We start from the raw sequence: 141,689 nt of genomic DNA, 5'->3' as shown, positions 1-141,689 counted from the left end.
TTGCTCTGCCTCCCAGGCTGGAGTGCCGTGGCAGCATCTTGGCTCACTACAGCCTCCATCTCCTGGGCTCAATTGATCCTCCTGCCTCAGCCTTATGAGTAGCTGGGGCTACAGGCCTGTGCCACCATACCCAGCTAGTTTTTGTATGTTTTGTAGAGAAGGGGGTATTGCCATATTGCCCAGGCTGGTCTTGAACTCCTGGGCTCAAGTGATCTGCCTAATAAAAATTAGCCGGGCATGGTGGCGCTTGCCTGTAGTCCCAGCTACTCATGAGGCTGCGGCAGAAGGATCGCTAGAGCCCAGGAGACCAAGGTTGCAGTGAGCCAAGATCGTGCCACTGCACTCCAGCCTGGGCAACAGAGTGAAACCATGCCTCAAATCAATCAATCAATCAATCAGTCAAACAATCTGACTTAAAATATCCTACATGACTCCAGAACACTTTTGAAGGAAAGAAGGTACTAATGAAGATGCTGATTCAGGTGTATTTATGGTAAATAACTTTTTTCTCTAACACCATAATTTGACATTCAACGTTTCCCTTGATTCTCTAACAGTTATATATTATTACTCCTATTTTATAGATTAATAAGGATTCATAGGGAGAGACTAAATAACTTCATTAAAACTTTAGGCGTTTCTGACTTCATAACTCATATTTTATTTTAGACCCCTAATGCTCCTCTGTTGGTCTCCTGAATTCAGAAATAAACTGCGTAGCTGGGTGTGGTGGTTGATGCCTATAATCTCAACACTTTGGGAGGCTGTGGCTGGAAGATTGCACGAGGCCAGGAGTTTGAAACCAGCCTGGACAACATAGTGAGACCCCATCTATACAAAAAATTAAAACTAAAAAATAATTTTTAAAAGGAAGAAATTGGGCCGGGCATGGTGGCTCATGTATCTAATCCCAGCACTTTGGGAGGCCAAGGCGGGCAGATCACCTGAGGCCAGGAGATCAGCCTGACCTATATGGTGAAACCCTGTCTCTACTAAAAATACAAGAAAATTAACCAGGTATGGTGGCACACAACTGTAATCCCAGCTACTCAGGAGGCTAAGAATCTCTTGAATCTGGGAGGTGGAGGTTGCAGTAAGCCGAGATGGCACCACTGTACTCCAGCCTGGTCAAGGAAGTGAGACTCCATCTCAAAAATAAAAATAAAGTAAAATAAATAAATAAGATTAAGAAAAAAAAGAAGAAATCAACTGTGCTCAATATGTGACCCTGGGCCAGTTGCAGTTTATCATGCCTGTAATCCCAGTACTTTGGGAGGCCAAGTTGGGTGGATCACCTGCAGTCAGGAGTTCGAGACCAGCCTGGCCAACATGGTGAAACCCCATCCCTACTAAAAATACAAAAATCAGCTGGCTGTGGTGGCACACACCTGTAATCCCAGCTACCTGGGAAGCTGAGGCAGGAGAATCGCTTGAATCCAAGAGGTGGAAGTTGCAGTGAGCCGAGATCTGCACTGCACTCTAGCCTAGGTGACAGAGCGAGACTCTGTCTCAAAAACAAACAAACTGTATGTGTGTGTGTGTATATATACACACACACACACACACATATATATGACCTTGACTTGTAGACCAGGGTGGCACACTCAGCTCACTTAAATGAACTCAGCAGGGAAAGAAGATTAGAAGACATCAGGTAACTATGGGGCCTTAGCTTCTCCTCATGAACTGGATGTTGTTTAACTCACCTAACCATAATATTGGGTGTACACAGCAACATTTTTGTTTTTTTTTTTTTTGACAGTCTCACTCTCTCACCCAGGCTGGAGTGTAGTGGTGCAATCTTGGCTCACTGCAACCTCTGCCACCTGAGTTCAAGTTATTCTCCTGCCTCAGCCTCCCAAGTAGCTGGGATTACAGGTGCCTGCCACCATGCCCGGCTAATCTTTGTATTTTTATTAGAGATGGGGGTTTCTCCATGTTGGCCAGGCTGATCTCGAACTCCTGACCTCAGGTGATCTGCCCACCTTGGCCTCCTAACGTGCTGGGATTACAGGCATGAGCCACCGCACCCAGCTGCAGCACTTTTTTTTTTTTCTGAAACAGAGTCTCACTCCGTGGACCAGGCTAGAGTGCAGTGGTGAGATCTCAGCTCACTGCAACCTCTGCCTCCCAGGCTCAACTGATCCTCCAACCTCAGCCTCATGAGTAGGTGGGACTACAGGTGTGCACCACCACACTTGGCTAATTTTTGAATTTTTTGTAGAGATAGGGTTTTGCCACATTGCCCAAGCTGGTCTCAAACTCCTGGGCTCAAGTCACCCACATGCCTTTGCCTCCCAAAGGGCTGGGATTACAGGCATGAGACACTGTGTCCAGCCAGAAAGCAGCAATTTATCATTAAATGAAAATGGTTATATGTGATGGTTAATTTTAAGTGTCAACTTGACTGGGCCACAAGGTGCCCAAATATTTGGTTCAACATTATTCTGGGTGTGTCTGTGAGGGTGTTTCTGGATGAGACTAACATTACAATCAGTAATGTGAAGCAGATTATCCTCCCCATTATGGGTGAGCCTCATCCAATCTATGGAAGGTGTAAATAGAACAAAAGGCTGAATGAGAGAAAATTCATTCTCTCTGCCTGATGGTATGCAAACTGAGACACTGGTCTTCTCCTGCCTTTGGACTTGATTTGGAACTTATGCCATTAGCTTGCTGGTAGTCAGGCCTGCAGACTGCAGGTTTTGGAACTTCTCTGCAGATCTTGACGATTCCCAGCCTCCAAAATCATGTGAGCCAATTTCTTATAATAAACATATATCTATATCTATATTGGTTTATATTATAGATGAAGAGATATATGAATGGAACACAGAATGGATACAGACTGTGAAAAAATTAATGTTCCAGGTGACTGTCCACCAAAAGCCTCTTTTCCTGGCATCCCCAGTGCTGCTCAATAAACCCTTGGACAAAGTGGCCATTTTGGCAGGCATGGAGCCTATGCATGAGCTCAACAACATAGAGTTTCCCTTACCAAGGCTGATTAATGCTACTGCTGAGTGCCTTATATGTCAAGAGCAGAAACAAACATTGAGTCCCCGATACACACTATTCTCTGAGGGGAACACATTCCCACTTGATGCTTAATGGCAGGTTAATTACACTGGCCTTCCTCCATCATGGAGGGGGCAGAGGGTTTTTTGTTTTGTTTTGTTTTGTTTGAGACAGCGTCTTGCTCTGTCACTCAGGCTGGAGTGCAGTGGCACAATCACAAAATTACAGCTCACTGCAACCTCTGTCTCCCGGGCTGAAGCAATCCTCCCACCTCAGCCTCCCGAGTAGCTGAGATTACAGGCATGAACCACCACGTCCTGCCAAAATATACATTCTGAATATGGATTTGCCTTCTTTGTCCACAAAGCATTACCAGGACCACCATTTGTGGGCTCAAAACATGCCTTATCCATAGTCATGACATTCCCTATAGCATTATATCTAATCAAGGAACTTATTTCACAGCAAAGGAAGTACAGTAATGGGCTCGATGTTCAGGGAATTAAGTGATCTTACCACATTTCTCATCACCTGGAAGCAGATGCCTATTTAAAACATGGACTGACTTACTAAAGACTCCCAGCAACACTTGGGAGACAATACCCTGAAACAATGGGGATCTATCTTACAAGGTGCAGTATGTGTTTGAATGAGAGGCCATTATATGGTGGTGTTTCTCCCATAGCCAGAATATATGGGTTCAGGTTCAGGAGTCAGCAAGTAGATGTGGGAATGGCTCTTCCACTGTTACACTAATAACCCACTCATTGAACTTTTGTTTCCCAGCAGCTTTGGACTCTGCTGGTTTGGAGGACTTTGTCTCCAAAGGAAGATTTTGTCCACCAGTGAACACAGCAATGGTTTCATTGACTTGGAAGACAAGAATGCCACCTGGCCATTTGGGGCTTTATATGACACTGAACAAAAAAGCCAAACAAAAGGATTATAATAGTTCCCCCATCCACTTATTTATGGCTTCACTTCTCAAAGTTTCAGTTTCCCACAGCCAACTGTGTTCTGAAAATATTAAATGGAAAATCCCAGAAATCAGAAATAAACAATTCATGAATTTTAAATTGCATACTGTTCTGATTAGAGTGATGAAATTTCATGCTGCCAAGGACGTGATTATCCTTTGTTCAGCATATCCATGCTGTATACATTACCTGCCCTTTAGTCATTTAGTATCTATCTCAGTTATCAAATCAATTGTCCAAGTGCTTGTGTTCAAGTAACCCTCATTTTACTCAATAATGGCCCCAAAGTGCAGGAGTAGTGATGTTGGCATACTGTTATAATTGCTTTCTATTATTAGTAGTTATCGATGTTTAAATCTTACTGCACCTAACTGGTAAATTAAACTTTATCACAGGCCAGACGCGGTGGCCCATGCCTGTAATCTCAGCACTTTGGGAGGCCGAGGTGGGTGGAACACCTGAGGTAAGGAGTTTGAGATCAGCCTGGACAACATGGTGAAACCCCGTCTTTACTAAAAATACAAAAATTAGCCAGGTGTGGTGGCACACACCTGTAATCCCAGCTACTTGGGAGGCTGAGGCAGGAGAATCGCTTGAACCAGGGAGGCAGAGGTTGTGGTGAGCCAAGATTGTGCCACTGCATTCTAGCCTGGGCAACAGAGCTAGACTCCAACTCAAAAAAACAAAAACAAAAACAACAAAAAAACTTTATCATACATATATATGCATAGGAAAAAACATAGTATATATAGGGTTCAGTACCATCCCTGGTTTCAGGCATCCAGGAAGTTCTTGGAATGCATCGCCCACAGATAAAGGAGGGCTACTATATTCCGCTGGCTGGTGTAACTGATCTTGATTACATAGGGAAATTGAATTGCTGCACAGTAGGGACAAGGAAAGTTATTTCCAGAACACAGGGGATTCTCTGGGAGTGCCACTTAGTACTTCCCAGCCCAATAGTAAGGGTTAATGGACAAATATAGCAACCAAAACAAAAAAGGCAAGACAATTGAGAACTCAGACCTTGAGCGAGAAATGGAAGTTTGGGTCCCTGTACGGTGAAGAACTCTGACCATCTGAGGTTCTGAGTGAGAGTGGGGAAATATAGAATGAGTAGAAGAAGTGGAATATGGCTTTTGATCCAATTATGGAAATGAGGACTGAACTGTAGGAAGTTGGCCTATTTTCTATTTGCTTATTATAATAGATATGTGTTTATGTTAGCCATTTATTCATCTCTCTTCTCTTCTTTTTATATTATTACACGAGTTACTGGAAGTGAACTTTACAATATAATCTACATCACAGAATATTTAGTGGGACTATGACTGAATTAACATAATCAGGGATGAATACAATAACTGTTGGCCTATTTGAAGAACCGTGAAAAGCTCTGTGTGTGTAGTCTGCCCATGCCTTTCCTCCTCCAACCTTACTTCTACACATGAATATTTGTCCAATAATTTCTCAGATGTTTTAAGGCAGGGTAGCAAACTCATATGTTCATAGTGGTCAGGCAGGTAAGGAAATGAGGGAAGTGAGGATTTAGATCCCATCTAAAGGGGAATATTCAGTTCAAAGTGATTGTTGTCTGGTGACAATCAATTGTAGCATTATTTGAATAAACAAACATATAGGACAAACAAAAGATGTTTTCTGTGGGGAAAAGAAAGAGAGATCAGCCTGTTACTGTGTCTATATAGAAACAAGTAGACATAAGAGACTCCATTTTGTTCTGTATTTGAGATGCTGTTAATCTGTGACCCTACCCCCAACCTTGTCCTTGCAAGAGACATGTGCTGTGGTGACTCAAGGTTTAATGGATTTTGGGCTGTGCAGGATGTGTCTTTGTTAAACAAGTGCCTGAAGGCAGCTTGCTGGTTGAAAATCCTGCCCGTCCCTGGGCAATGAAACATCTCACTGAAACATCTTGGTGTAAAACCGGATGGTATGCTCTGTTTACTGAGATAGGAGAAAACCGCCTTATGGCATAAGGTGGGACTCGCTGGCTGGCGTAATGCTGCTAAAAGGTTTATGGAGATGTTTGCATATGCGTACCAAGGCACAGCATTTTCTTTTGAACTTATTCATGTCACAGAGATCTTTATCCATATGTCTTACTGCTAATTTTCTCCCTAAAATGATCCTATTGTCCTGCCACTACCTTATCTTTAAGATGGTAAAGATAATTATCAATAAATACTAAGGGAACTCAGAGACCGGTGTCAGCGTGGGTCCTCTGTAAGCTGAGCGCCGGTCCCCTGGGCCCACTTTTTCTTTCTCTATACTTTGTCTCTGTGTCTCATTTCTTTTCTCAAGTCTCTTGTTCCACCTAACGAGAAACGCCCACAGGTGTGGAGGGGCAGGCCACCCCTTCAGTTTTCCAGTTGTTGCACTCTCTGATTTAAAGTTAATTTATCGGCCAGGTGCAGTGGTTCACGCCTGTAATCTCAGCATTTTGGGAGGCCGAGGTGGGTGGATCACTTAAACCCAGGAATTTGAGACCAGCCTTGCCAGCATGGTGAAACCCCATCTCTACTAAAAATACAAAAAGTAACCAAGTGTGGTGGTGCATGCCTGTAGTCCCAGCTATTCGGGAGGCTGAGGCAAGAGAATTACTTGAACCCCAGAGGCAGAGTTTGCAGTGAGCTGAGATCGTGCTACTGCACTCCAGCCTGGGTGACACAATGAGACAATCTCAAAAAAAAAAAAAAAAAGAAAGAAAAAAAAAAAAGAAAAGAAAGTTAACATACATATCTCAAAGAGGTAGGAGAAAAATCAGGATAGTGTGTTTCAGGGAAGTCAAGAGATAAAGTGGCCGGGCACGGTGGCTCAAGCCTGTAATCCCAGCACTTTGGGAGGCCGAGACGGGCGGATCACGAGGTCAGGAGATCGAGACCATCCTGGCTAACACGGTGAAACCCCGTCTCTACTAAAAAATACGAAAAACTAGCCGGGCTAGGTGGCGGGCGCCTGTAGTCCCAGCTACTCGGGAGACTGAGGCAGGAGAATGGCGTAAACCCGGGAGGCGGAGCTTGCAGTGAGCCGAGATCGCGCCACTGCACTCCAGCCTGGGCGACAGAGTGAGACTCCGTCTCAAAAAAAAAAAAAAAAAAAAAAAAAAAAAAAGAGATAAAGTGTTGGCCGGGTACAGTGGCTCACGCCTGTAATCCCAGCACTTTGGGAGGCCGAGGTGGGTGGATCATGAGGTCAGGAGTTCAAGACCAGCCTGGACACCATGGCGAAACCCCATCTCCACTAAAAATACAAAAATCAGCCTAGTGTGGTGGTGGGCGCTTGTAATCCCAGCTACTCAGGAAGCTGAGGCAGGAGAGTTGCTTGAACCCTGGAGGCAGAGGTTGCAGTAAGCCGAGATCGCGCCACTGCACTCCAGCCTGGGTGACAGGGTGAGACTCCGTCTCAAAAAAAAAAATGAGAGAAAGTGTTAACAGAAAGAGGAAGTGGCTGGTAATGCTGAATACTGCTGAGAGGATGAGGAAGACAAAATTGACCACTGAATCTGCAAAACAAGCATCATTAATGCCCTTTGAAACAAGCAGTTTTAATGGAGTGATGAGGATAGAGACAAGATTGAAGTGGGTTGAAGAGTGAATGGGAGGTATTAAAGATAGTATCCTAGACTTATTCAAGGAGTTTTGCTATACAGGGAAGCAGAGAAATGGGGCAGTATCTGGAGGTAGAAATTTTGGAGATATTAAGAAGTGTGTAGAGGCCAGGCGCAGTGGCTCACACCTGTAATCCCAGCACTTTGGAAGGCCGAGGTAGGCGGATCATGAGGTCGAGGGTCGAGACTATCCTGGCCAACGTGGTTAAACCCTGTCTCTACTAAAAATACAAAAAAATTAGCTGGACGTGATGGCGTGCGCCTGTAATCCCAGTTACCCAGGAGGCTGAGGCAGGAGAATTGCTTGAACCTGGGAGATGGAGGTTGCAGTTGTTATGCCCAGACCGTTTGTTCCCCAAAGAAGACCACCAGAGTCCAGAGTCAAAGCCAAGCGTCAAGGATCTTTTACTGCAAGTTCGAACTTGGTCCCTCCATTCCACAGCATACAAGAGGGCCCCGAACAATGCGAGTGCTTGCTTTTTATAACCCGATGTAAATAGGATACGTAAAGTTACAGAGGAACAAGGGAATTCTTTTGGTTACAGCATTACAATTGGTTTACATTTTAAGTTATACATTTAGTAGTTTTTCTGTTGGTTCCCGCGCTTTCAGTAAAACCACAAACGGCTGTGTCCTTGTCGGGGATTTTCCAGGTGGTGTTTGTACTGGGCTCAGGAAGTTGAGAGATATATGGTGGGATGTGTTTGTACTGGGCTCAGGAAGTTGAGAGATATATGGTGGGATGTGTTTGTACTGGGCCTGTTTGTGTTGAGAGATATACGGTGGGATGTGTTTGTACTGGGCTCAGGAAGTTGAGAGATATATGGTGGGATGTGTTTGTACTGGGCCTGTTTGTGTTGAGAGATATACGGTGGGATGTGTTTGTACTGGGCCTGTTTGTGTTGAGCCCGGGGCTGAGGAATGTGCCTGATTTCTTTCACAGTGAGCCAAGATCTCACCACTGTACTTCAGCCTGGTGACATCTCAAAAAAAAAAAAGAAAAAGAAATGTGTAGAAAGACATTTCATATGTCTTATGTTTTATACATCATCACCAGTTGCCTTTTGCCTTTGTTTATAATGTATTTATAATGTATAATGTATTTATAATGCCTTTGTTTATAATGTATCTTGCCATTAAAGAGGTTGAGCTAGGTTGGGTATGGTGGCTCATGCCTGTAATCCCAGCATTTTGGGAGACCGAGGTGGGAGGATCACTTGAGGTCAGGAGTTTGAGACCAGCCTGCCCAACATGACAAAACCCCGTCTGCACTAAAAATACAAAAATTAGCCGGGCGTGATGGTGGACACCTGTAGTCCCAGCAACACGGGAGGCTGAGGCAGGAGAATCACTTGAACCCAGGAGGTGAAGGTTGCAGTGAGCCAAGATTGTGCCACTGCACTCCAGCCTGGGTGACAGAGTGAGACTCCATCTCAAGAAAAAAAAACCAAAAAAAAAAAAACAAAAAGAGAGAGATTGAATTTTTTTTTTAAATGTAGTCAACTTTGTTCTCCTTAAACCACAAAACAGAGTGTTTGCTTGTACAAACATCACTAGTTACAGTCTCCCGCAGGCCTCTGCTGGGGTGGGGCAGTTAGTCAGAGGCCAGAACTCCTGCAGGGTCTCTTTAAAATGCTAACCCCCAGGTTAAAAGACTTGGGCAAGGGTGGTGCTGGAGCTGGCAGGGCCCCCACCCCAAGTCTGGGGGAGCCGCCTGCTGTTCTAGGAGGGCACTGGGCGCAGGCCACAGCGCCCAGGCCACAACGCCCAGGAATTATGAGGGGGCGGCTACTATACAGCGCCACATCTTCAGGGCCCACAGCCTCGGGAGGTTGAACTTTTTATCACTTTCTTTTACGATTTCTGGATTTCCTGTGTTGCCTAAAGACCTTCCCCATTTGGAGATTAAACAAATATTTTTATTTCCTTCTAATATTTGTCTTTTTAAACATTTTATTTTATTTTTGTATAGGATGTGAGGAAAAAAATAAGTTACTTTGTTTTCTTCCAGGCATATAAGTCAATTGTGCCAATGCCAATATATATATTAAGTAATCCATTCATTTACCACTAAACTGAAATGCTTTTTTTTTTTTTTTTTTGAGACAGGATCTTGCTCTATCACCCCGGCTGAAGCACAGTGGTGCGATTTCGGCTTGCTGCAACCTCCACCTCCTCAAGCAAGCCTCCTGCCTCAGCCTCCCGAGTAGCTGAGACTACAGGCACACACCACCACGGCTGGCTAATTTTTTTTTTTTTTTTTTGAAACGGGGTCTCGCTCTGTCGCCCAGGCTGGAGTGCAGTGGCGCGATCTCGACTCACTGCAAGCTCCGCCTCCCAGGTTCACGCCATTCTCCTCCTAGCTCAGCCTCCAGAGTAGCTGGGACTACAGGCGACCGCCACTACGCCCGGCTAATTCTTTTTTTTTTTTTTTTTGAGACGGAGTCTCGCTCTGTCGCCCAAGCTGGAGGGCAGTGGCCGGATCTCAGCTCACTGCAAGCTCCGCCTCCCGGGTTCACGCCATTCCCCTGCCTCAGCCTCCCGAGTAGGTGGGACTATAGGCGCCCGCCACCTCGCCCGGCTAGTTTTTTGTATTTTTTAGTAGAGACGGGGTTTCACCGTGTTAGCCAGGATGGTCTCGATCACCTGACCTCGTGATTCGCCCGTCTCGGCCTCCCAAAGTGCTGGGATTACAGGCGTGAGCCACCGCTGCCGGCCTGTATTTTTTAATAGAGAAGGAGTTTCACCATGTTAGCCAGGATAGTCTCAATCTCCTGACCTCGTGATCCACCCGCCTCGGCCTCCCAAAGTGCTGGGATTACAGGGCTGAACTACAGCGCCCGGCCACGACTGGCTAATTTTTGTATTTTTTCTAGAGATGGCAGTTTCACCATTTTGCCCAGACTGGTCTCGAACTCCTGGACTCAAGCAATTCACCTGCCTTGGCCTCCCAAAGTGCTGGGATTACAAGCGTGAGCCAATGTGCCCAGCTGACAAAGGTTTTTAAAGGCAAAACGGCCGGGCGCGGTGGCTCAAGCCTGTAATCCCAGCACTTAGGGAGGCCGAGACGGGTGGATCACAAGGTCAGGAGATCGAGACCATCCTGGCTAACACGGTGAAACCCCGTCTCTACTAAAAATACAAAAAACTAGCCGGGCGAGGTGGCGGGCGCCTGTAGTCCCAGCTACTCCGGAGGCTGAGGCAGGAGAATGGCGTGAACCCGGGAGGCGGAGCTTGCAGTGAGCTGAGATCCGGCCACTGCACTCCAGCCCGGGCTACAGAGCAAGACTCCGTCTCAAAAAAAAAAAAAAAAAAAAAAAAAAAGGCAAAACGAGGAGGCTCACATAATTGTTTTGAAATATTAATAATTATCCTTTGCTACAATAATCAATAAAGACAATGCCAGTTGGAGAGTTGACAGACAGTTGTTGGGCAGATGTCCTTGTAGATGTAATTTTTGTGTAAGGTTGTGAACAGCCTTTGGGGCAAGGTAGCAGTTTTTCCATTTTTTGTGTGTGTTGTTCGTTTAACTTCAACTTTTATTTTAGATTCAGGGAGTACATGAACAGTTTTGTTACATTGGTATACTGTGTGAGGCTGAGGTTTGGGGTACAAATTATGCCATCACCATGTAGTAAACACAGTACCCAATAAGTAGTCTTTCAGCCCTTCCCTCCTCTTTCTTTCCCCTCAAATAGGCCCCAGTGTCTATTGTTCCCATTTCCATATGTACCTGATGCTTAGCTCTCACTTGTAAGTGAGAACATGCAAAGATAAAGAAAAAAATTTGGCTGCAATATAGTAGGCAAAATTCATTCGCAAAGAGATCAGAAAGCCATTTGATTATAGCCTAATCCAAATAGATTTATCATTTAATTTAATAATTTAATGGGGGAAAGAGAATATTTCAAAAACGTTTAATATTTATTTCTCATAGAATTAAAAAAAAAAATTATTTCCGGCGAGGCGTGGTGGCTCACGCCTGTAATCCCAGCACTTTGGGAGGCCAAGACAGATGGATCACCTGAGGCCAGGGGTTTGAGACTAGCCTGGCCAACATAGTGAAACCCCGTTTCTACTAAAAATACAAAAGTAAGTTAGGCATGGTGGATGCCTGTAATCCCAGATACTCGGGAGGCTAAGGCAGGAGAATCGCTTGAACCCGGGAGGCAGAGGTTTCAGTGAGCCGAGATCACATCATCGCACTTCAGCCTGGGCAATAAGACCAAAATTCAGTCTCAAAAAAAAAAAAAAAATTATTTCCATAGGTTTTTGGGGTACAGGTAGTGTTTGGTTACACGAGTAAGTTCTTTAGTGGTTATTTGTGAGATTTTGGTGCATCCATCACCTGAGCAGTATACACTGAACCTAATTTGTAGTTTTTCTATCCCTCACCACCCTCACCCACTCTTTCCCCTGAGTCCCCATTTTGCATTCTTTTGTCATAGCTTTTGTTATCAAGTATTTATACATAAGAACCTGTTTCTTCATAGCTCTCTCTGGCTCTGTTGTCAGGGTTCTCTTTTGTTTTGTTTTGTTTTTTTGTTTGTTGGTTTTTTGTTTTTTGTTTTAGACGGAGTCTCGCTCTGTTGCCCAGGCTAGAGTGCAGTGGCATGACTTCAGCTCACTGCAGCCTCCACCTCCCAGGTTGAAGCGATTCTCCTGCTTCAGCGTCCTGAGTAGCTGGGATTACAGGCGAGCACCACTATGCCTGGCTAATGTTTTGTATTTTTAGTAGAATGGAGTTTCACCCTGTTGGCCAGGCTGGTCTGGTCTTGAACTCTTGACCTCAAGTGATCCACCCACCTTGGCTCCCAAAGTGCTGGGATTACAGGCATGAGCCACTGCGCTTGGCCCTGTTTTTCTTTTTTAACACGAGTGTCTCCATTTTGATTCTGACAACTTTTATATATTGTTACTTAATAAATATTATACTTTTCTTCATACAGTTTATGTACCTTTCTTGTTAATTTTTGTTTCTGTTCTTTTTACTGTCATCAGTGGGCTTCCCCCTTATTTTCATTTCTAGCTAGATTTCTAGTTATAGACTGAAATTAATTTAATTTGTAATCACACCACCAGATTGACTTCTTAGTTCAATACTTGTCTAGTTGCATCTTATGGATTTCCTAGAAACACAATTATATTACCTGCAAATAAAGATAAGTTTCTCATCTATGTATACAGGTTGTTCCTCGTTCTTGGTTTATTATACTAGCTAAATTCCTCAAATATAATATTGAATATTATCAGTGATAATGTATGTACTGTCTTTTTTCTGTTTTAATGACAATGGCTGCAATGTTTCATATTTAATATGCTTTTTAAATGATTTTTGAAAAATAGTCTCCATTATGTTTATTTCTATTCCTATTTTACTTAGAATGTTTTGTAGGAATAGCTACTAAAAAACAATTGCTTTTTTTTTTTTACATCTCCTCTTGATAGAATTACGTTTTTTCCCCATGTTAATACAACATTGTTAGTAGATTTCCTAACACTGAACTATTCTTTCATTCCCAGAATAAATTCTGCAAGGTCGTAATTCATTGTTTTATTAACTCATTGTGGAATTCTCTTTTGCAAATATTTTATTTAGACTTTTTGTATGTATATTCATAAATTGGGTTATAATCTTGGGGTTTTTTTCATGGTTAACACTGAAAAAGGCTGTAAATTATTCTTAAAGTGCTCACATGCTTGGGCAACATTATTGCTATTATTAACAATGCACTGAGGATTGTGAACGATTTATTTCAAAGTAATAATCAGATGGGATTCAAAGTTTCCCATATAACAATGTGATTTCCCTTTACCTGAATCATTATTCTAGACTTTAGTTAATGCTTTACTACAGAAGAAAGAAAGGGGGGATGTGGCTTACTTTGTTGAGGATTGTGAAAAACGGGGAGTCCTGGAAAAATCCACATTAAGTGTGCAATGCTTGTGAAAACGCCTAATGCAAAGGTTGCAAAATGTTGTTCCAGGGTACCAGGATTCTTGATGGAATAATAAATATTAAAATAATTGGGTAAACTGAGCTAGCAAAATGCAGGTGGCTGATAAATTTTAGAACAAAAGTGTAATTAAATGAGAAGCTTTGGGCTATACTCTAGCTCATAAGTAGCATAATGTTTCATTTGACTCTCTCTCTCTCCTTTTTTTTTTTTTTTAATGCGACATAGTCTCGCTGTGTTGTCCAGGCTGGAGTGCAGTGGCATGATCTCGGCTCACTGCAACCTCCGCCTCCCTGGTTCAAGCAATTCTTGTGCCCTAGCTGCCCAAGTAGATGGGATTAGAAGGTGTGCACCACCATGCCTGGCTAATTTTTGTATTTTAAGTGGAGACGTTTAGAGAGGTGTTTAGCCACGTTGGTCAGGCTGGCCTCAACCTCCTGGCCTGAAGTCATCTGCCGGCCTCAGCCTCCCAAAGTGCTGGGATTACAGGCGTGAGCCACCGCATCCGACCTCATTTGACTCTCCTGACAGCCTGGGAAGTTTAAGCAAGGAACCCAGCTGCAACTATCTAATGAATAATGGACAGTTTAGCATCTTAACTAATAAGGAATCTTGGGCTTAAGATATTCCCAACTTTATTACTGGGTTGTGACTAAGTTTCCTCTCCCACTTCCCCCCAACAAAAGGCTATATATAATCTATTAGCTTTTATATTTAAATGAAGGAAGATTGATTTTTTTTAAAGACATTGAAGACACCCCTCAAACAAATGGAAGCACTCTGGGTTTTGGTAGAGCTGGTGTTAATCATATCTTTAGCTTCTTAACAAGGGGAAGAAATTACTTGTGGGCATTTTGGGTTTTCTTGTGCCATCGGTAATTCCCAGGGGAAAATGATACATATATGTCTTTCCACAATCAATTCAGGATACCAGGGTATTAATGGTATACCTAAATTGACATACCAACAAACTAGCTAATGAGGTATTAACAGTATACCTATTAATAGGTAAACAGAGGTAAAATCATGTACCAACAAAACAAAGCAGTGTCTGTTTAGAGAGGTGAATGGGATTTGTGCTAATTTGTAAAGTGTACTACCTTAGGCAAGCACTAGAAACAAATATTAAACACCTTAATATTTAGTTGTATATCAGCTTACAGTTTACAAAGTTTTCCATACACAGGATCCCATTTGATTATTACAAAATCCCTAGGAATTAGGCAGGGCAGATATCATTATCTCAGTTGTTCACGAGTACATAAACAAGCTTACCAAAGTCAGGTAACTGTCCTGGGGATCACACAGCTAGAGAGTGGCTGGGATGTTTTAAAATTCAGATCTTGGTGAAGACAGCTTCTGCATTTTAACTCATATAAAAGCAGAGACTGACAGAGTTTACAACGTAGTATAATCTCACTGATATTGCAGGTATAAATGTGTCTTGTGAGGCTATTTCAGAGTTCTTTCTAGTATACCATATAACCCCACCCCAAAAAAACAAACTCAACAACTGAAGCCAAGTATGGAAGGTTGGGGATGGGATAAGGGGCAGGAATTATTCCCAGGAAAACTAGGAAATTGTAGACAAGGCAGCAGCTTCTGGAAATGTCAGTGTTTATTAAACATTTAAGGACATTTGGAGGTTTGAGGAGAAATATACAGAATGTAGAAAAATCCTAAGAATCCCCTGTGGCTGGAGTGCAACCTCTTCCTCCCCCCCAACCATTTGTTTTTCCTGCTTTTTGTTTGGTTGTTTAAAAACCATTTCTTAAGGCTCATTTTCCCCCTCCTCTACTCCCTGACCTATGAGGATCCATTTTTTTTCTCTCTCTCTTTCCTCAAGACCTGGAGTCCCAGAACAGTGCTCCAAAGTGGTCAGGGGGCACCAATGCTATACCGAAGTGTGAGGATGAGGGGCCCCTCTGCTTGGGCTGGCTCTTCATTAAGGACTTAAGTGGGGGTGACAAATTGCAAAAGCCACATGACGTCATTGGTCCTCAGTCATGGGTGTAAGGGCAGAGGATGAGCACAGGTAAACAAACAAAGAATGGATTAAAAAATAAAAAAAAAATAACCTAAATAAACCCTGAAGGAGAGTCTGATCTGAGTGCTCTGGGTATTAGCTGGGGGGGACAGAGTATGGAGCTGGGCCACCTGGTAGAGGGAAGGGAGGGAAGGGAAACAGCCAGGGGGACAGGCTGGGGGATGCAGGAGATGGGAATGCCAGGTGGCCTGGACTTGAGGCAGAGGGTATCAAGGTGCCTTTCTTCTCGGTGCCCAGGCGGACAAGCACCAAACACACAGCCCCTGGGGCAGGTGAGGGGTAGGATTAGCTCCTGGGCTCCCAGAAAGCCAGGGGTGAAGGTGGGGGAGAATACAATTGCCTGGGGAATGAATTCTGGAATGAAACTTACATCTCAAAGGGAGGTGAGGGTGGGGCAGGGCGGGGGAGCAAGGAGGGAAAGCACCTAGACCGGGGTAAGAGGAGCCTAGGTCCCCCTGCTCTGGCAGGGCGTGGGGTAGGGGGTGGCGATCACTTGTCCGAGTCCAGGCCCATCATGTTCTTGAGGGCGTTTTTGAGGCTGGTTCTGCTGGGGGACTTGACAGCAGGCCGGAGTTCCGAGCTCTGCTCATCCTTTCGTAGCTCCATCTCGATGACCACCACCTTTGAGCCTTTGGCGGACTCCACCCCTAACCCCCGATCCCCCGCCCGGCCCGCTAACCGCTATTTCTTATCCTTGCGAGACTCCCCCAGCCCCTTGGCCTTCTTCTCACTGGCAGCTTTGGTGCTTCTGCTGTGGTCCAGCATGGCATACAGCACTGGCGTCTGGCGGAGGGGCGCACACATCAGTCACCGAGCGACTGGGGCTTGACTGTTCCCATCCCACCCCTCACTGTTGCCCGGCGGCTCCCAGGTTTCTCCTTCCCATCTTGTCGAGGCCCCAAGTCCCACTAACCTGCCGCCCGCGCTTCGACGAGTCCTTTGCTGGCTTGTGCAATTTCCCCTTCTCCATGGCACTGCAAGAAGATAGACTGCTGTACGTTTGGCCTCGCCGGAACCCCTTGCACCGCGGACACAGCTTCCTCTTCCCCTTGGCCCTCCCACTCACTGGAGTAGTCTCCGCCCAGATGGGGGAGAGTGGGGAGAGTGGGAGGGGAGCTAGGCTCCGCCCCTTACCTGAGCCTCCTCTGCAGGGCTGCCTGCCTGCGTAGCCAGCAGTACCGAACCACGTAGAAAAGCAGCAGCAGCAACAGCACCACCCCGAGGACACCCCCGATCACAGCTCCCAGAACCACCCCGTACCTAGTTGGCACTAGGAGGGGTGAGAAAAGAAGTGGGAGAATGAGCAGGGCCCTGTATCTGTGGTTCCTAGTCCGCGTCTATGCCCTGCGTTGAGGATGTAGGACTCCCAGCCAAAACTGCCTTCTCCCCATGCTCCCAGAGCCTGAATGAAGGTCCCTAGGGCGGGCTTTTTGCCTCTTCCCCCAACCTGTCAGTCCTCCCTGATCCCCTCCCAAACTGCTTCCCATACCCTTGTCCCCATCCCCTCTCACACCTTTTTCAAAGACATACAGCGTGACCTGAGAGGTCTTGCCCACTATGTCTGGAGGGTTTTTGACGTCACAAGTGAACGTGCCATTGTCACTGTAGTCTAGGTTGTGTATGACAATAGAGCCATCCTTCCAGCGAGGGTCCCCTACCCACTGGATGCGCTCTTTGAAGGTCCCCACCTCGTCAATGTAGGGTTGTCCCTTGGCATAGTGGAAGATCTATGAGGAATGAGGGGGGAAGCATGTGAGAGGACCCTAATGAGAACACAGCTGTCAAAGCTTAGCTCCAGAATTTGTTACAGAAAGGAGAGGGGGAAAAAAAAAAAAAAAAAGCTTCGCTTCAGCCTCAGGGTAAGGGATCTTGGGCTGGAAAGGATACTGCTGGGGAAGGGAGGACAATGTAGTCAGGGTGACAAAGATTGCTATTTACCTTGCCAAATTTGGGGTTATGGCTCAAAAAGGATTTCCCCCTCCTTAGCCCAAGTTATCTTTTTTGTTGTTCTTTGAAGCACTTTGTTTTCCAACCCCAGGATTCCCCCAGGCACTCACCGAAATGGCATCTCTGCCTCCTTCAGGCTGGTAGCGCCAGGTGAAGGAGATGTCATCTGAGACCCACTCACTGGACCAGAAGGAGCAGTGCAGGGTCACCCGGGAGCCCACAGCACCATGGACCTCCCTGTCGGTGTAAACCACGATGGCCTGGGCCGGGGACAGCACTGCAAGCACAAAGTGGGGAATCAGAGGCACTTATGGGCCCAGTAAGGGATACAGAGGAAGTGAAATCAGTAGGAAATCAAGGGCCGAGTCACAGGTCAGAGGCCAATTTGGAAAAGAAACAACAAATTCTGAGCCTCAAGTCTCTGGGGACTAACTGAACAGCTGATCATAAATGCTGTATCTGTCAAGCTCTCTTCAGCATGTCTGTAGAGGAGATGAAATCAGCAGTAACAGAATTCTCTTGAGGACTTCCAGAGATTGGGTTCCGTCTCTAAGTCTCATTTCTTCTTTGGGTCAGTATCTAACTCTTAAGCTATCCTTTAGATGCAGTGTTCTAAATTTTTAAAATTTATTATAAATTATACAGGTAATACATATTGTGTTCTTCTTATAAACTATTCAAGCAATAGAAATAAAAACAAAAGTCTCTGACACTCAGCCCAATAAATTCTTTTCCTGTATTCCCTTCCAAGATGTAACAAGTTATCCATTTAATATGAAACAAACTCAGTATAAACTCAATAAACTCAAGATATACATGTACTTACAACAAATAGTTTTGTTTTGTGGATTTTTTTTTTTACATACATATTGCATTGTATTCTAGGGTTTTTTTTGCTTAAGAACTTATGTTTCTGGAAGAGCTTTCCCTGTTGATTCATAGATATCAATCTTATTTTAACAGCTGCATTGGATTTTGCAATACAGCAAACTCAAATTTCTTGCAGAAAAAAATGAAGATAACTAGAAAATATAAGTCTTCTTCCTTGGCACAACTGTCCTCATTGCTGAATCCCTGGTTGCCATACAGCTTGCTCTTGACTGGGAAGTCAGGAAGGGAAGGACCTCATACCCCTCTCAGCTGGGTGCAGAGCAAGACCCCAAGCCTACAGCTCAGATGACTCTACATGTGAGCCCTCTGTGGTTCAACCGTCCTCACCTTCCTCTTGTCCATTCTGGCCCAGTGCCACCCCTAAGACTTACCCACACAAGGAAGGTCATTCCAGAGAGACTATGTGTGTGGGCTGGCCCCAGGGATGGGCAACTGTAGACCTTTTTGTTCTACAGGAGGGGGAGGTGGCAACCAAACAAAGTCCCATTGTCTGACCAACGTTGGGGGGTCCATGCCACCCCTACTTCCACCCCAATTGTCCTGAATCTCTCACCTCAGCATGCAATACCATGTACTTACTTCCTGGAACTTCCTCCACCTTAGAACCTTCTTGGGAAGCCCCCTTGTGTAACACGGGAGATAATTCACTGGCTATAACTTCTATTCCTCCTGTTACAATATCAGCCATTGCCCTTCTCAACTCTGCTCAATGGTTCTATGAGTGGAACAAGTGTTGAGACAGAACTCTCCCTCTTCCTTATACACCAATATTCCTTCCCCCTATTTCCCTCACTATGCCCTTCTCCAACTCTCTATCTTTAACATTTTCTCAGGGTACCCCCAAATAGCCCAGTACAACCCAGAAGAGTCTAGGGCTCAAGCAGCTGACAGCAGAGAACTGTGGGCATCCTGGCCAGCCCCCTTTCCCTTGATGTCCTCCCCACCACCCCCACTTGTCTGTGGCTCCCTCATTGCACTAGGATTCAGGGCAGTTCAGAGAAGGGAAGGGGCCATTCCAATAATCCTGCTTTGACCTCTTGCTCACCCAACATCTGCCAGGGGCAAGGAAAGGGCTGGTCAGCTTATGAAAGAAGACAGCTTTAGAGGGATAAGATCCCAGAATCTCATAGAATCTCACTCCATTTACCCACACAACAGGTGAGGAGCCACAAAGAGACAAAAAGTCTGAGGAGCTGAGACCACAAACCTGGGCTCCTTACTTAGATCACACTCTCTTTTTCCTTCTGGGAAACTAAGGTTAAGGTACCTCCTGCACTGCTAGGGGACGAGTGGGAATCAAACCCAGGTGATGTTTGAGCCTGTTCCTTTACACAATCTAACACTGCTTCCCACCAGGCTCTTAGCATGGCTCTGGGGGCATGCTACTATTTCCAACCTGGGTCCAGCCATGCCCACCACTCAGGGAAGCTTGCTACACTCTCTTTTACCCTTTCTCTTCAAATAAAACCTCTACCGCCTCCCTCTAAATGCATTTTTTTTTCTTGTTTTTCATATATATATATATATATATATATATATAAATTTTACAGATGAAGTCTGGCTATGTTGTCCAGGCTGGTCTCCAACTCCTGGGGCTCAAATAATTCTCCCACCTCGGCCTCCCAAAGTGCTGGGATTACAGGCGTGAGCCACCGTGCCCGGCCGGCCACATATTTTTTCTTTCTGAATATAATGTCACCTTCCTGCTCCTGCTTGCTCTTTCTTTGGTTGCAGTGGGGAGTGCAGCAAAGGCAGTGGGGATTGCTGAGAGACACCTGAGTCCCAAGGCTCCCAGAGTAGGGTGGCTCCACTTACCCAAGGAAGAGAAGAGCAGCACAGCCAGGATAGGGCTGGGGCTGGATGAGGGAGCCCCAGGAGCCATAGCTGGGGCAGGGGCAGGGGCCTGGAGCATCTGTGGGGTTGAGAAAGTGGGGGACCAGAAACTGAACGAGGGGTTCCTGGAACCTGCTTAAAATCCCCTGGAGCCCCAGCATGAGGGGGCTGTCCTCAGCGAGTAACCAATTGCAGCCTGGCATGTGCAGTTGAGAGGTGGTGGGGAGGGGGGCAGAGTGCAGGGAGTAGAAGGGGCATTGTATAGTATGGGTGGAGGGGTGGGGGGACACATACCACCCCATACACAGAGGGCTTTGTGTCCACTGGCCTCCCCCTGCCCCAGGCTGGAATGTTGCAGGGGGCGGGGGGTGGTGAAGGAGAGGGACAAAAACAGGGACACAGACACACTTCTCTGAGGGATAGATAGGGAACCTTAATTTAAAGGCCATAAAAAGGGATTCCTCCTCAGTCTCCTTGCCTGAGAGGTGCTGCCTCAGAGCCCTAGGAACTAGAGGCAGGTTTTCCCAAGAGAACTCTGAAAATAGGGTATCCCTTGTTATCTCCACTAATGTGGGCTGCATTATAGACTTCTTGAGATGACTAAGTCCTATGGGAGTTTTATTCCTCACACCTCCCTGCATCCTGTGCGATTTTTCCCAGATAGATATTTTTCTCCACTGGACTATTTCCAGGCAAGAAGCCCCTGACCTTTCCCTCTTTGTCGAGAAGTCCTTCAGTGCTTCATGCTGCTGTTGAAGTCCATTTCAGTTTATTTCAAGGCTACAAAATTGTGTTGAGTGCCAGCAATATGTAAAGTATGATAATGCAGGTAACAGAGAGAGGAATAAAAATTAAGTCCTTCCCGCAAGGAGTTGAAAATTTGGTTTGGGGAGGTGGAGGTGGGAAGATCAGAGGACAAACCCATCAACAGTCAACTATAATAAGCCATGATACTTCCATTAGTAATGAACAAAATGCTGGGAATACAAAAGAGGAGTGCACACAACTGCAACATCAGGAAGACTGAGTAAGTTATATGAGATATTAAAGACAAAATAAACTTTATTTAATAAATGAAGTTTATGTCAGGCACAGTGACTGACACCTGTAATCTCAGCACTTGCGTATTGGTATGCTTATGCAGGAGGATCACTTGAGTTTAGGAGTTTGAGACCTGTCTGGGTGACATAGCAAGACCTCGCCTCTACTAAAATTTTTTTAAAAATCAGCTGGGCATGTTGTCACATGTTTGTAGTCCCAGCTACTTGGGAGGCTGAGGCAGGAAGATCGTTTGAACCTGGGAAATCAAAGCTGCAGCAAGCTATGACTGCGCCACTGCTTTCCACCCTGGGCTACAGAATGAAACTCTGTCTCAAAAATAAATAAATAAGTAAATAGTCAAACAAATAAATAGTTCAGAGGGAAGAATAGTTGTGTCTAGGAGACAATGTTAGATATGAACCAGTCTTGAAGGATGACTGTCATTTTGGAAAGGAAGATGGGGAGGTTACCAGAAAATAGAACAGCAAAAGCAAGGACAAAGAGGTGAGAGAGACAGAGAGAGAAAGAGAGAGAATGTGTGTGTGTGTGTGTGTGTGTGTGTGTGTGTGTGTGTGTTGTGTATGTGTGTATATACAAGATGTAGGTTTCTGAAGTGTTGGATATATTCAGGGCAGATCTTGTGCCATCCACTTTGACTTGATTTGGGGAGACTTGAAGTGGCATAGTCGGAAATGAGACCAGACAGGAAAGTTGAAGTCAATTTGTGAAAGGCCTTAAATGACAGGTGAAAGAAGGTGAATTCAATTTGGCACATGATGAGAATCTAAAGGTGCTGGGGTGGAGTCAGCAACGGGGATGTCTACATAACCAGAGCTGAGGTTTTTTTGTTTGTTGAGGCAGTCTCGCTCTGTTGCCTAGGCTGGAATGCAGTGGCATGATCATGGCTCACCGCAGCCTTGACCTCTGAGGCTCAAGCAATTGTCCTACCTCAGCTCTCCAAGTAGCTGGGAATTACAGGCACATGCCAGCATGCTGGGCTAGTTTAAAAAAAACAATTTTTTTTTTTTTTTTTTTTTTTTTTTTTTCAGAGACAAGGTCTTGCTCTGTGGCCCAGGCTGTAGTGCAGTGGTGTGGTCATAGCTCACGGCAGCCTCAACCTCTCAGGTTCAAGCGATCCTCCTGCTTCAGCCTCCAGATTAGCTGAGCGACAGGCAGGCACCACCACAGCCAGCTAATTTTTTAATTTTTTGTAGAGATGGGGATCTCACTATGTTGCTCAGGTTGGTCTTGAACTCCTATACTCAAGTGATCCTCCTGCCTTGGCTTCCCTAAGTACTGGGATTACAGGTGTGAGTCACCGTGCCTGACCTCTAGAAGTTAATTTAAGTGGGGTGGTCATTGTTATTCCTGCTACGAGACCACTGCAGGCTCACCCAGTGAAGGCCAGTGTCCTGGTACCTTCCTGGCATCTCATTAGACTACAGTCCTGGTGGGTTTGGTCAATAGTATTAGATTTGGGTTGTGGAATTCTAAATATGGGATTGCTTATGAAGTCCATAGGCAAAATCATCATCATTGACAAATGTTTACAGGGTGTTGTAGTCAACATTTCTATAAAACAGCAATTCAAAGTACAAAAAAAAAAAAAAAAAAAAACCCAAAACTCTCCCCTCCAAAATTTCCACCTAACTCCACCTCCCAACTGTAAGTCATCATTTTCTCCTGACTTAACCACTCCTTTTATCTATACCCTTTTCAAGGGGTTGTTGCTACTTTCTTTGTCGCATTTCTTTATTGATCCTGCTAAGACTATAACCTTCTTGGGGATAATACAAACATCTGTATCTTTGAACCCCCTACAGAACTTTTCATGGACTGACAAAAAGTCCGTAACTACATGCTAAATGAAATTATTAGTATTTAAAGAGCTGAGCGGGCTGGGAGAGGCAGCTCGCACCTATAATCCCAGCACTTTGGGAGGCCGAGGACAGTGCATCACTTGAGGTCAGGAGTTCGAGCCCAGCCTAGCCAATATGGTGAAATTCCGTCTCTACTAAAAATACAGAAAATTAGCCGAGCATGCTGGTGCACGCCTGTAAACCCAGCTACTCAGGAGGATGAGGCAGGAGAATCGCTTGAACCTGGGAGGCAGAGGCTGCAGTGAGCTGAGACAGCGCCATTGCATTCCAGCCTGGGAGAGAGTGAAACTCTGTCTCAAAAAAAAAAAAAAAAAAAAAAAAAAAAAAAAAAGAAAAGAAGAGAGAGAGAGAAAAAGAAAGAAAGAGAGAAAAAAGCCAAAAAAGATCTAAGTGAAAGAGGCTTTCCTTGGGTTTGTTAACGTGAAGCTCCAGAGAACCAAGTCAATGACTGGAGGTTCGATAGCAAAACTGTTATTTAAACATAACTTTCTAACGAATAAGTTGTTCATTAAATAAAACTTCTTGTTTGAGGTACCCATCATTGAACGTGGGGGGTAGAGTCTTGAAGATCAGCTGTCAGGGATGTTGCAGAGGAGATCCCTGCATGGATAGAAGATTGGATTAGAGAGCCTCTTCCAATCCTAAAGTGTATGAATGTGCTTTCTTTGTCAAGCATTACAGAAACGCAAAGTAGTATTAGTCATCTGATGCAGAAATAAGTGAATTTGTGCTATTTAAATGCTGAAGTGCAGGGATGCTAAATATACATGAGATCTGAATAGTAATATAATTGAGTATTTTTTTTTGTAAAAATAGGAGTTGCTCTAGGCTGTCCCTTTTACTCCTCTCCACCCTACTCCCCACAACAGTCAAGAACTTTTGCTGTTTCCTTCCTTTATCATTTGCTCTTCTTCATTCTTCAGTCTTGAGTGCTCGGCAGTTGATTCCTGTGCTTGGGTTCCTTAAAACTGTATATATATATAAATCAAAGCGTGTTCTCCCCCTCACTCCGGCTTCTTCTAGCTGGAGGTGTCACCCACACAGCGCTGAAACAAGGAACAAGGGAGCATTGTCCTCGGCTAGTGGGCGCCTGGTTCATGTGGCAGCTCAAACCCAGGAATTGTGCGGTCTAATCGAGGTGGTTAGATGAGGCTCCTCGTTTTCGGGAATGGTGGTCCGTAAGGGCCTCTCGAGGCCCCTCTACACATTCCTCAACTTAGGTCACAATTTATGTATCTGTCTGGTTAAAGCTTCGTATTAGAACGGGAGGGGGTTTTTCTAGATTGCCAGAGCCAGCCTCATCACTCCGCCTTGTAGGTACCAGCAGCAGCTAGGCAGTGCCCCCACCTCAGAGTCTCTGCTGAAGTTACCTATTGATCCTGTTTTTGGAGGGATTCAGAGCAAGCCCTCGGCATATTAGAAGACGAGTTGCAGCAGCCGCAGCTGCCCGTCTGGAAGAAGTGAAGCCCGTGGTGGAAGTTCACCATCAGAGTGAGCAAGAAACGTCAGTGAGGAAACGAAGAATCAAGAAGAGCAGCCGAGTCCAGCCAGAATTTTATCACTCTGTTCAAGGTGCTTCAATCAGGAGGCCTATAAGCAGACACCTGAGATGAGTCCTGAGAGATAAGGAGGAATTTACCAAGTACAAAGTAGAAGTAGGTATCTCGGCAAGATGGCCGAATAGGAACAGCTCCAGTCTCCAACTCCCAGCGCGAGCGACACAGAAGACCGGCGATTTCTGCATTTTCAACTGAGGTACTGGGTTCATCTCACTGGGGAGTGCCAGACGATCGGTGCTGGTCAGCTGCTGCAGCCTGACCAGCGAGAGCTGAAGCAGGGCGAGGCATTGCCTCACCTGGAAAGCGCAAGGGGGAAGGGAATCCCTTTTCCTAGCCAGGGGAACTGAGACACACAACACCTGGAAAATCGGGTAACTCCCACCCCAATACTGCGCTTTAAGCAGACAGGCACACCAGGAGATCATATCCCACACCTGGCCGGGAGTGTCCCACACCCACGGAGCCTCCCTCATTGCTAGCACAGCAGTCTGTGATCTACCGGCAAGGCAGCAGCGAGGCTGGGGGAGGGGCGCCCGCCATTGCTGAGGCTTAAGTAGGTAAACAAAGCTGCTGGGAAGCTCGAACTGGGTGGAGCTCACAGCAGCTCAAGGAAACCTGCCTGTCTCTGTAGACTCCACCTCTGGGGACAGGCCACAGTAAATAATAACAAACGCAACAGCTCTGCAGACGCAAACGACTCTGTCTGACAGCTTTGAAGAGAGCAGTGGATCTCCCAACACGGAGGTTGAGATCTGAGAAGGGACAGACTCCCTGCTCAAGTGGGTCCCTGACCCCTAAGTAGCCTAACTGGGAGACATCCCCCACTAGGGGCAGTCTGACACCCCACACCTCACAGGGTGGAGTACACCCCTGAGAGGAAGATTCCAAAGCAAGAATCAGACAGGTACACTCGCTGTTCAGAAATATTCTATCTTCTGCAGCCTCTGCTGCTGATACCCAGGCAAACAGGGTCTGGAGTGGACCTCAAGCAATCTCCTACAGCTACAACCTACAGCTGAGGATCCTGACTGTTAGAAGGAAAGCTATCAAACAGGAAGGACACCTACACCAAAACCCCATCAGTACATCACCATCATCAAAGACCAGAGGCAGATAAAACCACAAAGATGGGGAAAAAGCAGGGCAGAAAAGCTGGAAATTCAAAAAATAAGAGCGCATCTCCCCCGGCAAAGGAGCGCAGCTCATCGCCAGCAACGGATCAAAGCTGGACGGAGAATGACTTCGACGAGATGAGAGAAGAAGGCTTCAGTCCATCAAATTTCTCAGAGCTAAAGGAGGAATTACGTACCCAGCGCAAAGAAACTAAAAATCTTGAAAAAAAAGTGGAAGAATTGATGGCTAGAGTAATTAATGCAGAGAAGCTCACAAACGAAATGAAAGAGACGAAAACCATGGCACGAGAAATACGTGACAAATGCACAAGCTTCAGTAACCGTCTCGATCAACTGGAAGAAAGAATGTCAGCGATGGAGGATCAAATGAATGAAATGAAGCGAGAAGAGAAACCAAAAGAAAAAAGAAGAAAAAGAAATGAACAAAGCCTGCAAGAAGTATGGGATTATGTAAAAAGACCAAATCTACGTCTGATTGGTGTACCTGAAAGTGAGGGGGAAAATGGAACCAAGTTGGAAAACACTCTTCAGGATATCATCCAGGAGAACTTCCCCAACCTAGTAGGGCAGGCCAACATTCAAATCCAGGAAATACAGAGAACGCCACAAAGATACTCCTCGAGAAGAGCAACTCCAAGACACATAATTGCCAGATTCACCAAAGTTGAAATGAAGGAAAAAATCTTAAGGGCAGCCAGAGAGAAAGGTCGGGTTACCCACAAAGGGAAGCCCATCAGACTAACAGCAGATCTCTCGGCAGAAACTCTTCAAGCCAGAAGAGAGTGGGGGCCAATATTCAACATTCTTAAAGAAAAGAATTTTAAACCCAGAATTTTATATCCAGCCAAACTAAGTTTCATAAGTGAAGGAGAAATAAAATCCTTTACAGATAAGCAAATGCTTAGAGATTTTGTCACCACTAGGCCTGCCTTACAAGAGACCCTGAAGGAAGCACTAAACATGGAAAGGAACAACCGGTACCAGCCATTGCAAAAACATGCCAAAATGTAAACACCATCAAGGCTAGGAAGAAACTGCATCAACTAACGAGCAAAATAACCAGTTAATATCATAATGGCAGGATCAAGTTCACACATAACAATCTTAACCTTAAATGTAAATGGACTAAATGCTCCAATTAAAAGACACAGACTGGCAAACTGGATAAAGAGTCAAGACCCATCAGTCTGCTGTATTCAGGAGACCCATCTCACACGCAGAGACATACATAGGCTCAAAATAAAGGGATGGAGGAAGATTTACCAAGCAAATGGAGAACACAAAAAAGCGGGGGTTGCAATACTAGTCTCTGATAAAACAGACTTTAAACCATCAAAGATCAAAAGAGACAAAGAAGGCCATTACATAATGGTAAAGGGATCAATTCAACAGGAAGAGCTAACTATCCTAAATATATATGCACCCAATACAGGAGCACCCAGATTCATAAAGCAAGTCCTTAGAGACTTACAAAGAGACTTAGACTCCCATACAATAATAATGGGAGACTTCAACACTCCACTGTCAACATTAGACAGATCAACGAGACAGAAAGTTAACAAGGATATCCAGGAATTGAACTCATCTCTGCAGCAAGCAGATCTAATAGATATCTATAGAACTCTCCACCCCAAATCAACAGAATATACATTCTTCTCAGCACCACATCGTACTTACTCCAAAATTGACCACGTAATTGGAAGTAAAGCACTCCTCAGCAAATGTACAAGAACAGAATTTATAACAAACTGTCTCTCAGACCACAGTGCAATCAAATTAGAATTCAGGACTAAGAAACTCAATCAAAACCGCTCAACTACATGGAAACTGAACAACCTGCTCCTGAATGACTACTGGGTACATAACGAAATGAAGGCAGAAATAAAGATGTTCTTTGAAACCAATGAGAACAAAGATACAACATACCAGAATCTCTGGGACACATTTAAAGCAGTGTGTAGAGGGAAATTTATAGCACTAAATGCCCACAAGAGAAAGCAGGAAAGATCTAAAATTGACACTCTAACATCACAATTAAAAGAACTAGAGAAGCAAGAGCAAACACATTCGAAAGCTAGCAGAAGGCAAGAAATAACTAAGATCAGAGCAGAACTGAAGGAGATAGAGACACAAAAAACCCTCCAAAAAATCAATGAATCCAGGAGTTGGTTTTTTGAAAAGATCAACAAAATTGACAGACCACTAGCAAGACTAATAAAGAAGAAAAGAGAGAAGAATCAAATCGACGCAATTAAAAATGATAAAGGGGATATCACCACCGACCCCACAGAAATACAAACTACCATCAGAGAATACTATAAACACCTCTACGCAAATAAACTGGAAAATCTAGAAGAAATGGATAATTTCCTGGACACTTACACTCTTCCAAGACTAAACCAGGAAGAAATTGAATCCCTGAATAGACCAATAGTAGGCTCTGAAATTGAGGCAATAATTAATAGCCTACCAACCAAAAAAAGTCCAGGACCAGATGGATTCACAGCTGAATTCTACCAGAGGTACAAGGAGGAGCTGGTACCATTCCTTCTGAAACTATTCCAATCAATAGAAAAAGAGGGAATCCTCCCTAACTCATTTTATGAGGCCAACATCATCCTGATACCAAAGCCTGGCAGAGACACAACAAAAAAAGAGAATTTTAGACCAATATCCCTGATGAACATCGATGCAAAAATCCTCAATAAAATACTGGCAAACCGGATTCAGCAGCACATCAAAAAGCTTATCCACCATGATCAAGTGGGCTTCATCCCTGGGATGCAAGGCTGGTTCAACATTCGCAAATCAATAAACATAATCCAGCATATAAACAGAACCAAACACAAGAACCACATCATTATCTCAATAGATGCAGAAAAGGCTTTTGACAAAATTCAACAGCCCTTCATGCTAAAAACGCTCAATAAATTCGGTATTGATGGAACGTACCTCAAAATCATAAGAGCTATTTATGACAAACCCACAGCCAATATCATACTGAATGGGCAAAAACTGGAAAAATTCCCTTTGAAAACTGGCACAAGACAGGGATGCCCTCTCTCACCACTCCTATTCAACATAGTGTTGGAAGTTCTGGCTAGGGCAATCAGGCAAGAGAAAGAAATCAAGGGGATTCAGTTAGGAAAAGAAGAAGTCAAATTGTCCCTGTTTGCAGACGACATGATTGTATATTTAGAAAACCCCATTGTCTCAGCCCAAAATCTCCTTAAGCTGATCAGCAACTTCAGCAAAGTCTCAGGATACAAAATTAATGTGCAAAAATCACAAGCATTCTTATACACCAGTGACAGTCAAACAGAGAGCCAAATCAGGAATGAACTTCCATTCACAATTGCTTCAAAGAGAATAAAATACCTAGGAATCCAACTTACAAGGGATGTAAAGGACCTCTTCAAGGAGAACTACAAACCACTGCTCAGTGAAATCAAAGAGGACACAAACAAATGGAAGAACATACCATGCTCATGGATAGGAAGAATCAATATCGTGAAAATGGCCATACTGCCCAAGGTAATTTATAGATTCAATGCCATCCCCATCAAGCTACCAATGAGCTTCTTCACAGAATTGGAAAAAACTGCTTTAAAGTTCATATGGAACCAAAAAAGAGCCCGCATCTCCAAGACAATCCTAAGTCAAAAGAACAAAGCTGGAGGCATCACGCTACCTGACTTCAAACTATACTACAAGGCTACAGTAACCAAAACAGCATGGTACTGGTACCAAAACAGAGATATAGACCAGTGGAACAGAACAGAGTCCTCAGAAATAATACCACACATCTACAGCCATCTGATCTTTGACAAACCTGAGAGAAACAAGAAATGGGGAAAGGATTCCCTATTTAATAAATGGTGCTGGGAAAACTGGCTAGCCATAAGTAGAAAGCTGAAACTGGATCCTTTCCTTACTCCTTATACGAAAATTAATTCAAGATGGATTAGAGACTTAAATGTTAGACCTAATACCATAAAAATCCTAGAGGAAAACCTAGGTAGTACCATTCAGGACATAGGCATGGGCAAAGACTTCATGTCTAAAACACCAAAAGCAACGGAAACAAAAGCCAAAATTGACAGATGGGATCTCATCAAACTAAAGAGCTTCTGCACAGCAAAAGAAACTACCATCAGAGTGAGCAGGCAACCTACAGAATGGGAGAAAATTTTTGCAATCTACTCATCTGACAAAGGGCTAATATCCAGAACCTACAAAGAACTCAAACAAATTTACAAGAAAAAAACAAACAACCTCATCCAAAAGTGGGCAAAGGATATGAACAGACATTTCTCAAAAGAAGACATTCATACAGCCAACAGACACATGAAAAAATGCTCATCATCACTGGCCATCAGAGAAATGCAAATCAAAACCACAATGAGATACCATCTCACACCAGTTAGAATGGCGATCATTCAAAAGTCAGGAAACAACAGGTGCTGGAGAGGATGTGGAGAAATAGGAACACTTTTACACTGTTGGTGGGATTGTAAACTAGTTCAACCATTATGGAAAACAGTATGGCGATTCCTCAAGGATCTAGAACTAGATGTACCATATGACCCAGCCATCCCATTACTGGGTATATACCCAAAGGATTATAAATTATGCTGCTATAAGGACACATGCACACGTATGTTTATTGCAGCACTATTCACAATAGCAAAGACTTGGAATCAACCCAAATGTCCATCAGTGACAGATTGGATTAAGAAAATGTGGCACATATACACCATGGAATACTATGCAGCCATAAAAAAGGATGAGTTTGTGTCCTTTGTAGGGACATGGATGCAGCTGGAAACCATCATTCTTAGCAAACTATCACAAGAACAGAAAACCAAACACCGCATGTTCTCACTCGTAGGTGGGAACTGAACAATGAGATCACTTGGACTCGGGAAGGGGAACATCACACACCGGGGCCTATCATGGGGGGGGGGGAGGGGGGAGGGATTGCATTGGGAGTTATACCTGATGTAAATGACGAGTTGATGGGTGCAGCACACCAACATGGCACAAGTATACATATGTAGCAAACCTGCACGTTGTGCACATGTACCCTACAACTTGAAGTTTAATAATAATAAATAAATTAAAAAAAAAAAAAAAAAAAAAAAAAAAAAAAAAAAAAAGAACGGGAGGGAGCCCAAAGTATCTTTTTTCTTGGGTGTCTCAACCGGCCAATCACGTTTTTAGGCCGACCTGGAGGCAGGGGGAACGCAACAGACTGCGAAGTCCTTAAGGAAGAATCTAAACAAGTCCGCCGTTCGCTGTTTGGAGTGCGATGCAAAATGAATATGTACGCAGGTGGAACGTAGACTGCAGATTTTGAGCCAGCGGCGTTTCTGCCCAAATCCTGGCAAATTCCGGTAGAAGTCAGTGGCAGGAAGCGGGAGAGGAGACTAAAAAATCAGAAAACGGCCGGGCGCGGTGGCTCACACCTGTAATCTCAGCACTTTGGGAGGCCGAGACGGGCGGATCACGAGGTCAGGAGATCCAGACCATCCTGGATAACATGGTGAAACCCCGTCTCTACCAAAAATACAAAAAATTAGCCGGGCGTGGTGGCGGGCGCCCGTAGTCCCGGCTACTCGGGAGGCTGAGGCAGGAGAATGGCGTGAACCAGGGAGGCGGAGCTTGCAGTGAGCCGAGATCGCACCACTGCACTCCAGCCTGGGCGACCAGCGAGACTCCATCTCAAAAAAACAAAAAACAAACAAACAAAACCCCCCCAGAAAACAACCAGCAAACCAGCTGGGCAGAGCTGAGCGGAGAAGCTCCAGAGCCTTTTAAAGAGACTCTGCCCACATCACACCCCAACTCCGACCCCCGCCCGCGCGCCTCCGCCCTCAGGTGGCGGGGCCTCCTGGCGTCACTTCCGTCCAGACCGGAACCCAAGATGGCTGCGCTCTTGCTGAGGTGACTTTAGTGTGGGACTAGGAGTTGCTGTCCGCGGCCCTCCGGAGACCTGAACTGGCCCCTCACGTTTTGCTGATAACTCTTTATCCTGTGCCTGGGCAGGGAAAGGACCCATGGGTGTGGAGGCCAAGCGCTTGGGGATCCTAGAGACCCCTTTACCCGTCCCCCGCAGCCGCTCCCGTGCGTTCCATAGGGCTTCGGGGTCGCTGATTTCGTATCGAGGGGCGCTCGGCCCTCGCCCCTTCTGTTTTCCCCACCTCGTCTAGTACTTCTAACGCAAATTGCTCTTGGGCTTGCATCCAGAGCGGAGCTCTGAGAAAGTAACTTCAAGGTCAGCCACCCATGGGTCCTACGATTTCGAGAGCGTATTTAGACATTTAGCTTCGGAGAGAGAGATCTTGGTGTATTTTGCCTTTGCTTCGAATGCCTTCAAACAGCAGCTGCTCCCGCCGTGAGTGGGCGCTGTCTGGGTTCCAAGTGGGCTGCTGGCAAACGGTGCAGAAGGCCTGGACCCCTACTGGGGTGGTGATTAGCATTAGCACCCAGGGCAGACCTCTGCAGCCCCAAATCAGCCCGGGCAATTCATTTTTAGTTCATCTTTTTATTTGGGAGGGAGAGTGAGTGTCCCAGTTTTTGTCTAAAATGTGAATTAGTTGTCCAGAGAAATACCCTAGATTTTCTTTCATTCTCAACTTTCCGCTATCTAGGTCTCATTCTCAACTCAGCCTCTCTAGTCACAGTGACTAGCGCCTTTAGACACGCCTGGTACAAATCCCAGCATAGTTTTGTGCCAGCCTTATTTTTGGAAATTGTTTGTTATGGAAAGTTAGCTTCAATGCTGTTGAGATTTCAATCCCTGATTTCCCCAAATGTGTTCTCATTTCTCTTTCCACTTCAGTCACCCAGTTTAAAAATAGAGGGACTTTGTTTAGTTTTTCTGCGGCAAAATGATTCCTCTTGGAGTTGAAATCAGGGATATCTTAATTCTTCATTTTCGCCCTGTTTTTCATCTCCATATGTATCTTCTTTCTAAGGTGTGCCAAGGCTTGTCTTGCCAGTGCTGCCTTCTTTATTCCAGATGGTTTGACCATAATTGAATGCTTTTGAATTCTCTGATATATTTTGGTATCGATGTTAGGGGGTTTTGGTAAAATTAACATTTAATTTGAAATGATCATATTGGTTTCCAACAGTTCATTTTAGGAGTTTTGGGATTAGTATTTAGAAGCTGAGGATCTTTATACTTATTAAGTGTATCCATACGGTATCATTTTGAGTTGTGCAGCGCCGTCCACACTAGGATTCAATGCCAAGAAAGGTATATTTTTCATTAGTGGTAATCTGAAGCTCTCATCGAAAGGACACCTCTTTTTCTCATAAGGGTTTTTTTTAGGAGGAGAAATGAGGAATTAAAAAATTTTTTTTTCTTGATAGAAGTTCCCAGTCTAATTCCATTTCGCTAGAGGGATTTGGAACTGTTTATGATGTGCTGATTTAATCTCAAAGGAAAGTATCTTCTAAGAAATCCTAGGAACTGATTTCTGGTTCTACATTTATTTTGGACAAGTCAAGGTCATTGATTCCATGGCTGTGGTTTCCTCATTTGTGTTGCAAATGGCAATAACTTGGGCCCACTTAAGATAAATATTGGTTAAACTTTTTTTGTTCTTTTTTTTTGTTCTTTTTATTTATTTATTTTTTTGAGACAGAGTCTGGGTCTGTCACCCAGGCTGGAGTGCAGTGGTGCGATCTCTGCTCACGTGGGATTACAGGCATCTGCCACCATGCCACCATTCCTGGCTAATTTTTGTATTTTTAGTAAAGACAAAAATTTGTTTCACTATCTTGGCCAGGCTGGTCTTGAATTCCTGACCTCATGATCCGCCTGCCTCGGCCTCCCAAAGTGCTGGGATTACAGGCATGAGCAACCATGCCTGGCCTTTATTTTTATTTTTGGTTAAACTTTAAAAAATTATATTTACTTATTTTAATTGGCAAATAAAAATTGTATATATGGTGTACAATATGGTGTTTTGAAATATATATACATTGTGGAGCTGTTAACATACGCATTACATCTTTGTGGGGAGAACTCTTGAAGTCTATTCTTAGGGATTTTCAAGTATACAATGCCTTGGTTTTGTGTGTGTGTTTGAGACGGAGTCTTGCTCTGTTGCCCAGGCTGGAGTGCAGTGGTGCGATCTTGGGTCACTGTAACCTCCGCCTCCCAGGTTAAAGCGATTCTCCTGCCTCAGCCTCCCAGGTAGCTGGGACTACAGGCATGTACCACCATGCCTGGCTAATTTTGTATTTTTAGTAGAGACAGGGTTTCACCATGTCGGTCAGGCTGGTCTTAAACTCCTGGCCTCAGGTGATCCGCCTGAGCCAGGCGTTAGCCACAAGGCCTGACCAATGCCTTATTAACTATAGTTAACATAATAATAACAACATAATAACATAATGATAACGATTGTGGCTGGGCATGGTGGCTCATGCCTGTAATCCCAGCACTTTGGGAGGCCAAGGCAGGCAGATCATGAGGTCAGGAGATCAAGACCATCCTGGCCAACAGGGTGAAACCCCGTCTCTACTATAAATACAAAAATTAGCCAGGTGTGGTGGTGCGCACCTGTAGTCCTAGCTACTCGGGAGGCTGAGGCAGGAGAATCGCTTGAACCTGGGAGACGGAGGTTGCAGTGAGCCAAGATCATGCCACTGTACTCCAGCCTGGGCGACAGAGCAAGACTCAGTCTCAAAAACAACAACAACAACAAAAACCCACAATATACCGTGTTGTACAATAGATCTCTTGAACTTACTCCTCCCATCTAACTGAAATTTTGTATCCTTTGACCAACTTCTTCCCCTTCCCCTTCCCCCTCCCCCACATGTAAATATGTTTAATGCTTGGCTAATTAAGAATTATTAGTTATCAGAGTATTGTATTGTCATGGCTTTTGAATATATGCTCTCTATTTTGTATATTCTCTAAACAGTTCAGGGACCAGCTAGAGATGAACAACCAGCCAAGTAACACAAACCATTGGCAGTTAGTCAAGGAATGACTTGCCAAGGCCAAGGAGTTAGAGAACTAAGCTAAGGAGAGCTAGGCTTCTGTCTAATAATGTTCATGCTCCTTAAGCACAAAGTCCCCAAGAGTTACTATCTGGCCAGTACTCATTGTATTTAATGCTGTATGTGAAATGCCTCTAAATATTAAGGTTTAACTCTCAATTTATGAAACTGCTTTTTAAAATAAGCATATTCATTCACAAACCTTTTTTTTTTTTTTTTTAGACGGAGTCTCGCTCTGTCGCCCAGGCTGGAGTGCAGTGGCCAGATCTTGGCTCACTGCAAGCTCCGCCTCCTGGGTTCACGCCATTCTCCTGCCTCAGCCTCCTGAGTAGCTGGGACTACAGGCGCCCGCCACCTCGCCTGGCTAGTTTTTTGTATTTTTTAGTAGAGATGGGGTTTCACCGGTTTAGCCAGGATGGTCTTGATCTCCTGACCTCGTGATCCGCCCGTCTCGGCCTCCCAAAGTGCTGGGATTACAGGCTTGAGCCACCGCGCCCAGCCTTTTTTTTTTTTTTAAGCTTCTTCTATGTGTCAGACATTATTATAGGTACTGTGGATCCAAGGCCGGGTGCAGTGGCTCATGCCTGTAATCCCAGCACTTTGGGAGGCCGAGGTGGGAGGATCACCTGAGGTCAGGAGTTCGAGACCAGCCTGACCAACATGGAGAAACCTCATCTCTACTAAATATACAAAAATTTGCCTGGCATGGTTGTGGGTGCCTGTGGGTGCCAGTAATCCCAGCTACTTGGGAGGCTGAGGCAGGAGAATTGCTTGAACCTGGGAGGTGGAGGTTGCAATGAGCTAAGATTGCGCCATTGCGCTCCAGCCTGGGCTACAAAAGTAAAACTCCATTTCAAAAACAGAAACAAAATTAGCCGGGTTTGCTGGCACATGCCTGTAATCCCAGCTACCCGGGAGGCTGAGGCAGGAGAATCACTTGAACTCGGGAGGTGGAGGTTGCCGTGAGCTGAGATTGCGCCATTGCACTCCATCCAGCCTGGGCAACAAGAGCGAAACTCTGTCTCAAAAAAATAAAAAAAAATTAAAAAGTACTGTGGTACTATGGATCCAAAACATTTGAGTCCTATCCTTGAGCTCAAAGTCTAGCAGGGAGATAAATAGATTAATTATTAAACCGCATAAGAAATATTGATAGATATAAACAAGTGTGAGAGCATGGCAGACATAGCAAGTAAGGCTAAAGAAGTGGTGATCTTACTATCCAGGAATTGGTTTTTTTTTTTTTTGAGGCTGAGTCTTGCTTTGTCACCCAGGGTGGAGTGCAGTGGTGTGATCTTGGCTCACTGCAACCTCTGCCTTCTGGGTTCAAGTGATTATCCTACCTCAACCACCCAGGTAGCTGGGATTACAGGGGTGTGCCAGTATGCCTGGCTAATTTTTGTATTTTTGGTAGAGATGGGGTTTTACCCTGTTTGCCAGGCTTGTCTTGACCTCCTGACCTCAAGTGACCCACTCACCTTGGCCTCTCATAGTGCTGGGATTACAGGCATGAGCTACCACGCTGGCCCTTAGGAATTGAATTTTGAAGGATGAATTTAACAGGCTCCGAGGGAGGGTCTAGTGAGAGAACAGCATGAGCATGTGGTCAAAAGAGGGTTTGCTGTATCTGGACATAATGTAATGTTCAGTGTGGCAGAATTACAGTGGATTGAAAGAAATTTGTGGGAGGTTAGGTACAGAGAGTTGGCCACATTGTGAAGTGCGTTGTTTGCCCACAGTTTGGATCTTACACTGTAAGCAGTGGGAAATTGTTAAAGACTTTTAGGCAGAAGAATGATGAAACCATGTTGTTTTATTTATTTTTCAGTAAATTAGTGTTGGTGGTATTGAATGATATATAAGAGATCGGTGTGAGGGAGATCAGTTCAGGAGCTCTTGTTACAGTCCTAGTGAGAAATGAAGACAATATAGACTATAGCAATGGATTGGAATGAATTTTCCTAGCTATTAATGATAGGATTGGGTGATGCCATGCATACATATGGAGGGGTGGTGAAAGAAAATAAATCAAGGATGACTTAGCTTATAGTTTGGTAGTTGGGTGGTAATAATCATTAACCAGAACTTTTGTATACAAATTATTATTCATCATGTCATTCAAAGTTATATATCTATTTTATTGTTGCTGTTACCTAGACATTTTTGAAACTTTTTGGTATACCATCAGATCAAGTTTAGAAACTCATTATATTACAGTCATATAATATATGACTATAATAAGATAAATTATAGTCACATCTTGTTTTGGACTAAAAATGATATTCAGTTTGATCACATAGACTTGGCTTTGAATAACTTTTTTTTCCAGAAATCAAATTTATTTTCAGTAGATGAGTATTTTTGTCACCACTGAGGGTTTTAGAAAGAATGCAATGCAAATTCTAAAGACATTAGGGAGACCAGTGATAATATCTTACATATATATGTGGTGTTTTGTAGTTTAGACAATGCCTTCCTGTATGTTTTCTTGTGCAGTGCCCTCAGCAACCAATAAGGTAGGTATTATCAATGCCATTTTATAATTGAAAACGCTGAAGCTCAATGACTCACTCAAGTTATACAACTTATTCTAAGATTTCAGGCTTGATTTTTTACTTTCCAATGTTATTTTTACATTACCGTTGCTGCCTCAATCCAGAGAAGAGTTTAAAAAATGATTTGAGCAATGATTACATTTTGGGGAGACATGTTAACGCATTTAAAAGGGGCAGCAATAACTAGAAATTATAAGTTCTGGCTTGTCAATTAAAAATACAGAGTTCCTGTTTTCACATGAAAGGGAAGGATAGATAATTACTTTTGTCAGATTTCAAATAAGGTTATGGCATTTGTGCAGCTAGTTTCTGTGAGGGCCTTGTAGAAAGTTTACATTGATATTTGTCTCGGAAACAATAGCGCTAGACAGAGAGGGCACGCCATAGATTCCAACCCACATCTGCAAACTCTTGCTGGGTAGCTGAGTGACTGGGCCTAGCCTGGTGTGAGGAATGCATGCCCTGCAACTTCAGAGTCACAATTCAATTGATTAAAAGAGATTTGTTCCCACTTCTTTCTGGGAGCCTTGGGTATACAATGTCTGTATTCACCTCTTGCCTTCAAAGCTGGAAAGAGGGAAGAGCTGAAGAAGGAAGTGTTGGTTAGATTTTTTCCTTCAAATAGTGGGCCCTTCTAGTGTACTAATGTGAAGCATACAGCTTTTGAAAAGTTTGTGCATCTAATATCAATGGTGTGAGGGACATCATGAGCTTTTTTAGAAGATCATTAGATCTTTATGAGATCTTGTATCCTAGTGCCTTGCAAGTAGTGGATATGCAATAAACTTTTGTAGAATCAATGTATTTTTAAGTTTTAGTTCCAGAAATTCACTCTATTTACCTTCTTAAATGCTTTTGGAAAGATTTGATGTGATGATGTGACTGAAGGGTATAATGGTTGTGTGTTTTTCATAATACACGATGAGCATCCCTTTTCTGAAAAGCTTTGGACCAGAAGTATTTAGGATTTCCGAATATTTTCAGATTTTGGAGTATTTGCATTATACTTACCGGTTCCATATCACTAAGCTGAAATCCAAAATGCTCCAATGAGCATTTCTTTTGAGCATCATGTCAGCACTTAAAACGTTTTGGGTTATGGAGGGTTTCAGATTTTGGATTTTCCACAGTAGGAGTGCTCAACCTGTACCATGTAAACTTTGGATCAGTTAAATTCTCCTTAGATAGAATGCCTAGGCACATCTTAGTTTCTGACTTGAAGAGCAATTCTGGCACTGATGTATACATTTCAAAAATAGCAATTTTTAAGTAGAAAACTTTCATGGGGTCAGTAAAAAATTTTTTTATTCCCATTTTTTTGCACATGATTGTAATTACATGAAAGACTTTTTGACTTGAAATTCATTCAGGATATATGGAGTTTAATTGATGTTAGTTCCTGAAATGACCTAGCTTAATATTTAGGACGCTTTCTTCACAAACCCCTTGCATTCTTCAACCTTTTTTTTTTTTTTGAGACAATGTCTAGCCCTGTCACCCAGTCTGGAGTGCAGTGGTGCAATCTTGGCTCATTGCAACTTCCGCCTCCCAGGCTCAAGTGATACTCCCACCTCAGCCTCCAGAGTAGCTGGTATTATAGGTGTGCACTACCACACCCAACTAATTTTCATGTTTTTTGTAGAGATGGGGTTTTACTATGTTGTCCAGGCGGTATTGAACACCTAGGCTCAAGTAGTCCACTGGCCTCAGCCTCCCAAAGTGTTGGAATTACAGGCGTGAGCCACTGCACCTGGCCTGACCTTTTAAATTCATCCATTGTAGTAGGTCTCTGCTAAAGCTAAGCTATATGGTTGCAGTTACCAGTGGGCTTATTCTGTTTTTTTTGTTTGTTTGTTGTGTTAACCCTGTCTCTTAGACATCACCTCCTGTAAGACCTAGCTTTTAAAAAATCACTTTCTCTATTTCTCTGTTGAACATTACCAACTCTGATTATTCTTATTCTTTTATCTTGCATTATTTGTGTTTGATTAAAACTTTATTTTGCATTTTTAGGTAATATTTCTTACTATTTTCAAGTTAGAGTTGTAGCTTTTCAACTAGAAAATGGTATCAAGGACACTGATACTGTCATTGTTTTTATCTTATTTTTAATCTGTCCCTTCACCCCTAAAAATAGAGAAGTTGATATACTAAAGTTGATCTCTAAATGTGTATTGATTTTTGATTCTCTTATCTTGCAGACATGTTGGTCGTCATTGCCTCCGAGCCCACTTTAGCCCTCAGCTCTGTGTCAGAAAGTAAGTTTCTAAGTCTGAAAATTATTTTTTTTCCTTAGGGAAGAGCAATAGATTGTTGACTTAGATTTGATGGATATGTACAACAGTGGGCAGTTATAGACAGTTGACTGAAACTTAAGTAATTGTGGTCACTGTTTATCGTTTGTGTGTATGTGTGTTGTTTGTTTTTGAGATAAGCTCTCACTCTATTGCCCAGGCTAGAGTGCAGTGGTACGATCAGGGCTTGCCATAGCCTCAGCTTCCTATAGCTGGGACTATAGGTGTGTGGTGTGCCACCATGCCTGGCTAATGTTTTGTATTTTTTGTAGAGATGAGGTTTCACATTTTGCCCAAGCTGGTCTTGAACTCCTGGGCTCAAGCAATCCCCCTGCCTCGGCTGGGATTGTAGGCATGAGCCATGCACCTGGACTTTCATGCTATATATTTATTCTCAGCCTGTTGATGTCAACAATTGCCTTTGTGTTATTTTTTAAAAACTTTTTATTTTTGAAATATTTTATACTTTCAGAAAATTTATACGAATAGTAGGATGAAGTTCTATATATCGTTCACCCACATTTGCCAATTGTTAACATTTTATTGTGTTTGCTTATCTCGCTTTTTTGTATTTTAGATTATGCCATATGAAATTTTTATTTTTTTAGGTCAAAGCTGGTGAAATATTAATGATTTAGTGTAGTTCAGCCTAATATATATTTAATTATTAGTATTTTCACTGAATGCTTTAAGGGTAAGTTGTGAATATCATGACTACCTCTAAATATTTCTCCTGAGAACAAAGAAATTGTCTTACATAATGCAGTATAATTATATAAGCATAATTATCAAATTCAGGAAATTTAATATTGATGAACTCTTATATACAGTTGATTTTCAGATTTTTTATTTGTCCCAAATAATATATTTTAGAGAAATACAATCAGCTGGGCACGGTGGCTCATGCCTGTAATCCCAACACTTTAGGAGGCCTACGCAGAAGGATTGTTTGAGGCCAGGAGTTCAAGACCAGCCTGGGCAACAGAGAGAGACCTAGTCTCCACAAATAATTAAAAAATAAAAAATTAGCTGAGTGTGGTGGTGTGTGCCTATAGTCCCAGCTATGGGGAGGCTGAGGCAGGAAGATGGCTTGAGTCCAGCAGTTCAAGGCTGCAGTGAGCTATGATCATGCCACTGCACTCCAGCCTGGGCAACAGAGTGAGACCCCATCTCTATTTAAAAAAAAAAGACTGGATGTCGTGGCTCACACTTGTAATTCCAGCACTTTGGGAGGCTGAGGCAGGAGGATCCCTTGAGCCCAGGAGTTCAAGACCAGCCTGGGCAACATAGGGATACCCTGTCTCAATCAATCAATCAATGAGAAACAGCTATCCTCAACAATTTAGTAGGCTGGACATGGTGGCTCATGCCTGTAATCCTAGCACTTTCAGAGGCTGAGGTGGGCAGATCGCTTGAGCCCAGGAGTTTGAGACCAGCCTGGGCAACACGGTGAAACCCCTTCTCTACAAAAAATACAAAAACTAGCTGGGTGTGGTGGTGTGCGCCTCTAGTTCCAGCTACTTGGGTGGCTGAGGTAAGAGGATCACCTGGATGGGGCAGTGCAGAATTGTGCATAGCTTGAGCATAGCTGTTTAATAGTTGGGTTCAACCTAGCCTAGTGACAAAACCAAGAAACTATTAAGGTACCGAGCTGAATCTAGTTCTTGATTTTTGAGAACCTGAAAGGGAATCTTGAAAAGCCAGATGAGAGCAGATGGTAATGTATGAGATAAAACTGTGGCCTTGGAAAAGCGTAATCCATTTATGTGAATATTTTTAAAATATGCTTGCCCTGCCACCCAACAAGAAGTTGTGCTTTCATTGCCAGACCTGTGTATTGAGTGGGATTAGAAAGCAGAGTTATCGGCCTGGCACGGTGGCTCACGCCTGTAAACTCAGCACTTTGGGAGGCCAAGGCAGGCAGATCATGAGGTCAAGGGATCGAGACCATCCTGGCCAACATGGTGAAACCCCATCTCGACTGAAAATACAAAAATTAGCTGGGCGCGGTGGCACGTGCCTGTAGTCCCAGCTACTCAGGAGGCTGAGGCAGGAGGATCACTTGAATCCAGGAGGTGGAGGTTGTAGTGCGCCAAGATCGCGCCACTGTACTCCAGTCTGGCCACAGAGCGAGACCCCATCTCGAAATAAACAAAACAAAACAAAACAGAGTTATTGTCTGATATGACCTCATCAGATGATTCAGGTTAACGGAATTAAAGTTGGTATAAAAATAAGGTAAGTGGAGGAACATGTTTTCCTAATACTGTGGGTTTATCCAGCCCACCATACTGTTATCAGAAAAGGGGTCTTGACCCAGACCCCAAGAGAGGGCTCTTGGATCTCATGTAGGAAGGAATTCAAGGTGAGTAGCAAAGTGCAGTGAAAGAAGCAAGTTTATTAGAAACTACTCAATTATATAGTAGGGTGTCCTCAGAAAACAACTGGGGGAAGATGGCCGTCTTTAAGTTTCTTTTTTTCTTCTCTCTTTTTTTAAATATATATATACACACACACACACATATGTGTATATATTTATATATTTTTTAGGTCTTTAAGGTTTTATTTTTTTTTTAATTTTTAAATTTTTAGTCTTTTTTTTTTTTTTTTGAGACAGAGTCTTGTTCTGTTGACCAGGCTAGAGTGCAGTGGCGTGATCTGGACTCACCGCAACCTCCACGTCCTGAGTTCAAGTGATTCTCCTGCCTCAGCCTCCTGAGTAGCTGGGATTACAGGTGCGCAGCACCACGCCCAGCTAATTTTTATATTTTTAATAGAGATGGAATTTTACCATGTTGGTCAGGCTAGTCTCAAACTCCTGACCTTGTGATCTGTCTGCCTCAGCTTCCCAAAGTGCTGGGATTACAGCCATGAGTCGCTGCACCTGGCCAATTGTTAAAAATATTTTGAGGTAGAGTCTTGCTCTGTTGCCCAGGGTGGAGCGCCATGATGCAATCACAGCTCACTGCAGCCTCTACCTCCCTGGGCTCAGGAGATCCTCCCACCTCAGCCTCCTGAGTAACTGGGACTACAGGCTCAGACCATCATGCTTGGCTAAATTTTCTCTGCAATTTTTGTGGAAACAGGGTTTTGCCATGTTGCCCAGGCTGGTCTCAAACTTCTGGGCTCAAGTCATCTGCCCACCTTAGCCTCCCAAAGTGCTGGAATTATAGGCATGAGCCACCATGTCTGGCCTAAGTTTTCCTTATATAGAGATCTTGTCTATGTAAGGACTAAACTAAACTGCCTACATGCAGGGGACCAGAGAGCATGACAAAATTTATTATTGATTTAAAGAAAAGTATCCTTGACATTTTAGTGTGTAAGTACATCAAAGCGTGACTGTAATTATTTTGAAAGCATATGTTGTTATGGGTATTGGGACATCTGGACTTTATGTTGTTGCAGTTTGTCCTTGCAGGTATTACCAAGCTGTTTCCTTAGCTGTAAACATCTTAGAACCGTGGGTTGTCACTGGCAAGGAATGTGCTTTGCTAGTTTTAAGATGGAGTTTATTTTATTTATTTATTTTATTCTTATTTATTTTATTTTATTTATTTATTTTTTTGAGACAGAGTCTTGCTCTGTCTCCCAAGCTGGAGTGCAGTGGTGTGATCTGGTCTCACTACAACCTCTGCTTCCCAGGTTCAAGCAATTTTCCTGCCTCACCCTCCTAGGTAGCTGGGATTACAGGCGTGCGCCAATACACCTGGCTAATTTTTTTCTATTTTTAGTAGAGATGGGGTTTCACCATGTTGGCCAAGCTGGTCTTGAACTCCTGACCTCATGATCCACCCACCTCGGCTTCCCAAAGTGCTGGGATTACAGGCTTGAGCCACTGTGCCTGGCCTATTATTTTATTTTTATTATTATTTTCTGTTTTGTGTTGCTATAACAAGATGGAGTGGATTTTAAAATAGTGTCACTCTGGGTCTTCTAGGCTCCTGCTTCCCTAACAAAACCTTTTCTAAAAAGATATTGCAAAATTTTTTTTTTTTTTTTTTTTTTGAAATGGAGTTTCGCTCTTGTTGCCCAGGCTGGACTGCAATGGTGTAATCTTGGCTCACCGCAACCTCTGCCTCCTGGGTTCAAGCGATTCTCCTGCCTCAGTCTCCCGAGTAGCTGTGATTACAGGTGCCCACCGCCACACCCGGCTAATTTTGTATTTTTAGTAGAGACGAGGTTTCTCCATGTTGGTCAGGCTGGTCTCAAACTCGCGACCTCAGGTGATCCACCCGCCTCAGCCTCCCAAAGTGCTGAGATTACTGGCGTGAGCCACCATGCCTCTGGCCAGTATTGCAAAATATTGACTTAACAAAACACTATGCAAAATACTAAACCAAGCTTACTTTCAGTTCTTTTCAAACTTTCTGGTTTTATTTTAGTGCTGTTCCTTTGGGAACCACAGCCAAAGAAGAGATGGAGCGGTTCTGGAATAAGAATATAAGTTCAAACCGTCCTTTATCTCCTCACATCACTATCTACAGGTAAGGACTCTGGAGCCAGAGAATCTAGAGGTAGTGGATGAAAGTTCTGAAGGTTGATCTTTGGCCTACCTGATACTTCCCTCACTTTTACTCAACTAAAATACTGCTATGTAGATGAGGTAAACTCTTCAGGGTAGAGGGAGATAACATAAGAATTATCTTATGCCTTTTTAATACAGAGATGACTAAATTCTATCTTCTATCATTACAAGGGTAATCTTTTTCAAAACTACCATTTAGAAAATTCTAGTAAGTCAAAATATAATTCCCATTAATTAAAAAATTTTTGAAACAATTTCAGATTTACATAAATGTTGCAGAAATAACATACAGAGTTCCCATATACTTTTATATGGAAGGTATATAGTATATATGCTAAGTTATATAGAAGTTGCAACTTTGCAAATAATTCTCCTTTTTTTTTCTGAGACAGAATCTTGCTCTGTTGCCCAGCTGGAGTGTAGTGGCGCGATCTCGGCTCACTGCATCCTCTGCCTCCTGGGTTCAAGCGATTCTCCTGTCTCAGCCTCCCCAGTAGCTGGGGCAATGGGCGCGTACCACTACGGACAGCTAATTTTTGTATTTTTAGTAGAGATGGGGTTTCACCAGGTTGGCCAGGATGGTATCGAACTCTTGACCTAGTGATCTGCCCGCCTCAGCCTCCCAAAGTGCTGGGATTACAGGTGAGAGCCACCATGCCCGGCCACAACTTCTTAAATTATTCAGACATGCTAACAAGCAGATTCCCAGCTCGTTAACATGTCTGAATGATATAAGAAGAAGTTGCAATGATGATGATATCCAAGTATTATTCCTGTATTCGTTTTCTTCTTTTTTTATTTTTTTGAGACAGAGTCTTGCTTGGTCACCCAGGCTGGAGTGCAGTGGTGCAGTCTAAGCCCACTGCAAACCCTGCCTCCTGAGTTCAAGCGATTCTCATGCCTCAGCCTCCTGAATAGCTGGGATTACAGACATGAGCTTCCATGCCCGGCTAATTTTTGTCTTTTAGTAGAGATGAGGTTTTGCCATGTTGTCCAGGCTGGTCTCAAACTCCTGGCCACAAGTGATCCACCCACCTCAGCTTCCAAAAGTGCTGGGATTATAGGCATGAGCCACCACGCTCAGTCCCTGTATTTGTTTTCTATTGCTACTATAAGTTTCACAAACATAGTGACTTAAAATAACAAAGATGTACTGTCTTACCATTCTTTAGGTTAGAAGTATGAGACAGGTCTCATTAGGCTAAAATTAAGTTGTTTGCAGGGGCTGCATTCTTTTCCAGAGGCTCCTTGCCTTTTCCAGCTTTTATAGGTCATCTACATTCCTTGGCTTATGACATTCTTTCTCTATTTTCAAAGCAAGCCATAGCAGAGTCCTTCTCACTTTGTATCACTTTGACTTGTTCTGCCTCCCTTTTCTCCTTTCAAGGACCCTTGTCATTACATTTAGACCTCCCCAAGTATTTCAGGACAATGCCTCCATCTCAAGGTCTTTAATTTAATAATATCTGCAAAGTTCTTTTTGTGATATAAGATAATATATTCACAGGTTCTGGGGATTAATACATTGACATCTCCAGAGGGGTGGGTGCATTATTTTACCTACCATAGTCTACCCTCTAGCCCTCAAAGTTTATGTCTGTCCCGTGACAGAATACATTCACCACATCCCAGTGGCCCCAGAAGTTTCAACCTATTATAGCCTCATCTCAAAGTCTTAAAATTTCATCTAAATCTCCCCATCTGAACTAGGTATGGGTGAGGCTCTGGGTATAATCCCTTTTCAGGAACATTTTTTCTTCATCTGTGAATCTAAAGCAACAAGTTACATACTCCCAAAATACAGTGGTGGGACAGATATAATATAACAACTGTAGGCATTCCTGCTCAAAAAGTGAGAAAGTGTGTCCTGAAGTGGCAGGTCAAGAGAAGAAAAAAAGTGAGAAAATGGAAGGAAAAAAAGAGTCTCTGGTTCTAACCAGTTTGAAATTCAGCCAGGCAAACACCATTTGATTTCAAGGCCTGAGAATAATCCTTTGCGGCTATTGGCTTTGCCCTCTGGGCTTATAGCTCCATCCGCTATCCTTCTTTGTGAAAGGTGACACATGCTTTTGCAGCTAGTCATTTTTAACAGCCTCTTTTTTGTCTGTAGAATTTTTGGGGTATGACAGTCTTCTTTTCATTTTCTCTCTGTCACTTTTAGTCTATGCTGACGGTATTTCTGTTGGTATAACATTCTTGAGAACATTGTGGGGGCCAGGTGCGATGGCTCACATCTGTAATCCTAGCATTTTGGGAGGCCAAAGCAGGTGAATTGCCTGAGCTCGGGGGTTTGAGACCAGACTAGGCAACATGGTGAAACCCTGTCTCTACTAAGATACAAAAAATTAACCAGGTGTGGTGGTGCACCTATAGTCCCATCTACTTGAGAGGCTGAGGCACAAGAATCTCTTGAACCTGGAAGGTGGAGGTTGCAGTGAGCCGAGATTGCGAGATTGTGGTGCTGCTGCACTCCAGCCTGGGCTCTGTTTCCAGGAGAAAAAAAAAAGAATCTTGTGGGGTTTCACCATCTCTATAAAACCATGTTGCCCAGGCTGGTCTCAAGTTCCTGGGCTCAAGTGATCTGCCTGCCTTGGCCTCCCAAAATGCTGGAATTATAGGTGTGAGCCATTTTGCCAGGCCTTGACAGTGAATATCTTTTTTTTTTTTTTTTTTTTTTTCTGAGACAGAGTCTCGCACTATCACCAGGGCTATAGTGCAATGGTGCAATTTCGGCTCACTGTAACTCCCGCCTCCCTGTAACCCCCGCCTCCCTGGTTCACGCTATTCTCCTGCCTCAGCTTCCCAAGTAGCTGGGATTGCAGGCACACACCACCACACCTGGCTAATTTTTTGTATTTTTCGTAGAGATGGTGTTTCACTGTGTTGGCTAGTCTGGTCTCGAGCTCCTGACCTTGTGATCTGCCCACCTTGGCCTCCCAAAGTGCTGGGATTACAGGCATTTTTGCTGGGAAGGCTGAGAATTTCCCAAATCATTAAGTCCTGTTTTTTTGTTTGTTTGTTTGTTTTTATATAAGAGACAGGCTTTCACTCTGTCACCCAGAATAGAGTGTAGTAGTGATGTGATCATAGCTCATTGCAACCTTGAACTCCCAGGAGCTCAAGTGATCTTCCTGACTCAGCCTCCTCAGTAGCTGGGACCACAGGTGCATGCCAGCACACATGGCTAGTTTTTAATTTTTTGTAAAGACAGGGTCTCAATGTATTAGCCAGGCTGATCTTGAACTCATGAGCTCAAGCGATCCTCTTACCTTTTTCTCCCAAAGTGCTGGGGTTACAGCTGCAAGCCACCATGCTCAGCTTGCTTTTTATTTAATAGCTCTTCCCTCAGTCTGTTTCTTTCCTTTCACATTTTACTATAAAGAGCAAAAAGAAATCAGGTTGCCACTTTAGTAAATTCTGCTTTCCACATTATTGTGGGACATAATTCTGCTAAACTTTCTGCCCCTATGTAACAAGGATCCCCTTTCCACAAGTTTTTAATAACATGTTCCTAATTTCCTTCTGAGCCTTTACTAGCTGAATTGACATTCATATTTTCCTTTTTGAAATACATTTGTATATCATATGGTTCACATATTGAAAGCATACAGTTTAGTGGCTTTTGTTAAATGCAGAATTGTTCAGCCATCACCACAATTTTAGAATATTTTCTTTTTTTCTTTTTTTATTTTTCGAAGTGGAGTCTCGCTCTGTCACCCAGGCTGGAATACAGTGGCATGATCTTGGCTGACTGTAACATCTGCCTTCTGTGTTCAAGTGATTCTCCTGCCTCAGCCTCCCAAGTAGCTGGGATTAGAGATGTGCACCATCACGCCTGACTAATTTTTGTGTTTTTAGTAGAGATGGGGATTTCACTGTGTTGGCCAGGCTGGTCTCGAACTCCTGACCTCAGGTGATCCGCCTGCCTTGGCCTCTCAAAGTGCTGGGATTATAGGCATGAGCCACCCTGCCCAGCCAATTTTAGAATATTTTCATCACTCCAGAAAGAAACACTACATTTCTTAGCCATCACCACCAATCCTTTGTTCATCCCAGCTTTAGACAATCAGTTATTTACTTTCCATCTTATAAACTTACCTATTCTGAACGTTTCATTTAAATGTAGTCATACAATATATGGTCCTTTGTGACTGGCTTTTTTAACTTAGCATAATGTTTTCAGAGTTCATCCATATTTTAGCATGTATCAGTACTTTCTTCCTTTTTATGGCCGAATAATATTTCATTGTATGTACATACAATGTTTTATTTACCCATTTATAAACTGAATGACATTGGAGCTGTTTCCACTTTTTGGCTATTACAAATAATGCTGCTATGACCATTTATTTGTGTACAAGTTTTTGTATGCACATATGTTTCATTTCTCTTGAGTATATACCTAAGAGTAGAATTATTGCATCATATGGTAACTCTATGTTTAACTTTTTTTTTTAGGAGTAGAATTATTGCATCATATGGTAACTGTATGTTTAACTTTTTTTTTTTTTTTTTTTTTTCCAAGACAGAGTCTTGCTCTGTCACCAGGCTGGAGTGCAGTGGCGCAATCTCGGCTCATTGCAACCTTCACCTCCCAGGTTCAAGTGATTTTCCTGCCTCAGCCCCTGAGTAGCTGGGACTACAGGCATGCGCCACCACACCCAACTAATTTTTGTATTTTTAGTAGAGACAGGGTTTCACCATGTTGGTCAGAATGGTCTCGATCTCTTGACCTTGTGATTCACCTGCCTCAGCCTCCCAAAGTGCTGGGATTACAGGCGTGAGCCATGGCGTCCAGCCTATGTTTAACATTTTGAGGAACTGCCAGACTGTTTTCCAAAGTGGCTGCACTAGCAGTGTATAAGGGTTCCAGTTTCTCCACATCCTCACCAGCACAACTGGTAAATTCCATATTTCTGCTAAAATCTCTTCAGGGCAGTCTGGGCTTTTTAAAAATCACGGTCCTAAAAATTCTTTTAGTCCCTTCCCACTGCCCAATTTCAAAGGCACTTCCACATTTTTGGGTATTCATTACAGCTGCACTCCTCTTCTAGTTACCACAATCTATACTGATTTTCTATTTGCTGCCATAACAAATTACTGCAAATTTAGTGACTTAAAACAACACAAATTTATTACCTTATAGTTCTGTGGGTCAGAAGTCTGACAAGATCTCCCTGGGCTAAAATCAAGGTGTTGGCAGGGTTCTGTTTGCTTCTGGAGTCCCTAGGGAAGAATCCATGACCTTGCCTTTGCTAGCTTCTAGAGGCTTTCTGAATTCCTTGGCTTCTGCCCTCCTTCCTCAATCTTCAGAACCAGCAATGCTGCATTGAGTTCCTCAGTCACATCATGTTGACCCTGCTTCCGTCATCTCATTTCTTCTTTGACGCCTTTCTTCTGTGAGCCTCTTCTGCTTTTCTTTTTTCTCTTTTCTCTCCTCTGCTGTTAAAGACGTTTATGATTACACTGGGCCTGTCCTAATAATCTAGGATAGTCTATATTGTTTTGTTTTTGAGACAGGGTCTCACTGTGTTGCCCAGGCTGAAATGCGCAAGTTTTCTACAAGTTTTTAATAAAACTTGTGGAGCATGATCATGGCTCACTGCAGCTTTGACCTCCCAGGCTTAAGTGATCCTCCCAGCTCAGCCTCCCAAGTACCTGGGATTATAGGCATGCACCACCATGCCTGACTAATTTTAAAATATTTTCTAGAAATGGAGTTTGGCCATGTTGCTCAGGCTGGCTTTGAACTCCTGGGCTCAAGCTGTCCTCCCACTTTGGCCTCCCAAAGTTCTGGGATTACAGATGTGAGCCACCACACACAGCCTAGTCTGTTTATCTTAAGGTTGTCTTATTAGCACCTTAATTTCATCTGCAACCTTAATTCCCCTTTGCCATAAAAAGTAACATATTCATAGGTTCTAGAGATTAGAGCATGGACATCTTTAAGGAGGCCATTATTCTGCCTATTACAACTTCTTAATACTTGGGTATGCATTTCCTCAATTGCAAGACAGTCTCCAAAGTACAACCATCACAGTGTTACTATCTAAACCTTAGTTCCATTCAGATTTTGCCACTTGTCCCATTAATGTCCTTTATAGACCTAAGATTGAACCTAGAATTATATATTACATTTAGTTGTCATGTTTCTTTTTCCTACAGTATGGGAGAGATTTTTAGTCTTTCCTTATTTGTTATGACCTGGACATTTTTATTTTTAGAATGTTCCTTAATTTGGGTTTGTTTGGTGTTTCATGATTTATACATTTTTGGCAAGAATACACCTGCAGTAATACTATACTTCTGTCAGTACACTGTATCAGGAGGCATGTGCTGCTGCTGATTTAACCCATTACTGGTGATGTTAACTTTTGTCACTGTTTAAGATGTGTCTGCTAGATTTCTCCTGTAAAGTTACTGAATAAGGATGTTTTATTTATTAATACATATTTTGGCAGGAGATACTTTGAAACCTAAATATTCTTTCTTATGAGATACTTACCAGTATCTGTTGGAGGTACTTGACTAAATCATTTATTACTGTGATAGTTGCCAAATGTAATGTTACTAATTTTTTATATTATAATAATATTTTCTAGATTTATTTGTTGCGATAGGGTAAAGCTTGCTTTCTTTATCAGTATGGACTCAAGGATAACATGGATCAACCATTAATTTCCCCAAAGGATTATACTTCGTTGTTATTTATTTTGGTGTTCAAATTGTCCCAGACCTGGCCAATAGGAGTTCTTCAAAATGACTCCTGGGAAATCAGTGTCTGGGTGCTAGATGTGCTCATTGCTACTAGGATGTCATTGCTTCTAGGCCCTCTCTGTGGATAGAGATAGCATATATGTGTATGCAGTCTCTGTCACACGCATACCACATGTGTGTATATATAAGTAGATACATACATCATACATACATATATACATATATACATACATCTCTGTTTATCTCATCTTCAAAAGTGGCATTGACAGTGGTTTTTGCTGATGTCTTTGAAGATAAGTCCCTGTAAATCTGCTTTTTGTTTTTTCAGGCTAACCCAGCAAAGCATCTTGAGCTCTGCTACTCTCGGGTTCCTGCCAGTGAGTCTGGCCATTTTTTAACCACCTCCACAAATACCATAATCCTTCAGTTTTTTTCCAAGCCAGATTCCAGGAATAATCCTGTTTGTAGAAACTGGACTTGCCACTAAAACAGAAGGAGGCTAATAAGTGATCTCATTTCTTGCTGCTCAATCGTGAAACTTTCTTTTTTAAGAGATAAAAGTTTTAGGAAGGCCTGATGCAGTGGCTCAATGCCTGTAATCCCAGCACTTTGAGAGGCCAAGGTGGGCGGATCACAAGGTCAAGAGATCAAGGCCATCCTGATCTCAGGTGAAACCCTGTCTCTACTAAAAATACAAAAATTAGGTGGCGGTAGTGGCTCATGCTTGTATTCCCAGCTACTCGGGAGGCTAAGGCAGGAGAATCGCTTGAACCCGGGAGGTGGAGTTTGCAGTGAGCCGAGATCGCGCCACTACACTCTAGTCCGGCGACAGAGCAAGGCTCTGTTTCAAAAAAAAGTAAAAAAGTTTCGGGGAATAATTATAATGAAAAAGACAAAAGAGCATCCCAAATTATTCTGAATCTGTATTTAAAGCCCTGGCCTTTTTTCATAGGTCATATAAAGAATGGTTGTAGGTTGGCGAGGTGAGTCTTTCACTACATTATTTGCTTTTCTGGTCATATAACTCCAGACATACTTGGGGGAAAAATAGCAGCAGGGAACACAGGGCTATATCCAGATTGGCATGTCAGGGAAAGATATCTGAGATACCTGAAGTCATATTTTCTATTACCCATTTTTTTGGTTTTTTGAAAGAGGCCTAGAAGTAAACAGTTAGTGATGTTAAACATCTTTTCATGTACTTATTGGCCATTGGCAGTCTTGGCTGTTGGAGAAATGTTTTTACTTTCTGGAGGTATTTTTTATTGTTTTTTTTTGCTTTTGAGGCAGAGTCTCCCTCTGTTACTCAGGCTGGAGTGCAGTGGCGTAATCACGGCTCACTGCAGCCTCGACCTCCCAGGCTCAGGCAGTCCTCCCTCCTCAGCCCCCAAGTGGCTGAGACTATAGACGCATGCCACCATGCCCGGCTAATGTTTGTATTTTTTGTAGAAATGGTGTTTTTGGGTTTTTTTTGCCATCTTGCCCAGGTCTCAAACTCCTGAGCTCAGGCATTCTGCCCATCTCAGCCCCCCAAAGTGCTAGGATTACAGGCATGAGCCACTGTGCCTGGCCACATCTTGATTTTCTATACTAGACTCTTACCTAATGTTCAAACAGGGACTAGTGAAGAAGACTTGTCTTTGCTCCATGATGCCTGAGGCCTCAGCTGGAAAACACAAAGGCTAGGGCCTGAATTAATCTGAAGATCCAGTCACTCAAATGTCTTGGGTTGATTCTGGCTGTTGGATGGGGCCCTTATTTTCTCTTCACATAGGTCTTTTCACATATCTGTGTAGGCTACTTTGGGTTTCCACATAGCATGAGGGAGGAAGGAGAATTTGTAAGTCATGCAGCATCACTTCTGCCGCATTCTACTTTTGAGGCAGTCGGTCATCAAGTCCTGCCCAGGTTCAAGGGTAGAGGCTAAATACTTGCTTGATGAGAAATGACAAGATTCTGGAAGATCATGGAGGACTGGAAATAATGTTGTGGTTATTTTTAGAAAACAAAATATTTTAGCTTGTCATTACTGGGCTAGCCAGGCTATGATTTTAACCGTTTTTGAAAATTAGGGTAACATTTGAATTCAGCAGTTTCATATTATATGACTCCCATTTTCTATATCAGTAGTTCTGAAACATTTCCAGAACAGTGCATATGTTTCTTCTATTAGCTCTTTCAGTCAAGGGATTTGATTCATCTGGTCCCAGAGCCCCAAGTTTGTTTGGAATCTTCCAATTTCCTCACCTCTTTAGGGTTTCAAGTCTTTCAAATCAATATTTGTTCTGTCTTTTTCATGCTGATAATCATTCTCTTTGACAAATAAAATAGTTGTGCAATCTGTTCACACTCTGTCATCAATTAGCATAAAATTGTTCATCCCAGTTAGGAGGCTCTCTGTGTCAGAACACAATTTTAAAAGCTTTTTTTTGTTGTCCTTGAAATTTTTGCAAGCCTCAGCTCATTCTGGGTTTCGGTCTCCTGATTCTTCTTACCAAATTATGTCATCATTCTCTGTCCTTGGTTATGTGGCTGTTCTTCCACCTTTTATATTTCTGTTGTTAAATCTGAGTTGATCAGAGTGGTATCTAGCTAGTATTAATATTTTAAATTTATTTGGAAATACTCCTTTCTTACTGTGACCATTTTCATTATGTAGGCAGAATTTTCTTTTGAGATCTTTTTAACCTCCTTATTTCTCTTTAAAGTGTTGAAGATATGGTTGGATTACACTAAGTATTCTTTGTCTGAGCTAACATTCCAAAGTGAGTGTTAGCTTTCTTCAGAGATTCTTGTTCTTTCCATTTTACCCACCAGTTCTCTCTTGAGCATGAGAACTAGGTCTAGAATAACAATGTTGGTTGTCCTTCAGTGGAAAGTTGATGATTCATAATTTAAAAAGGGGTTTGATGACAAAAAGTATTTCAGAACTACTGTGGATTAAGAACTATATACTAAATCAGAAGATTGGATATAAACATTTGGGGATAGGTAATTTATTAGGAAATAAGTGGTATGTTCAGTTTGGATATTTTGGGGCATATAATAAGGGAGGATTCAAGGATGACCATATATTATATGAAACTGTGGATAAATGAAACTCAAGTTTTCTTCCATCAGTGTTATACCTGGAGAAACAGAGGGACCCAGTTGGTATTACAGTGATTACTTTCTTTTTTTTTTTTTTTGAGATGGAGTCGTGCTCTGTCGCCCAGACTGGAGTGCAGTGGCATGATTATGCCAAACTCTGCCTCCTGGATTCAAGCAATTCTCTGCCTCAGCCTCCCGAGTAGCTGGGATTACAGGCATGTACCACCACGCCTGGCTAATTTTTGTATTTTTAGTAGAGATGGGGTTTCACCGTGTTGGCCAGGCTGGTCTTGAACACCTGACCTCACGATCTGCCCACCTCGCCTCTCAAAGTGCTGGGATTACAGGTGTGAGCCACCGCGCCCAGCCTATAGTGATTACTTTCTAATTGTACCAACTGTATTTATTTATTTGCAGGCAAGATCTCTGTCTCTCTCTCCCCACCCCAGGCTGGAGTACAGTGGCACAGTCATAGCTCACTGCAGCCTGGAGCTCCTGGCCTCAAGTGACCCTCTCACTTCAGTCTCCCAAGTAGCTGGGACCACAGGCCTCTGCCACCACACCCAGCTAATTTTTTTTTTTTTTTTTTTTTGGTAAAAATGGGGTCTCGTTATGTTGCCTAGGTTGGTCTTGAACTCCTGAACTCAACACCCCCCCCCCCCCCCCACCTTGGCCTCCCAAAGTACTAGGATTACAGGTGTGAGCCACTACACTACCTCCAACTTTAATGAGTGTATTTGACTCATGTTTCTCCTTGGGAAAGGAGTTTTGAGTTATAATCATTTTTTTTTTCTTAGCCCTATCAGTGATGCAGTCTGGTAAAGGTAGGGATCCTTCTCCGTAAATCTGTTTTCTTCTTTCTTTATTTTTTTTAACCTAATCCTGATACAGGGTTTTGTTTTTTGTTTTTTCTCCTGGGTTCAAGCGATTTTCCTGCCTCAGCCTCCCGAGTAGCTGAGATTACAGGCATGCATCACCACACCCAGCTAATTTTGTATTTTCAGTAGAGATGGGGTTTCTTCATGTTCATCAGGCTAATTGCAAACTCCTGACCTCAGGTGATCCACTCGCCTCAGCCTCCCAAAGTGCTGGGATTATAGGCGTGAGCCACCGCGCCTGGCCCAGATTTGTATTTTTAAAGTAAAAAGTAGAAACATGGCTGGGCACGGTGGCTCACACCTGTAATTCCAGTACTTTGGGAGACTGAAGCAGGCAGATCACAAGGTCAGGAGTTCAAGACCAGCCTGGCTAAGATGGTGAAACCTCTTTGCTAAAAATACAAAATTAGGCGGACCTGGTGGCAGGTACCTGTAATCCCAGCTACTCAGGAGACTGAGGCAGGAGAATCTCTTGAACCCGGGAGGCAGAGGTTGCAGTGAGCTGAGATCGTGGCACAGCACTCCAGCCTGGGCGACAGAGCAAGACTCTGTTCCCAGGGTAAAAAAAAATGAAAAGGCAGGAATGCAAAAGCTGTATTTTTTTTTTTTTTTTTTTTAAAGAAAATATTACCTATTCAGGAGAATCACTTGAACCTGGGAGGCGGAGGTTGCAGTGAGCTGAGATTGTGCCGCTCGCTGCCAGCCTGGGCAACAGAGTGAGAATCTGTATCCAGGAAAAAAAACAAAAAGTGCCTGTTTCAGAATTAGTTTATATTTTTGTAAAGATAGACTCTCTACTATGGTGCTATCTTTTCCTTTTTAAAATTGTCTTTGTGTGTTTCTTTACAGTTGGTCTCTTCCCATGGTGATGTCCATCTGCCACCGTGGCACTGGTATTGCTTTGAGTGCAGGTATGTATACATGTTTTTACACACATACATGTGCTTCTTTGAAAAACTTGGCTGTTTCACTGGTCCTAGTCTCTGCTTCCTTTGAAACTCAGCACTTGATTTAGAGGGAACAATACATCTCTTTTAAGTTTATTGTTCCTTCATCCCTTTAACAATTAATTATGAGTTTACACTGTGCTCAGATTCTTTTTTTTTTTTTTTTTTTTTTTTTTGAGACAGTCTCGCTCTGTTGCCCAGGCTGGAGTGCAGTGGCACTATCTCAGCTCACTGCAACCTCTGCCTCCTGGGTTCAAGCAGTTCTCCTGCCTCAGCCTCCCGAGTAGCTGAGATTATGGGCGCGTGGTACCACGCTTGGCTAATTTTTTGTATTTTTAGTGGAGACGGGGTTTCACCGTGTTAGCCAGGATGGTCTTGATCTGACCTCGTGATCCGCCCACCTCAGCCTTCCAAAGTGCTGGGATTACAGACATGAGCCACTGCGCCTAGCCCAGATTAGTTTCTTAGCAAATTTTTAAACCATTCCCTAGCGCTTCCTGATATCATATTTATTGAAATTATAGAGAGCAGAGAAATGTAATAGAGATGGGCTGGCTGACTGATCGTTGATGGAACACAGTCCAAGATAAATCATCAACGTTATTTTTCCAGAAGGTCAGTTTTAGCACCCATTCTTATGACCTAGACTTGCTCAGTCCCCCAAAGACTAGCTCACTGACCAGTCTCACAAAATCTTGATTTACAGATCAGAATGTCTATTCATTCATTTTTATAATATGAACTGCAGCTACAGAGTGAATTGTTTACTGGTCTTAGATAATTAGTACATCCTTTTTAGGTAGGAAGGTTTATTATGTGGAGTGCCAATTATAATCAGTTTTCTGGGATCTGGTGTATCTTTTCACAGTAGGGATATACTTTACAAGAGGGTCAGCTAGATTTAAAAATTATGTCTGGCTGGTGCTGGAGACATAGACATTTTTGCTTTTTTATTTTTATGTATTTATTTTCTCACAAGAATATGCATGTAACATATTTTTACTTTCTTAGCTTTCCTTTATTTAGCCTTATAGCGTACTTTGCTCTCCTACCCCCACCAAAGCCAGAAACAAAAACTAGATTATGTTCCCTAGATACACACTCTCAAAGCATTCTAGTTTTTCTTTCATAATCATGGTTGTCATTTACTTGTTCATTGTTGTTCTTCGTTACTGGATTGTCTGTTCCCTGAGGGCTTAGACTGCATCTGTTTGTATTTTTAATCATCTAGTATGGTACCTAGAATGCAGTAGATAATTTAGTAAATATTTGGTGACTACAAAATGAATACCACTCTCTTTTTTGTTAATGTGTTTTATATATTTGTGTCCTAAATTTCTATTCTGTTTATAATCATACTTTCTGGCTCTAGAAGTATCTTATTTTGGTCCCCTGCATACTGACTGTAATAACTACCTAACTAGTATTGTATTTCAACTGGCATTTCTGTGCAATGCTATTCAGTTCAGTGGGAGCAAGAAGAGGTTATCGGACATTAGAGTGTTGCATAGGTAAATCTGAGTTTGTTCTCTATTAGTCTCCTTGAGACCTTGGGGGAACTTGTGTTCTCTCCCAGCAAAGGTGATCCAGCCCTTATATATCCACAGAGAGAACAGATGCAAACTAGGAATAGTGGAGTGCTTTCTAAAAGAAGTGCTCCAATGAACTGTTAGCACATATTCAACAAGACTTCTGTTCCAAGTTGATAGTCCTAGGACCTTTGCTGGCAAAGGAAAATGAGCTTATGACTTAGAACAGTGTGTAAATCCCTGCTGTGTGTACAAACTCTTCTCTCCTGTGGATAGTTCCCTGATATGTCTGTTTTTTTGTTTTTTTTGAGATGGAGTTTCACTCTTGTTGCCCAGGCTGGAGTGCAATGGCACAGTCTTGGCTCACTGCAGCCTCATGAGACCAGCCTCCCGGGTTCAAGCTATTCTCCTGCCTCAACCTCTAAAGTAGCTGGGATTACAGGCACCCACCACCATGCCCGGCTAATTTTTGTATTTTTGGTAGAGATGGGGTTTCTGAACTCCTGATCTCAGGTAATCCGTCCACCTCGGCCTCCCAAAGTGCTGGGATTACAGGCGTGAGCCACTGTGCCTAGCCCCTTAGTATGTCTTTAACCTCATCCTAGGGAATAAGAGGAAATATCTTGCCTAGAATCGGTATGAAATTATATACCTGAGAGACAGAAGCCCCACTGTTTTACCTTATGTAAAGCTCTGTCTGAGCCCCTCCATCTCGTCTCTTTTGGTACTTTAGCCTGGGAGCAATGCCTAAGTTTTATTCATCACATGAGGCATCATTACAGTCTTGCCAGGAGATGGCCCATTTGTACAGAGTAGAGCAGATGGCAGCCTTCAGGTCCCAGTGCGTAAGTGTGCTCTTGCTCCAGAAATTTGGTGCCAAATAGAGCTGTAGGCTCTATTGAGGTAGGAAAGGGAGGTAGGAAAGGGAGGTTTACACTGGAAACCTCTGGAAAGGAAAGCCAAATTGAGGTAGGAAAGGGAGTTTCTCTTGACTTTTGCTTTGTCAAAGCAATGGTGGTATTGGAAAAGTGCTCTTGTTTCTGTCTTCTGAAACCCTGCAGGATCTCTCCTAGGCTTCTGTAGACTTATGTTTTTAACTGACGTCGTCATCAGTAGGGCTAGTGGCTCTAGTGTAGGGATCCTGTATTTAAGGAGCTGCTGATGAGACATTGGCAGGAATTATCTGAATCTGAGCCTCTGTTATTTGCAATCTCATATATGTGTGTGTGTGTGTGTATGTTTATATATGTCTATTTATAGACATATATATGTAGTTTTGTTGATAAGGATAAAGACTCCTATCTAAGATCTGATGGCATCATTTCTGTTCTTTTTCATTCTTTTGGTTGGTAAAGGGATGATGGAATCGAGGTATAAGGATGATTTGTGTTTTTAGGAATCCATATGTAGCTCCTGGTTTTTAACCTGCTGGCACTGAGCTGGTGGGGATAATAGGGAAAATCTCAAGATTAGGCTATTCTAACTGTAGATTCATAATTATTTTTATTTCTGCTTACTTAGAATAAGAAATTTTTAGATTGATTAAGGAATTTCTAGATGGATGCTTTCTACTCAGTTTGGTGATATTGATGAACAGATTTAATCCTAAAAATCACTGAAAGAACAAGAGTAGTTTATTTATTAGGCTGTAGTTTCCCTTATTATCTCAATATATGTGTCACCACTAAATGAAAAAAAGGATATTGACTTTTTTATACACTATAATGATAAAAAATATATTCATTTGGGCCAGGCACGGTGGCTCACGCCTGTAATCCCAGCACTTTGGGAGGCCGAGGCGGGCAGATCACGAGGTCAGGAGATTGAGACCATCCTGGTTAACATGGTGAAACCCCGTCTCTATAAAAATACAAAAAATTAGCCAGGCGTGGTGGTGGGTGCCTGTAGTCCCAGCTACTTGGGAGGCTGAGGCAGGAGAATGGCGTGAACCCGGGAGGCGGAGCTTGCAGTGAGCTGAGATCATGCTACTGCACTCCAGCCTGGGCAATGAGTGAAACTCCATCTCAAAAAAAAAAAAAAAATACATATATATATATACACACACACACACACATTTGTATTGGCTAGAATTGAATATTTTTCACAACTGAAGAATTATTTGGGCAGGGTGCAGTGGTTCACACCTGTAATCCAAGCACTTTGGGAGGCTGAGGCAGGAGGATTGCTTGAGCCCAGGAGTTCGAGACCATCCTGGGCAACCTATCAAGACCCAGCACTTCGGGAGGCCGAGGTGGGCGGATCACGAGGTCAGGAGATCAAGACCATCCTGGCTAACACAGTGAAACCCCATCTCTACTAAAAAAACACACAAAAAATTAGCCGGGCCTGGTGGTGGGCACCTGTAGTCCCAGCTACTTGGGAGGCTGAGGCAGGAGAATGGGGTGAACCCAGGAGGCGGAGCTTGCAGTGAGCTGAGATTGTGCCACTGCACTCCAGCCTGGGCGACAGAGTGAGACTCCGTCTCAAAAACAACAACAACAACAACAAAAAAAAATTAAAACATTAGCCCAGAGTGGTGGCATGCATCTATAGTCTCAGCTACTAGGGAGGCTGATGTAGGGAGGATTGCCCAGGAATTCAAGGCTGCAGTGAGCTATAACTGTGCCACTATACTCCAGCCTGATGACAGCAAGACCCTACCTCAAAAAAAAAAAAAGAAAAAAGTTGTATTTTTTTCTGTATTTACCCCTTTGAATGGTGGCCTTGCATTCATCAGCATATGTCCTGTTTTTCCCAAACTTTCTCTCCTAATTCCATGATAGAATATAGTAGCTGTTTTCTATAGAGTAGTAGTTATACTGTTTTCTTCAAATGCTGAAGGTCCCTCCATCAAAATCACAAAGGAACAGGTTTTTGCCAGGTGCATGACTTAAGCAAATTACCTAATTCTCTAAACCTCAGCTTATTCCTTATAAAATAGGCATATTAATAATGCCTATCTCAGAATTCTTGGGATTTCAAGAAACTTTATGCTCTTGGTGTTGCTTTACGGAAACAAGGATGAGAAACATGATACATTTAATAGCAACTGTCTCTTAGAAGATAGTGTGCCCTGGACCGAATGGCAAGAGAAATTGGATCATTTGGTCTGAAATGAAGTCAGTTCCAGCAACTGTGATCTTTGCATTCTTGTGGCCCTCGTCCCATCCATTTTTCATACAACAAAAAGAAATATCTTTTGAAAATAAATGGAATCATGTCACTCCCTTTCTTAGACTCTCCCAATGACTGTGTTCACTTTAGCACTTAGATTAAAATTCAAATATCCACCATGGCCTTTGCCCTGCCAGCTCTGGCTCTTCCCTAACTCATTCCTGCCATTCCTCCCTTTGCTTAGTATGCTCCAGCCACACTGGTGTTTGAACTCATTGGAGTAGGCAAAATTATTTCCCACCTGAGAGCCATTGCATGTTTTGTTTCTTTAGTCTGAAATGCCCACCCTGACTTCTTGCTGCACTGTGCTTGGTTAGTTCTTTCTTATCCTTTACATCTTAGCAAAATGTTAACTCAAAGAGCACTTTGCTTACCACCATGTTTAAAGTAGAAGCTTCCTTATTTCTGTTTTACAGTACTCTATTCCTTCATAGTTCTTATTGTACTGTGTTGTTTCTTACAAAGCTTTTATTACACAAGTTGTGATTATTCTCGTTTATTTTATTTATTTTATTTTATTTTTATTTTTGAGACAGAGTCTTGCTCTGCCGCCCAGGCTGGAGTGCAGTGGCATGATCTTGGCCCACTGCAAGCTCCGCCTCCCGGGTTCACGCCATTCTCCTGCCTTAGCCTCCCCAGCAGCTGGGACTACAGGCGTCCGCCACCACGCCTGGCTAATTTTTTGTGTTTTTAATAGAGACGGGGTTTCACCATGTTAGCCGGGATGGTCTCAATCTCCTGACCTTGTGATCCCCCCACCTCGGCCTCCCAAAGTGCTGGGATTACAGGCATGAGCCACTGCGCCTGGCAGTTGTAATTATTTTATTTGCTAACTTTTTATAAATCTTGTGTTTTTTTCCTTTTTTTTTTTTTTTTGAGACAGAGCCTTGCCCTGTTGCCCAGGCTGGAGTGCAGTGGCGCGATCTTGGCTCACTGCAACCTCCGCCTCCTGGGTTCAAGCAATTCTCTTCCTCAGCCTCCCAAGTAGCTGGGATTACAGGCACCTACAGCCATTCCAAGACACCACACCCAGCTGAGGTCTGTTTCTTAAGAATGGTGTTTATGGTGTTGGGTGCGGTGGCTCACACCTGTAATCCCAGCACTTTGGGAGGCCAAGACAAGTGGATCACAAGGTCAAGAGATTGAGACCATCCTGGCCAACATGGTGAAACCCCATCTCTACTAAAAATACAAAAATTAGCCGGGCATGGTGGTGTGCGACTGTAGTCCCAGCTACTCAGGAGGCTGAGGCAGGAGAATCGCTTGAACCCGGGAGGTGGAGGTTGCAGTGAGCCAAGATCACACCACTGCACTCTAGCCTGATGACAGAGTGAGACTCAAAAAAAAAAAAATTATGTTTATGGGAGAAGTGATGGAAGATAAGGCTAGAAAGTGGGCCAGACGGTGAAGGACTCTGATTGCCATGCTGTAGACCATGATAAGCCATTAAAAGTTCATATTCTCTTTAGTTCCAGTAACAGGACAAGCTGGCCTGGATAAATACAAAATAAATTATTTATTTTAACTATAGAGATTTTATGGCTAATATATAAATTTTAAAAAACATGTTAACACTAGTTTGACTTTAAAATAGAATTTATTGAAAAGGAACTTTAAAATTTTTGTTTTTTTGAGATGGAGTCTTGCCCTGTGGCCCAGGCTGGCGTGCAATAGCACCATCATGGCCCTCTGTGCCTCTGTCTCCTCCCAGGTTCAAGTAATTCTCCTGCTTCAGCCTCCCGAGTAGGTGGGACTACAGGTGTGTGCCACCATGCCTGGCTAATTTTTGTATTTTTAGTAGAGACAGGGTTTCACCATGTTGGCTAGGCTGGTCTTGAACTCCTGACCTCAAGTGATCCGTCTGCCTCTGCCTCCCAAAGTACTGGGATTACAGGCATGAGCTACTGCGCCTGGCCTACAATGTTTTAAAAGGTCGAAAGAGGAGACTAATAGTACTCTTCCATTGCTTAGGTTTCATAAGGATTAAAATACTCAGGGCTGGGTGTGGTGGCTCACGGCTGTAATCCCAGCACTTTGGAAGGCCAAGGCAGGTGGATCACCTGAGATCAGGAGTTTGAGACCAGCCTGGCCAACGTGGTGAAACCCCATCTCTACTAAAAATACAAAAAAAAAAAAAAAAATTAACCAGTTGTGGTGGCACGTGGCTATAATCCCAGTTACTTGGGAGGCTAAGCCAGGAGAATTGATTGAACCTGGAACGCAGAGGTTGCAGTGAGCTAGGATTGCACCAGTGCACTCCAGCCTGGGTGACAGAGCGAGACTCTGTCTCAAAAATAAATAAGTAAAAAAAAAAAAAAAATACTCAGGATTTTTCATAGTGACAGAAAAAGTCTAGTTGAAATTAGGTACATGCTTTGAGAATGGCAGATAGCTGAAGCTGCAATAATGAATGAGTCTAGGAAAGCGTAAATAACAGATAAAACATATAACATAAAGCATGAGATTAGGAAGAGAGAATAAAGATGCTAAACAACAGGTATTTTAAGCTTTGAACCTATATATAGATATTCATATATCTGTATATGAATTGTATAATTAGCTTGAATGGATATAAGAATGGTCCTGAATGTTTTGGGTAGTCTTTAAAAACAGAGTCAGGCCAGGTGCCGTGGTTCACGCTTGTAAACACCGCACTTTGGGAAGCCAAGGCAGGTGGATCGCTTAAGGCCAGGAGTTTGAGTATAACCTGGCTAACATGGCTAAATCCCATCTCTACTAAAAATACAAAAAATTAGCTGGGTGTAGGTGGCACATTCCTATAATCTGGGCTACTTGGGAGACTGAAGCATGAGAATCGCTTAAACCCAGGAGGCAGAGGTTGCAGTGAGCCGAGATCATGCCACTGCACTCTAGCCTGGGTGACAAAGCGAGACTTTATCTCAAAAATAAAAATAAAAAATAAAATAAAAACAAGGTCAGATGGAAGAATCAGAACTTTCGTGAGCGATTGCCTGAATTTGTAGGCAAACCTGCTGCTCAGGCAGGTAGCCTATTCTCTAGAAAAGCCAAAAGATTTAGATTCATAAAGTAACTGATGGGCTTTGAAAATGACTGTGTTTTTCTTCTGGGCCTGTCATGAGATGGGATATTAGTTATTGATTCTTACATATCATCTGTTATATTTTAGAAATCCTGGATATTCAGACTGAGTATAGAAAAAGTGAAAAATTGCAGACTTTGGAATGAGGCCGATCTGAATTCAGTTCTAACTCTGTCACTAACTGTGAGACCTTACCTTGAAAAAGTTATTTGTCACTACACCTGCCACCAAGCCTCAGTTTTTTTGTCCACAAATTTGGATAATACCTTTTTTTTTCTCTTTAGTTTAAAAAAATTTTTTGAGACCAAGTTTCGCTCTTGTCTCCCAGGCTGGAGTGCAGTGGCATAATCTCGGCTCACTGCAACCTCCGCTTCCCTGGTTCAAGTGATTCTCCTTCCTCAGCTTCCCCAGTAGCTAGGCTTACAGGCACACATCACGATGCCCAGCTAATTTTGTGTTTTTAGTAGAGACAGGGTTTCACCATGTTGGCCAGGCTGGTCTCGAACTCCTTACTGCAGGTGATCCACCTGCGTCGGCCTCCCAAAGTGCTAGGTTTACAGGGGTGTGCCATGTGCCTGGCCTAGTTTTTAAACAATTTTTTAAAAATAGAGATGAAGTTTCACAGTGTTGCCCAGGCTGGTCTCAACTCCTGAGCTCAAGCGATCCGCCTACCTTGGCCTCCCAAAGTGCTGGGATTACAGGCATGAGCCACCATGCCCAGCCTTGATAATACCTTTTTGCCACGTATGGGGCAACAGTTAGAATTTAGAGACCTTGAAACTAGTATAAATTCTTTCACAGTGGATATGATTTGCTCTCCATTTGAGAAAAAGAAAAGTTTATGCATGCCACTGAGTAATGTAGTGTAGCTTAAAACATCAATGAAAGTTCCAGACTCATAAAAACATATGCATTAAATGTGTACAATTTTTTTCATGTTTCAATTATACCAAATAAAGGTATTTTTTTAAAAAAATCAAGATAACCCAAATGTGTTAGAGACATAAGATCAGAATGTGATTGAAATTAAGTAAGGCAATAATTCAGTTGGTAGTATTATATTCTTTCTCAGGATACAAACTGGCAGCCTGTGGGCCATGCTTGGTCAACAGATGTACTTTGTTTCTTTGTACTGTGATGAAAAGAAATGAAATTTGAGTGCGTTTAGGTGGAACATACATACTTCCCCTGTCCAGCAGTTTTCTATGAGCACCACTAGTCTATATGGTCTTAATTGCTCTGTTTGATTCACACATCTCTTTGGCTCCTGTAGGCATCTGGGTTTGACCTGCCTTTTGGGAGGGACAAAGAATGAGATGAGTGGTGGTGACAGTAAGAGGGAAATGGGTAATCAGAAACAAAAAAGGAAAAAAGAGAAGGCCAAGGAACCAGATATTCAGTGTTTATTCTCTAGAGTCAAAGGAGAGAGACATTGAACCTGGAAGGCACAAATTATCTAGTTAGTGGAGAAGTGTGTGTAGTGCATGTGTGATTCTGGTTTATCCAGCCTCAGCTTGGCCTAAATGACATTTCTGTCAAAATTATTTCCTCCATTTGCTGTAATCTGCTCATTTTTAATTTGGCTTTCTGGGTCTTGGATTTTGGTTATTAGAAGAGGTTTTGCCATCTATCTTCTATACTTTAGTCTTTCGTAATTTTGACAAGCCTGAAGGTATGCCTTGGGCTGTAGAAAATGCAACAAGAGTTCTTGTCATCTTTGAGCTCTCTTGAGAGATCTTGTAGTTACTTTTCAGTCTGTTACATTATCATTTCTTTTTCTACTTAATGCCTGTTAAGGATTATGAAAATTAAATACTGTATATGAAATTCCCAGTACAGGCTTGGTGGTGATTATTATTTACATTAATAATCAGAATAGTTAATCTTACACCTCTCAGAAAATGTGTGATTATTTGTAGTTTAAAAAGTCCTTCTCAGCCCTTCCTATTTCACAACTGCTGATTGCTACATCTAGTCCTTGCATTACCAAGTTGGGATGACCTGGCAAAACTCCCACCAGCAGAGAAGATGCTTCTCAGAAATGCTTTACTTTACCTCACTGCATGAATACTCTTGACCTTGAGAAGAGGATCTGTGGGGAAGCAGATGGGCAGAATACATCATGATGAGATTAGTGTAACAACAATGTATGTAAAAGAACAGTTACATGCTGTCACACTGAGTTTTAATCATCAGTTGGACAGCTTCATGAAGGCTCTTTTAGGTGTTTTCATTTGCTGTGACATCTGCAGGGGCTTGCTAGGAAGAAGTATCTGAAAGAGCTTATGATGACTTCTGGAAGTAACCATAGGACTTGCTGACAGTCTGCACAGTTACATATATAGGACTTAACTGGGGTGGGGCCAGCAGGAACTGCTCTTGGCAGTCAAGAAAAAGCACCATTTAATTTTTCTTAGTGATTAGATGGGACAGCTTCAGTGGCTTTATTTTCCCAATTGAAATTGTTTAGCTGTTAGAGGACTCTCCTGAGGCACTCCAGTTCTAGGAGTGGGGTCGGTTTCCTGATTCCCAGTATACCGAACATCAGAGGAGAATTCAGAAAATCTCATATTTAATTCTCATATGTTTTTCACTTGTAATGATTAAAGCTTTGGCTAAAGTAGCTTTCAATTGACTTAACTGATTAATATTCCTGTTTGAAGAGGTGGAGCCTTTTTGAAAAATTAGTGAGGCAGCCAGCCAACATGATCTCTCTCCTAATTATATATGGGTTGGAATCTGGTAATAATTCCAGATCTCCTTGATCTCCCAGAGATTTGTATAAAAAAAATTTTTTTTCCTGATTACAAGAACATATTGCCAAGAAGGAAAATATTATAGAAATGTATAGTTAGAAAAGTTACCCATAATCCCACCAGTCAGAAATAACCATTATTCTGTGTATATGCAGACACTGTATCATTTTATGTTTTTTGTTTAAGGACTCAACCCATCAGAAAAACACCACCTAATTCAAATACGACTATTGCTGTAGCCATTACTTACTAAACATTTCCATAATTATTTAACCCTCATAATAATCTGAGAAACAGGAGTATCTTCATTTAAGAGCTTAAGAAACTGAAGTGGCCGAGGCGGGTGGGAGGCCAAGGTGAGTGGATCACCTGAGGTCAGGAGTTTGAGACCAGCCTGGCTAACGTAGTGAAACCTTATCTCTACTAAAAATACAAAAAAATTAGCTGGGCGTGGTGGCACACGCCTGTAGTCCCAGCTACTCTGGAGGCTAAGGCAGTAGAATTGCTTGAACCTGGGAGGCGGAGGTTGCCGTGAGCTGAGTTTGTGCCACTGCACTCCAGTCTGGGCGACAGAGCAAGACTCCATCTCAAAGAAAAAGAAAAGAAAAGAAAAGAAAAAAAAGAAAAAATTGGTGTCGGGGTATGTAGTAGTAGAATGATTTTGGGAACATTTGACTTATTTAGAGGCAGTCTTCTCTTTTTGAATTGACTAAACTAATTGACATAATTCTGTATTATTCATAGGAAGACGAAAGCTGAAGACACTGTTATTCACATCCTAGTATTTCCATGAGTTTTAACTCTCGTAGGTCGTTTGAGAGTAGGTGGTGTTATCCTAGGATAACACCATATCAGGGTCTGGTCTTCTGTTGGTTAATGTTGGTATGTGGCCATCCCTAGGACTCAGCTGTGAGCCTGCTGTCCCATTTGGTGCCTAGATCAGGGATGAGTTTGCCCAGATATCTAAGGCATATGTTTGGCTATTGAAGTTTCAGAGCTTTGTGTTGGCACTGAAATTCAAAAGACAGTTAGAGCCACCATACCCAGCCAATCATAATTACTTACTAATAGGATGTATATGCTGTTGGATATTATACAACTCCTCCAACTTTAGAAATCAGATTGGACACTGCCAGCCTCATTTCTTGTTCCACACTGATTTTCACACAGCGCTTCATTTTTGTTGAAAACCCAGCTTTGCAAAGATGTGATCATTGTAAGAAATCTAACATCTAATGTTGAAACCGAACTATCTTGAGCTAGTAGTGGTTCACATGATGACCAACAGATGTTAAGTATCACTGTGGTTCATTTGAATATGTAAAGTATCCTGTAGGACCTGTGAGTTTGCTGTGGTACCCCAGGGCAGCTTGGTATACAGTTTGGAAACCACATTTCTAGCAATGATCCCAAACTGTCAAATCAGGGTCTCTGGGAGTTGTGGTGTGGGTACTCTTTTTTGCTTACCCAAAATATTTTTTGGTGATTATAGGAAACAACTGGCCTCTTATTCTTTTCTTTTTCTTTTTTTAAAAATTTTATTCCCATTTTACAGATGACGTCTTATTTCGTGTTGTGTGTGTGTGTGTGTGTGTGTGTGTGTGTGTTTGTGTTTTGTTTTTTGAGATGGAGCCTCACTCTATTGCCCAGGCTGGAGTGCAGTGGTGCGATCTCAGCTCACTGCAACCTCCGCCTCCCGGGTTCAAGGGTTTCTCCTGCCTCAGCCTCCCGAGTAGCTGGGACTATAGGCGTGTGCCACCACAACTGGCTAATTTTTGTATTTTTAGTAGAGATGGGGTTTCACCATGTTGCCCAGGCTGCTTGAACTCCTCACCTCAAATAATCTGCCCACCTCGGCCTCCCAAAGTGTTGGGATTACAGGCATGAGCCACCGCACCAGCCAAGATAACATCTTATTTCTAATTTGAGTTTCATATTTGTTATACTTGATTTGTCAGTCATTGGTGGTTGATAGTCACTGAGCCCCAACAAATAATGTAGCCCTGTCAGACATTAAAGTATTCATACTTTTTCTTTCACATAAGGAAATAATCTTCCAAATATGTACACATAGTATTTATATTATATCATTATGGTTTTGATTTGCATTTGTCTAATGACTAATGATGTTAAGCACCTGTTCATGCACTGATTGGCCGTTTATTTATCTTCCTTGGAAAGAGGTCTATTCAGATCCATTTGTCATTTTATTAATTGAGTTGTAAGAGTTCTTTATATATTCTGGATAAAAGTCCTTCATGATTTGCAAATATTTTCTCCCATTCCTTTGGGTTGTCCTTTTACTTTCTTGATGGTATTATTTGCAGCACAGAAGTTAGTAATTTTGATGAAATCCAATTCATCTGTTTTTTCTTTTGTCATTTATGATTTTGGTGTCATCTGTGAAACCACTGCCTAATCCAAGATCATGAAGATTTATTTCTGTGCTTTCTACTGAGAGTTTTATAGTTTTAGCTCTAGCATTTAGGTCTCTAATTCATTTTAATTTAAATTTTTGTGTAATAGAGATTTGAATGATTTTAAATTTTTTCTCTCTTCAGAGGTAGCAACACTAGAAAATAAAGATAAAAAATGGGCCAGGCGCAGTGGCTCATGCTGCTAATCCCAGCACTTTGGGAGGCCAAGGTGAGCGAATCACTTGAAGCCAGGAGTTCGAACCAGCCTAGACAACATGGCAAAACCCTGTCTCTACTAAAAATACAAAAATTAGCGAGGTGTGGTGGCATGCATCTCTAAGGCCAGCTACTTGGGAAGCTGAGGCACAAGAATCGCTTGAACCCAGGAGGCAGAGGTTGCAGTGAGCCGAGATCACGCCACTGTACTTTAGCCTCGGCAAGAGAGCGAGACTCTGTCTCAAAAAAAAAAAAGAGAACCTAATTTTTTTTCTCACTCTTCTCTGAACTGAGTACACTGTTTTTACCTTTTCTTACTTAGATGATGAACTAGATGATATAGCAAGGCATGACTTCTGAACTGGCAGGTGAAGTTTTTAATGAGAGGGATGTTGAAAGGAGGAATAATGTACTAAAACGTATGGCACGTTTAGTTTATGATCAGATCCCAAGTAGTCTGTCTCCCACTATAAACTTGAACATAAGTTTAAATCTTCTCCTTTTCAAGGCCAGGCGCAGTGGCTTATACCTGTAATCTCAGCACTTTGGGAGGCGAAGTTGGGCAGATCACTTGAGGTCAGGAGTTCGAGACCAGCCACGCCAACTTGGTGAAACCCCGTATATAAAGATACAAAAATTAGCTGGGTGTTGTGGTGGGCGCCTGTCATCCCTGCTACTCAGGAGGCTGAAGCAGGAGAATTGCTTGAACTTGGGAGGTGGAGGTTGCAGTGAGCCAAGATTTCACCACTGCACTCCAGCCTGGGTGACAGAATGAGACTCTTGTCTCAAGAAAAAAACAAAACAAAAATCTTCTCCATTTCAAAATGGTTTAGAATTGTATGAGGTGCCAGGGGTCCCAGTTTTATGTGTCATATTAGTTGTAACTTGTGAGCAGCTGTGATGAGCTACTTGGTTTTCTCCTCAGGGGTCTCTCTTTTTGGCATGTCGGCCCTGTTACTCCCTGGGAACTTTGAGTCTTATTTGGAACTCGTGAAGTCCCTGTATCTGGGGCCAGCACTGATCCACACAGCTAAGTTTGCACTCGTCTTCCCTCTCATGTATCATACCTGGAATGGGATCCGACACTTGGTAAGTTAATTGGGGATTTGCACATTTTCTCTGTGAAGGGAGTGGGGAGACTGGGAGGATTCTCTCCTTCATTACTGGGTTTAGTGCTGTTCTTTTTTGTTGTTGTTGTTCCCAAGATTGGAGTCTCGCTCTGTTGCCCAGGCTGGAATGCAGTGGTGCGATCTCAGCTCACTGCAACTTCTGCCTCCTGGGTTCAAGAGATTCCCATGCCTCAGCCTCTTAAGTAGTTGGCGTTATGGACGTGTGCCACCACTCCTGGTTAATTTTTGTATTTTTAGTAGAGATGGGGTTTCACCATGTTGGCCAGGCTGGTCTCGAACTCCTGGCCTTAGGTGATCCACCTGCCTCAGCCTCAGGTGATCCACCTGCCTCAGCCTCCCGAAGTGCTAGGATTACAGGTGTGAGCCACCACGCCCAACTAGTGCTGTTCTTAAGATTAGTTGTGACTCAAAGCCCTCTTGGGGAAAGCTAAACAAGTTCCCCTGTATATTTTCTGGCAGTCCTGCTGGTGGTGTAGCTGAGCAATGGTATAGGCCTCACAGATACTTGCAGGGTCTCATTGTGAACTCTTCCTTATGTTATGTTATGTTATGTTATGTTATGTTATGTTATGTTATGTTATTTTTTGAGACAAAGTCTTGCTCTGTCTCCCAGGCTGGAGTGCAGTTGGTGCAATCTTGGGTCACTGCAAACTCCACCTCTTGGGTTCAAGAGATTCTCCTGCCTCGACCTCCCGAGCAGCTGGGACTACAGGCGCGTGCCACCACGCCTGGCTAATTTTTTGTATTTTTAGTAGAGACGGAGTTTCCCCATGTTAGCCAGGCTGATCTCAAACTCCTGACCTTGTGATCCACCCCTCTCAGCTTCCCAAAGTGCTGGGATTATAGACGTGAGCCACTGTGTCCTGCTGAACTCTTCATTTTTGAGAGGTATATTATTAAAAGAGATCCCTGAAGGCATAGAATGCATGTTTATGAGATAAATATTAATTGGTACCTATTTATGTGTCAGGTACTGTTGTAGACACTGGGGATTCAGTTATGAGCTAGATAAACATTGTTGCTGCTTTCATTCTTATGTTCCTGTTGACCCAGAGTAATGCTTCTGATGGGACTCAAATAGATTTACCTTTTCTTATCTACACATTATATTGCATTTTTGTTTTGAGCTGTTGGACAGAATGGGGCCAACTTTAATAGAAACTGGGTGCCAAGAATCCCAGGTTTTAATATTGAGTTTAGGAATCTTCTTTTTTTTTTTTTTTTTTTGAGACAAAGTCTTGCTCCGTTGCCCAGGCTGGAGTGCAATGGTGCAATCTCAGTAGAGACCTTATTTTGCCGTGTTGGCCAGCCTTACAGGTGCCCGCCACCACACCTAGCTAATTTTTTTTTTTTTTTTGTATTTTTAGTAGAGATGGGGTTTCGCCATGTTGGCCAGCCTGGTCTTGAACTCTTGGCTTCCCGAAGTGCTGGGATTACAGGCGTGAGCCACCGCACATGGCAGGAATCATTTAATAGAGTGAAAACTGTCCATGTTGCCTCCTGTGTGATCTCATGGTCTGCTCAAAACTGGTTTCTACAATTAGCCAGTTATGGTGGTGTGCACTTGTGGTCCCAGCTACCCGTAAGGCTGAGGTAGGAGGATCGATTGAGCCCGGGAGGCGGAGGTTGCAGTGAGCTGAGATTGTGCCACTGCACTTCAGCCTGAGTGACAGAGTGACCCCATCTAAAAAAAAACACATAGGCGGGCATGGTGGTTCATGCCTGTAATCCCAGCACTTTGAGAGGCCGAGGTGGGCGGATCATCTGAGGTCGGGAGCTCGAGACCAGCCTGACCAACATGGAGAAACCCCATCTCTACTAAAAAAACAAAATTAGCTGGGCATGGTGGTGCATGCCTGTAATCCCAGCTACTCGGGAGGCTGAGGCAGAAGAATCGCTTGAACCTGGGAGGCAGAGGTTGCAGTGAGCTGAGATCACGCCATTGCACTCCATCCAGACTGGGCAGCAAGAGCAAAATTCTGTCTCAAAAAATAAAATAAAATAAAATACAAAAATTAGCCAGAGGTGGTAGTGTGTGCCTGTAATCCCAGCTACTTGGGAGGCTGAGGCAGGAGAATCCAGGCAGCAGAGATTTCTGTGAGCCAAGATCATGCCATGCACTCCAGCCAAAGTAAAACTCCGTCCCAAAACAAAAAAAAAAAAAAAAGAGGGATTTTATATTTTGTAGTCTCCCTAGTTTTGCTTCCAAAAAGACAATTAAAATTCAGTTCTTTCTGTATTTTCATTAATTCTGAACCTGAACCAACTGTCAGATAGATGCTTTTGCCTTAATTTGACTTTTTATTACTTCCAAATCATAGCATTAGAGACAAGCACTTTCTGGATTTCAGTCTGGTCCAATAGCAAGTTTAATGGAATAAAAAAGATGAGAGACTAAATGACTTATTAAATTAAGTGTCTGTATCAACTGTTCCCTGGGGCAGTGTTCAGTTTGATTTAAAATGACTTTTCACTTCCCTGAGGGGGAGGCGGTAGAGAGGGAGGACATTTCCATTAATGACTTCCTATTCCACAGAACAAAGCTCTGTAAAGAAAATCAGCTGATCAGCTTCCTCTGTTCATATTTTGGCTCAGGCAGAGACTTGCCCTATATTTGTCTTTGTCTCAATATGGGGGGAAGAGAGGGGAGGTTTTACAAAATCGCAGAACTTAGAGCTTTTCGGCCCTGGTTCTTGCCTGTGATGGTAATCTTTTTGTTGAGGGAAGTGAAGAACCTAAAGATCCTTAAGTCTGCTTTTATTTTTTCTTCTAGCAAGTACTGGCTGTGAATGTGGGACAGGATTTTGTGTTTTCTGTGACAGTCTGTAGTTTTTGGCCTCTGAACTTGATCGTTGACTTGCCAGAAGATCTAATGGGGGAGTGAGGAGTGAAAGAGTAGGAGGTTATAGGGTCTGTGGCATTCTATGGAATATCCCTGCCTACTACCACTACCCAGTAGGACTCAACTCTGTAATAGAAACACTGTCCTTATTTAAGTAAAACAACTCTTTGTGGAATCTGCTTGACTCTTGATCTCCTACTTAGAAGCTATTTGAGGGTTGAGGTGAAGGCATCTTCTCCTCTTGATTTTTTTTTTTTTTCCTGGACTCTCTCCATCTTTTCTCCGAACTGACTCCTAATTTAGGCAGTTGTACATTCAGACTGTGGGCGTATGTGTGTATGTGTGTGTTAAGGTGCCATGTATGTGGGAAGTGTGGAAAATGAAGACTACATTTGCCCTAGGGGCTCATTTAGTGACTTATAATATAATATTAATATGTTAATATCCCTAAGACACAAGAGAGTCAAAATTAGTGTTTTGTTAAATGTGGGGCCGGGGGCGTGGTAGCTCACGCATGTAATCCTAGCACTTTGGGAGGCCGAGGTGGGTGGATTGCTTGAGCTCAGGAGTCCGAAACTAGCCTGGGCAACATGGCAAAACTCCATCTCTACCAAAAATACAAAAAATCAACCAGGCATGGTGATGGGTGCCTGTAGTCCCAGCTACTTGGGGGGCCGAGGCAGGAGGATTGCTTGAACCTGGGAGGTCAAGGCCTTAGTGAGCTGAGATTGTGCCACTGTACTCCAGCCTATGTGACAAAGTGAGACCCTGTCTCAAAACTTTTTTAAAAAGTGGGGGGTTGTGCAGTGGGGGCTGGGTGTGATAGCTCACACCTGTAATCCCAGCACTTTGGGAGGCTGAGGCGGGAGGATTGCTTGAGCCCAGGAGTTCAATACCAGCCTGGGTGAGACATAACAAGAGTCTGTCTCTATTTTTTAATATTAAAAAGAAATGTAGGTTTTAACTCAATTGGTAGAAAACCAATTTAGTGGCATGCTACCAACAAAAAAAGAAATTTAAATAGAATAGAAAATATAAGCAGGGGCTGGGCGCGGTGGCTCACACCTATCATCCCAGCACTTTGGGAGGCTGAGGAGGGTGTATCACTTGAGGTCAAGAGTTTGAGACCAGCCTGGCCAACGTGGTGAAAACCCATCTCTACTAAAAATACAAAAATTAGCTGGGCATGGTGGCATGCGCCTGTAGTCCCAGCCACTGGCGGGACTGAGGCAGTGAACCTGGGAGGCCGACGTTGCTGTGAGTCAAGATGGTGCCATTGGAGAAGCTGGGTGCAGAAGTTCACGCCCGTAATGCCAGCTCTTAGGGAAGCAGAGGCAGGAGAATAGCTTGAGCCCAGGAGTTCAAGACCTGCCTGAACAATAAAATGAGACCCCTTTCTCCACAAAAAGGAAAAAAAAATGTATTTTTTAAATGAAATTTATTTATATATAAATATATATGTATTTGTATATATATGGTACCACTCAGTAATGGTAAATATTGTTTTATCAGCTTTTGCTATATTATATATACATATCTACTGGGCTCCAATTTTAAAGGTATTTCTTAGTGGGGTCACAGTCAAAACAAAATTGAGAAATAGTGTTCTAGATCTCAGAGTATACTTTAGAATACTAGTCCTCTGATAAACAGTTTCCGTCTATAAAAAGATTCTGAGATTGACTGTATCTAGGAAATCATACATATTATATCTGTCTTTTGGAGATTCACAGTGTACATTAGTGAACTGTTTAGAGGCCAGGAGCAGTGGCTCATGCCTGTAATCCCAGCATTCTGGGAGGCCAAGGTGGGTGGATCACGAGGTCAGGAGATCCAGACCATCTTGGCTAACATGGTGAAACCCGATCTCTACTTAAAATACAAAAACAGGCCGGTCGGGGTGGCTCACGCCTATAATCCCAGCACTTTGGGAGGCCGAAGCAGGCGGATCATGAAGTCAGGAGATCAAGACCATCCTGGCTAACACGGTGAAACCCCGTCTCTACTAAAAATACAAAAAATTAGCCAGGCGTGGTGGCACGCGCCTGTAGTCCCAGCTACTCTGGAGGCTGAGGCAGGAGAATGGCATGAACCTGGGAGGTGGAGCTTGCAGTGAGCCGAGATCCTGCCACTGCACTCCAGCCTGGGCGACAGAGCAAGACTCCATCTCAAATAAATAAATAAATAAAATACAAAAACAAAATTAGCTGGGCGTGGTGGCAGGCGCCTCTAGTCCCAGCTACTCAGGAGGCTGAGGTGGGAGAATGGCTTGAACCTGGGAGGTGGAGCTTGCAGTGAGCCGAGATCGCACCACTGCACTCCAGCCTGGGCGACAGAGCGAGAGTCCGTCTCAAACAAACAAACAAACAAAAAAAAACAACTGTTTAGAAAGTCTTGCAGTTAAATGTTTACGAACTTTGTATGACCACAGAACTGTTTTTTGGCCCATATAATGGCTTTCAACATTCTGAGGAACAAGTGTTTGGAAGAATACACTTTGAGAAACATTAATCTAGATGTGTGGTCCTGAGGAAAAGTTGTATCTATTCATTCTGGAAGCTTTTGTATACGGTATGGGGCCTGTGGCATTCTAGAGAACATTGAACATTACTCCTACCATCACCACACAATAGAACTTGATTTTCTGTCATTGGAATAAGTGGAAAATAGGTTCCATACTGTGGGTTTTGAGAAGCGTAAAGATGGGGCATAAGGGTAGAAGCGCTTTTCTCTAGAATCATGCTCAGAGAAGGTGTCCATTCCTTTAGGTGGAATTACTTTCTGAGACAGGAACTGTTAATGTCCTGTTTACTGAAATTCCTTTTTTCTTTTTTGCTTTGTCCACAGATGTGGGACCTAGGAAAAGGCCTGAAGATTCCCCAGCTATACCAGTCTGGAGTGGTTGTCCTGGTTCTTACTGTGTTGTCCTCTATGGGGCTGGCAGCCATGTGAAGAACAGAGGTTCCCAGCATCATCTTTCTACACCTTATTACATTCATCCATCTTTCTGTTTTTCATTCTTATCTCCAGCCTGGGAAAAGTTCTCCTTATTTGTTTAGGTCCTTTTGTACTTTCAGATCCCGTTGGAGTAGTAGAGTACCTTGTAGACCATAATAGTGGAAAAGGGTCTAGTTTTCCCCTTGTTTCTAAAGATGGGGTGGCTGCAAAAACTCCCCTTTTTTGCCCACAGCTTGCCAACTCTAGAAGCAGTTATTCTGTCTCCATATTGGGCTTTGATTTGTGCTGAGGGTCAGCTTTTGGCTCCTTCTTCCTGAGACAGTGGAAACAATGCCAGCTCTGTGGCTTCTGCCCTGGGGACTGGGGGTGAGGCTTTGGGTGCCACTGCCTGTGGGTTGCTGGCTTAAAGGACAATTCTGTTCATTGGTGAGAGCCCAGGCCATTAACACCTACGCAGTGTTATTGAAAGAAGAGAGGTGGGGGTGGAGGGGAATTAGTCTGTCCCAGTTAGAGGGAGATAAAGAGGGCTAGTTAGTTCTTGGAGCAGCTGCTTTTGAGGAGAAAATATATAGCTTTTGACACAAGAAGATCCAGAAAATTATTGAACATATTAATGGTTATTTCTTTTTCTTTTTCTTGGATTTCCAGAAAAGCCTCTTAATTTTATGCTTTCTCATCGAAGTCATGTACCCTTTTTTTCTGAAACTGAATTAAAATACTCATTTTATCTTTGACTCTCCTTGAAATCTAAAGAAACCAAGAAAATGGCTGTTGGGAGGGAACCAATTTCCTCCTCTTCCCTCGGGTCTCAGGCATTTACATCCTCCCTTTCCCTGCAATCTGACCTTTCCCAGGAGGGAAACAGTTTTCCTACACCTCATCATTGGAGAAGTTTTCAGGGAATCAGATAGAACTTAGCCAGATATTTAAATATCACAGAGAAGCCTCAGAGAAGGAAGGAAGAAAAGAAAAGAAGTGATGCATGTAGAGTGCTTTTGGGTTATAGGCACCAAAATCCCATTAAGGACTGATTATAAGCTTCATGGGACAGTTCAGGAAACTATGATTCAGTGAGGGGCACAGAGGACCGGTGTTGGTGACAGCTAAGGGATGATGACCTGAAGTTATAGGCTTAGGGTAGATGAAGAATAGAGATTTTTTAAAAAAGAAGGGATTGTTGAAAACCTGGCAAAAATGTATAATTTAATGAGAAAACTTGATGCTTTTAAAAATGCAGATAGGCCAGGCTTTACCAGGCATGCTGTTTTGATAGTTTTTGGGAACTCTGGAATAAGAGACCTATCTCGTCTGTCACTTTGAGTTGCTGGCCAGCCAGTTAAAGCCATGGGTCGAAGAGGGGAAATGGTAACTGGCTGGTGTCAATTGGATAGGAAGACCATAGTTAAGGTGGGGACCTGCTCTTTTAACAGTCTTCATTCAGGGTCCCAAATAGTATTTGGCTTTAAGTAATGATTGCTTTTCCCTTTTTACTAGAGGGAAGTCCTTGTACCTTTCCTCCATTTTAAACCAGCTGTTCTCTACTTTGTCCTTGGAATGAGGGACAAGTGATCATGAGAGAACACTTTGTCATTGGTATGGGGAAAGGTTTGGCAAGGGCATTGAATTTAACAGCCAGTGCCAGGAAAATGTAAAATGGGGTCAATGATAAACAGATGTTACAGGCTGGAAAATGGGTAGGGCAGTTGAATTTTTTGGTGGTTTCCTACCATTTGGGTGATTGAAGCATGGTAGTGGGTGGGTGGGGGGGGTGTGACAGCGTCATGTTTTTTATTCTGCCTTAAATTTCTACTTACCATCTTTGTTTGTCTTCTCTGTCTTCCAATCACTTTAATATCTTCAATTTTCAAACTATATTTGTACTTGGGCTTAGATAGGAAGTCTTACAAAAGCATAGTATCTTCTACTTTGGTTTTCCCTACCTTTTCTTCCTCACCTTCTCCAAACACACATATACATACTCTACTCAACAATTCTACTTCTGATTTTGTAGTTGTTAGTTGTGCATGCTCAGGATAAAAAATAAGTGGATAGGGTTGAGGGACTGGTTCTTTGAGGTTCTACCCTTTTTCCATGATTCAGACCAACCTTCTCTTGGTCATTTCTGGAGTATAACTGACTCAATTCTTGTAAAAATGTGTTCCACCCAAACCACTGTATGTTCTTTTCCCTACTTTATTTTCCCCCACCTTCCTTCTCCTAATTGGGTTACAAGAGGCAGCCATAGCAAGAGTGGAAAATCCAGATCCGTAAAAGACTCAACAAAAAAAGTTTATTTTCCAAATTTGTTTTTACTCCCACCCCAAAATTTCCCTGTTTCACAGTTCTGACTGGGGCTCTTGTTTATTTCACTAGGTCGCTATACAGGTTTTTCAGTGTGTGGCCACTTGGTCCATATGAAATTCCAGGTTTGTATTTCTGGACCTCAGCTAGATTAGGCCCTGCCCAGAGTTCTAGCATACGTGGACTTCCAGGTGGGCTCTTAGGATTTGGCTGGGCTTTGGGGACCTGGAGTATGACCTGCAGAGGGGTGTGAGCTTCGGAGTTCATCTGGGGAATTGAGGTTGGCAGCTGGGGAGCTTGGAATTATGGTTGGACTTAGTGCTTGTTGTACGGTCTTTGTGATAGACTTCTTCCTGAGTTTCTTCTGACTGTCTGGATCATGGGGCTGTCAGTGATAGAGTGGAAGAGACAGTCATGTCTCTGGTCGGGCCCGGATCATTCCCAATGCACCTCAGGATTCTAACTCCCTTTCTCCCCATACCATGGGCAGTAGATCAAGTTTCAAATAAGGAAAGTTAAATTTGATTTCTCTAACTACCCTCCCCCACCTTGAGATTAGATCATTTTCTACTGTTAAGGGTGAGATGTCCTTAGCCCATCCCTTCAGGCCTCAGAAGGTGATTAGGGACTAGTCAGGATAAGACGATTTGGTTAGAGGTCCCCCCTGTTGGGTTAGTGGTGGCATAACAGCAGACATTTTTTGAAGTTGAAAAGAAATTGAGACAACAGGGTTTTGGATTAGATGGGAAGAATAGATACCTTGCCTAAGATTTCAGGACGCAGCCCGTTGGAGGCCTTGAGTAAATCAGAATTTTTCTGTATCCATTTGGTGAGGGAGGCAGCACCAGCAGTTGTACGGGAGGTCAGGGTCACCCGAGCAGGGGGTATCTTCAGAGGCATTTGCCAGGTGCCCATGAAGGAACCCCAAGGATTTGCCTGAAAATGAAAAGGAATTCCTCAATAGGGCTTCTCACTCCTGGTAACTGACTTAGACCTCTGTTAGTCTTATTTCCATTCTTTAGGAATGCATGGTTATGAAATAAGACTGAAAGCATAATCTTCCCACCCTTCCTTATCCCCCTCCCTCATTTAGGCTTTGCAGGCCTAATTTTTTCATCCCCTTTACTCTGCCAACTTAAATTCCGCATCCTTAGGCTGAGTGTGGCAAAGGAGTACCCACTGCACAAATGTCATCACCTGAAGGCTTTCTTTTATACAGATCATTGATCAATTTAAGAACTTCTGAAAGGTACTAAACACAACTCTATCCTGTTGGGTAAGCTGGCCGGAAGTTCAAGGGCTCTTACATTACAACATGAATTAGATTAAACTTTAATTTTCCTGATAATGGCTGTGAGAGACTGCACATCTCCCAGTTCTGTGCCTCAATTATTTGCCTTTCTTGATAGGAATGAAGATAGTATCTCACCTTGGAACGGGGCACAGAAGGCAGTAGATGACCACGATCATTGGCAATAATTTGAGTGTAGCCTTCATGAGAAGAGATGCTCTGGGGTACAAATGGGAGAGATAAATGTTTCTGAGTGGGGAAAAAAGGAGTATTTGGGGAGCTTGGTCAGAGAAGGATATGGGAGTTTAGAGAAGGCTAAAAGGAGTTAATTGACAGGGAGAGCATGAGGCTATCTTGTAGGTGCACTGAACATGGAATACCTCTTTTGTTGGCTTAGCCGGAGACCAGTTCTGCAGATACTTGGATGAGAAAGCCTTTTCATACTGTGGAGAGAAAGATAAGTATCCCTGTGATGTGAGACTTCAAGGCCCCAAACCCAGGAAATGATGACTAGGCACAATTCTTTAGATTTGAAGACCAAAGGCCTGACCAACCATGTAGGCTTTGAGTCACTATGACAAGGGTGTAATCTGTTTGGTCTAGATGTGTGCTGTTCAGCATGGAGCCAGTAGCCACATGGAGCTGTTGAACACCTGAAATATGACTAGTTCAAATTGAGGTGCTTTATAAGTATGAAATATGCTGAATTTTGAAGTTTTGTCTTTTTCTTTCTTTCTTTCTTTTTTTTTTTTTTTTGAGACAGGATCTTGGTCTGCCACCTGGGTTGGCGTCAGTGGCAACCCTAGCTCACTGCAGCCTTGGACACCTGGGTTCAAGCAATCCTCCTCCCTCAGACTCACAAGTAGCTGGGACTACAGGTGCATGTCACCATGCCCAGATAATTTTTTAATTTACTTGTAGAGATGAGGTTTCACCATATTGCCCAGGGTGGTCTCAAACTTCTGGCCTCAAGTGATCCTTCTGCCTCAGTCTCCCAAAGTGTTGGGATTATGGACGCAAGCTACAACATCCAGCAGGTTTTGAAGATTTAGTACAATAAAAGAATGTAAAATGTCTGATTATAATTTTTAAAATACTGATTAAATGTTGAAATAATATTTGGATTTATCGGGTTAAATTCAATATATTTAAATTTTATGTTTTAAGTTTTTCATGTAGCTACTAGAAAATTTAAAATTACATTTGTGGCTCGCACTCGTTTTGTTCGGCAGCACTGGTCTAGATCAGGAGTTGGTAAACTATGGCCTATGGGCCATATCCATATTGCTGCCTGTTTGGGGATGGCCTGAGAGTAAGGACGATTTTTATAGATGAACATTTACAATTGATTCAGTAAAATGGAACACTAACTTTGAATCCCAGTTAAGTGAAATGTTTTCTCAACCCCCAAAATTCCATTATTTTCATTAGTAGTACAAAAAATTGTACTCAGTTATATTTTGAATTTGTCAAAAATTTATGGAAAAATGTTTTCCTTTAATTATGTAAGTAGCTATAGAATATTTTTGACTTTGCCACTTGGCCTAAGCCTAAAATTTTTACGCTCTGCCCTTTTACAGAAAAAAAAAATTGCCAACTTCTGGTTTACACCCTACAAATTTAACTCAGAGATACCTTTGGATAGCCCCTGGGCTCTATCCCTGAGGAGGTAAAATATTATCTCACTCCACTCTCAGCTATCTGAGATCAGAATCCTACGAGAGGGGACAGTCCAAAGATAGAATCTGAAAAACAAAAGTAAACTTTAAAGAAATGGAGAATGGGAACTTACCTGGTTGGCACTGTAGTTAGTGGCCATGATCTTGTGCTATTTACACTCGTTGCTTGGCAACTGCAGAAGGCCAACCTCCTGGGACTACCTCCCAATCAGCAGAGGCTGCCTTTCCCTTCTGCTGCTGCTTATTCATTTCCTTGGTTCACACTGCCCCCATTTGTTTTCTCTGGAACTTAGATTCATTTTTATTTTAGAGACGGGAAAGAAAATAAAACTCATTTTATTTTAGAGACTGGGTAAATATGAGAAAATTAGCTGAATAGTAGCTACTGTTTTTCTGGCATAACCTACCCCTGCTTAAGAACTTCCATGTGGCCTTTGATTGGGGTTTTTAACCACTTTAACAAATGATGTAACCCTGAGAGCTATGTTTGTTGGACGACATGGTGTAATGTACCACAGGATGCAGAGCCAGATACTGGGGGTTGAATCCTTATTCAACATGGGAACATAGGAGCTATATGACAGTAAACAACTGACTTGTCTTCACTAAATTTCTATCAACTCATTTGTATTGTGGAGATTATAGAGCCTGCTTTTACAGGGTAAGTGAGATAAAATGAATAGTGTCTTGACAACATCATAGCATAGTAGGTATTCAATACTGGTGAGATCCTGTTTATAAGGCCCCCTACATTATCAGGCAGAATAACAAAGGAACAATATTTAAAAAGCAACTAGCTCAAATCTGTCCCCAGAAGGAAAAACATATCCTGTCCTTGGTCCTTAAATAATTTCCTCTGTCACTGTCTTAGAATCACAGCACATAAGAACACAGGTGTTTTGTGTTGACTGGAATAAAATGGAATCGGGTGCTGGTGCAGGGAGATTGAGCAGGAATGAAGAGAGAAAGTCACAGAGTAGAAAGCATCAGGTTTGGAGACTTCAACAGGGGGTGCCAGGACATCAGCCTAATATTTGTGGGACAAGGAAACCCCTCTGAAACTCATCTAAAATGGTATTGTAATACCAGTCTACGAGGTGGCTAGGAGAATTAATGAGTAAGCAGAACTGTGCTTTGTGAATTGTAAAGTGAATTTATATATAAGGTGTCAAGATGAAAGGGAAAAACAAAGAAATAAGTTGCCCAAAGATATCATTAGGACCAGGAGAGCATTATACAGTAGATCCAGGTCGGACATGGTGGCTCATGCCTACAATCCCAGCACTTTGGGAGGCCAAGGCAGGTGGATCACGAGATCAGGAGTTCGAGACCAGCCTGGCCAACATGGAGAAACCCTGTCTCTACTAAAAATACAAAAATTAGGCAGGTACGGTGGCACATACCTCTAATCCTAGCTACTTGGGAGGCTGAGGCAGGAGAATTGCTTGAACCCAGGAGGCGGAGCTTGCAATGAGCAGAGATCGCGCCACTGCATTCCAGCCTGGGTGACAGTGCGAGACTCCATCTCAAAAAAAAAAAAAACAAACAAAAGAACAAAATGTGTCCATCAGTCCCTTCTCTTCATTCTTCCCCCAAAATCCTCATCTTAAACCAACACACCAAGTGTAAGTGCACTCTTATGTTCTGCAGATGGAGGGAAGAACAGCTCTTGTTTTAGAGGCTCCGGAGTTAATACCTGGATAATGTGAGATCTCGAAAGATAACTCATGTGCTTAGTCCCTGTGGTTCTTATCACTGTCTAGAGGAGTGGAAGACAGAAGAGTTCTTTAAGGACCAAAGACTATCTTTGCTTTAGGATATCCATTTTGGCCCTTTAAGCTGCAGTGATAGGCTAGCATTATTTCTCTTAGAATTTTCAGTTGATATGCCTCCTTCTGCTTTTCTGATAGGGATGTAATGATAAATGATGACTATACTCATTTTTAAAAGTTAACAGTTTTTGTTCAACTGCAAAAGTAATGTACATGGAAAAAAGTTTCATGTTTACAGGATGGTCAGTGAAAAGCAAATCTCCATTTGATTTCAACTCTCAGTCTTGCTCCTCAGGGCAACTACTGTTATTCATTTCTTGTGTCTCCTTCCAGAAATATCCTATGCATACAAACACTAATGAGAGAGCTGTCCACATTGCTTTTTGATTTGCTTTTTTGACTATCTTGGGGATTATGTTTTTATCATAATATAGTATTCCATTTTGGGATGCACCATAGTTTATTCAGACCCATATGGATGACCATTTAGGTTATTTATAGTCTTTTGCTATTAAGGACATTGCTGTAATGAAAAATCCCTGTGTATCTTTATGAACATTTATGTATGTATTTTTATGTACATACGTGATCTGTAGGATAAATTTTTAAAAGTACATTGCAAAGTCAAACGGGTTTGTGTGTTTAAAATAAGTAGATAATGTCAAATTACCATTGAAATACATTGCACCACTTTGTACTTCTACCAATGGTGTATGATGGCGTGTGAGTGCCTAGTTCTCTCCTTTCTTTTCAACATCATTATCGTTTTTTTTTTTTTTTTTTTCAGTCTAAACTAATTTTAATTGAACTAATAGAATTGAACTAATAGAACTAATTGATTGAACTAGTAGAACTAATGTTAACTGAGCAGTTACTATGTACATGCCAGGAACAGTTCTAATTGCTTTATTACATTTTCTCATTTAGTTCTCAACCCAACCAAGGAAACTGGAGAATACACAGTGAGGAGTAGAGCCAGGATTTAATCCCAAGTATTCTGACTCTAGAGCCAGCAGTTTTAACCATTACATCATATTGCTTGTTAAGCTGTAGGTTGAACAAGGTGTATAATTTTATTTTTTGTTTTTGTTTTGAGACAGGGTCTCCCTGTCGCCTAAGCTCTGGAGTGCAGTGGTGCCATCAATATCCTGAGCTCAAGCAATCCTCCCACCTCAGCCTCCTGAGTAGTTGGGAGTATAGGCATGAGCTACCATGCCCAGCTAATTATAAAAAAAAAAAAAAATTAAGAGATAGGGTCTTACTATGTTGTTCGTCTTCTCTTGAACTCTTGGCCTCAAGTGATTCTTCTCCTTTGACCTCCCAAAGTGTTGAGATTACAGGCACCAACCACCACACTCACTCAACATGGTATATCATTGTTTTAAATTTGCATTTCTTTAATTAGGGTGTTTTTATGTGTGTATAAACCCTTTTTACTTTTTTTCCCCTGATAATGGCCTTTAATGTTTTTTGCCACTTACTATTGGGCTGTTGACTTTTTTTTCTTTTTATTTGAAACCAGGCCTCCCTCTGTCGTCATCTTGGTTCACTGTAACTTCTGCCTCTCACGTCCAAGCAATCTTCCCACCTCAGCCTCCCAAATAACTGGAACTACAGGGACGCACCACCACATCCAGCTGATTTTAAAATTTTTTTGTAGAGAAGGGATTTTGCCATGTTGCCCAGGCTGGTCTTGAACTCCTGGGCTCAAGCCGTCTGCCCACCTCAGCTTCCCAAAATGCTGGGATTACAGGCTTGAGCCACTGCACCCAGCCTGTTAATCATGTTCATTAATCTGTTTGAACTCCATATATTAAGCAAATTAGTCCTTTGTCAAATATGTTGCAAACATTCCCTCCACTTTGTCACTTACTTTCGTTTTGTTGGTTTTTCTGTTTTGTTTTTGTTTTTGTTTCTCTGTGGGTTGTGTGTTTTTGTTTTGTTTTTTGTTTTTTTGCCATGGACATGTTTTTAGTACTTATGTAGTAGTCAGATGTATTACTCATTTTTTCTATGCTCTGGATCTTATGCTTTGAATGGCTTTTTGTAAATTCCAATATTTTAAAAATAATCGACCCCTCACTTCAGTTTTTAGATTTAAATTTTTGTTCCTTCTGGAATTTTAGTGAATGTGGACAAGGTTATGCTTCAGTTGCCTTAACTAGTTGCCTTGGCATCATTTATTAATAAGTTTTCTTTTCCCCTACTGATTTGAAATGCCACTTTTAATGTATTCCCTAACATATTTGTGTCTGTTTCTGGATCCTCTAACCCATTGTTCTAGAGAGAAAGGTGATTGTTTTAGATTATTTGTCTCTCTGATATTTAAAATCCAGGGTACACTCTGGGCACAGTGGCTCACGCATGTAATCCTAGCACTTTCGGAGGCTGAGGCAGGCAGATCAGTTGAGGTAAGAAGTTTGAGACCAGCCTGACCAACACGGCGAAACCCCGTTTCTACTAAAAATACAAATATTAGCGGGGCATGGTAACACTTGCCTGTAGTCCCAGCTACTGGGGAGGTGAGGCAAGGGAATCGCTTGAACCCGGGAGGTGGAGGTTGCAATGAGCCGAGATCCCACCACTGCACCCCATTCCGGGCGACAGTGAGACTCCATCTCCAAAAAAAAAAAAAAAAAAAGGGGGGCCGGGCGCGGTCGCCTGTAATTCCAGCACTTTGGGAGGCCGAGACAGGAGATTCACGAGGTCAAGAGATCGAGACAATCCTGGCCAACGTGGTGAAACCCCCGTCTCTACTAAAAATACAAAAATTAACGGCATAGTGGCGTGCGCCTGTAGTTCCAGCTACTTGAGAGGCTGAGGCAGGAGAATCGCTTGAACCCGGGAGGCGGAGGTTGCAGTGAACCGAGACTGCGCCACTGTACTCCAGCCTGGCGACAGAGTGAGACTCCGTTTCAAAAAAAAAAAAAAAAATCCAAGGTACAATCCCGGCTTGATCCTATGTGAATTCTTCCATTTAAGATTTCAGGCCGGGCGCAGTGGCTCACGCCTGTAATCCCAGCACTTTGGGAGGCGGAGGCGTGCGGGTCACAAGGTTAGGAGATTGAGACCATCCTGGCTAACACGGTGAAACCCCATCTCTACTAAAAATACAAAAAATTAGCCGGGCATGGTGGGGGGCGCCTGTAGTCCCAGCTACTCGGGAGACTGAGGCAGGAGAATGGCGTGAACCCGGGAGGTGGAGCTGGCAGTGAGCCGAGATCGCACCACTGCGCTCCAGCCTGGGCGACAGCGAGACTCCGTCTCAAAAAAAAAAAAAAAAAAAAATTTCACTAGGAAATTGTAATATCAGTAGTAACAGGCAATTTTAAGCTTCTAATAACAGTGTATTGAATTTTAGCCTTTCTTCAGATGAACTGGTTGACTTCAGGTACAGCAGATGGTCTTTTACTAGGACCAGATTTACTTCTTCCAAAGTTGGAAGGGCTCTTTAAAGGCCTTTATATATGCCTTAAGATATTCTTTTCCGTTCACTTAAGTTCTCTGATGACTGAAACTAAACCATTAAGAAATATTTTATTTGGATGGAGATTATGTGCTATTGAAGTACAAGTTTAACCTGTAATCTGTAGGTGATGCATACATTGGACCTAAGTGAAGGTAACCACCAGGATGAGTACTAGAGTCGTATTGCCTGGGTTAAATTCTGGCTCTGCCTAAATGTATGGCCTTACACAAGTTAATCTTTCTGGGTCTTAGTACCCTTATCTGTAAAATGGGGATAATCATAGTTTTGAGCATTAAATATATGTAACATGCTAACAGGGTGCCAGATGCATAATGAATGCTCAATTATTTTAGCATTATTATTGGCTTAAGACTGCCAAGAAGTATCTATTCAGGTTACCTTAAACAAAAAAGGGGAAGAGGGGAAATTATAATTAATAGGAGTATTTAACAGATTCCAAAGGCAGGAAATATAGTTTGGGCCTCAAAGGATACTAGAATCTGGAAGATAGAACATGATCAGAAAGATTTTCTGTTTCTTCTTTATCATCTGTTTCTCACTGCCTTTATTTTATTTTATTTTTTATTTTTTTGAGATGGAGTTTCGCTCTTGTTGCCCAGGCTGGAGTGCAATGCGCCATCTCGGCTCAGGGCAACCTCCGCCTGCCGGGTTCAAGCGAACGATTATCCTGACTCAGCCTTCTGAGTAGCTAAGATTTTAGGCATGCACCACCACGCCCGGCTAATTTTGTATTTTTAGTAGAGACGGGGTTTCTCCATGTTGGTCAGGCTGGTCTCGAATGCCTGACCTCAGTTGATCCGCCCACCTCAGCCTCCCAAAGTGCTGGGATTACAGGCATGAGCCACCGCGCCTGACCTCCTATGGCAATTTTTAAAACCAGAAAAAATTATTAGTAACCCCTTCATAGTAAAAATGGGGCATTTATCTCATCTATTACACAGTTTAACCACCTGAATCACTGTCTCTAGTTATACCATCAGCTCTCTAAGATTTCTTCTAAGTAGTTCCAAGGTGCCCTGTACTTCACCTCACTAGGTCAGGTGTTAATGGGTCTTGGATAGGAGACTTGGCTTTTGCCCCATTTCCTGGGCTAACAGGATTTCATCCAACCAAGCTACTGGCCAAATTTTGAACTATTCAAACACCCTGGCTTTTGTAGATTTCCTTATAGGAAATGAAGGCCTAGTTATTTTTTTTTTTTTTGAGACGGAGTCTCGCTCTGTCGCCCAGGCTGGAGTGCAGTGGCCGGATCTAAGCTCACTGCAAGCTCCGCCTCCCGGGTTCATGCCATTCTCCTGGCTCAGCCTCCCGAGTAGCTGGGACTACAGGCGCCCGCCACCTCACCCGGCTAGTTTTTTTGTAGTTTTAGTAGAGACGGGGTTTCACCGAGTTAGCCAGGATGGTCTCGATCTTCTGACCTCGTGATCCGCCCGTCTCGGCCTCCCAAAGTGCTGGGATTACAGGCTTGAGCCACCGCGCCCGGCCATGAAGGCCTAGTTCTAACCGCTGAAAAGATGCATGGCTACAAATGTAAAAGCTATAGTTTCAAAACTTCTCTATAGAGTTAAAATAGCTGATCCAGTTTTCTTTCCTGAGACTAAGGCTCCCTCTGTTGGAGACTGCTGTTACATCTCTCCTTTCCACCGACAATACCACAAAAGAATAATATTCTTGATAAGATCCCCTTCCTGAGAAGCCAAAGAAGCAGCTTTGTATACTCCCCACACACTGCCTATGGGGTAGCCCTCTCTGCAGCATTCATAGACCTATAACACTATTTCTTTTTCTTCTCTTTTCTTTTTTTTTTTTTTTTGAGATAGAGTCTTGCTCTGTTGCCCAGGCTGGAGTGCAGTGGCACGATCTCAGCTCACTGCAATCTACGCCCCCCAGGCTCAAGTGTTCCTCCTTCTTCAGCCCCCCTCATAGCTGGGATTACAGGCACACACCAGCGTGCCCTGCTAATTTTAGTATTTTTAGTAGAGACAGGGTTTTGCCATGTTTGCCAGGCTGGTCTCGAACTCCTGACGTTGGGTGATCCACCTGCCTTGGCCTCCCAAAGTCCTGGGATTACAGGTGTAAGCCACTGTGCCCAGCCTTTAACACTATTTCTCAAAACAAAAAGACCAAAGAACAAGCTTTAAACAACCAAAATGACTGAAGAGACATCAGTATCTCTCACTAGTGGTGTGAATTAAATTTGTTTACTTGTGTAACTAAGAATAAATGGTGGTTATAATGGCACCAGTATAGGATATCATGGCTGTGTGCTTTGACAATATACAGGTTGACCATGAAGTCTGGAAATAGATACTATTATTTTATCATGTATTTAAATATATCATATATCAGAAATGTGGAAAAGTTAATGTATTCATGCAATCTTGTAAATATAGTACAACTATCAATGAAGAGAGATTAGGGGGCTGGGCACGGTGGCTCACACCTGTAATCCCAGCAGTTTGGGAGGCTGAGGCGGCGGATCATTTGAGGTCAGGAGTTCAAGACCAGCCTGCATGGTGAAACCCCATCTCTACTAAAAATACAAAAATTAGCCAGGTGTGGTGGTACATGCCTATAGTCCCAGCTGCTCGGGAGGCTGAGGCATGAGAATCGCTTGAACCCCAGAGGCAGGGGTTGCAGTGAGCCGAGACCTCACCACTGCACTCCAGCCTGGGCGACAGAGCAAGACTCCATCTCAAAAAAAAAAAAAAGTAGATTAGGGACAGTACGTGAGAAATAGAATAAGCTTTCTGTCAGACACAGACATTAACCAGGAGTAAAAGGATTTTTCCTCAAGGTAGGTGCTAAGGAGAGTAACAGATTACTAGATAATTTCAATGTTGCTCATATAAACAATAGCCAAAAAGAGAGAACTTATGTATTGTATAGAACTATTAGGATAAAGGTATCCATTACAACAAAAATACAAACTCTTCCTAAACACCAAAGACATGTTTCAGACTGGGAGGGATGGCGGGACAGGGGAGGAGGAAGCAAGTGAAACAGACCACATGGTGAAAGACTTACATATATAAAACAAAATTTGTAAGGCATATCTGCAGCCACACATACTGATAATATCAATAGATATGGGGCCGGGCGCGGTGGCTCACTCCTGTAATCCCAGCACTTTGGGAGGCTGAGGCGGGCGGATCACAAGGTCAGGAGTTCATGACCAGCCTGGCTAATATGGTGAAACCTCGTCTCTACTAAAAATACAAAAATTAGCCAGGCGTGGTGGTAGGTGCCTGTAGTCCCAGCTACTCGGGAGGCTGAGGCAGGAGAATCACTTGAACCCGGGAGGTGGAGGTTGCAGTGAGCCGAGATCATGCCACTTTACTCCAGCCTGGGCAACAGAGCGAGACTCCATATCAAAAAGAAAGAAAAGAAAGAAAAAGGAAGGAGGGAGGGAGGGAGGGAGGGAAGGAAGGAAGGAAGGAAGGAAAGGAAGGAAGGAAGGAAGGAAGGAAGGAAGGAAGGAAGGAAGGAAGGAAGGAAGGAAGGAGAGAAGAGAGAAAGGGTTTAAAGAAAGAAAGAATGGGTTTACGTACCTATTGAAAGAAAATAGTTTTCACAGGCCGGGCGCGGTGGCTCACGCCTGTAATCCCAGCACTTTGGGAGGCCGAGGCGGGCGGATCACAAGGTCAGGAGATCGAGACCATGGTGAAACCTCGTCTCTTCTAAAAATAGAAAAAATTAGCCGGGCGCAGTGGCGGGCGCCTGTAGTCCCAGCTACTCGGGAGGCTGAGGCAGGAGAATGGCGTGAACCCGGGAGGCGGAGCTTGCAGTGAGCCGAGATTGCGCCACTGCACTCCAGCCTGGGCGACAGAGCGAGACTCCGTCTCAAAAAAAAAAAAAAAAAAGAAAATAGTTTTCACGTTAACAAAGCAAAATCCAACACTGCTGTATAAAAGAACTACATCTAAGAAGAGTTTCAGAAAGCCTAAATAAATGACTAAGAGATGTACCAGAATTTATTCCTAAATGTAAGCAGGGGTTGCAGTTGTAATTATCCATCAAAGTAGAATTCTGACTAAAAAGCATTAAAAGAGAAAGAAATTTTAGCCACAATTTTTATAAAAAAGATAATGACATTTTATACAAGGAGAAATAGAAGCACACTATAATAGGAGGACTAACAAATCCCTCAGATCTAGAAAGATCAAGTGAACAATAAATTAGGATACAGAAGACCTAAACAACATAATAGATTTATTTATTTAAGTAGAGTTAATAATATTGAACTCTGAACCTTAACAATAGAGAACAAACTTTTCAAAAAAAAAATGCATAAAGGGCTGGGTGCGGTGGCTCACGCCTGTAATCTCAGCACTTTGGGAGGCCGAGGTGGGTGGATCATGAGGTCAGGAGTTCGAGACTAGCCTGGCCAACATGGTGAAACTCTATCTCTACTAAAAATACACAAAATTAGCTGAGGATGGTGGTGGATGCCTGTAATCCCAGCTGCTCAGTAGGCTGAGGCAGAACTGCTTGAACCCAGGAGGCAAAGGTTGCAGTGAGCGGAAATCGTGCCACTGGACTCCAACCTGGGCGACAGAGTGAGACTCCGTATCCAAAAAAAAAAAAGAAAAAAAATGCATAAAGCATTCACAAAAATGTGGCACATTCACATCCTAAGCTACAAAGAAAATCTCAATATATCCAAAGTGAAGAAACAATAATTCAAATAGTATTCTCTGGCCAAAATGTAATACAATTAGGCAAATCAAACAATAAAACCAAAAGGCCTCTTCCAAAGGGAATTATATTTGCACACACTCACAGTCACTCTCCCATACGTTTCCCCTAAAGGAAATTTCAGAACGTGTTAAACCACTCCTGGGTCAAGGGGGAAATGCAAAATAAATTGCAGGGGTTTGTTTTTGTTTTTGTTTTTCTGACAATGCAAGCAGCTGGGACTACAGATGCGTACCACCACGCCCAGCTAATTTTTGTATTTTTAGTAGAGACGGGGTTTCACCAAGTAGGCCAGGATGGTCTCCATCTCTTAACCTCGTGATCCGCCTGCCTCGGCCTCCCAAAATGCTGGGCCTGGCCTAGTGTGCTTTTTTGTTTGTTTTTCATTACAAAAAGAAAAAGGGGCCAGGCACGGTGACTCACACCTGTAATCCCAGCACTTTGGGAAGCCAAGGCAGATGGATCACCTGAAGTCAGGAGTTTGAGACCAGCCTGACCAACATGGAGAAACCTCGTCTCTACTAAAAATACAAAAAATTAGCTGGGCATAGTGGCGCACGCCTGTAATCCCAGCTACTCAGAAGGCTGAGGCAGGAGAACCACTTGAACCCGGGAGGCGAAGGTTGCAGTGAGCCGAGATCGAGCCACTGCACTCCAGACGGGCAACAGCAAGACCATCTCAAAAAAAAAAAAAGAAAAAGGAAGCTGAGCTACAGATTAAACAAACATTTCACAGAGAAGGAAATACCAACAGCCAGCTGGTGCTCATGCCTGTAATCCCAGCACTTCAGGAGGATCACTTGAGGCCAGAACTTCTAGGCCAGCTGGGCAACATAAATGAGACCTCATCACTACTAAAAATCAAGTGATTACCTTTAGGGAGAGAGAAGGGGTAATATGGAAGGTGTGGGGATAGATGATAAACTTATTTAAATATGCCTGGTTTTGTAGCTTTTATTTTGAAACCCATGTATTTTACATAGTTATAAAACAAAATTAAATTTTAAAAAAATTCTAAAATAAATAAATACATAAATTCTCTTCATTTTTACAACAAAAAGTTTTTTAAAGAAGAGACCCTTGGCTATAGTAGAAAAGCTATATAAACAATACCTGTACTTCCTCTCAACTTGACACAGATCATATTGTTTTCTGTCTTGAGATTAAGTCTCCCTCTAGTGGAGATTAGTTTTACAACTAGTCCCCAACACCCAGCACCACAAAGGAAAAAATCCTTTGCCTATTTCCTCCTGCTGCGGTAAAATTATATATTTTAGGTATCAGAGTTTTGAGAAGAAGGACGTGGTAGAAGATACTGAGCAATGGGATAGTAAAGAGTTGGGGACAGAGTTAAGTTTTATAAGGAATTAGAGATATGAGAAGCTCTAGGAGCCAAGATTTGGGTTATTCAACTCAGAATGGGGAAGGAACCTCAGCTTCATGATGGTAAAAAATTCCACCACCTCTGCCCAGAAAAAGGTGATTCACATCCTGATATCACTGTGTACTCAGGGAAATAGCTCCCTACAAGGCATTGCATTAGGGAGAAACTATGGTGAGGAACAGTGATGAGCAGGGCATGAAGAGTGATCGTCTTAAGCCAGATATGATGTCCTGAGGGTGAACTCCAGGACCTCCTGTCCCTCAGGATGATCCCACAGTCTCGCTGACCACTGAGGCCAGATGGATAAAAGCTTTGCCTTCCCAGAGGAAGGGGAAATCAGGGGAAAATCAGGATCAGGGGAAAAGGTACTGGCACAGCCTCTTCAGTTCCTGGCACGGAGGGGCAGAGACTAGCCCACATTGAAAGTGGCCCCTTGGGGGATGATGGGAGGATCCTTGTGTCCTGGGCTACCCTAGGTCTCATCTGATCTTGCAGAGTGAAAGCTACTCATGGGAGAACTCCCTTAGCAGGGAAACCGTTAGAGTGAAATCTTTCCTAATACTGACTCCGGTTTGTGGAAGTATATGCCATTCTTCTCCATTCTCTAGAGGTAGCACTGTGGTCCTACCCTCTGCAGAGAATGTTTGTTGGTTGCCACCTCAGCATATATCTTCCACCACCTTTACAATTTTTGATAAGAACACAAAAAGAAATGAAGACTAAAAATGGCCCAGTTTCCTAAGATTGTTTTCTGGTCCTATAAAATCTAATTCCTTAATGGAGCTCTGTGGTCCTGCTCTTTTGCATATCTAGCTTGAGAATGCTGTCCAGGAAGGGACTCATTTGAAGAATTATTTCTGCCAATTCCCACATCTTTCTTTCTCCTGCCTTCACTTCCTTCTTTAAGAGGTGAATTTCCAGACACATTAAAATTCTGGAGGAAAAAAGTGGGCTAATTAGGTGTGGTGACCCTTCCTGGATGCAAAATGTAGCATAATTCTCTATGAATCCATCAACAAAGAAGATAGGCCATTGAGGAAGATATCTCTCTCCCCAAACATATTGGTTGCTAAAGGCCAGCCCCCAGACCATAATTCCTAAAGTAACAAAAGGTAATGTGAACCTTATATAATGGAATGTTATTCAGCCTTGAAAAGGCAGGAAATTCTGATACACGGCAGAACATGGATGAAACTTGAGGACATTATGCTCAGTGAAATACGCTAGTCATGAAAGGACAAATGCTGTATGATTCCACTGATATGAGGTACTTTGAGTAGCCAAAATCATAGAACAGAAATTAGAAGAGTGGCTGCCAGGAGCTGAGGGGAGGGGTGATCAGGAGTTATTGCTTAATGAGTACAGAATTACAAAAGAGTTCTGGAAATGGATAATGGTGATGGTTGCAAAACAATATGAATGTATTTAATACCACTGAGCTGTACACTCACAAATGTTTAGGCAGATAAATTTTATGTTATGTAATGTTACCACAATAAAATAAATTGGGAAAAAAAGCAATATGACACTTACTGAGGACTGCCAAGGAGTAATGAAAGGAGATACCAGTGACTGATGCCAGGATGAGATCTTGTGTCTCTCTTTTTTTTTTTTTGAGACAGAGTTTTGCTCTGTTGCCCAGGCTGGAGTGCAGTGCCACAATCTCAGGTCACTGCAACCTCTGCCTCCTGGGTTCAAGCAATTCTTATGCCTCAACCTGCCGAGTAGCTGAGATTACAGGTGTGCACCACCATGCCCATCTAATTTTTGTATTTTAGTAGAGATGGGGGTTTCACCACATTGGCCAGGCTGGTCTCGAACTCCTGACCTCAAGTGATCTGCCCTCCTCGACCTCCCAAACTACTCCTAAATTTTACCCTCTCCCTTGTCTTTTGTCAGAAATCTTGCCTGGAGTAATTTCCTAAAAAGTCTAGATCAAATTAAAAAACTAAAAAAAGAAGCTAGACTACAGCCTATCTAGATCAGTGTTATTAGTCGCATCATCATTATATAAGTGATTAAATTAAAATGTAACCAAAAATGTTTTAACTTATTTTTGCAACAACCAAATGTAAAATTAGAATAATAATAGCATTTTGCATGTGAAAAAACTGAAGCTTAGGAAAGTTAAATAATTTCTCCAAGAATACACAGTAAGTTGTAGAACCAGTTACCAAACTCAGGTAGTCTGGCAAACCCCCACACCAGCCTGCTCCCAAGAGCCCAGACCCTAAAATCTGAAATCTCTAGCCGTCAACTAATTTGATTGCTTAAACAAATTGAATACATTTATTTCCTATGGGAATGCTCAGATGTTTAATTTCCTTTTTTTTTTTTTTTTTTTTTTTTGAGACGGAGTTTTGCTCTTGTTACCCAGGCTGGAGTGCAATGGTGCAATCTTGGCTCACTGCAACCTCCACCTTCCAGGTTTAAGCGATACTCCTGCCTCAGCCTCCCTAGTAGCTGGGATTACAGGCATGCACCACGACACCCAGCTAATTTTGTATTTTTAGTAGAGATGGGGTTTCTCCATGTTGGTCAGGCTGGTCTCGAACTCCTGACCTCAGGTGATCCACCCACCTCAGCCTCCCAAAGTAATGGGATTACAGGCATGAGCCACCGCACCCAGCCTGTTTAATTTCCTAATGTTTACTGAGACTTTTCAAGAGTGGGAGAGGGATATAATATACAGCATTCCTCAGTTTATTTAGCCACTGAATTTATTTTTTGTAAGCATCTCAAGGAACTTGAGCCCAAATTTTGCAAAACTGCATGTAATATACAATATTGCTTTTGTTCGCCTTTTCCATGTACTTTAAGAGAATATTTATTTTATCTCATTTAGAAAAATTTTTAAATTAAGATATTGAGAACTTGATTTGCCCAAGGTCATAATCAGTTAATACTGGAGTCAGAATTAGAATCTAGGTCTGGCCACAATTTCAGGTGTCTTCTTTTAAAGTTATTTATTTTTAAACACTTTTTTTTTTTTTTTTGATACAGGATCTCACTCTGTCACCCAGGTTGGACTGCAGTGGCATGATCGAAGCTCACTATAGCCTTGACCTCCCCAGGCTCAGGTGCTCCTCCAATCTCGGCCTCCCGAGCAGCTAGGCCTACAGGCTCACACCACCATGCCTGGTTAATTTTTGTATTTTTTATAGAGACAGGGTTTCACCATGTTGCCCAAACTTGTCTCGAACTCTGGGCTCAAGTGATCTGCTTGACTCAGCCTCCCAAAGTGCTGGGATTACAGGCATGAGCCACCACTCCCAACCTGAAGTTATTTTTTTAATTATAGAAGGAATACTAGCAGATTTCATTCTAGCAAATCACACAATACCAAGCAGTTACCTAGGTGAATTAAGTAAATTCCATAACAGTAAGTCTTTGTTATCTATTTCTCTATAACCACTTCAAAATTTAATGGCTGTGGCAGGTTGTATTTTTCTTTCTTTCTTTTTCTTTTCTTTTCTTTTTTTTGAGAGGGAGTTTCCCTCTTGTTGCCCAGGCTGAAGTGCAATGGCGCAATCTTGGCTCACTGCAACCTCCACCTCCTGGGTTCAAGCGATTCTCCTGCCTCAGCCTCCCAAGTAGCTAGGAGCCAGGTTAGCTGCACCACCACACCCAGCTAATTTTGTATTTTTAGTAGAGATGGGGTTTCACCATGCTGGTCAGGTGGTCTCGAACTCCCAACCTCAGGTGATCCGCTCGCCTCAACCTCCCAAAGTGCTGGGATTATAGGCGTGAGCCATGGCGCCCAGCCAGGTGGTACTTTTCAAGAGGGTTGTAACAAGATATTCCATACCACATGCTCTTCTTAAATGTGACACTCCTCCTATTAAGAGGTAGAGTCTATATTCCCTCCTCTTGAACTTGGGTGGGCCTGTAAGTAAGGTGGAAGTGAGGCAAGTTCAAAAAAGGTTATACATCTTCCACTTGATTGTCTTAGGAGTGACTCAGAATCCAGCCACCTTGGATATAAGGAAGCAGAGCAACCTCATGGAGAAACCGCATAGGTGTTCCTGCTGACAATCCTAGCCGAGATCCCAGTCAACAGCCAGCATAACTTCAGACATATGTTGAAGTAAAATAAAATGGAGACCAGGCCTGAAGAATCTCTGAGCAGACAAAACCAGTTAGGCCTCATAATTGACCTCAACCTTGATTTACAAACACAAGGGAAACTTACATTGAGCCATTTCTTGTAAATGCCTGTATTAAAGAAAAATAAAACTTAAGCTCAACCAGTTAGAAATAGCAAAAAACTTACATAACTAGGGACTTTCCAACAAGGTGAATGAATGAATAAGGCAACTATATAATTGCAATCAATCAAATTATTTATTTTGTTTCCACATTTACTCCATAAATACTTGCCCCTGATGATTTGTCATGAGAAAAATTAAACTTCTTTCGGTTTGGTATTTCCCGATTCATTAATTGCTTCCTACTCAAATGAACTCTTAAAACTTTTTTTGTGCCTTAGTTTACCTTTTACATATGTGAATGAGCAATTCCAAATGATTCCAGCCCCAAGCTTTCAAGTCATTTCAGGCTTCCAAGTCTTCTCAGCTGAAGTCTCAGTGATTCTGAAGCAGAAACAAGTCATCCCCACTATACCCTTTTCAAATTCTTGACCCACAGAATCCATGACATAATAAACTGGTTGCTGTTTTATACCAGTAAGTTTGGAGTGGTTTGTTACACAGCAATAGGTAATTGGAACACTCCCTTATCTTCCCCAAGGTAGCATCTTGGTGAAGGTGGAGCAACCAATGACCTAGAGGTAGTAGAAAAAGGAGGCAACCTCAGGTCTCTGTGGCTGGACTCTGGCACTCTAACGTTCTCAGATGTGTTGGGCTGGCCTTGTCCCTGGGTACTTTGTGCTGAGCAAGGTGCAGCTTTTTTCTGCTGGCCCTTTTGGAGTATCAGCCTAACATGAACCTCTCAAGTCCATGGTCTCATACCATTCTATTTGCCTCTAGTTGCCAAGTCCCTGCCCAGTGGGCTTCCTTGTCTTATTCCCAGACTTCTACAAAAGACATTTATTCTTGTCTAGGTATCTTCCCTTGGAAGGAGATGGGAGTCAAATCTGTTCAAAATCCATTCCTCTCTCCATACCCCCAACTCCTGATAGGGCTGGGTGAAGTTCTCACCACCTACTCCTAAGGGTTTTATTTATTTATTTATTTATTTATATATTTCTTGAGACAGAGTCTCGCACCCATGCTGGAGTACAGTGGTGTGATCTCGGCTCACTGCCAGCTCTGCCTCCCGGGTTCACACCATTCTCCTGCCTCAGCCTCCCGAATAGCTGGGACTACAGGCGCCCGCCACCATGCCTGGCTAATTTTTTATATTTTTAGTAGAGATGGGGTTTCACTGTGTTAGCCAGGATGGTCTCGATTTCCTGACCTCGTGATCTGCCCGCCTCGGCCTCCCAAAGTGCTGGGATTACAGGCGTGAGCCACCGCGCCCAGCCTCCTAAGGGTTTTAAAATCCATTCCTGGCCGGGAAACACATTCTTTGTAGGACTGGTTTCAAGTGGTGCACCAGTGTAAAAAGGGATTTGCGGGCAATCAGTATAAATTATTTGGGTTTGGATCTAGCTCCGTCACTTAATATAAGGGGATCTCAGGCATGTCTCTACAATTTTATTTCTTCTTCTGTAATATCCTGATGATGGTTACTTCATAAGATTATTAAAAGGATTAGATGACACTGTAAATTACTTAAGTCTGATAGAAAGTAAATGTAAAGCAGTCCAGACATGGTGACTCACGCCTTAATCCCAGCACTTTGGGAGGCCCAGGCGGGTGGATCACCTAAGGTTGGGAGTTCGAGACCAGCCTGACCAAATGGAGAAACCCCGCCCCCGTCTCTACTAAAAATACAAAATTAGCTGCGTGTGGTGGCACATGCCTGTAATCCTAGCTACTCGGGAGGCTGAGCCAGGAGAATCGCTTGAACCTGGGAGGCGGAGGTTGCAGTGAGCCGAGATCGCGCCATTGCACTCCAGGCTGGGCAACAAGAGCCAAACTCCGTCTCAAAAAAAAAAAAAAAAAAAAAAGTAAAAGTAAAGCAAAAGTTAATTACGATTAGAAAATGCAAATCAGCAAATTAAAGACTCCGAAAGCTATTTAATTAAAGGGAATTGCTTAATTCTGCCGGATTCCAAATTTTCCTGCTTGATAAATTCACAGAACCCTTTTAAACGAAACACCAATGATTAGCATTAGGGTGGAGACGGAGGAGCTGGAGTGAACAGGACTCGGCTGGAACACGTCCACGCACGAGTATGAGGTGAGGTGTTCAGATCAATGGGAACGCCACTCCCCTCGGGAGGGCACGGCAGTCTTTTCGTCCTCCTGGGGCTGAACCCGGGACGTCTACACGAGGCTAACGGGACAGCTATTTCTCCGCTCCCTCGTCACAGCCTGCGCGTGCTCCGCTCCGCTTCCCTTCGACCTGCGTATTGCCAGTACCGTCTCCGTCTTGTCCAGCCCCCGCTGTTGGGAACTGAGATCAGCCTTTCCCAGACTTCCGGTTTTGACTCACTAATGACGGGAAAGCTCCGGACCCTCTTGCGAGACGCGGGGAGGGAAGGGGGGCGGGGCGCGGCGAGAGTAGGGGCGGGGCTCACGATGGCGGAGGACAGAAGGGCGGGGAAGGGCGGGGAGGGGCGGGGCGAGAGGAGGTGTGCGACGGGAGGAGCGGCGGGGCTCATGAGTGACGGAAGCAGAAGGGCGGGGCGGGACGAGAGGAGGGGAGGGACGAGCGGAAGGGACGGAAGAGAGGAGGGGCGGGACGAAAGGAGGGGCGGGACGAGAGGAGGGGCGGGGCTCACGAGTGACGGAAGCAGAAGGGCGGGGCGCAAGAGCGACTGAGAGCACTACGCGGGTGAGAGGAGGGGCGGGGCGTGGGAGTGAGGGGGCGTGGGAGTGAGGGGGCGTGGCAGTGACGGGGCGTGGCAGTGACTGGGCACCAAGAGGCCCCAGTCGGAGGCGAGGCGAGGCGTGAGACTGACTGAGGGAGGAGGGCCGGGAGGGGCTGGAGCGCCCCTGGGTGTCCTTGAGCTTGCGGGAAATTCAGGTCACTTTTTCCCCAGGCCTCAGGCCTGCGGCGTCGAATTTGGGGTCTTCGCTAGGCCTGCGAGGTTGGCCGACGTTCAGGATCGGTGCCCAGGAGATGGGCTGCCTTCCGTGGGGCTGGGCAAGGGACCCTGCCTGGCAGCGCACCTGAGCGGGGGCCGGAGCACAGGGCTGAATGCGGGGCACCTCGGCATGATTCGCGGCGGCAAGTCTCTGCCATCCCTACCCTGTGTTCCCCCATTCTCTTTCCCGGAAGCAACCACTGTTACAGTTTTTGCGTCACCTTCCTAGATGATCTCCAGTCGTCCCTTGGTATCCGCAGGCAGATTAGCTCCAGGACAGCACCCCTTACTAAAATCTGCGATGCTCAAGTCCCTCCTATAAAATGGCACAGTATTTACATACAACTACGCATATCCTCCCACACACTTTAAATCAGCTATGGATGACTTGTAATACCTAATACAATGTAGTTATACTGTATTGTTTGTATTTGCATTATTTTTATTGTTATTTTCCCTAATATTTTGGGAATCCGCTGGTGTGGGAGGCCAACTAGATCTATACATGTATCTGTATTAATATGCATAAATATATTTCCTCTATTTTCCCCTTACTCAAAAACCCCACACTATACACACTACTCTTCACCTGAGTCTTTTCAGTTAGCAGTAAGTCTTGAACCTGTCCAAGAGCAGGATGACATGCAAAATGAGTGATTTAAAACTCTTTCTACAGCTGGGCTTTAAAGTACTTCCAGCTTTTTACTACTATTTTGGCAGAGGGCTCACCTATGGGAATTAAAAGATGCATTTCTAGCCTGGTCATATAATAAGACTTGTCTCTTCAAAATAAAATAAAATTAGCTGGGTGTGGTGGCAGCCTCCTGTGGTCACAGCTACTCAGGAGGCTGAGGTGGGAGAGTCGCTTGAGCCTGGAAAGTCGAGGCTGCAAGTTCAAGTGATTCTCCTGCCTCAGCCTCCCTAGTAGCTGGGATTGTAGCGTGCACCACCACGCCTGGCTAATTTTTGTATATTTAGTACAGACAGGGTTTCACCATGTTGGCCAGGCTCTTCTCAGACTCCTGACCTCAGGTGATCTGCCCACCTCGGTCTCCCAAAGTGCTGGGATTACAGGCTTGAGCCACTGTGCCTGGCCCAAAGTGAGGAGTTTTTATGCAGCTGGAGAGTAAGGAGGGGGAGTTTCAGAGACTCGAGGGGAAAAGTCTGTGTTTCTTCAGTCTCAGATAATGTCTTGAACAACCAGACTTCTGGGCATCAGCAGTTGAGCATAACATCCTTAAAGACATTCATTCGAATCTTCTGCTTTTTTTTTTTTTTTTTTTTTTTTTTTTTTTTTTTTTGAGACAGGATCTCACTCTGTCGCCCAGGCTGGACTGCAGTGACACGATCTCGGCTCACTGTAACCTTCATCTCCCGGGTTCAAGTGATTCTCCCACCTCAGCCTCCTGAATAACTGGGACTACAGGCACATATCACCCAGCTAATTTTTGTTTTTTGTTTTTTTCTAGTAGAGATGAAGTTCTGTATGTTGGCCAAGGTGGTCTCAAACTCCTGACCTCAAGTGATCTGCCCGCCTCCGCCTCCCAAAGTGCTGGGATTACAGGCATGATCCACCATGCCTGGTCCTTCTGCAATTTTTTTTTTCAAGACCTTGAAGTTATATTCTTCTGCTTGGCAAAGAAAACAGTACATCAGCAGTTTATAATTATATTGTAGAAGGAATATTGGGCAAAACACAAGTGCAAGCAAGCAAGGGCCTGATTGGAATTTTCATCCTTTCAGTCACTAAAAATGCTGGTGTGGTAAAATCTCAAGGGGTCCAGTTTATAAAATGTACCTTAGAAATTCCATGGGAAGCCATAGTCTTGTTTCTTTTCATAAACAAGGCCTGTCTGTCTGCCCCTGGATTTCCGTCTTGTATCCTAGCAAAGATCAGACTTTGTTTTTTGTGTATATTTTTTGATATGGAGTCTCACTCTGTCACCCATGGATGAATGCAGTGCTGCTATCATAGCTCACAGCAGCTTCAAACTCCTGGGCTCAAGCGATCCTCCCATTTCATTCTCCCAAGTCTTTGGGACTACGGGTGTGTGCCAGTGCACCTGACTAGGATCAGACTTCAGAAGATTCTGGCCCGACTGGATGGCACAGGCCCATCACTCTACTATTTCACTGTACTCTCTATAAAGTCCTGAAATATTCTGACCAACAGGGATGGACTCTTTTCAAGATCCATAGAGCTCTGAGGAATTTGTCCTATCCTCTTCTTCCCCCACTGCCTCACGTTGCTGGTATCTGCTTAGAAAGGAGCTAATGGAATGGGTAAACTAGGAGTGCTAGAGTGGTTGGTCTGAGACAAGGGTGAGGGGAAGGAATCAACCACTTTGGGATCAGGACAGAGAAGAAAGCAGAGCCACCAGGGCAACTGTAGTTACTCCTTTCTTGCTGCTGTTTGGCTGTAGTTTCCCTCTCCCATACTATCAAGAAGCCCCAGTGAAACCACATGTACCACATTTATGTTTTTTGCTCTGAGATCCATTCCATGCCCTAACTCTCCCTGTTGTACTTGCAGGGAAACGCATTTTCCCAGGATCCCATCATGCAACGTGAAAGCCAAAATCCTTGCTGTGTTCCACAAGACCCTTCACCTCCTCCTAGCTCACTCTGATCTGGCTACACTGGTTTTTGCTATTTCTGGGACACAACAGTTTGCTGCTGCCACAGAACCTTTGCACTTTGTGGCCCCTCAGCCTGGAAGCTTGTCCTCTAGATATTCTACATGGCTACTTCCCTCACTTCCTTCAGGTCTTAACACAAAAGTCACTTCTCAGGGGGCCTGCCTTAGCCACACTATCTAAAATTTCACATACGAAGACACCCAGATATTTCATATCCTGTTTCCCTCTTTATTTCTCTTTAGCACTTGTCACATCTGACATACTAAATAAAAACTGTTTCCTCTGCCCACACACTTTTGGCACCAAATGTGTGGGTTTCCACACCAAACAATTCTCCAGTTCTCGGTGGTCACCAATTGTATGTCCTCCCATCTAACTCAAATCGGACGCTACCTGGAATTAATGAAGTTCCCACAGATTAAGGACTCAGGCTCACAAGACTGCTCCTAACTTCAGATGCCAATCACAAGTTCCAGATTGTCATCTGTACTGCTCACCAATTGGCTATCAACTGGGGCTTTCCAAACACCCTCCTCCTGTTTGATAATTTGCCATAATTGCTCACAAAACTCAGAGAGACATTTACTTACATTTACCAGTTTATTATCAAGAATATGACAAGTCTGGGTGTGCTGGCATATGCTTGTAATCCCAGCACTTTGGGAGGCTGAGGTGGGCAGATCACCTGAGAGGTCAGGAGTTCAAGACCAGCCTGGCTAACATGATGAAACTCCATCTCTATTAAAAATACAAAAATTGGCTGGGTGTAGTGGTGGGCGCCTGTAATCCCAGCTACTCAGGAGGCTGAGAGAATCGCTTGAATTCAGGAGGTGGAGGTTACAGTGAGCTGAGATCGCACCACTGCACTCCAGCCTAGAAAACAGAGTGAGACTCTGTCTGCAATAATAATAATAATAATAATACAAAGAATATGACAAAGTTTACAGACGGACAGCCAAATGGAAGATGCACCGTGGGCAATATAGGTGAGGGCTTGGAGCATCCATGCTCTATTTAGGCTTGCCACCTTCGTAGCACCGCGATGTGTTCACTAAGCCAGAAACTCTTGGAACCCTGTTGTTTAGGGTTTGGATGTAGATTCTATTACTTAGACAGAATGGATGAAATCATTGACCATTGGAGTCAATCTCCAGCCCCTTTCTCCTCCCCAGAGGTTGGCAATGGAGCTGAAAGTTCCAACCCTCTGATCATTTGATTGGTTTCTCTGGAAACTGGCCCCCATCCTCCAGGAATCACCTCATTAGTATAAACTCAGGTATGCTTGGAAGGGGCTTTTTATGAATAACAAAAGACACTCCTCTCACCCCTATTACTTAGGAAATTACAAGTGTTTTAGATCTGTGTTAGGAACTAAGGACAAAGATCAAAAGTATACTTCTTCACAACATCACACAAACCACATATTTTATTATCTGCCTCACGAAGTAGGATGTAAACTCCATGAGGACAGGGATTTGTTTTTTGTTTGAGACAGGGTCTCACTCTGTTGCCCAGGCTGGAGTGCACTGGCACTGAAATGGCCTTGTTACCTGGAGTAACACCTGAGGTTCGTTGTCTCACAACCACCAAGAATAAGGATGCAGACACACAAAGAGTGAGGTTGAGAGTGGAAGTTTAATAGACAAAAGAAAGAGAATAGCTCTCTGCTGCAGAGAGGGGTCCTGGAAAAATGGGTTGCCAGATCTACAGTGAAATGCAGGGGGTTTTATAGATGAGCTGGTGAGGAGGCAGAGTCTGATCTACATAGCGTGCAAAAAACTGGTCTGACCAGGTGTGCTATTTGCATAGGATGGGAATCTCTGGCTTCCTCCACCCCAATCTTTGATTATGCAGGCAGGTTCACTGCCTGAGTTGCACCGTGTTGCCCATTTCTTTATTACTATACATGTGGTAACAAAAAAAGGGAAGATGGAGCCTCCATGGTGGACATGCCTGACCCCCCGGGTACCCCTTTTCTATTGGCATAGCTGCCAGCATTCCCCTGTGCAAGCTTCCAGCTTGCTTACCCATGTTTGCAGCTCAATTTTTCAGCCTGCTGTTTCTTAGAAATGATTCTGGGGGCTGCTTTTTTGTTAGCAAAGAAATTCTACTGAGGACTTTTCTGCGCTCACTATCTGCCTAAATAATTTCTGTCTCCTGGCCGGGCGCGGTGGCTCAAGCCTGTAATCCCAGCACTTTGGGAGGCCGAGACGGGCGGATCACGAGGTCAGGAGATCGAGACCATCCTGGCTAATATGGTGAAACCCCGTCTCTACTAAAAAATACAAAAAACTAGCAGGGCGAGGTGGCGGGCGCCTGTAGTCCCAGCTACTCGGGAGGCTGAGGCAGGAGAATGGCGCAAACCCGGGAGGCGGAGCTTGCAGTGAGCTGAGATCCGGCCACTGCACTCCAGCCTGGGCGACAAAGCGAGACTCCGTCTCAAAAAATAATAATAATAATAATTTCTGTCTCCTGTATCAGCACAATCATGGCTCACTGCAACTTCTGCCCCCAGGCTCAAGCGATCCTCCCATCTCAGCCTCCCAAGTAGCTAGGACCACAGGTATGAACCACCATGTCTGGATAATTTTTGTGTTTAGGTAGAGCCTGGGTTTTGCCATGTTTGCCCAGGCTAGTCTTGAACTCCTGGGCTCAAGTGATCAGACTGCCTGGGCTCAAGCCGTCCTCCTGCCTCAGCCTCTCAAAGTGCTAGAATTACAGGAATAAGCCACCACACCTGTCCATACAAAAAAACTGTTTGTTTTTTTTTTTTTTTTCTGAGATGTAGTCTCGGTCTGTTGCCTAGGCTGCAGTGCAGTGGCACGATCGCAGCTCACTGCAACCTCTGCCTCCCAGGTTCAAGCGATTCTCCTGCCTCAGCCTGCTAAGTAGCTGGGATTACAGGCATGAGCCACAGCACCCGGCCATATAAAATTTTTGATTAAAGAAAAATTTAAGGCTGGGTGTGGTGGTTCATACTTATAATCTCAACGCTTTGGGAGGTCAAAGCCCGAGGATCTCTTGAGGCCAGGAGTTCAAGGCCAGCTAGGCAATTTAGTGAGACTGACTTTCTACCAAAAAAAGTTTAAAAATTAAACTTTAGCAGCTTAAATGAATTTTTAATTTTTAGAAATTAAAAATTAGCAGGCCTGGCTGGATGTGGTGGCTCACACCTGTAATCCTAGCACTTTGGGAGGCCAAGGTGGGTTGATCACCTGAGGTCAGGAGTTTGAGACTAGCCTGGCCAACATGGCAAAATCTTGTCTCTACTAAAAATGCAAAAAATAGCCAGGCGAGGTGGCAGGCATTGTAATCCTAGGAGGCAGAGGTTGCAGTGAGCCGAGATCAATGGCACTGCAGCCTGGGTGACAGAGCGAGACTCTGTATAAAAATAAAAAATCTATCTATATATATATATGTGTATGTGTATATATATATATGTGTGTATATATATGTGTGTGTATATATGTATGTATGTATATATAGTAGGCTCTGGTGATGCATGCCTGTAGTCCTGATATAGGAGGTAGAAAGAAATTATTTAGGCACTCCAGCCTGGGTGACAGAGCAAGACCATGTAAAAACAAACAAACAAAAAACAAAAAACAAAAAGCCTCACGCCTGTAATCCCCAGCACTTTGGGAGGCTGAGGCAGGTGGATCTCCTGAGGTCAGGAGTTTAAGACCAGTCTGGCCAACATGGCGAAACCCCGTCTCTACTAAAAATACAAAAATTAGCCGGGTGTGGTGATGGGCGCCTGTAATCCCAGCTACTTGGGACGCTGAGGCAGGAGAATTGCTTGAACTCGGGAGGCAGAGGTTGCAGTGAGCTGAGATCACACCATTGCATTCTAGCCTGGATGACAAGAGCAAAACTTTGTCTCAAAAAAAAAAAAAAAAAATTACAGGTTGAGTATCCTTTATCTAAAATACTTGGGACCAGAATTGTTTCAAATTTTGATTTTTTTCAGATTTTGGAATATGTGCATTATACCCACCCTAGTTGAGTATCTCAAATCTGAAAATCTGTAATCCAAAATGCTCCAATGAGCATTTCCTTTGATCATCCTGTCAGCACCCAAAACGTTTAGGATTTTGGAATGTTTTGAATTTCAGATTTTCAGATTTGGGATGGTCGACCTATATTTTATATGAATATTCCAAACATCCTTCAAATATGTGGGCTTTTAAATTTTTTTCTGGGAAATACTAAAAAATTATAATAAGGGAGGAGACCATTCCTTATATTGTCTTATGCCCAATTTCTGCCTCCACAGAAAGAAGACGTAAAAACTAAAAGCAGAAATGGAATCCACAGGCAGATAGCCCAACTCTGCACCCTGGGCCTGGTAGTTAAAAATCAGCTCCTGAGCTCACTGCTTGTGTTATCTATAGATTTCAGACACTGTATGGAAAAGCATCATGAAAATCCCTGTCCTGTTCTGTTCCGTTCTGATTACTGGTGCATGCAGCCCCCAGTCACGTACCCCCTGCTTGCTCAATCACGACCCTCTCACATGGACCCCCTTAGAGTTGTAAGCCCTTAAAAAGGATAGGAATTGCTCACTCAGGGAGCTCGGATTTTGGAGACGTGAGTCCACCGATGCTCCCAGCTGAATAAAGCCCTTTCCTTGTGCAACTCGGTGTCTGAAGGGGTCTTGTCTGTGGCTCCTCCTGCTACAATAATAGCTATGTTAAGGCTTAACTGACATACAATAAACTGAACATATTTAAAATGTACAAATTTTGACATGTGTATACACCTGGGAAATTATCACCACAATTCAGGTCTGATTTACACGTTAGGCACAGTTCATAGGGCCCACTTTTTTTTTTTGAGATAGAGTCTCTCTGTTGCCCAGTCTGGATCTCCACTCACTACAACCTTCACCTCTGAGGCTCAAGCGAGTCTGAAGCCTCAGCCTCCGGAGTAGCTGGGATTACAGGCTAATAGTTATATCTTTAGTTTCGCCATGTTGGCCAGGCTGGTCTCAAATTCCTGGGCTCAAGCGATCCACTCACCTCAGCCTCCCAAACTGCTGGGATTAAAGGCGTGAAACACCTTGCCTGGCCGAAAAATGTTTTAAATTCAAAATGCTGTAATGGAGGCTGGGTGCAGTGGCTTTTTTTACTCAGCATACTTGAGATTCATGTTATTGTATATATCAGTAGTTCCGTCCTTTTTTGGGCTAACATTCCATTGTATGGATTGGTCTTTAACTTATCGATTGACATTTGGATTGTCTACAGTTTGGAGCTATTACAAATAGAGCTGCTATGAACGTGTGTGTACAGGCTTTTGTATGGGCATATGCTCTGTTTACTCTTGGTAAATACCTAGGAGTGGAATGGCTGAGTCATATTGTAGTAGTTTAACGTTTTTAAAAACTACCAAACTGTTTTCCAAAGTGAGTGTACCATTTTACATTCCCATCAGCAGTGAATGAGTGTTCTGGTTTCTCCACCTCCTTGCCAACTTGGTATGGTCAGTCTTTTAAATTTTAGACAGTCTGATATGTGTGTAGTGGTATCTCATTGTGTTTTAAATTTGCATTTCCCTAATGATTAATGACATTCCCTAATGATTAATGACGTTGGCCATCTTTTCATGTGATTATTTGCGATCCATATATCTTCTTTTATCAAGTGTCTGTTCAAATTGTTTGTCCCCCTTTTAGGAGAGTTGTGAAAATAATCTTTTAATTGAAAATGTACATTGTTTCCACCTGATTTAGAACCTAAGAATCTTGAAAGGAAAGAGAAAGAACTAACATTTCCGTGACTGAGAACTGGATGGTGACAAATGAGAAAATAAACACAATAAAGGCAAGTTTGGTGGGGGTGACAGAGCAGAGCGACTTGTGATCCCCGCTCCGTCACCACGTTCGGTTCGGTTCGGTTCGGTTCGTTCCTCTGGACTACGGGGTTAATGATACCGGCAATCAGCGCAAAGTGAGATAATCACCAGCGCACTCTTGGATCTCTATGCAGGTTTGTAAACTATGTGGAGGAAACGAACCCGTCGCAGTCTCAGCCAAAGAGGCCGGAGTAGGAGCCGAAGCCTGAGCAGGTTCTGAAAAACAGACCGGCGGTTCAGGACTAGGCCCTGAACCACAACTTGCTCCTCAGGGGTCCGGGTCGGAAGTGACGACTTCATTCACTGAGCAGCCATTTCCGGTCCCCAGTGTGCCCGGAGTGCCTTCTGGGTGTCAGAAAAGACACAGAAACTGACGGGGCGGAACCGCCACACGGTGCCTGCTGATGTCAAAAGGTCTCACGGCTCCGGGGGTACCCGGTCGCCCACAGCCGCCAGGGGCGCTGCCGGCTCCGAGCCCCTTGTGGAGAGCCGCTCGGCTGCTCGTGTCTGCCCTTCAGTCCTTCCAACTCTTCTGGGACCTAGAGTTCCGGGATCTCACTGCGATCTTGGAGGATTCCTATGGAGAATTCGAAAGGCTATGGGGAAGGAAAAAAACAAAAACACACCTCACTTTGTTTCCGCCCGGTTTCGAACCGGGGACCTTTCGCGTGTGAGGCGAACGTGATAACCACTACACTACGGAAACTAAGTGCCAGCTAGGCTTTCGCAAACGGCTCTTAAAAGGTAACGCCTCATCACTGCGTCCCTGACCCAAGAGAAAAGTACCCGGCGGGCCAACCACAGCTTCGGGATCAGGGCGCGCAGGGAAGTAGCCAGCAAAGCAGGTAAGGCCCGGGCTGCTCGCGGGGGATCATGACCGAGGGCACAGGGGTGAACTCCATGGTGCTTCCTTAGGAAATTTCTGGCACAGTCAGGGCTGCAGCCATAGCCCTGAGACAGTGGGGCAGGGCTCCAGGCGTCCTCGAATGCTCGTCGTGGAGTTTTCCTGATCCTGTCGGGTCCCTAAGGAGCTTGGCGGGGAGCGTGGACGCCCTGGGGCCAGGCCACCGCGGCCACTGAGAGCCCCACCCGGGGACTGGAGAAAAACGAAGTAGAAGAGACCAAGGGGACAGACTTGACCGGGTCAAGGGAAACCAGCTCATATTTGGAACAAAGTACGCCTTAGATTTGCCCAGCACTGAATTTAGAAGTATTTTCACATTCTCGTGTTTAACTAGTTTTACAACAGTGCCGCGAGCGAAGTATTAAACGTGTTTTAAAGATGAAGAGACTGAACCTAGGTAAATTGTACTTGGGTAAGATGGAAGCGCTACTTAACATTAAGGAGAGTCTGCGACCCTGATGTTCTCAGGCTGTCTCGCTTAGTGAGACTACACGTTATTATTGTCCGAGGAAGCAAACGAAGAGGAAAGAGACCGTGGAGAGTATTCCTGGAGGGACTCAAGATACCTCTCTAGGTAGAACCCCAAGATACCTGTGTAGAGTAACAGCTTATGTCGAATGACCTCATCTTTTCCACTGCTGCGGGTGAAATTATCTGAGGAGGCAGGAAGAGGAGATGGTTTAGGGATGCCATATGACAAACGCTTTGGAAAATTAAGAAGAGGCCGGGCGTGGTGGCTCACGCCTGTAATCCCAGCACTGTGGGAGTCCAAGTGGGCGTATCTCACCTAGGATCAGGAGTTCGAGACCAGCCTGGCTAACATGATGAAACGCCATTTCTACTAAAAATACAAAAATTAGCTGGGCGTGGTGGCGCGCCCCTGTAATCCCAGCTACTCGGGAGGCTTGGGCAGGAGAATAGCTTGAACCCAGGAGGCTTAGGTTGCAGTGAGCCGAGATCACGCAATTACACTCCAGATTAGATGAAAAAGCAAAACTTGGTCAAAAAAAAAAAAAAAAAAAAAAAAAGAAAGAAAATTAAGAAGAGAAGGATGAGAGAATTACCGAGGCAGCAGTGAAGACTTACATGCTGTTGTATGATACAAATGCCCAGGGGCTAGCGTGGAACGATGTTGACTGACTGCGCCAGGAGCTCTAATATAGCAAGAACCTAGAGGAGAAAGTGGGTTGTGGGATGAATAAGCAAAGGAAGAGGGTTAAGGAGTTGGGGGTGGTAGTGAGAGAGCAAAAGAGGAGCACCTGGTTACAGGTTGAGTCTGTGCAGTATGTAGAAAGACATCAGAGATGTTCAATAGTGCTCACTTCGGCAGCACGTATACTCACATTGGAATAGTACAGAGAAGATGAACATGGCCCCTGTGCAAGGTTGATGCACAAATTCATGAACGGTTCCATTTTTTTTTTTTTAAAGAAATGTCCAATGGACTGAATGCTAGACAGATAATAGTTTATCAGGTTAAGGCATTTTATCAGAAAATTGGCTTAAATAGTAAAGGGAAAATAATTGCCTCACAACCCTAGGTAGATCTGGGTTTCAGGTAAGTCTTCATACAAGGCTCAAAGAAGTCTCTGGGCCAGGCACAGTGGCTCATGCCTATAATCACAGCACCTTGGGAGATCGAGGCGGGCAGATCAACTGAGGTCAAAAATTTGAGACCAGCCTGGTATTACTATACAAAGTAATTAGCCGGGCATAGTGGTGCACACCTGTAGTCCCAGCTATGTGGGAGGCTGAGGCACGAGAATTGCTTGAACCCAGCGGGTGGAGGCTGCAGTGAGCCGAGATTGTGCCACTGCACTCCAGCCTGGGCAACAGAGTGAGACTCCATCTCAATTAATAATAATAATAAAAAAGAAGTATCTGGTTTATCTTGGTCCTTTTTCTTCAATGTGGACTCCATTCTGGGGCAGACTCTCTACTCATGTTTTCAAAGTGCCCACCATGGGCAGCTTGAGCTATAGGTCCCCTTGTTCACAGCCAGCAGAAAAAAGTGTGTACTTCTTGGAGAACTCATTATCGTGTAACAGGGATGGGATATGCTGCTTCGTTTAAATAATTAGGGCCTACTCCTGAGGTCCGGGGTAAGATTAACCCTACTCAAACTCTATGGCTGACAAATTCAGGGTACCCGTAAGAAGGGAATAGGATGTTGTAATGCTAAGGTGGCAAGCAACAAACATTCTCTTCAGAGGGTAAGACCATAGTGCTACAGAGAGTGGAGAAGAATGGCATATACTTCCAGAAACTAGAGCTGATGTTAGGGAAGGTTCCACTCCAAGGGCTTCCCCGCTAAGGGAGTTCTCCCATGAGTAGCTTTCACTATGCAAGATCAGATGAGACCTAAGATAGCCCAGGACACAGGATCCTCCCATCGAAGAGGCCACTTTCATTGTGGGCTAGTCTCTGCCCCTCCGTGCCAGGAACTGAAGAGGCTGTGCCAGTACCTTTTACCCCTGATCAGTCTCTGGTAAGGCAAAGTTTTTATGCATCTGGCCTCAGTGGTCAGCGAGACTGTGGGATCATCCTGAAGGACAGGAGGTCCTGGAGTTCACCCTCAGGACATCATATCTGGCTTAAGACGATCACTCTTCATGCCCTGCTCATCACTGTTCCTCACCATAGTTTCTCCCTAATGCAGTACCTTGTGGGGAGCTATTTCCCTGAGTACACAGTGATAACAGGATGTGAATCACCTTTTTTTCTTGGCAGAGGTGGTGGAATTTTTTACCATCATGAAGCTGAGGTTCCTTCCCCATTCTGAGTTGAATAACCCAAATCTTGGCTCTTAGAGCTGCTGGTATCCCTAATTCCTTATAAAACTTAACTCTGTCCCCAACTCTTTACTATCCCATTGCTCGGTATCTTCCACCACGTCCTCCTTCTGGAGATTCAGAGGCCGGGCGCAGTGGCTCATGCCTGTAATCACAGCACTTTGGGAGGCTGAGCTGGGTGGATCACCTGAGGTCAGGAGTTCGAGACCAGCCTGAGCAACATGATGAAACTCTGTCTCTACTAAAAATACAAAAATTAGCTGGGCGTAGTGGCAGGCACCTGTAATCCCAGCTACTTGGAGGCTGAGGCATGAGAATTGCTTGAACCTGGGAGGCAGAGGTTGCAGTGAGCCCAGATGGCGCCACTGCACTCCAGCTTGGGTGACAAAGCAAGACTCTGTCTCAATAAACAAAAACAAAAACAAAAAGACTCTGATACCCTATAATATATAATTTTATGGCAGCAGGAGGCAATAGGGCAAAGGATTTCTTCCTTTGTGGTGTAGATGGGGTGGTGATGATGGAAAGATAAGGAATGTTATAAAATGAGTCTTCAGTAGAGGAGTCTAGTCTCAGGGAAGAAAACTGGACATTAAATTTGTAATCTGGAAAGGAAGTAGAGGAGTTAACTACAGTTTTGAAACTAGTTTTTATGGTTTCCATATTTCACCTTTTAACCTTGATGCTATATAGTTTGTCAAAGAGGCACAATTGTTTTGATTAGCTACATAGAAAATGAAGCGGAATTAGTAAACTATTACAATACAATACAATACAATACAATACAATAGTTCATTAAGATTGCTGGCTACAAAATTAACATTAAAAAAATCAGAAATTTCCACCACATCCGCAATAATCGCCTAGAAAATATGAGAAAATAACATATCATTCATGATAGAATAAAATCATAATGTGCCTAAGAACAAGCCACAGAATAAATGCACATAACCTTTGTATTGAGAAACACTTAAAATTATTCAAGGGCAAGTTGAAAACTAAGTGAACAGATTTACCTTATTTATAAATGAGGTGATTTAGTATTATAAAGATGTGAATTTCCTCCATGTTCTTCTGCAAGACCCATGCGATGTCGGTATATCAACAGAATGGCTTATATAACTTGACAACTGATTGTAAAATTTATATGAATGCATAAGTCCATGGATAATCAACGGAATTTTGACAAAAGAGAATAAGGAGACTCATTGTACTTGATAACTGGGGGAAGGGGGGAAGCATTTGCTCCAGTCCATGGTGCCAGCTCCAGACACCTCCCGTGGAGGAGTCCAGTGAGCTGCCACTGGATGCTAAGTCTGAGGTCACCAACTAGCTTGTAGATTTTATTCTTTTTTTTGAGATGGAGTTTCCCTCTTTGTTGCCAGGCTGGAGTCCAGTGGCACTGTAGCATGACGAGCCGAAGACAAAACTCCTCAGATACCAGATTAAAGAAGGAAGTGGTTTATTTGGCTGGGAGTGTAGGCTGACTTGCGTCTTAAGAGCCGAGCTCCCCGAAAAAGAAACTGTTGACCTTTTTTTTTTTTTTTTTTTTTTTTTTTGAGACGGAGTCTGGCTCTGTTGCCCCGGCTGGAGTGCAGTGGCACATCTCAGCTCACTGCAAGCTCCGCCTCCCGGGTTCAGGCCATTCTCCTGCCTCAGCCTCCCAAGTAGCTGGGACTACAGACACCTGCCACCACGCCCAGCTAATTTTTTTTGTATTTTTAGTGGAGACAGGGTTTCACCATGTTAGCCAGGATGGTCTCGATTTCCTGACCTCATCATCCACCCGCCTTGGCCTCCCAAAGTGCTGGGATTACAGGCGTGAGCCACCACCCCCGGCCAGCTCTTGACCTTTTTAAAGGCTTACAACTTTAACGGGTCCACGTGAAAGGGTCGTGATAAATGAGCAAGTGTGAGAAACGTGACTGGGGGCTACATGCATCAGCTAACAGAACAAAAAGTTTTACAATGCTTTTTTCATACAGTGTTTGGAATTTACAGATGACACAAGTAGTTTAGGTCAGGGGTTAATGTTATTATTATCACTTTTTTTTCAACTCCTAGGGCCGGGTGGTGGTGTCAAGGTTGTCTGGCTATTTATCTTACTTTTTTGTTTTTTTTTTTTCTTTTTCCGACTTTTTGCTTTCTCTCTTTCCTCCTGTCTTGTGAACTAAGCAAGGTGGGGGTAGGAGGACAGCAGGAGTAGTAGTGGTCTCCTTCCTTAGCACGATCTCGGCTCACTGCAACCTCCGCCTCCTGGGTTCAAGCGATTCTCCTGCCTCAGCTTCCCGAGTCCTGGGACTACAGGTATGTGCCCCCACGCCGGGCTAATTTTGTATTTTTAGTAGAGATGATGTTTCACCATGTTGGTCAGCCTGGTCTAAACTCCTGACCTCAGGTGATCCATCCACCTCAGCCTCCCAAAGTGCTGTGATTACAGGCCTGAGCCACCGCGCCTGGCCAGAGTTTGTAGATTTTCAATGGAAACTGGGTTTGGCTGCGAGCTGTGACAGTTGCAGATCTCTTAAGTATCCTTATGTTGCAGTGATGCTAAAAGTGGCAGATCATTCAGGCCAAGTAAAGACCAAGTCCTTTGAAATGACAGTTCCACAGTTTCAGAATTTCGACAGACAATTCAAGGAGATTGCTGCAGCTATTGAAGCTATGTGAAATGGATTATTTGGTAGATAAATTACTATCATTCTAAAGTCATGGACTTCACTTTCTGCAACAAAACTGCATAAGAATGAAATATTTATTGAATGAAAATTGCACTTTTGGTTTTTTTTTTTCTTTTTTTTGAGATGGAGTTTTTCTTTGTTGCCCAGGCTGGAGTGCAGTGGTGGGATCTTGGCTCACTGCAACCTCCGCCTCCCGGGTTCAAGCGGTTCTCCTGCCTCAGCCTCCTGAGTAGCTGGGATTACAGGTGCCCACCACCACACACCACTAATTTTTGTATTTTTAGCAGAGATGGGGTTTCACCATGTTGGCCAGACTGGTCTCGAACTCCTGACCTCAGGTGATCCACCCGCTTCGGCCTCCCAAAGTGCTAGATTACAGACAGGAGCCACTACGTCCAGCTGCTTTTCCATTTTTAAAAATAATTTAAAAAATTTAGACCAAAAAAAAAAAAAAAAGAGAATAGCAGCCAGGCTCATTGGCTCATGCCTGCAATCCCAGCACTTTGGGAGGGTGGTTGGATCACTTGAGCTCAGGCGTTTGAGATCAGCCTGGGCAACAAACATGGCGATACCCTCATCTCTATTTAAAAAAAAAAAGATAATAGCCATAGTAATTTTTAAAAACTGTGTAGCACTGACACAAGAATAAATAAGTACCCAATGGAACAGAATACAGAATCCAGAAACAGACCTGAGTGTGAATGGAAATTTCATATATGATATGGTATTTGAATTAATGAGTTGTTTAGTGGGTAATCTTGAGAAAACTGACTTACAGTATGTTGGAAAAATAAAATTGGATTATAACTCACACAGTTACAAATTTCCAACAGATAAGATACCAAAAAGTCAAAGATGAAACCATGAAGCTAATAGACAAAAATTCAGAATAACATTTTTGTTACCCTGAGGTGGGAAAGAATTTTTAAAATAGAAGATTGTAAAACCTTACAGCAAAGAGGAAAAATAAATGGATGAATCTGAGCAACTCGATATGAAAGTCTTCAATGACGCACATCATGAACAAAGTTAAGAGATAATAACAAGGAGAAGGTATGATATCTAAAACAAACAAGGGACTTATAACTAGATTCTAGAATATACAAGGAACTTCTGAAATTAGAAAGAAAAAAAAATACCTAATAGAAAAAAATGGGTAAAGACTGTGAATAGTCCAACTTAAGAAGGGGAGAGCTAAGTAGCTAAAAATATGAAGACATGATGAACCTCACTAGTAACCAGAGAAATGCAAATAAAATGGCGAGATACCAATTTATATCTTTGGTAAACATTAGAAAGTTATGTCTTGGGTAACATATAGGCAAATGAGAGGCCAGGCACAGTGACTCATGCATGTAATCCCAGCACTTTGGGAAGCCGAGGCAGGTGGATCACATGAGGTCAGGAGTTTGAGACCAGCTTCATGAACATGGTGAAATCCCATCTCTAGTAGAAATACAAAAATCAGCCAGGCATGGTGGTGCGTGCCTGTAACCCCACCTACTCGGGAGGCTGAGGCAGAAGAGTCGCTTGAACCTGGGAGGCGGAGGCTGCAGTGAGCTGAGATCATGCCACTGCATTCCAGCCTAGTTGACAGAGTGAGACTCTGTCTCAAAAAAATAAAATAAAATAAAATAAAATAAAATAAAATAAAATAAAATAAAACATAGGCAAATAGGAAACAGGTACAGCTGATGTGAAACAGGTACAGCACATTGGGAAGCAACCTGGAAGTATTTAAGTAACCGTATGCTTTAAGATTCAGCAGTCCTTCTAACTATATACCTAAGAGAAACTAGCACCTAGGTCTATAAGGAGACATGTATCAGAATATTCATGACAGGACTGTGTGTGGTGGTGAGAATCGGAGGCAGTCCAGATGTCCATCACTAATGCATAGATTTACTTAGGCTTGGTTTACTGATGCAAAACAGAGAGAGTAAAAATACCTATTTTCACAAAAACAGTGAAAAGGGAGTAGGAAACAGCATAAAATTCATAGCAGAAACCCATTTCTGCAAATACACAATATTGCATTTTGTTAAATAAACACACTCTCACATACACAAACACTGATACCTTTTATATCTCCAGGTTAAATTTTTTTTTTTTTTGAGATGGAGTCTCTGTCTGTCACCCAGACTGGAGTACAGTGGTGCGATCTCAGCTTACTGCAACCTCCCACTCCTGGGTTCAAGCGATACTCCCACCTCAGCCTCCTGAGTAGGCTGGGATTACAGGCACCCGCCATCATGCCCGGCTAATTTTTTTGTATTTTTGTAGAGACGGGGTTTCACCATGTTGGCCGGGCTGGTGTTGAACTCCTGACCTCAGGTGATCCACCTGCCTGGGCCTCCCAAAGTGCTGGGATTACAGGCGTGAGCCACTGTGCCTGGCCTAATATTTTTAGAAATAATACGTATATTTAAAAAACAGACTAAATATACAAAACTGAGTGCATTTTAGGGGAGAGGAATTGGTGTTAAGAATGGGAGATGAGGAGAAAATAATGAAAAACTATAACAGAACAGGGATCTTACCCAATCAGTGATTATAATGTGCAATAGGGCTGGGCAGGGTGGCTCATGCCTGTAATCCCAGCACTTTGGGAGGCTCAGATGGGTGGATCACTAGAGGTCAGGAGTTCGAGACCAGCCTGGCCGACATGGCAAAATCCTGTCTCTACTAAAAATACAAAAATTAGCCGGGCATGAGGGCGCATGCCTGTAGTCCCCGCTACTCAGAAAGCCGAGGCAGGAGAATCGCTTGAACCTGGGAAGCGGAGGTTGCAGTGAGCCGAGATCGTGCTATTGCACTCCAGCCTGGGTGACAGAGACTCCATCTCAAAATAAATAAATAAATAAATAAATAAATAAATAAATAAATAAATAAAGTAAGTGCAATAAACTGAGGGAGATGATTGAATCAATTTTGTGTGCCTGTGAGTGATAAGAGGAAAGCAAAGTGAAAGTATACAATATCTTTTGGGAGAAATAGAAGAGGACTGACTGGGGTGAAGATATTCACAACATAATATCGAAACTACTCTTACAAATCCATGAGACAAAGACAACTCAAGAAAAACATGTATTTTGGCTGGGCATGGTGGCTCATGCCTATAATCCCAGCACTTTGGGAGGCCAAGGCAAGTGGATCAGTTGAGGTCAGGAGTTTGAGACCAGCCTGGCCAACATAGTGAAACCCTATATCTACTAAAAAATACAAAAAAATTAGCCAGGCGTGGTGGTGCATGCCTGTAGTCCCAGCTACTCAGGAGTCTGAGGCAGGAGAATCGCTTGAACCCTGGAGGTGAAGGTTGCAGTGAGCCAAGATTGTGCCCCTGCACTCCAGCCTGGGCAACAGAGGGAGAATCCTTCTCAAAAAAAAAAAAAAGAAAGAAAGAAAAATATGCCATTTTGTTTGTTTGTTTGAGACAAAGTCTTGATCTGTCCCCTATAGTGAAGTGCAATGGTACCATCTTGGCTCACTGCAACCTCTGCTTCCCAGGTTCAAATGATTCTCCTGTCTCAGTCTCCTGAGTAGCTGGGATTACAGGCGTGTGCCACCACACTGGGCTAACTTTTTGTACTTTTAGTAGAGATGGGGTTTCACCATGTTGGCCAGGCTGGTCTTTAACTCCTGACCGCAAGTGATCCACCCACCTCGGCCTCCCAAAGTGTTGGGATTACAGGCCTGAGTCACTGCTCCTGGCCAATAAGGTTTTTTTTTTTTTTTTTGTATTTTTTTTTTAGTAGCGACGGGGTTTCACCATATTGGCCAGGCTGGCCTTGAACTCCTGACCTCGTGATCTGCCCACCTCAGCCTCCCGAAGTGCTGGGATTACCAGCGTGGGCAACTGCACATGGCCAATAAGTTTTTCAATGCAGGAAAAACATAAATATGCCCTCAAAGGGGGAATTATCTTGTATATACATTCATGCCTACATATATCGAAAAGGATGACGAATATGCCAGGAACAGTTAATTACCTCTGGGGATGACTGAGTGGATCTAGAAAATGTTGTTAGGGAAGCTTACATTTTACTGTCTGCCCTTTTAAATTTTATAACATGTGCGTCTATTATTTACTTAAATAATGAATAAAATGCCTCTGCTTCAGAGTTGATTGTTGTAGGAAGTGGCAGGCCATCTTGCCAACTACAACAGGAAAAGTATAACACTTTTAAATATAATACTTTAATGGAAATACAATATGTAAACCATATATAGTTTATATAATACTATAAACTATAAATATAATATTTCTAAAAGTTATCGAATAACTGCAAAACAAAAATAACAAGATGAACTAAAATTATAGACAGGGAATAGTACTATTTAGGTAAACTGAGATTGTTGGCTATTCTCTTTCCTTGGGTAATTTGCTGCATCTGGGTCTGAGATGAGGATCAGATTGAAGGGGTGGCCAGCCCCTCCACAACCTGTGGGTGTTTCTGTCAGGTGGGAGAGAGACTGAGAAAAGAAATAAGACACAGAGACAAAGTATAGAGAAAGAAAAGTGGGCCCAGGGGACCAGCGCTCAGCATACGGAGGACCGGTGCCAGCACTGGTCTCTGAGTTCCCTCAGTATTTATTGATCACTATCTCTACCATCTTGGAGAGGGGGATATGGCAGGTCTATAGGGTAATGGTGGGGAGAGGGTCAGCAGGAAAACATGTGAGCAAAGATCTCTGTGTCATAAATAAGTTTAAGGAAAGGTGCTGTGCCTTGATGTGCACATAGGCCAGATTTATGTTTGACTTTACACAAGTATCTCGGTGCATTAAGGGGCAATATTGCTGCCAGCGTGTCTCACCTCCAGCCATAAGGCGTTTTTTTCCTATCTCAGTAAATAGAATGTACAATCAGGTTTTACACCGAGACATTCCATTCCCAGGGACGAGCAGGAGACGATGTTTTCCTCTTATCTCAACTGCGAAGAGGCCTTCTTCTTTTACTAATCCTCCTCAGCACAGACCCTTTATGGGTCTTTCCCTTCCCACAAGGCCATATCTCAGGCTATCACATGGGGAGAAAGCTTGGACAATACAATACCTGACTTTCCTAGGCAGAGGTTCCTCCTGCCTTCTGCAGTGTTTTGTGTCCCTGGGTATTCGAGATTAGAGAATAGTGATGCCTTTTACCAAGCATACTGCCTTCAAGCACTTTTTAAACAAAGCACATCCTGCACAGCCCTAAATCCATTAAACCTTGAGTCAACACAGCACATGTCTCTGCAAGCACAGGGTTGGGGCTAGGGTTACATCTGAAGGCAGAAGAATTTCTCTTAGGACAGAACAAAATGGAGTCTCTTATGTCTACTTCTTTCTACTTAGACACAGTAACAGTCTGATCTCTCTTTCTTTTTCCCACATCAAATATCATTAGGCAGAGGAACTCTACTGAAGGAAGGAGAAATCAGTAGAACTTTTGATGGCCATGACAGTGGGTTTGACAGATGGGAATGTAATGGAGCATCAAACAAATGGCTGTTTCCTCTCACACATTTGTTGATAACTGGGCTAGCATGGGAATGCTTGGCACTGAGCTGAAAAGGCAAAATGAGATCCCTTTGAATCTCTCAGTACTTGGGAGACAGATTGCCAAAAGGAGTGGTCAGCAATAAATACATGTCAGATTTTACTTTTGAGACTACTGATATTAACAGCTGGACTGAATCTGACTAAAGTTGCACCTATCCATGACCCAGATTAATTCTAAGTGGATTGAGGATACCAACTTTTATCCTCTTTGCCTGACAGAGAAAAAGGAAACCCCTCTGGAAGAAAACATCAAATTCAGTCTCTCTCTCTCTATATATATATAATATTCTCTCTCTATATATATATGTGTGTGTGTGTGTGTGTGTGTATATATATATATAGTTTGTTATGAGACAGAGTCTCACTTTGTCGCCCAGGCTGGAGTGCAGGGGCATGATCTTGGCTCACTGCAACCTCCACCTCTGAGGTTCAAGTGATTCTCCTGCTTCAGCCTCCTGAATAGCTGGGATCACAGGCACACGACACCATGCCCAGCTAATTTTTGTATTTTTAGTAGAGATGGAGTTTCACCATGTTGGCCAGGCTGGTCTTGAACTCCTGACCTTAAATGATCCGCCCACCTTGGCCTCCCGAAGTGCTGGGATTACAGGTGTGAGCCACCAGCCTGGCCTCTGTAGTTATTTTATACACAATGTTCAGCATACAATAAAAATCAGGAGACATGTGAAGACAAAGGAAAATGTGACCAATAGTCAAGAGAAAAAAGCAAACAGTAGAAGCAGAAACAAATATAATCCAATTGTTTAAGATCACAGGCAAGAACTTTAAAATAATCACAATTTTATTTTTAAAAAACAGGAAAAGATGGAAAGTAGATAAGAATTTCAACAAAGAATTGGAATAGAGGCACAAGTAAACTTCTAGAACAGAACTCTCTGAGTGGATTTAACAGCAAATTGGACACAGCAGGAGACAAGATTAGTGAATTCAAAGACGATCAATAGACTGGGCAGGGTGGCTCATCCCTGTAATCCCAGCACTTTGGGAGGCCAAGGTGGTGAATCACCTGAGGTCAGGAGTTTGAGACCGACCTGACCAACATGGTGAAACTCCGTCTATACTAAAATACAAAATTAACTGGGCATGGTAGTGCATGCCTGTAATCCCAGCTACTCCAGAGGGTCAGGCAGGAGAATCACTTGAACCCGGGAGGCAGAGGTGATCTTGCAGTGAGCCAAGATCACACCATTGCACTCCAGCCTAGGCAACGAGCGAGACTCTGGCTTCAATACAGAAATAAAGAAAGAGGCCAGGCGCAGTGGCTCACACCTGTAATCCCAGCGCTTTGGGAGGTAGAGGCGGGCGGATCACGAGGTCAAGAGATTGAGACCATCCTCGCCAACATGGTGAAACCCCGTCTCTACTAAAAATACGAAAATTAGCCGGGCGTGGTGGCGCGCACCTGTAGTCCCAGCTACTTGGGACCCTGAAGCATGAAAATTGCTTGAATCCGGGAGGCGGAGATTGCAGTGAGCCGAGATCGCACCCCTGCACTCCAGCCTAATAGAGTGAGACTCTGTCTCAAAAAAAAAAAAAAAAAAAAAAAAAAAAAAAAGAGAGAAAGAGAGATAAGAAAGATCAATAGAAAATACCCATACTGAAGCACACACACATGCAAAAAATGGAAAAGAATAGGACATAACAGAGATGTGTGATTGGTCCCAGCAGGAGAGAAGAAAGATAATATGCAGAAGCAACATTTGAAGAGATAATGGCTGAGAACTTTCTAAAACTGGTGAATGACTGCGTCTTCAGATTCAAGGAGTTCAGCAAATTCCATGCCGGACTGAAACGGCTTGATTGTCTGGGGTGATACCGGAGGTTCCTTGTCTCAGGGCCGAGGGAATTAAGGTTGCGGAGGCACAAAGAGTGAGGTTAAGAGCGAAAGTTTAATAAGTGAAAGAAGGAGCCTTCTACTGCAGAGAGGGGTCGCGGAGAAACGGATTGTCAGATCCACAGTGAAATGCAGGGGGTATTATAGATGCCTGGTGAGGAGGCGGTGTCTGATTTACATAGGGCGGGAAAGATTGGTTGGACCAGGTGTGCTATTTGCATAGTGCGCAAAAAACTGGTCAGACCAGGTGTCATTTGCATAGGTGCGAATTTCTGGCTGCCCGCATCCTAATCTTTTATTACGCAAGGGAGTCTTCTGCCTGAGCTGCACCGTTTTGCCCAACAGTTCCTTACCTGTAAACGTGGTAGCAAAAAAAGGGAAGATGGAACCTCCATTTTGGATATGCCTGGTCCCCAGGTAGCCCTTTTCTATTGGCACAGTTGCTGGCATTCACCTGTGCAAGCTTCCAGCTTACTTATCTATGTTTGCAGTTCGATTTTTCAAGCTGCTTTTTGTTAGGGAAAAAAAAATAATTTGGGTGGCTGCTTTTTGTTAGAAGGGAAGCTCTGTTGAGGACTCTGTTGCCCTATTTGCCTAAATAATTTATTTCTACCTCCTGTATGAGGACAAATACAAAGAAAATCACATCTTGGTTTTTTATATAGTTAAATTACTAAGAATCAAAGACAAAGATTAAATTTTCCTAGGCTGGAGTGCAGTGGCGCGATCTCGGCTCACTGCAAGCCCCGCCTCCCGGGTTCACCGCCATTCTCCTGCCTCAGCCTCCCAAGTAGCTGGGACTACAGGCGTCGTCCGCCACCATGCCCGCCTAATTTTTTTGTCTTTTTAGTAGAGACGGGGTATCACCATGTTAGCCAGGATGGTCTCAATTTCCTGACCTTGTGATCCGCCCGCCTCGGCCTCCCAAAGTGCTGGGATTACAGGCGTGAGCCACTGCGCCTGGCCATGTTAAATCTTAAGAGTGGATAGGCCAGGCGCGGTGGCTCACGCCTGTAATCCCAGCACTTTCTGAGGCCGAGGCGGGTGGACAACTTGAGGTAAGGAGTTCAAGACCAGCGTGGCCAACACGATGAAGCCCCGTCTCTATCAAAAATGTAAAAAATTAGCCTAGTGTGGTGGTGCGTGCCTGCAATCTCAGCTACTCTGGAGGCTGAGGCAGGAGAATCACTTGAACCTGGGAGGCGGAGGTTGCAGTGAGCAGAGATCTTGCCACTGCATTCCAGCCTGGGTGACAGAGGGAGAGTCAATCTCAAAAAAAAAAAAAAAAAAAAAGAGTAGATAGAGAAAATGGGCAACATGAGAAAGATGTCTGATTTTCAAACAGAAACCATGGAAGCCACTAGACATAGAATTATAAAACCAGTGAAGGCCAGGCGCGGTGGCTCATGCCTGTAATCTCAGCACTTTGGAAGGCTGAGGCGGGTGGATCACTTGAGGTCAGGAGTTCGAGACCAGCCTAACCAACATGGTGAAATGCTGCCTCTACTAAAAATACAAAATTAGTTGGCCATGGTGGCACATTCCTGTAATCCCAGCTACTTGGATTCTCCAGCTGAGGCAGGAGAATCCTTGAACCAGGGAGGCAGAGGTTGTAGCTAGCTGAGATTGTGCTATTGCACTCCAGCCTGGATAACAAGAACGAAACTCTGTCTCAAAACAGAACAAAACAAACAAATTGTAGCAGGACGAGCAGCAGACAAACTCCTCAGACACCTAGTTAAAGAAGAAGGGGTTTATTAGGCCAGGGGCATCGGCAAGACTTCTGTTTCAAGAGCCGAGCTCCCCGAGTAAGCAATTTCTGTCCCTTTTAAGGGCTCACAACTCTAAGGGGGTGCATGTGAGAGGGTCGTGATTGATTGAGCAAGCAGAGGGTACGTGACTGGGGGTGGTAATTAGATCGGAACAGAAGAAGATAGGGATTTTCACAGTGCATTTCTGTACAATGTCTCTAATCTATAGATAACAGAACCAATTAGGTCAGGGGTCTATCTTTAACTACCAGGCCCAGGGTGTGGCGCCGGGCTGTCTGCCTGTGGATTTCATTTCTGCCTTTTAGTTTTTACTTCTTCTTTCTTTGGAGGCAGAAATTGGGCATAAGACAATATGAGGGGTGGTCTCCTCCCTTAAAACAAACAAAAAACAGTGAAAATACTTTTTTCTGTTTTCTTTATGTATTTTTTTTTTTTTTGGTGAAGGTGGGGTCTCGCTATGTTGCCCAGGTTTATCGTGAACTTCTGGGCTCAATTGACCCTTTGGCCTCTCAAAGTGCTGGGATTACAGGAATGAGCCACTGCACTTGGTTGAAATTTTTTTTTTTTTTTTTCTGAGAAGGAGTCTGGCTCTGTCGCCCAGGCTGGAGTGCAGTGGCGTGATCTCAGCTCACTGCAGCCTCCACCTCCCTGGTTCAAGCGATTCTCCTGCCTCACCCTCCTAGGTAGCTGGAATTACAGGCACACGCCAGGCTAATTTTTTTTTTTTTTTGAGATGGAGTCTCGCTTGTTGCCCAGGCTGGAGTGCAATGGCGCTATCTCGGCTCCCTGCAAGCTCCACCTCCCGGGTTCACATCATTCTCCTGCCTCAGCCTCCCGAGTAGCTGGGACTACAGGTGCCCGCCACCACGCCTGGCTAATTTTTTGTATTTTTATAGAGATGGGGTTTCACGGTGTTAGCCAGGATGATCTCGATCTCCTGACCTCGTGATCTGCCCGCCTCGGCCTCCCAAAGTGCTGGGATTACAGGCATGAGCCACCATGCCCGGCCTTTTTTGGTATTTTTAATAGAGACGGGGTTTCCCCATGTTGGCCAAGTGGGTTTTGAACTCTTGACCTCATGTAATCCACCCATCTCGGCCTCCCAAAGTGCTAGGATTAGGGGGGTAAGCCACCGTGCCCAGCCAGAAAAAGAAAATTTAAAAGGTCATCCAGAGGCTGGGTGCGGTGGCTCATGCCTGTAAAATCCCAGCACTTCGGGAGGCAGAGGCGGGTGGATCACCTGAGTCAAGAGCTCAAAACCAGCCTGACCAACACGATGAAACCCTGTCTCTACTAAACATACAAAAATTAGCTGGGCGTCGTGGCATCTGCCTATAATTCCAGCAACTAGGGAGACTGAGGCAGGAGACTTGCTTGAACCAGGGAGGAGGAGGTTGTAATGAGCCGACATCACACCATTGCACTTCAGCCTGGGCAACAAGAGCAAAACTCCATCTCAAAAAAAAAAACCTCCAGAGACAGGACCTGCAACAGCAAGCATTCAATTAAACCCAGTGGCAGATATTACTGGGTAAGTCTTGTTGAGGTATTCACCACAGAGAGGTAGGCCTGTTCTTTGGTTTGCCCTGTCCTGCCATGCCCTAGCTCCAGCTAGGTCCGGCACCTGAACTAGGTCCAGCACTTGAACTCACCTCGGCCAGGGACCAGTGCTATGATCCTAGCCTAGAAGCAGGCCAGGTATTCCAAAAGCCTGAACTGGAAATCATCGCCACTGCCTCCCTTCAGTAGGTGCCTCACTTCATCCCTCCCAAATGCCGGATCCAGCCGAAGACAGCCATCTCCTTCCCCCAGAGTTGAGCCTGAGACCTTGGTCAAGAACCAAACCTAACCCTATGCTGGCTAAAGAGTGAGGGGACTATAGGCATGGGGGAATTCCTCCCCACAGATTCCCATCCAGGAGACCCTTGGCCTGATGATCACAGCATCTCACTAATGCTTCTGTAGTCCAGTATCATTACTTCTTTCTGAAATACATTTTTTTTTTTTTTTTTTTGAGACAGAGTCTTGTTCTATCACCCAGGCTGGAGTGCAGTGGCACGATCTCAGCTAACTGCAACCTCTGCCTCCCTGGTTCAAGTGATTTTCCTGCCTCAGCCTCCCAAGTAGCTGGGATTATAGGCATGCACCACCACGCCTGGCTAATTTTTGTATTTTTAGTGGAGGTGAGGTTTCACCGTGTTGGCCAGGCTGGTCTGGAACTCCTGACCTCAAGTGATCTGCCCGCCTCAGCCTCCCAAAATGCTGTTATTATAGGCATGAGCCACTGCGCCTAGCCTGAAATACATGTTTAAAAGAAAAATGCTGATCGTTTACTCAAAGGGGTAAATTAAGAATGGTAGTGAGCTCCTAATATCTCTAGCCACAATTCTCAAGGGAAGCAAATGGGGAGGCCAAATATCTGATTGCTAATCTCATCAGCACCTGAGTAGAAAGGCTGTGAAGGCTGATGTCCTTTGAGGAATTCTGAAATGCTCTTTAAGGGGACTAGGCCCACCCATGTTGAGAATCCTTAATTTATACTTTTGTTTAATTTTGTCTCTATTATTTTTTCTTCTTCTTCTTTTCTTTTTTTTTTTTTTGAGAGATGTTATGCTATGCTGCCCAGGCTGCTCTTAAACTCCTAGGCTCAAGCGATCCTCCTGCCTTGGCCTCCTAAGTATGTTGAATTTTGACACTGAAACATGCAGTCTCTCAGTATATTCTAAATCTAGAATGGGTAGATTAGCACAGTCATAGTATTGGTAATTAATAAAACTTTCCCCCACTTTGAAATCCTGAAAGTAGTTAAAACCACGGAGTTCTAGGCAGTCCAGTATTAGAGGCCTTGACCTTTGCACTGGCAGCTGTCACCAGGTGTTTAAGGTGGCTCATTAGGGAAGTCCAGAACCACCCAATACCCTTTACTGAGCCTGTGAGGTCAAGAATGCCACACATAATCCATTTAGATTTTTGTTTTTTTGGGGGGACGGGGTCTCGCTCTGTCACCCAAGCTGGAGTGCAGTGGCGCGATCTTGGCTCACTGCAAGCTCCGCCTCCTGGGTTTCCGCCATTCTCCTGCCTCAGCCTCCCGAGTAGCTGGGACTACAGGCACCCGCCACCACACCCGGCTAATTTTTTGTATTTTTAGTAGAGACGGGGTTTCACCGTGTTAGCCAGGGCGGTCTCGATCTCCTGACCTCGTGATCCGCCCACCTCGGCCTCTCAAAGTGCTGGGATTACAGGCGTGAGCCATTGCGCCCGCCCTTTCCATTTGGATTTTTTGTAAAATAAAAACCGTATATCTATATAGTAACGAATTGGCTAATTGTATTTGTAAGCCAGGAAATAAAATGAATAAACAAAAGTGAAGTGGTAACAAATTCGTTAAATGGCAGGGGAATCAAATCCAGATCTCTCAGGACAGAAGGGAATACTCGCCGACTATGCTAATGAGGAAGGAGATGAAGCTGTTCATCTAAAGTGGACAGCTCCTCTGTCTACTTTTTTCACTGGGCCCAGATGGGTAGGAAGCACTGATTGGTCATGCCCCATTTGCTCCTAGGCCACCACCTAGTCTGGCCCCCTGCTCCAGGATAGAGCAAGAGGCCAGCATCAGAGTGGCCATTCGTGAAAATGCCAGAAACACTGTCTACTCTCCACCCCACCCCATCTCCAACAAAACTCACCTGTGCCATGCAAGACTGCGGCAGGTGGTTGGAATTCCAGGTGCAGCTGCTCCTCATCCCTCTAGGGAGGCAGATGTCAGGGCAGAGGCCTGGGAAATGTGAGGCTGCTGGATCCAAGAGTAGGGGCAGGTGGAGCAGAGGTGAGGTTTGGTCTTTTTGAAGCACTGGGTCAGGAAAATCCAACCACCTGCTTTGGCCAGATTCATTTCCTGCTCAGATTCCGGATTGAGGAAGGCGGGGAGTGAGACCACGACAAAGAACCGACTAGGAAGAAGCTGTCACCCTTGATGGAATGGGCAAAAAGAAAAAGCAATCATTTGGGCATAGGGCCCAGCTGGACTCCTGGGTGAAAGGTATAGCCTGGGTGTTCTTGGATTCCTTGTCTGCTTGAGCCCCAGAACAATAGAAAACCTTGATGGCTACAGCAACAGGAGCTTAATAGTGGGAAGGAAGAAAAATGAAGGACAAAACCAAGACTTAAACTCCCACAGGGAAGTTTGAGAAAAAAGCCTTAACCACTATACCAAAAATGTACCCCGGGAAACTCATCTTACCTTCTGGTACCAGCTACATAAATTGTGGGGTCTAGTGAAAAGTGAAAATGCAACCCCTTCGGAAAAAGCAGCAAGAAAAGTGCTGTGAAGGGTAGTGAACTATAAAGCTTTTTCCTTTCTTCCATAGTCCTTCCTATCATGGGGCTTTTTATTTGCTCTTGTCATTCTATGTAAAGAAAAATTAAGACTTTAAATAATTAGCATGTTTTTTTTTTTTTTTTTTTTTTTTTTTCCTGAAACAGGGTTTTGCTCTTGTTGCCCATGCTGGAGTGTAGTGGAATGATCTCGGCTCATTGCAACCTCCACCTCCTGGGTTTAAGTGATTCTCCTGCCTCAGCCTCCCAAGTAGCTGAAACTCCAGGTATGCACCCCCACGCCCAGTTAATGTTTTGTATTTAGTAGAGATTGGGTTTCACCATGTTGGTCAGGCTGGTCTCAAACTCCTGACTTCAGGTGATCCACCCGCCTCAGCCTCCCAAACTGCTAAATCAATTAGCATGATTTTTACCCATTATCTTTATATTGTGCAATTCCAGTTTTAAATGCTGACCAAGTGTTCACTATTGCCCATTTCTTTTCCTCTGCTTTTTCTTGACCTAACTTTAGTCAGGCTTCTCTCTCCACAGGCCCTTGAACTTTGGCTTGTCCCCGAGACTGGGTAAGTGCTAAAGTGCAGAGTTGTGCACCCCTAATCAACTTATCCTGAGAATCCGTTGACCACATAGAGACACATTGCCTGGAAAACTTCTGGTCATGGTGTCTGTTCACTCCCGCTTACTTTCCCAACTTAAAATTTTGTTTCTGTTAAGCTCTGCTTATCCTTCCCTGTGAAAGAAATGCCTTTTTTGTTTGTTTGTTTGATTTTGAGACCCTTTCAGGTTTCTGAGACCAGAAAATTCTACCTTTTGCAATAAGCTTTTTGAAGAGTCTCTTTATCTAAGTCCAAGGTGGTTTTTATTTGGCAATGTAAATATAAAAGCATTTAATTCATATGTAGAAACACCAAAGTGACACAATCTATATTTCATAGCTCCTACCTGCATGTATATTTTTGTCCTTACCAGAACACTGGAAACACAGGACAGAACTAACTCAACTGTGTGTTTTTTTTTTTTTTTGAGGCAGTGTCTCCCTCTGTTTCTCAGGCTGGAATGCAGTGGCGCTATCTTGGCTCACTGCAAGCTCCGCCTCCTGGGTTCACACCATTCTCCTGCCTCAGCCTCCCGAGTAGCTGGGACTACAGGCGCCCACCATCATGCCCGGCTAATTTTTTGTATTTTTAGTAGAGACGGGGTTTCACCGTGTTCACCAGATGGTGTTGATCTCCTGACCTCGTGATCCACCTGCCTCGGCCTCCCAAAGTGTTGGGATTACAGGCGTGAGCCACCGCTCCCGGCCTGTTTTTATTTCACTTCTTGATTCACACATTCTACCCATACTTTCTACATTTAGGTTGCTGATGAGTAAAGAAGGACTGAAAGGAAAGGGAGGGAACTGTAAGTTCTTTTGTCTTTCTCTTTCCTTCTATGTCATCATTTTCAGCATAAGTGGTTGGTTAATAGAGGGAGGTAACACAAGAAAGGATATGATAGAATTGTTTGGCCATTTGTGTTTCTTAGAACGCTACTGCCTGCTTTTTACTTTTGAAGTAAGTTCTGGTTTGAATGGAAAGTGTGGCCTTTGGGGCTTTCAAGCAGCTTATTCAGTCATAGAGGCAATACACTTTCCTTGTATTCACTTTGAGTCTCTGTCAAGTCTCACTGCAGAGTGGGTCCGCCCGAAATTCTGTGTTCAACAGGCATGGCAAAGGCTTTATACAAAGTGGTGATGAGAATGGAGGACAAGAAAACTGCTGGTATCTTATCTGCTCATGTGCAGGCTCCATTATTTCACTGGACTCCACTAACAAATCACATATTCAAAGATAAAATTATTCGAATTTTTTTCCGGCCAGGCTTGGTAGCTCATGCCTGTAATCCCAGCACTTTGGGAGGCCGAGGCGGGCGGATCACCTGAGGTCGGCAGTTCAAGATCAGCGTGACCAACATGGAGAAACCCAGTCTCTACTAAAAATACAAAATTAGCCAGGCGTCGTGGTGCATGCCTGTAATCCCAGCTACTGGGGAGGCTGAGGCAGGAGAATTTTTTATTTTTTTTTGGACAGAGTTCAGCTCTTGTTGCCCAAGCTGGAGTGCAATGAGACACTCTCAGCTCACTGCAACCTCAGCTTCCTGGGTTCAAGCGATTCTCCTGCCTCAGCCTCCGGAGTAGCTGGGATTACAGGCGTGCGCCACCACACCTGGCTAATTTTTTGTATTTTTAGTAGAAACAGGGTTTCACCATGTTAGCCAGGCTAGTCTTGAACTCCTGACCTCAGGTGATCCGCCTGCCTCGGTCTCCTGAAGTGCTGAGATTGCAGGCGTGAGCCGCCGCGTCCGGCCGGCTAATTATTTGAAATTTTAAGAACAGTTTCCAGACACTCCTAAAAATTTATAACCTACGCTTGTGGTGGTTAAAGCGTCAGTCCTAAGATATTTTTCCAAAAGGCGCTGCCTGGGTAACTAGGCTGTCTCTCGCTGGTAGTCTAGTGGCTGGGATTCAGTGCTTTAGCTGCCAGCACGCAAGTTCGATTCCCAATTAGGGAAGCTTGCTTTTCTGCTTTCTTGATTACATTATCTATTATCGCCGTGGCTGCAGCTGTCACTGCCCTCCGGAGCTGTCAAGGCTCGCTTTCAGGCACGCCTCTCTGCAAGACGTTGCTGACATCCTGTACATCACTATCCAGGGAATGGGGACTGCCTGTATGGAGTAAAAAGTAGGCAGATTCTGACTCGCCTCAGCCCCACGCTATTGAGAATTACTGATTTTTATTTTATTTTTTAGACTGAGTCTCCCTCTGTCACCAGGCTGGAGTGCAGTGGCGGGATCTCGGCTTATGCAACCTCCGCCTCCGGGTTCAAGGAGTAGCTGGGACTACAGCTCAGCTTTCCGAGTAGCTGGGACTACAGGCCCATGCCACCACACCCAGCTAATTTTTGTATTTTTAGTAGAGACGGGGTTTTACCATGTTGGCCAGGATGGTCTTGATCTTGTGATCCGCGTGAACCTCGTGATCCGCCCGCCTCCGCCTCCCAAAGTGCTGGGATTACAGGCGTGAGCCACCGCGCCCGGCCTGATTTTTAAAAATCAAGATAAGTAATTTTTACGTGAAACAAGTGAGTTATTTCAAATGACTTCTAAATCTAGAAAGGTTTGATGAATTGGCATAGGCACAGTTTTAAGTCTAAATGTAATTCTCCCTCCCCCACCTCCTGCCGAGTTCTCATTTAAACCCTAAGGGCGGTTTGTTTACATTTCAGAGATGTAGAATGCCCAGGTTATTTTACCAGATGCGCTGCTGTTTCCTCTGGTAACAGGTGTTCCAAATCGGAAAACAAACTAGTCCATTATACTAATTTGCATATTTGAAACATGGAAAACCTCTCTTAATTCGTTTGGTCTTTTGTAAAAATGGAAACATTTTTATATGGTAATAAGTTAGTTAACTTTACCCGTAAGACGAGTAGATGAAAGTCAACCTCTTACAATGAGAAGTTACTTGACAGCAGTAACTTGTCAACCTTCTTACTTGTCAAGGGCTCCCTAATGACCTTGCCTGGGGGTTCTCAAGACCGACTTCAGGATCATCTGGGAGAGGTTGAAAGGCACAGGCAGTGTTCACTGCCTTGAACTGAAGATTACTGAATAAGGCTTTGGTGGAAACCACTGCAGTGACATCAGAAAGCAGAAAAGCAGACTTCCCTGACTGGGAATCGAACCCGGGTCGCGGCAGTGAAAACGCCAAATCCTAGCCACTAGACCACCAGGGAAGGACAGTTACAGAATGTGGGCAACACCTTCTGGGAAAAGATCTTAGGACAGACGCCTCAACCACCTCAGGCACATGTTAGAAAGCTACAGGAATGTCTTAAGAATATTTTGCAGTAATGTGTATAGTACTGGATGCAGTGACTGCTGCCTGGGCCAGAGGGTGGCAGAAGGCTTTAGGGGCAGAAAAGTTGGAAGAAAGATTGTCACAAGTCAAGCTGGGGAAGAGAAAAATATTTCCCAAATCATTTTTCTCACGGACTCCCTCTGACACGGGAGTTTCTCATCTCCCTTCCTCCCTCCCTCCCGACCTCCTTCTTTCTTCCTAAAATCAGCATCTCCTTCACTTACATAGTTTCTCCACGGTTGATTGAGAAAAACATGTGTCTCTTTTGCCCCCCTCCCCCAAAGGATCCTATTCCTGATCTCTAAATATGCTCCTCCCCATGCAGAGGAAGGAGCATTCAGAGCCTGGGAGACCTGCCTACCTGGAGCTGCACCCATCTTTCAGGCCATGCTCTGTTTCCTGGAACCTGAAATGGATTTACCTATTCTATGTACTTCACAGAAATGAAATCACATAATGTGTCACATTTTGTCCAGTTTCTCTCACTTGGCATAGTTTTGGGTTCATTCATGTCATAGTACGTGCTAGGACTTCATTTCTTCTTATGGCCAAATAATATTTTATGTATATACTACATTTCCTTTATCCATTAGTCTGTTGATGGGCATTTGGGTTGTTTCCACCTTTTGGCTGTTGTGTATATTGCTGCTATGAGCATTTATGTACAAGCATTTGTTTGAGTATCTGTTTTTTATTTTTGGGGGTTATCTATTTAGTAGTGGAATTACTAAGTCACTTATATTCCCACCAGCATAAGTAAATTTGTAGGAACAGAAAACAGAGTAATGGCTGCCAGGGGCTGGGGAATGTGGAGTAATCACATAATGATATGGGGTTTTACTTTCTTATGAAAATGTTTTGGAACTAGATTCCGATGGTGGTTGCACAATCCTGTGAACGTACTTAATGCCACTGAATTTGTTTATGATGATTTCATTTTTCTCCACATTTCTGCCTGTGCTTTATATTTTCTGTCGTTTTAAAAATTATAGCCATCCTAATGGGTGTAAAGGTACCACTACACATAAATTAGAATGTCTAAAATTAAAGAGACAGACTATTTGCAATGGACTGAATGTTTGCACACACATCCCAAATTCATATGTTAAATTCTAACTCCCAAGGTTATGATATTACAAGGTGGGGCTTTGGGGAGGTAATTAGGTCATGAAGGTGGAGCCTTCACGAATACGATTAGTGTCTTTATAAAAGAGACCCTCACCATGTGAGGCTTCTTAAAAGACTGCTTTCTGTGAGAAAACAGGCCCTCACCAGAAACCAAATGTGCCAGCACCTTGATCTTGGACCTCCCAACCTCCAGAACCATGAGAAATAAATTTCTGTTGCTTATAAGCCACCCAGTCTATGGCATTTTGTTATAGCACCTGAATGGACTGAGAGATCATACCAAACAAAAAAGAGGACGTGCTGTATGATTTCATTTACGTAAAACTCTAGGCAATGACAACTTATTTATACTGACAAAAAGCAGATCAGTGGTTGGCTTGGGGATGGGTGGGTAAGATGGGGTGTGAGGTGGTAAGGAGCAGGAAGGTGGAATTGTGGAATTACAAAAGGCTATAGGGAAACTGCTTGGGGATGACGGAGATGCTCACTGTCTTTTCTTTTTAATTATTATTTTTTCTGAGACAGAGTTTCACTCTTGTTGCCCAGGCTGGAGTGCAATGGCGCAATCTCAGCTTACTGCAACCTCCGCCTCCTGCGTTAAAGTGATTCTCCTGCCTCAGCCTCCCAAGCAGCTGGGATTACAAGTATGTGCCACCATGTCCGGCTAATTTTTGTATTTTTAGTAGATATGGGGTTCCTCTATGTTGGTCAGGCTGATCTCGAACTCCTGACCTCAGGTGATCCACTCGCCTTGGCCTCCCAAAGTGTTGGGATTACAGGCTTGGGCCACCGCACCCAGCCTATATGCTCACTATCTTTTCTTTTTTTTGAGATGGAGTCTCGCTCTGTCGCCCAGGCTGGAGTGCAGTGGCATGATCTCCACTCACCGCAAGCTCTGCCCCCGGGTTCACGCCATTCTCCTGCCTCAGCCTCCCGAGTAACTGGGGCTACAGGCGCCTGCCACCACGCCTGGCTAATTTTTTGTATTTTTAGTAGAGACGGGGTTTCACCGTGTTAGCCAGGATGGTCTCGATCTCCTGACCTCGTGATCCGCCCACCTCGGCCTCTCAAAATGCTGGGATTACAGGCATGAGCCACCGCGCCCGGCTATGCTTACTATCTTAATGACAGTGTTGGATTCACTAGTGTATACATATGTCAAAACACCATTTTGTATACTTTAAATATGTACAGTTTATGATATATTAAATAATAAAATTTTAAAGAATGGTTTCTTGAACAATTTTGTACATGTATTTTGGAGACTATCTGCCTATTTATCTCTACCTCTATATCTATATAGTTACATAGTTTTCTCTTAGGTATATACCTCAGAAAAAATTACTGAAACATGCACACATATGTCAGCTGTGGCAGGTATGTCCATCTAAATAGCTTTCTAAAGTGGTTGTAACTATTCACATTCCCATGATCTGTATACCACTTTCTATCCAGTAAGAGTTCCATAGTTACCGACAAAACAGTAAAAATAGGATGTGTGTGTGTGTGTGTATATCTTGAATAGCCAAGATATGAACTTCAAATTTGATCCTGCAGGTTAAAAAACTAAAACCTAAGTTAAATTCATAGTCTGGGTATGCCTCTTCTGTGACAGTTGGTGCATTCATCAACAGTGGGAATGGAAATGAGACAGTTGAGCAGATTGTTGTGAACCTGAGTGCTTTGAACCCATAAATCTCACTGAGACTCCCTTACTAGGAAAAGAGTCGGCTTTCTTCCTATGTGAACAAGTTGAAATTCTCTTGTTTGAAGATCCTTTATGATAACATCTGAGACAGTTACATGGCAAGGAAATGCCAACTTATCTCAAGACCCGCTTCTATCACCTCTTATTTCCTCCAGGCTCATAATTTGAATCAGATACTATCAAAAACTATTTAAGTTTTTAACTTATTTAAATGTTTATTAAAGGCACTTTTCTGTAGATCTCTTGTAAAAAAAAAAAAAAAAAACTCTTATTTTTAAAGCCTTTCCATGTAATTTAGTTGCTTCCTCACAACTTACGGCTCTTCATCCAATTTAGTATATAAATTACTAACTCTAACTGCTTCTTCTCATCTCCATTTCCTCATAAGTGCTTCTGTGCCACATAAAACTTGTATTAAAGAAATTCGATCTCTATTCTGTTAATGTAATTCTCAGGTGCAGTCGGGACCCTAAGAGAATGGAGGTGGAGTTTTGCTGCCCCTGCACTCTTTAAACTTGGGGAGGTCATTGGGTTTCTCCAGCTCTTTAGCATTGAGCGAGAGAGCCATACTTGTTTTCCTTAGTACCAGCAAAGTCCTGCTGGCTGCGAGGTTCTGCAGGAAAGCAGCTCTCAAAGGATTTGTTTCTGGAGGGAAAAGTACAGGATCCTCTAGTTCGGCACTAGAGGACCTCTAAACTCTGGGGTGGCAGATGTTAGGAAACGTGTTTTACAAAGCAACAATTGTGTAGGATTTTAGGTTAGAAGTAGAACTTCTGGATCTGAAAAGAAGAATGGAGAAAAATAGTAACGACGGAATTGGAATAAAAAAATGCTAACCGTCCCTGGGTGGGCTTGAACCACCAACCTTTCGGTTAACAGCCGAACGCGCTAACCGATTGCGCCACAGAGACTGACGTGAGTGTGCTGTTCTTGCAGATCATATTTATAGATATTTAGGTAAACATAGGATGCTTTTGCTACCTAGATTTCTGGTTCACCACTACTTGATTGCAAGTCTAGGTCTGAGTTGGGTAATTCTAAAACCTATAACATGAAACCATCCCTGCCATGCGACATTCAGATCTTTGCTTGCTTCCTCCCCAGTTTCTTAGCAGCCGCAGAAAGCAACTGACTCCCAAAGTCAAGACCCAGACACCAGTAAAATCAAATTTACTATTGGCTTGAGGAAATGGGGAATGGAGAGGGGGTGTGGTGAGTGTTGAGAGAATAGCTCATTGCTGATTTGAACTAGAGATACACACTTAGGAAGTCAGCTTGATGTCCTTAAATCGGTAAAGATTTTTGAAGCCCCTTTACATCACTTCTTTCTGAATTTCAAACCTACATGCTAAGTGTTTGTTCAAAGAGGTAAGTTAAGTTTGGAAGTGAGCTCTGAAGCTCTCCCTGAATATGATTTTCAAGCTTAAATATCCCATGGGAAAGTACTAAATATCCCATAGGAAGGTACAAAGACATCTGGGACCCAAGAGATTGAGCAAGTTGAACAAATAAGCATTCCCCGCTCCAAACAATCAAAAGTATCCCTGATGGGTCATGGCTTTTCATAGGGAATCACAAATTTATGATTAGTTCGATTATATTTAAGTTTTACGCTGAAACATGCACCAGATCTATCAGTTATTTTGACTCAAGAAAATCAATTGTAGTAATGAATGTAATTCCCACTAGTCCTCTGGCATTTGCAAAGCTGTTAACTTTTTGAAGTTTTCTACAGTCTGTACAATTTTTACCAAACCCTCTAATATTTCCACCAGTAGCTTCCATGACATGTTCAGAGGTTTCTATTATAGAAACCAGACCACCCATACATCTCACTTAGGCTCAGAAAACAGTGTCACACCCAATATTTTAAGTCAATACAGTTAGTCTTTCAAATAGCAACAATTTAGTTGACTATGTAAAAGATCAGGTCAAAATGAGCTTTATAAAAGGGAAAATAATAGGATGTTATTCTCTGGCTGGGTGGTCAAGTAGCCCCAGGTGGAAGACTTCTATGTCTCGAGTATACTTATTGGAATAATTCAAACATTTCTGTTAAAAGTTCCAGTGGTGACATTTGCTAGAAACTTTGAGAGACATTGAAGAGGCCCTGGATCACAGAGTTGGAAGACCTTTTTTTCCCTTAATCTTTCTTAAGAGGTCCTCATAGATAATTATTTGGAAAAAAAAAAAAAAGTGAGACATGGTAGTTGCAGGACCTAAAAGGGGTGTCACTGCAGTAATCCATGAACTGAACACTGGCTCAGCTATTTGAATGGCAAAGTAACTGCCTACTACCACTTTAAGTAGAGCTCAAAAGGACTGAGAACGCAGATCAGACTAGCGATGAACACCGTTTATAAACAGAAGGATCATGCTGGAAGAGGCATAGGCTGGCAAGAAAAGAAGGGGAATAGTGCATACTTTGTGAAATCAAAATTAGAGAGGCATGATTGCAGTGGGATAAGAACAAATGTACAGCCAAATGTTAGTATAGAGAACATATATGGAAATATCTTTCCTGATATGCACAGAAACTGTAGGGTGAAGTAGACAGAGCTCTGCCATTTCCTTTGGGGGAAGCCATAAGACTCACAGTAAGATGTATACAGAAATGAACAAAAGGATGAAGAGCAGAGCTGATCTGTGGGAAAGACAAAACAGGAAAATATTGGAGATCAAATCTGGGCACAGAATATAGGGGCATTCTCTATATGTTTCTTGCTACTTTGAGATGAGATTGAGACCATCAGCTAGAACTCTATCCTGACACCCAACCACCAAAAGCCCTTTGGTCAGCTTGGCTGTTGTGTTTCACCCACTGATTCCTTTAACTCCACATTTCCACCGTCACTGCCAGGGTGGTCTAACTAGCTGGATCTCTCAAGATTCATTTCACACATCCAGAATAGGCAAGCAACTCAAACATGTCGGCAGTAAGCTAACACATGCACACACATACACACACACACACACACACACACACACACACACACGCCCCCAATATAATCCCATTAGAAAGTAGGCAAATGACATTTCCCAAAAAAAGACATGGGAATGGTCAACCAACAGTTGTATGAAGAAAATGCTCAACATCACAAGTGGTCAGAAAAATACAAATCAAAACCACAATGAGATATCATCTTACCCCAGTTAGAGGAGACACTGTTTAACAGACAAAAGAAAACACCCCCAAAACCTAACAAATCCAGATGATGAGGCAGAAAAAAGGAAGGTCTTAGACACCGTTGGCAGAAAGGTAAATAAGTACACTCACCATAAAAAACAGCATAGAAATTTCTCAAGAAAAACATGAAAAGCAGGCTGGGCATGGTGGCTCACCCCTGTAATCCCAACACTTTGGGAGGCCAAGGTAGGTGGATCTCCTGAGGTCAGGAATTTGAGACCAGCCTGGCCAATGTGGTGCAGCTGCGTCTCTACTAGAAATACAAAAAAATTAGCCAGGTGTGGTGGTACGTACCTGTAAGCTCAGCTACTTGGGAAGCTGAGGCAAGAGAATCACTTGAACCTGGGAGGCAAAGGTTGCAGTGAGCCAGGATCACGCCATTGCACTCCAGCCTGGGCTGGAGCAAGACTCTGTCAAAAGAGAAAGAAAGAAAGGAAGAAAGGAAAGAAAAGAAAGACAGGAAAGAGAGAGAGAGAGAAAGAAAGAAAGGAAAAGAAAGAAAGAAAAAGAAAGAAAGAAAGAAAAACAAACAAAGGTACAACTTCTGTAGAATCCAGGAAACTCACAGCTGAGTATTTATCCAATGCAAATGAAATCCGGATATCAGACAGATACCCCCCATGTTTAATACAGTACTATTCACAATCACAGAAATATCGAATCAACCTAAGTGTCCATCAGCTGGGAAATAGATAAAGAAAATGTGGCATATATACACCATGGAATACTATTTGGCTATTGTATTAGTCAGGATTCCCTAGGGGGACAGAACTAATAGGGGAGAGAGAGAGAGATAATTATATAATTATATATTACATATATTTTATTACATAATTTATATGATATATGTTTATTATATGTTATATATTTTATACATAAATATATATTATATATTATTTATAAAACATTATATTATAAATATATAATATATAATTATACAACAAACTCTATATATCTCCTATTAGTTCTGTCCCTCTAAGGAGCCCTGACTAATATATATGGAGAGAGAGAGAAAGAGAAAGAGAGAGAGAATTTATTAAATATTAACTTACACGATCACAAATTCCCAAAATAGGCTGTCTGCAAGCTTGAAGAGAAAGGAGAGTCAATCTGAGTCTCAAAACTGAAGAACTTGGAGTCAGATGTTTGAGGGCAGGAAGCATCCAGCATGGGAGAAAGATCTAGGCTGGGAGGTTAGGCCCATCTCACCTTTTCACATTTTTCTGCCTGCTTTATATTCACTGGCAGCTGATTAGATTGTGCTGACCAGATTAAGGGTGGATCTGCCTTCTCTAACCCACTGGCTCAAATGTTAATCACCCTCACAGACACACCCAGGATCAATACTTTGCATCCTTCAATCCAAGTTGACACTTAGTATTAACCACCACAAGTACACCCCTTGTAAATTCAAACCCATACACATCTTCTGAGATCATACATAGTCTTCAAATAAAGACAATAATAAGGTCATAATTATGCCTAACATAATACAACTACCCTTTGTACAACCAGAAATGCACCAATCCCGAACCCAAATACTATTACATAAAGTTAACATACTTAAAGGCTGATATGAAGTCAATAAATCTTATATCACATGATAAAGGAAAAGGAAATAAAATGATATTTTCTTAGTACAAGTGTATACATGCACAAACATGTTTTTAACAAAAGGAGGAAATACACATGACAATTACAGTCCTCATTTCTGCAGCTGGTCACGTGGTGACAGCTGGTATTGATGACTACCCTCTTCTACTACTCATTCTGTATTCTCTTTGCCTTCAGCAAGCCCCTCAGCAGGTCAAAGTTTTTTTTTTTTTCCTGGTGGAATGACCCAAACTTTCATTCTTGAGGTGTCTGGACCATTTGTAATCTTGCCTGGATAGGGCTGCTGTTGTTTCCCATTGACGATAATCATAGGGCAAGGTAATACTAAGAGATGCCCTAATGGATCTCCTGTATTCCATGCATACTCTTCCTTACCTCCATCATAGAGTAGTAGACTGATTTCATCTTGATATTCCAGATCAATCACCCCAGCCAACACTGTAACTCCCTTCTTAGCCTGTTGACTTAAAGGTAGGAGGAGCCCAAAGTGTCTAGGTGGCAATCTCAGCTTCCAGTTTAATGGAATCGTTCTTGTGTCTTCTGGTGGCAGCGTTCCTCCCCCTGGAACTAAGACCTCCAGGCCAGCAGAACATAATGTCATGGGAACAGGAATAAAAATTTTGCTTGTGGAACACTATGGGTGATGGTGAGTTGTGCCACTTGCACTTCCATCCCTTGATTCCTGGACCCGTGAATCCTGGCTATGGGAGAAACAGTACCATATATTGGATGCTGATTCAGAGCATACACGGCCTTCTTGAGAACTCTGCCCCAGCCCTACAGTACTGTCGCCTAGTTGGCACTGTAATTGTGACTTCACAAGGCCATTCCACTGTTCTATCAATCCAGCTGCTTCTGGATGATGGGGAATAAGGAAAGACCAGTAAATTCCATGAGCACGAGACCACTGCTACACTGCATTTGTCGTAAAGTGAATGCGTTGGTCAGAGGCAATGCTATGTGGAATACCATGACGGTGGATAAGGCATTCCATGAGTCCACGGATGGTAGTCTTTGTAGAAGCATTGTATGCAGGATAGGCAAACCCATATCCCAAGTAAGTGTCTATTCCAGTGAGGACAAACCTTTGCCCTTTCCATGATGGGAGAGGTCCAATATAACCAACTGCCACCAGGTAGCTGGCTGGTTACCCCGAGGAATGGTGCCACATTGAGGACTGAGTGTTGGTGTCTGCTGCTGGCAAACTGGGCACTCAGCAGTGACTGTAGCCAGGTCAGCCTTGGTGAGTGGAAGTCCATGTTGCCGAACCCATGCGTAACCTCTATCCCTGCCTCCATGGCCACTTTGTTCATGAGCCCACTGGGTGATCACAGGGGTGGCTGGGGAAGGAGGCTGAGTGGTGTACATAGAACAGGTCATCCTATCCACTTGATTATTAAAATCCTCCTCTGCTGAGGTCACCTGTTGGTGAGCACTCACATGGAATACAAAAGTCTTCAGTTTTTGACCACCCAGAGAGGTTCATCCACGTACCTCTTCTCTGAATTTCTTTGTCACCAATTTTCCAATCATGCTTCTTCCAAGTTCCTGACCATCCAGCCATGCCTCTGGTTGCAGCCAATGAATCAGTATATAATCACATATCTGGCCATTTCTCCTTCCATGCAAACTGCACAACCGCTGCACTTCTGAAAGTTCTGTTCACTGGGAAGATTTTCCTTTACTGCTGTCCTTCAGGGGTGTCCTAGGAAGTGGGGGCTGTAGTGCTGCTGCTGTCCACTTTAGGGTGGTGCCTGCATATTGCACAAAATCGTCTGTGAACCAGGCCCTAGTCTTCTCTTCCTCTGTCAACTGATCATAGGGAACTTCTAATGAAGCCATCGGTGAAGGCTGGGGGAGAGAAGGCAGGGTGGCAGGAGTGCAGACCATGGCCATTTGAGCCACTTCCTCATGTAATTTACTTGTGCCTTCAGGACCTGCTCAAGCCTGATAACATATATACCACTTCCATTTGATGAT

At 43.4% G+C, this 141,689-nt stretch overlaps 3 protein-coding genes, 2 long non-coding RNA genes, 3 other non-coding genes and 1 pseudogene across 12 annotated transcripts; 5 read left to right on the top strand and 4 right to left on the bottom strand.

Moving 5' to 3' along the window:
• Positions 1-15,180: 15,180 nt before the first annotated feature.
• Positions 15,181-20,392, bottom strand: MPZ (myelin protein zero). The gene is made up of 6 exons (XM_007976396.3): positions 20,281-20,392; positions 17,685-17,851; positions 17,141-17,354; positions 16,762-16,897; positions 16,541-16,601; positions 15,181-16,410 (listed from the first exon to the last, which is right to left on the bottom strand). Exons 1-6 carry the CDS (start codon positions 20,375-20,377, stop codon positions 16,309-16,311), a joined length of 777 nt encoding a protein of 258 aa, XP_007974587.1. The 5' UTR covers positions 20,378-20,392; the 3' UTR covers positions 15,181-16,308.
• Positions 20,393-31,794: 11,402 nt separating this feature from the next.
• SDHC (succinate dehydrogenase complex subunit C) lies at positions 31,795-76,751 on the top strand. Of its 3 annotated transcripts, none has more exons than XM_007976393.3 (6): positions 31,796-31,857; positions 39,689-39,745; positions 44,167-44,268; positions 55,844-55,905; positions 70,020-70,183; positions 75,914-76,751. In XM_007976393.3, exons 1-6 carry the CDS (start codon positions 31,838-31,840, stop codon positions 76,016-76,018), a joined length of 510 nt encoding a protein of 169 aa, XP_007974584.1. In that variant the 5' UTR covers positions 31,796-31,837; the 3' UTR covers positions 76,019-76,751. The 3 variants fall into 3 exon arrangements, with proteins under 3 accessions (XP_007974585.1, XP_007974584.1, XP_072864299.1); XM_073008198.1 differs by lacking the exon at positions 31,796-31,857 and adding an exon at positions 32,169-32,188; XM_007976394.3 differs by lacking the exon at positions 70,020-70,183 and having other exon boundaries at positions 31,795-31,857.
• A 1,045-nt stretch (positions 76,752-77,796) lies between these two features.
• On the bottom strand, positions 77,797-81,435 carry CFAP126 (cilia and flagella associated protein 126). The gene is made up of 5 exons (XM_073008181.1): positions 81,409-81,435; positions 79,997-80,059; positions 79,755-79,835; positions 79,085-79,261; positions 77,797-78,710 (listed from the first exon to the last, which is right to left on the bottom strand). The coding sequence occupies exons 1-5, from the start codon at positions 81,433-81,435 to the stop codon at positions 78,525-78,527; spliced, it is 534 nt and encodes a 177-aa protein (XP_072864282.1). The 3' UTR covers positions 77,797-78,524.
• A 14,200-nt stretch (positions 81,436-95,635) lies between these two features.
• On the top strand, positions 95,636-97,063 carry LOC119624265 (uncharacterized). The gene is made up of 2 exons (XR_005240263.2): positions 95,636-95,719; positions 96,592-97,063. It is a non-coding gene; the product is annotated as an uncharacterized lncRNA (long non-coding RNA).
• An 11,364-nt stretch (positions 97,064-108,427) lies between these two features.
• On the top strand, positions 108,428-133,237 carry LOC140709444 (uncharacterized). Of its 3 annotated transcripts, XR_012089903.1 has the most exons (5): positions 108,428-109,135; positions 114,162-114,293; positions 128,321-128,439; positions 128,705-128,736; positions 131,715-133,237. It is a non-coding gene; the product is annotated as an uncharacterized lncRNA (long non-coding RNA). The 3 variants fall into 3 exon arrangements; XR_012089904.1 differs by lacking the exon at positions 114,162-114,293; XR_012089905.1 differs by lacking the exon at positions 128,705-128,736.
• Positions 108,924-108,996, bottom strand: TRNAV-CAC (transfer RNA valine (anticodon CAC)). The gene has a single exon. It is a non-coding gene; the product is annotated as a tRNA-Val (tRNA).
• Positions 110,509-110,615, top strand: LOC119624553 (U6 spliceosomal RNA). Its single transcript, XR_005240718.1, has one exon. It is a non-coding gene; the product is annotated as a U6 spliceosomal RNA (small nuclear RNA).
• Positions 114,318-115,123, top strand: LOC140709391 (COMM domain-containing protein 6 pseudogene; annotated as a pseudogene).
• Positions 133,238-135,745: 2,508 nt separating the features above from the next.
• On the bottom strand, positions 135,746-135,819 carry TRNAN-GUU (transfer RNA asparagine (anticodon GUU)). The gene has a single exon. It is a non-coding gene; the product is annotated as a tRNA-Asn (tRNA).
• Positions 135,820-141,689: the final 5,870 nt, after the last annotated feature.

The sequence above is a fragment of the Chlorocebus sabaeus genome, chromosome 20 (genome assembly GCF_047675955.1).
Source record: "Chlorocebus sabaeus isolate Y175 chromosome 20, mChlSab1.0.hap1, whole genome shotgun sequence".
NCBI lineage: Eukaryota > Metazoa > Chordata > Mammalia > Primates > Cercopithecidae > Chlorocebus > Chlorocebus sabaeus.
The sequence above is the reverse complement of the archived record's forward strand: the minus strand, read 5'-3'. Positions and strand labels throughout refer to the sequence as shown.

What these genes read in the sequence shown, in the direction of transcription:
- MPZ (XM_007976396.3), bottom strand. Translation starts at nt 20,377, where the DNA reads ATGCTCCAGGCCCCTGCCCCTGCCCCAGCTATGGCTCCTGGGGCTCCC. An exon ending in GCTGTATGTCTTTGAAAAAG is followed by an intron (nt 16,898 to 17,140) that starts GTGTGAGAGGGG and finishes CACCCCTCCTAG; the next exon opens with TGCCAACTAGGTACGGGGTG. An exon ending in GCCCTGCAGAGGAGGCTCAG is followed by an intron (nt 16,602 to 16,761) that starts GTAAGGGGCGGA and finishes ATCTTCTTGCAG; the next exon opens with TGCCATGGAGAAGGGGAAAT.
- CFAP126 (XM_073008181.1), bottom strand. Translation starts at nt 81,435, where the DNA reads ATGGCCACTAACTACAGTGCCAACCAG. An exon ending in CTAACTACAGTGCCAACCAG is followed by an intron (nt 80,060 to 81,408) that starts GTAAGTTCCCAT and finishes TTCTCTCCACAG; the next exon opens with TATGAAAAGGCTTTCTCATC. An exon ending in CTTCTGTGCCCCGTTCCAAG is followed by an intron (nt 79,262 to 79,754) that starts GTGAGATACTAT and finishes TTTCATTTTCAG; the next exon opens with GCAAATCCTTGGGGTTCCTT.
- SDHC (XM_007976393.3), top strand. Translation starts at nt 31,838, where the DNA reads ATGGCTGCGCTCTTGCTGAG. An exon ending in ATGGCTGCGCTCTTGCTGAG is followed by an intron (nt 31,858 to 39,688) that starts GTGACTTTAGTG and finishes CTTATCTTGCAG; the next exon opens with ACATGTTGGTCGTCATTGCC. An exon ending in CCTCAGCTCTGTGTCAGAAA is followed by an intron (nt 39,746 to 44,166) that starts GTAAGTTTCTAA and finishes GTTTTATTTTAG; the next exon opens with TGCTGTTCCTTTGGGAACCA.